Source organism: Amia ocellicauda, chromosome 11, assembly GCF_036373705.1.
Source record: "Amia ocellicauda isolate fAmiCal2 chromosome 11, fAmiCal2.hap1, whole genome shotgun sequence".
Taxonomy (NCBI): domain Eukaryota; kingdom Metazoa; phylum Chordata; class Actinopteri; order Amiiformes; family Amiidae; genus Amia; species Amia ocellicauda.
The window spans coordinates 7,906,040-8,050,218 of NC_089860.1; the positions used below are offsets into that span (position 1 = coordinate 7,906,040).

The following is a 144,179-nucleotide window of genomic DNA, read 5'->3' on the forward strand; positions in this document are numbered from 1 at the left end:
GGAAGCCAGATGTGTGTACCTGACAAAAATGACCTGCCTGAAAATGTGAACTGTGCTGCTGTGCTGTGGATTAAGACCAGGCCTCTCTTAGCGTTGGTCTTTCCAGGGGCTGCAGACCTGTGAGATGTTCAGGTCTCTTTAAACCCTCACCTCCTTACAATCTCTGTTGAAAAAGCCTCAGCTGGCACAATTAAACTCATGTGACTACACTGGATGAAAACAAACAAACCAAACCGCCACTGTCCTCAGACTGGTCTCATGCAATCTATCTTACTATTAGCTCCTTGTCTCAGCCCTAAAGACTGACATTGCAACAAGGTTGTGGCTCAGAATTGAGACCTTCAGAATTTTCTGAGCAAAGATGTAACGATTCTAATTAGGAATAAATCATAAATTAAATTAAATGGTTTTCTCGGTTTGCTCTGAGCAAGGGTGAAGGGTCAAGGAAAAAAGCATTTAAGAGACGTAATATTGTATCTGACATTTTTTAATGCTTAGCCCAGAGTGCCTTTGTGTTAATTGCAGACTAATGCGGCCTAGATTCTAATCTCGCAGACGTTTAAGAGATCCTTAATCTTGCAGTATTCCATTATATGTGTGTTTTACATGCAGATGTTTCATACATAATCACGCCAGTGGCAGGACAAAAGAGAAACCAGGTATTGGTTACAGGGCTGCATTCACATTCCTTGCCCTACAACTTAGGCTGCACCTGTCTTATCCTCCTGGGATAAAGAAAGGTTCACATATGTCACGGTGACAACAGATTCATGTCTGAGGTCAAGATTTTCTTTCGCACCATGGTAAGTGCCTGGCTGCAAAACCTAGATTGACAGGGCAACCTTCAATGCTTTTTAATGTACTCAACTTTTTTTTTTTTAACTCCCCAGTTCAAAGAGAAGAAAAAAAATTGAATGTATTTCTCTTTCACACAAGATCTATTAAGTACATTTTTTCAGCTAAAGCCAAGAGCAGAATCCTGCTGTGGAGCAAAAAGCTTTGATAATCTCCCTCCTGTATATCTACAGTATAACATGTGGTAAATGTCTAAAGTTAAAGGCACCTCTATGCCACTCAGACATGGTGCCTTAGGAGTTGTAAGGAAAATAGTTGTGGTGACAGAATACCACAGACATCCACAGTTTTGTATATTGCATGTGATATGCGAAAGCCATAGTTACAGCATTTCAATGGCAGTGACTCAGGCTTGCTTTGCAGGCAAGCCACGACCTTGAATTAAATTACCTACCATTTCTTCAACGTGTAAGTGTGTATGCTGATTGAACTCATTTATTTGATCATGTGACTTTCAGAGTCAGTGTGCACCTGACCTTTTAACTATATAAGAGATTTTGGGAATGTAGGTACACCCAGAAGAAAGTGAGCTGTGACTTCTTCATCCTTTACAGCATTAGCTAACTGAGGATTATGCTTGTGATTTTTCAGCCAGGCTACGGCAAATCTTATTCTTCCTGTGTTCATTTTCTTCTTCTCCAATACTACAGTGTTGTGGGGTTTTCACTTATTGGTTATTGGTTGTTGGTTGGGTATGGTGGTGGCACAGTGGTTCACAGTGCCAGGGGTCCTGGGTTTGAGTCCCAGCTCAGGAGACCTGTCTGTGTGGAGTTTGCATGTTCTCCCTGTGTAGGTTTCCTCCAAGCACTCTGGTTTCCTCCCACCATCCAAAGACATGCAGGTTAGGTTCATTGGCCATACTAAATTGCCCTGTAGGTATGTGTGTGTGTTGCCCAGCAATGGCCTGGTGTTCTGTGCTGGGTGTATGCCTGCCAGGATCAGCCCTGGCTTCCCTGTGACCCTCACCAGGATAAGCAGTTTTGAAAATGGTTGGTTGGTTTTGATGTATTGGCATGTCAGGGGCTTTTGCTGGTCATTGCTTGTTGCGTGCAATTGGGGCAAAATCACAGCTTTCCTTCTCTGAGTTATTATGAGGATTTAATAGTTTGACTGGATCCTGGAACCAATCCAGTTGCTGGCAAACTTCATTGGTCACACAGAACATTCCCATGATGCCATGCTCTCCAGAGATATTGCCTGGTTCATTTATCTGGAGCCATGGATAAGGATTGGGCATTTTATTGTGTGTGGGATTTGACTGTGGGATAATTACCCTTATTTAGAACACCTGCAGGAGATAGAGTCAGGTTTCATAGACCAATAGCACAGGGATTGTTGAGGTCATATGTCAGCACCACTGTTCCCCATTGAGTCCCTCAAGAGACGGCACCAGCCCATCAAACTGGAAGTTGCCAGGATGAGTTCTCGTATTTATACTTAGAAAATGAAGTTAATAATCTTTTGGTTACCTTCACTGCTGTTTGAACTGTAAAAACATAAACCTCCAAACTCACATCTTCATAAATGTGATATTTTTCAACTAAACAAAGTGTCTGGAGATTAGAAAGACTGCAGCCATCTTTGAACCCCTTTTCCCTTTTACAAGAGAGCAAGTAATGTGCAAGTTGTCAGCTTTAAAATAATTAGTGAACAATTTGCTCTGAACATTACGTTTTGTTTGTTTTTTTTACTTGTGGCTGTGCAATAGAGGAACAAGTGGGTTTAATGTGCTCAACAAAACAACTAAAGTGAAAATCCCTAGTGAAGCAAATATGTCAGCACAATATTACTGAGCAATGTTTTTTGGTTTTTGCTTGTTTTTTTTGTGAGCAAACTAGATAACGCTAGATCATCAGGTTTTTAAAATAGGACAGAGTATTCACTGGAGGGACAGCACATGGTCTGGACATGTGTTAATTGCACATTTGGGTAGAAGGATGTTCATTGAGTCTTTATGGGAAGTTCTCCATCTGTTCTATTTATTAAAAAAAAAAATCTCAATTTTAATTTCAAAGCAGCTATTAGTTGATTGGGGTTGAAATAAATTAAAGATCCTCAGTGAAATGTAACTCTGGAGGCCACAGGAGTCAACTTTGATGATTCCCGGGTGTTTCAATTTTAACCCAAAAAAATTGCAGAAGAAGAATTTCAGTGAGGAGAACATGAAGTAAAACCGTGGATCTCAGGGGATTAATCATGTTATTTAAACACGGTTTATTTACACAGTAATCGGAAGATTTTCTGGGCAGCTTCAATGACAGTTGAAACCTGGAGGGGTTTATTTTAACCAGTCTCACTAATCTCACGACACATGCAGCCTGGATTACGGAGGCTTGGCTACAGAGACACCAGATTGAATCGCTCTCCCATTCTCTGATTTTGTACACAGCCTAAGGTCCCTGGATGTGCCTTGCGTTCTCATTTGTTCTACAGCATGCCAATTTCCCCCTTCATCTCGCTGATGAAAGCCGAGCGTGCTTTGTTGGGACTGCAGGCTCGCAACTCACAGATGGTTTGATGGTGGCGTAGGATTACATCCCCCCTACGCAGTTCAAGTAACCCACCCCCCCATCTTGGCACAAACAGTGGCATGTCAATCGTCTTAAACTAAAAATGTGAGAAATCCTTCCTGTTGAGCTGCATTTGCAGTTCATTTTCAGGTACCTGATCCTTTTCTTTTTTCCCCAAGGGGTTTCTATTAAAGGAGTAAACCATCTTTGATTTATGTCCTTCATATTGTAATTCCAATGAGAAATGTCAATAAATGGAAGATCATCTGTATCGCCATCTTCTACGGTCCCAGTCCATTTCTATTAATTGTCAAAGTCTTCCGGATCGAAAGTGCACAGGCACCCTGTTGACCAATGCATTGCCCTAGCTGACGTGGAGCTGCCCTAACTCATGAGGTGCAGAGTGACGATAAAGAGTCAGGCAAAATGGGTCGCTTGGAAAGAAACTTCACAGTATGGACTTCTTTCAAAATGTATACTTGTCCATTGTATTTGTTTTGTTTTATCCCATATATTCTGCACAGAACAAATCTCTGTTATGTTTTGCAAATGCTCCAGGCACTTTTCACAATGGGAATTCCTAACACCTTAAGTTCTATGTAGAATGAAAGATAGAGTAAGATATATTACTTGTTTTATTTAGCAAGGTCCAGCCATTTAAGTGCAATCTGCAATCTACAGACAGCAGGCAAGAGATCACCTGAAAGGGGGTGACTTAAGAAAAGTCAGAGACCTAAGATTCCAATGCACACCTGTGGTGCAGCAAGCCTCTTAAATATACAACTAAATTCAGAATCAGTTAATCAAATTGTTAAAGAAGTGGCCAAAACCAAATCCAGTATGGGAGTGGATTGGAAGGTGCAGGTTTTTAACCCCCAGTTTCTCCTGCTACAGCATTGTGGCTTATTTTTTAAAGTGCATTTTAGAGCTTGTTTTGTGATATTTCAACTTGATTCACTCTTTTTCAGTTTGTCTCTGTCCACCTATCTGAAATGTGTCACACAGGGCAATATATTGTGTATCTGCTTATGATTATTGTTACTGGAGTAGTCAGGTCTTGTGGAATAGCAGTAGTGGATGTGTGCTGAAGTCCTGAGGGCCCAAGTTGTTAATCCATTCCCTCCACAAAAGCTACCCCAAAGCCGTACCCCCGCAAGTCCCATTCCAGTCATCTGACCTCCTGGAAACAGACTAAGGCAAGGTGTCAAAGACTGATGACATTCACAGCAGAAACATGGGGAAAAAAAATAATTACCTGGTTTAATTAGAGACAGGAGGCTGTAATGGAATCTGACCTGCCGAAGGGATTCTTGTAATCGCTTTCAATCTGGACTGATAATAACATTCAGCTCTCAGCCAGCGCTAAATATCAGTACAGAGTATTTGGTATATTGAAGCGAAGAGGAGCCCATAGGCATCCACACTTTAAGCCTGATTGACTACAACTTTCAGACAGTGCCAAACTGTTGAAATTTCTAATGACTTTCTTGCATCTCGTGGGGGTTTTATTTTCTCTTTCGTCATTGGCCGAACTGAACATATTAAGTGGAAGGGAGTAAGTATATTTGTGTGACTTCTCAGGGCAAGTAACAAAAGCCCTGTGCTGTCATGTCTTTAAATGTAATTTTAAGCTTTAACATTGCAGGTACAAAGGCACAGCACATGTAATATGTCCCAACCTCTTTTTTCGCCTCTAGGGTTTATTCTTCAATTTGAAATATGTCCTCCGAGCTAATTTTCTCAGCATCAGTCAGTATTTTAAAAAGCACTTCTCATCAAGGCGGCTTATGTAACAGCAATGACAGGCCCGCTTTTAAATAACACGAGAAATACCTCAGAATAGAACAAATCCCCAAATAAAAAGTGTCTGTGATGTTCTGTAATACAAAATCTCAAATTGCATAATGTTACCCGGTGGAGAAAGTGCTCTTGGAGGCGTTATCACACATAATCCCCCACACAAGATGGCGTTTGTTTCTGTGCGCCGAGAAGTAAGGAAGCGTTCGCCTGCAAGAATGGAAACACGAGGAACCTGAGCAGAAACAGCCCTGTATTAACTTACATGAGTTGTCCTACGCTGTGGGTACTGTAAATAAACAAAGTGGTTTCATGGTATGTGCTAATGCTCCTGATGTTTATCTATTAAAGCAGATGTGGAATATTGTATTTAAATTGTCTAAATATTAATTGAAAAACAGAAATGACTTTGGGCTGGGAATTGTTTATGCAATTGTTTATCAGACCTTGTTGGTCTAGTTTGACTCACGCCCACCTTCAGTGTAATTTCATAAAATGTAATAAAAAAAAAGAAAAATGCTCAAGGGCTAAAGCATGAACTATGTTTATATTTTTGAGCTACACTGTGTTGTGTTTCATCCCTTCAAGAAGAGAAGTGCCTCGAGTGAGAATTTATTTTTTCAAAATGTTGAAATAGAACTATAATATATACATATATTTTAACGACTGCATTCCAGTTCCTTTTGTGCAACAAAGTCAAATTTATTTTCTCATGTTTCCGTTGCTATGGGAGCCTCAGTACTTCACATGTGAAACGAAAACAAACAAATAGTTTGACGACTCGGGAGGGAAGTTTAAGGTGTCATTCATGTCGAGAGCTTCGAGCAACAGTCAGGAGAATTTAAATATTGTGCAACCTTAATGGTTTTTGCAAAAATGCCTTTCAGATCCTGAGTAGCATGTGCGGATGGCAATTACTGCCACATTGATCGCTCTGTTCTGTGTACCTATGTAAATTTGTGCTTTTGTCACAAGTTTCTCAGTCAAGTTTCTTTTAGGATTCGTGTCAAGGGGCAGCTCATGAATGAACCACCAGCTTGCCTCCTGTTTCTCAGCGCTTTCAAGATTTCCTTAAAAAAGTTACCCCAGTTTTTCTGTTAATTCCTCTTCACGTTGATTTAACCATGAAAGGAGACTTGAGGGGCACATATGACTTTGCAAGGGATTCCTGGCAAGGAGGGACAGCAGGAAGTAGCCGATTAATAATGACAAAATCAGCAGGGAAGACAAAGTCACTCAACTGGCACGAGATGTGTTATCAGAATCAGAAGCAGTCCAACAAATGAAGACGTACAAATCCTTGGGTTAGGTAGGAATGTGGGAGGGCAGTCTAGTCTATCTAATCCTGATCTTAAATAGCATTTGCAATATTTATAACCCAGCTCGCTTTTAATACCCGTATTTAAGAGTGGGTTTCAAGAAGATATTGCGGAAATGCCATTGTGAAGCTTTCTTGCATGCGTTCTCAAAGTAAAGTGATAGGCCAAGCCCATCTCAGTTTGGGGATCTTAAAAATAGGCAAGTCATTTGATCTAAATCCATAGATAGAGTTACATGTGTCCAACAGAGATGCAAAGTAGCATGAAGAATTGCCAGGGTACACCTTATAAACTACACTCAACAAGAATTCAGATAGTACCCTCTATCGCCAGCCTTGTTTCAGTGATGCAGGTTGTAATATGACTTTCCTAGTACGAGTTTTGACACACTCCTGTGCACCGAAGTTATGAACATGAGTAAATCCCTTTAATTTATTACAGCCATATCTGATTTCATAATATCACCAACTTGCAACAAGAGAATCAAAGTAAGCATTTAGCAGGCGAGTTAACAGGAAAAATAGCCTGTAGAGAGCCTGTAGTTTAGCACATTACATTACATTACATTATTTGTCATTTAGCAGACACTCTTATCCAGGGGAACTTACATTTGTACCCATTTATACAGCTGGGCATTTTACTGGAGCAATCTAAGTGAAGTACCTGCCCCACCCGGGATTTGAACCTTCCAGTTGTGAGTCCAGAGCCCTAACCACTACTCCACAGTGCTCCCTTATACTCCACAGTGCACAACAGTAATGGTATGGATTAATGGAGACACCTCATGTGAATTACAGTGACAACATTCATGACCTGTGTTTGGATTCTTTGGATTTTCCAGCAGTATTGACATTATAGACAAAGAGGAAATTGGAGGATCATGATATACATATCAGAAGCAGATCTAGGCTTAAAGAGGTTTAATTTTGGCAGGTGTCCAGTTCTCCAGGGTTTGATTTATCATATTTGATATATCATATCATATCATATATATTCTAAATTTCACGGAGCATAATCTGTCTCTTTTACAGCAATTACAAAATACGCAGGAGGATTTTGTTGTTTCATGTTTCGTCTGTCCCCCACCTCTTGCGAATTCACGCCAGAAACCATTTAAACCTTTGGCCCTCTTTCTGTCGATATGTCCACACAAGCCTTTTGCGTCGTCCATGGTGGGGGGTTGCCTATAAATATTTCTCATTTTGAAAGGCAATCAATTGGCACCTTTTACTAAAAACAAATGACCAAGTGAATACATTCCATAGTGTTGTGGCGAGAGTATGATGGGTTTCTTTGTGACTTCTCTGAAATATGGCACACATTCCAGTGTGGTGTTGGAGAGCAAGTGAACTTGAAGAGTCTGACACTGGCTGATATTAGCAAGAATCATTAGACGCAATTTAGCTCCAACCACCTGCTTGTCAAAACGTCTGCCACAGCAGTGTGTTTGGACAAGAAAAACACGCTGCTATAAACTATTACTGTCTGGTCGTTTCAGATCCTGGTGACTAAACAACGACCTCTGAATAGGAATGCGGGTTGGGCTGTGGTTTCTACTGTCAAAAGCCTTTGGCTGGGGCTGTTCTTAGCTCATGTGAAGGTAATGTCATACTGTAAACATGGTTAACCAATGCCCAAGCAAAAGCTGCTCTAAATGTGTGTGTAATACCAGATTCCACATCTCTATTACAGCTAATATGGTTTAGATCTGGTCTAAATAAATAAATTATTCAGGGGACACTTAGTGCAGTGGAGTGTAACCAAAAAAGCTGGATTTTTAAAATTACGCAAGAGCAAAACCCCCACTGACTACCCGTTGATTTACGCCTGCGAAATAGTATTAAAACCAAACCCTGTGTTCTAGGATATCATTAGATTAGTTAGGTTTGACTTTTAAATCTCCCACTCCCCCACCCATTATCTTCCTGCAAGAAATGTAATCTGTTTCTCTTATGTAATGGTATTAGCAGAAAAACTATCATAACAGCTGACTTTAAAGTACGTAGGTTGAGTAGGTATAGCAACCCTGAAAAGTAGACAGCTGCCACTAAGTGTGAAGACTGTAACCAAATCCAGACTGTTTCTCAGTGATAAACTGGTTTTCGTGACAAGATTGAAAGCAATACTTTCCCCTGCTCTGATTAGGAACCTCTCAAACAAGACACCATCCTTGTCCTGTTTACAGATAAATACGTGTTTGCACAATGGAAAATGCCAAACCTCCAATTTGGCTAAATTATTCCTTCACCAGTACGGTGATTAAAATACCTGTTGTTCCAGAGGTGAATCACTGCAATCTCATCTAAAGAGTTTCCTTTGTACTTTTCTATTGTCTCTTTCTGCTTTGTGTTGGCTCATCACTACTACAGGGAAAACACAAACCGTGTCAATCAGTAGCTCAGCAATTTCAACAAGAACAGGCATCTGGGCAACAAAGGGTGAATTTCCTCTATTTCAAGTCTAAAATCCATGATTGAAAAATCATGGCTTTTCCTCTGATTGGTGTTATTCTTCCCCCCAACAGCCTGAGTCTCTCTGGCTCATCCCCAGGCCCAGACAGCAAGTGATTCCTGTTTCACACCAGGGGAATATCTGAACATGCAAGGTGTTGGCCCTGGACTGATTGCGGCCCACAATGATCTATGGGCTCGTCGAGGCCAGGCCAATTAGAGCGGGATTGCGATGTCTTTATTTGCCTGCCAGTGTCAACAGCAGCCCAGCATGTAGCTTGTTTGTGCAATATGTCCGTGGGAGTTTTTTTTTTTTTTTTTCCCTCTATTTTGTTTGTGGTGTGTTTTTTTCTTCTCCTCAGTGCCTTTTTCACTTTCGGAGAGAAGTATGGTATTTAAAGTATACAGTAAAGGTGCTGATTTTTAAGACTCTACAGGCAAAGACCAAAATGCCATTACCTTTAAAACCTGGAACAATCTCATTAAAAATACCATAACAGCTATGACCTAATTACTGAGGTTGTTGCTGTAACTGAAGTAGAAAACTGAAGGGGTTACATGGGCCATTGCACCAAACAAATACCAAGACATTCAGCCAAGCATCTTCACTGCTTGCCACCTAATACACATTTTGTTTAGGCCTGTAAATGTGTGATTTCCTTATTGCGTGCAATCCTGGTAGTTTCAGAACGTCAATGGCCGATTACTGCCTCCTGTCCAGTTCAGCTGAAATGCGCTGTGATGCACTGTTTGTAACAGGACCTGCCTGCAGGGATTTTCTGTCAGTTGTGAAAGTGAACCGTGCCCATGTGGGCTGGGTTTTATGAGTCATCCTTCTGTTTGTCAAGATCAAATCTAAACTTTTCAGTTCACCTTTGACCCGGGTTGGATCCTTGGAACAGGCATTCCTTTTTACCAGAGAAACTGCAGGTTTTGTGTAGCAGAGGCAATAATTTGGAATAATATTGAGGTTTTGGCAAGGTCAGCTCATGAACCTTGTCAGAATATTTATTCGAGCAGACAAAAACCAAAAACGCAACAGAGAAATAATGTGTTTGTTTCCAGACCAATTAGCATTATATTTCAGAAGCTAGTGTGTGTCTGTATGTGTTTGTGCGTGCGTGAGTGTACGCCTGTGTGTAAAGGAGACAAAGCGATAGGATAGGACAGAAAATTATATAAATCTTGTCTTGAGAATATAGTGAACAGACAGGATAATTATTTCAGTGCACCCAGCAAGACTCTGCTCTTTGGGCGGAGCATGTGTGTTGAATATCATGTCCAATAATCAAAATCATTCATCATGTTAAAAGGGAATGTATTCATTGTAAAGAAAGGAGGGGAGAAGAAACTCAGGAGTTCTAATTGATATCATTTCTAGATTTTTTTTGTAAGAATCGTCAAGGCAAGGGTTATTTTCTCAGCTGCTGATTAATGCTGAATTTGATTCACATAATCAATGCAGCAGTCAGTCCACATGGCTGCGACCACCCTTGAGTGAAACTTTGATAGATTACCACCTTCATTCGAAAAGAACAATGTTTAAAAAGATTTGTACCCTCAGAAACAGAGCTTCCCTTCCAAGATGTGAGTGTTTGCACCACATGGTTTGAGCTGCATTTTCAGCTGCCGAACTGATTGCGATTCCTGCAGTCCATCTCAGCTGACTTGTTTAGGTTTGGGAGCACAGTACCCCAGAGATCTGTGACTGGAATGCAGGTAGGACTTAGCCAAGGTGTCATGGGGGTTAGTAATGAAATCTTCCTCCAGGGGAACGAAGCCAAGTACAGACAGATTAGACTGCCGCCTGATTTTAAGGTAAACTTTGCTGTAGCCTACCCTGATGGTCTGTGAATCGGGGCTGTCAGGACGTCAGCCCAGGCTGTCATTACTGCCCGGACAAAAAAGAGACGGGATAAAAGCTGAACGTGCTCAGAAGTGCAAATGTCTGTCATCTCTTTGGTTTTGCTGTCTAATTTGGGACATCCATTAAAAAAGTATTTAAATGTTCAGAAGGATAGTTCAAATGATCCAAGCATAAAAAAAGATAGCCAATGTAACCAGATAGCGAGCAAAGGAGCAGGAGTGGTTGAAGAAATGGGCGCAATGTGTTCAGCTGTCAGTATGCACCTCTTACCAACAGTCACTGTCTGATCTGATGGCTTTGATCCTCAAAACACCTCGTCTGAGTGACATAATCCATAGCTCCTGACACTTAACCGCCCCTGTAGACCCCTGTTGCTCATCAGCTCCCTATGAGTGTGTTGAGTCCATGCAGCTTTAAACTTCTGTGCAGTTGTGCCTATTGTCACCTTTAACCTCCTTTCTGGGCAGGTGTTTCTAAATCAGGATCATTGCTATAGCTGTAAGTTGAACTGATGTGATCAGCAAGTGTGGTAGGAGTGTTATGGAGGACGGGTGAAAGCCTCTAACTAAAACGTCATGTTTCTCTGGACAAAGAACCAAAGAAATCGTTTATTTCTTTTTTTGCAAGTTTAAGTATAGGTGGATGAAGGTTTAAGCTAGACACTTATCATTTTACTAGCAGTTTCCATTGCTGCTGATCCAAACTGCGGTTCCCATGTTGACAGCTGTGATGATTGGCTTAACTGGTGTTTATGCAGCGCTGGAAATCTATATTAGCACACGGCGCTGTTCTTTCCAGGGGGCGACTCCAAGACAGACAAAAAAGGCAGTCATTCTCAGGGCTATCCATTTTCAGCCCATTAATTACACGGACGTCGGACACTCTCGTACCATCACACCATCATGGGATCAAATATACAGATTGTTGGAATAATTTGTTGTGCTGAATATTATCCTTTAAAATGTTACAGCTTTGTATGAATCATGGGCACCCCAGTAGCCAAAGTATCTTTGAGGGGGGAAAAAGGATTGGAGCCATATCAGACGTGCCTTGCTGATCATATATTCCAGTATGTGCCATTTATTTATTGCATACTTATCCTGTAGTGCCTTCTTGAAATTGTTTGGACCTGTTTATTTTTTTTTTCTGCAAGCCAATTGGAGAAAGTGGCAGACAGTGCCTCTCTTGAGCAGACCTGTGCCAGCACACAGTGCATGATGAGTCACAGTTGGAAAACAGGCATTTAAAGAAGTTTAATTTTATTTCTGCGTAGCTAAACAACTTCGGAAAGTTCTCTCTCTGTCTCTCTCTCTCTCTCTCTCTCTTTTTAAAGTGACAAACATTTCCACACATTTGTAACCGAATGAGTCAAGCTCATTTGCAGGAATCTGTCACTTTTTACAGCACCTCATATACAGCATATTTTACCAAGCACTTTCCAGAGAAGTCTTTCACCCAATTCCCACCTCAAGTTATTCATATATCACAATATGTTTACATGCAATTACCCATTTATGCAGCTGGGTTTTTATTGGAGTATAAGTCACCTTGTGCAAGATGTGTCAGCAATGTCCCCCACCTGGGACTGAACCCACAACCCTCTGAGTCCAGAGCCCTAACCACTACTACTTCAATTAGGGGATGTCCATTGAACATTGGCTTTACTGCTGCTAAAGGCCTGAACTACATTCACTACCTGGATGAGTTAGTTGAATTCATATTGGTGTATTTGTCCCCTAAAATGATGCTTCTATTTTTGTTTATGTGTGTTTTGGGTATATCCAGTTTGCTTCAACAGAGGGAAAGATGCACTGGAGAGCAGCATAGTAAGGACCCAGTACTGTTTTATGACCTGACAAGGTGATGAAACACTTTGTAATTTAATCTGCTTCTTTCTGCATTATGGCATTTTCTTTCAAGCCATTATTCACAACCTCCTTCCACACCTTGCAGCTGTTACTCAAATCCAATCTACATATACATCACATCACAAATAATTTGGATATCGCCCACTGAAAAGCGCTGCGATACACAGATCCTCCGAAACCTGAGCTTTTTTGAAACGCTTATTTAGTTTTTTTTATTCATAGCAAATTAATCTTCCAAAACTGACATTTACACAGCTGGAGTGGGGACTTTTTAGGGGCTTTGCTTTTGATCCCTTCCCTAAAGCTCATTCTAGTCTCCTGGTCTGTAGGAGACCGTGTATTGGTTTTGACGCCAGCTTTGGTGCTACAGCCCAGCAAGACATGTATGTTTTAAGCACACAGGATCTGCATGATTATCAGTGTGCCAAACATGACAGCAGCCTTCCAGCACTGCTTTACTGTGTTGTATGAGATGAGGAAGCAAAGCTGACAGCTCACATCTGCTGTTGCGACGTTTCTCACCCAGTGTGTTCAAACTTTTCCTTGGAGTAAGAGGGTAGGCTTTTCATGCCTTTGAACATGAGAAAATACAGTCATGCCTCACAGTTAACACAGTCATTTATATCCCAATATCCATGTCAACAAAAACAAAATGACAAGAAACAATCTTGGGACAGGGCAGGATTGCATTTGACAGCCTGGAACCAAATTACAACATTGACCCACCTGCCCATTGCAAATTACAAGGCTTAATGGCGTTTTGTTGTTGTTGTTGTTTAAAATAGATTTTTCCTTTGCTATCTCTTGCTATTTGATTCCTGCAAACCCTGACGTCAGGTAATGTGTTTAAATTTGCAATATGTGGGCGTGTCGAAAGTATTAATTTGGTCCAGGCCAATGTCAGAAATTATACTGTAATTGCTTTTAATAGGAGCTATTTAGTGACACATCCGCTGCCTAATCCCCTGCTTGGTGACTTCAGAGGTGCGACGTTGACTCGCAACAGCCTAAATTTTCGCATTCTTCAAATTTCAGGGTTCAGCCCGCTTCATCTTCAGTTTTACGCACAGATAAAACGCCGCCGAAAGCCTACCAACAAAGGCCGTCATGTCGAGTATTGTATTTCTAATTAAATATTGCTTGAAACTTTGCCTGGGAGCATTGTAAAAGGATGCCATTTTGAAAGGGGGCCTTTTATTGCCATTGTCATCAGAGCAATTACTGCTTGAAGAATTAACACAGATAACAAAGGCACACGATGACTAAATGCAACTGGGGGGATAAAGCTGATTTGGGCTCATTGTAAGTGCGCTGTGACAGTAGGTTGGGCCGCTTTTCTGCTTGTCAGGCTAATTTCAGTTGTATGGGGTTAAATTGGAAACCCAATGACACGCAAGACCTTTAAAGGTATAGTTAATCAACCTAGTTATTAATCCAAACACTACATACATCTTTTGTAATCTCCCCCAGTGCTAGCGTAAAATAAGTTATTTTTGCACCACAGAAATGTGAGAATTACACTAGTGTCTATTCTCTACCCAACCTAGAAGGGAGTTAAAACTGCTTAGACAGGCTTGTGAATAAGAACAAACAAACAATTCAGACATGGTGTAGCTCAAATCAGATGTTTGGTGTACCAGAGGCAGCAAATTATTGTGCAACACATGAGAGCCAAGGCATGTGAGGTGCCACAATTTCTATTTCATAACTTTCCAGTTTACTGAACATGATACGTTTCTTTTACTTTCCTTTTTTTAACAGCTCCAGTCATATAATTGTATCAAGATGTGTGTGTGTGTTTGTGTCTGCCAGTTAGCCTGGGAATGTGTGTGTCGGTTAAGAGTGTGTTTTCTTCATTTTAGGGGATGCTTTTCCAGAATGATCTGGTATTGTCCTTCCTGGGACTGGTTCGGTAACTTGCACTTTCTAAGATGATTGTTTTAATAACAGTATAGGGAAATTCACCCCCAAAAAAAGAAAATAATTTAAAAAACAGCCCAATGTAAGTACTATAGGAGTGACATGAAGAAGACACACCAGCAGAAATAGTGTATTGTAAGATAACCTGTTTTTACTGGGCTCTTATGTCATAATAGGTTTTACAAAGTCAAGCTGAACAACTGTCTTAGTATCAGTGCTTTTTAATCATAATATTTAATCTAGTTCAAATAGTGGAACAAATGTATCATATCCAAAATCTGGTTGTGTATAAAACCCATAAATACATACATACATGCATAATGTATGTATTTGTGGGTTTTATACACAGATTACTACATATGATAAATACATAAACTATTATATTCATAACTAACTTTTTGTACCTTATGAAAGACTTGCCACCCTCAGACTATGTATTTATGAGGATACATTTCTTTAAATACTGAGGTTCAAAACATGTTTTTCTCATGAAGGTGGACTAATTAGGCTATGTCTAATTAATGATTTCGTAATACTCAGAGTATGTGTTGCAATGAATATTATGAAAGAGAGATTGTTAAAACCTCGTGTGTTTGTTTGGGCTTTAGGATACCTGCACATTTTCAGTGTTGTCATCCTCCAAAGGCAACAGCAGTCCATTTCCTTTTCTGTGACTGGACCCGAAAACCCCAATCAAAGACAATTATCTCAGTTTTCATTGGCAGGCCTCTTTCTTTGTCTTCATTTTTGGGTTTCTTCTCTCTTTTCTATCTTTCTTTCTTTCTTTTTCTGTCCCACCTTCTCTCTCCTTGTCGTTTAGATGGGAGTGATTCGTTGGCTGGCCGTGCATATTAATGAGCCGAGAGGGGAGCCTGCTTTTTAAAAAGCTGGTGCCCGGAGCGGCGCAGCCAGTCACTCACTCACTCTCTCTCTCCCTCCCTCCCTCCCTCCGGAGCTCCTGCGAAAACCCAGCACTTCTGCCTGAAAACAGACAGACAGAGAGACGGGAAGAAAAGCACCATTTTTGCAGACAAGAGCCGTGTTGTTCTGCGCTGCATTAAACCCAATCCAACAGCTGGACTGATTTGTGTCAGTTGCCGACATGAATCGCTGCACAGCCGCGCTACTGCTGCTGGTGATCGCGATTTACTCTCTCAATGTGGAAGGTAATGTGGCTTTAATCCTGTTTCTGTAGTCTATTGTCGGAAACTTGTCATGATTGATATTTAAATAGATATTGATGTTGATGTCCGTATAGCCTATGCCGTGGACACTGTATCCAGCTCACATTTGGTATGGTTTTAAAGTAGATTTTTTTTTTTTAATAGTTTCACCTGCTTTAAAATACTTTTGATTTTTGATCGCAGTTACTGTGCTTCTAAATATATTGGAGTTTACACAATTTTGAGGAAAATAGGGGGAAGAGAAGTTCATGGTTTGAATCCCTGAGTGTAAGTCAATAACATTGTGAAAGTTACACTTTTGAAATAAAGAGTAAAGGGCTGCAGACTGATTACCGACATTGGACAGAGTTCAATATGTGCTCTGTATTAATCCATTAACCTGGTTATTTGCAGATGTTTTCCTACATGAATTTAACTTTTTAAAGAGTAAAGGATTGAACGTGCTGCATAAAAAAAAATGGTAAAAGGATTTTAACGAAAGCAGACATTTTTCTTGGTAATGTAAAAGTAATCACAATGTATCAACCGTATAGAAATTATACAACTTCATACCAACGGCCCATTATTAATCACGCACAAAATAATGTACTGTGTTTAACGAAAAGGCAAAAGCAGGGTGAAATTCGTTTCTCAAACTGTTATATATATAATACAATATACTTTCACACGCATGGACACACACACAAAAACGAAAATCAAATCTTCACATATTGAATTAGCATATTCAGAAACTGGTTGTAGTGGGTGCCTTTCGTAAATAATGCCCGTTTAATGTGCAGTCCGTAAGTAACCCTAATGCATCCAAAACATGCAATCACATCATACCCTTCTTCATCAAGAATTACAGACAGGTGACCAGGCACCTGTTCCCATGCAGAGTATGCTCGCCATTGACGAACTAAACAAAACCCTTGATGTTCGTGTCGTATTAATTGTTGAAATATGTGATTAGTTGTCAGGTTACTGCTGAAGAGACTGACGGCTATGCAGATCACAGCCCACCATTGGAAACCTAATCTAATCAAGGAAACCTTGTGTTTTGAAGTGTGAAAGGAAACATTATTAGACTCTGCCAGGGGTTGATTAGCATTGCGTTTCATCAAGGTGAGATGGAATTATAGCAATGAAGTAGAAAACATTGAACTTAGAGCCGATACAATGCATCTAAATGCTAGGCACCGTAATTGACTTGCTCTCCTGGAAAAATCGGGAATGCGTCATGTGCCACTGACTCCGCGCGTAAAGGCGCATCGGGGTATTAACGTGCGCTACAGAAGGACAGGGACCGAATTTCGTTTTATCCACCTCCCAGATGTTCAGCTGATAAATAGTTTACTTTCTGCCTTGCTAGCTCTTTGGCTGACCTGATACACGGAGGTGGCGCTGGCCTCTTTCTGCAAGAGCTGGTGAAAGGTACGGAAAACGGCTAGGGAGCCGGGGAGATTGATGAGGTCCTGCTAAAATTTAGGTCAGGTGCGGAAAAAAAACAACACGATCACAAATACAAAATAAACCAGCTGCTCACCTACCCACTGGATTGCTGAAAGTCTGTCACTGCCGATGTAGTTATGTATTCATTTTCGTTTCGTTTTATTTTGTTTTGCAGTGAATTCAAAAAAGAGGAAAATAAGGCATTTTTGCATGACCATTTCCTGCATGAGATAATTGTGTTATATCAACATTTGCTTGCATTTGTTCCTGAAAAGGATAAGAAGGAGCCACAGGCAAAGAAATGTAGAGTCCTGCCACAGTAAACAAGGATCTTTTGCATAATGATACTGTACTGTGACCAGGGACACTGCACCAAATACAAACTGAAGAATCATAGTGGCTGATCATTATACCAAGGACATTTGTAAAATTTGGACAATTATTTCAATTGGAGAAAAACATTACAGAAGCATCACATCAGTTGCAACAAATATTTGCCTTTACAAACTTATCTGTGGAAAAAATAATAAAATTAATGCATACATTCCCAGAGGTCTGAGATTGCAAGGTAATGAATCTAGGATGCAATATTTGTGATGCTTGGTGTTCTTTACTGCATTTTGCTATAAGTTAGAATAGCATTTTTGATTGTTGGTGTTTTTGTTGCTGAAGTTTCAAAATAAGATTATTATTCCATTCTGGGAAAGAGAAGGATATAGACATGGTGATATAGCAAAGCTTGTGTTATATCTGCAGGACTCATGGGTTTCTTTTATTTCCAGGTAATTCTGTACAATCCATCTTGGTTTTCTGAAGTTATCTCAGGCAGCTGGCCACTTTGTTAATCATGTTTTATGCACAAAGTCAGCTTAGAAGACCTAAATCCTTCAGTTGGTAGCTTGGAGTTGATTAGAAAAAGTAAAATTCCCCCACCCTGCACGGAGATCGGTTTCAATCATTGTCTATTGCAAGCACCATGTTTTGTTCAGCATGTTGACATGAAGAAAGCAGACTTTAGACCCTAGTCTGAGGAGCTGGAAAGTGGTTTTGTTGTTAAATCAAGACAACTATAGTGATGAACTGTTTTCCTGATGGTCCTGTTACTTACGTTTCTTAACTCCTCCACAGCATATAAGTGCAAGTGCACAAGAAAGGGGCCCAAGATTCGTTACAAGGACGTGCAGAAGCTGGAGATCAAACCCAAACACCCCTTCTGCCAGGAGAAGATGATTTTGTGAGCATTATTATTATTTATGTAACTGTATTTTACTTTTTCCATTCCTTCTTCTCTTCTAGGGGTAGGCAAGCTAATTACATATCACTTCATCCCACATCCTCCTCTCATTCTTCTCTTTCATGTAATAAAGACAGGGAAAACACACATTCAGTCTCGCCAAGGCAAGGCATGGAGTTTTGCTCGTGGAGGACAAAGTCATATGACCTTGTTCCTTGTATAAGAAAGCTCAGATAGATGAGAAGACTGACTATGGACAGCAGTTTTGGGCACTTTCATATTGAATTATGGCTGAAGTGTGTCTATAAAATGAGTCAGGGGTCTGATGGTGTCTGGATGGCAAGTCTTGTCCAATGCCATTCTCCCCATCAGCAGTTACACACTGGTGACAGATCTACAGTACTTCTTGTAGGTTTAGTGCATCTCTGGAGTTGTGTTGCCTTCAGAGAGTCTTCATTAGACTCTTCTGGAGTTGTTCAATCTTACAAAAAATTTAAAATAAAGTGTCCCTTTTGACCTTACTGCTCTGAAAGCCTAGACTTGTCCACTGATACTTTTTCACTCTAGCTGTTGTACAACCGGCTATTGTTGCATAACTGAGAGCCTGTGATTTGCTGATAAGTGAATGCTGCTCCATGCCAGGCACACTTGTCTGGCATTGAACAGCTTTCCTTCTGAACAAGTTAAAAAGCTCTGGTTCCTCTCCATTGTGTTTGTGAGCTACAAGGACCTCATTGTCATTCACGCACATTACCAAAGTGGCTTTGAGTGGAGAGCAGATCACTTTAATAATCAAGACTTAACTGCACTGGCGGGAGTAGCGTGCAATGTGCAGAAGCCTCCTATTTAGCACTTGCGAGCTGACAGTTTTACTGTGATAAAAAGGGGGTGTTCATAACAGTTGAGAATTAAGGCTGGCACACAATCTAAACCCCCCTTTTTTTTCTTTTTTTTTTTTTTTAAATAAGGCTGTATTAATCAGGTTTGCGATAATGGGTTTTACAGACATTCTTGGTTAAAAGCATCTCTGCAATATCTGCAAGGAACACCAGAGGGACACAGGCTGCAGTTCAGGATCAGTGTCTCTATATTTAGAAATTCAGAGATTAGTTCTAATTGCATCGATGCCATTGCAGAATAATTTGACTTTTCTATACCTTGATGGAATGGATGAAGATGTCAAACATAATGCTCTCTGGGAGCCTTTTAGCATCAACACTTTCAGTTATTTCCACACTAATTTTGAGAAGTTAATACTTTATGCCCAAACAGCAGGGGCATAATGAGAGCTTAAATAATATGAAACATTATAATCATTACAAAAAAGAGCCCCAAGGACCTTTCAATATGCACACAACTCCGGAAACTCGAACTTGTATAACATTCACCTATTGTAGATTTGTTGAAGGATATATTTCTATAGGTTTACTACTAGCTTATTTTTTTTTACATGTGGTTGCTATGTATTACAAAGGGAATTCATGTATTTGCATTGAAACATTTAATTTCTTTCAAAGGATCGGGGTATTTGTACTAAATTATTTTAAAAAATTATATAAACAATTAACCAAGCAGTGCCATGGCAGAACACCTTTTGGGAACACTTGGTGAAAGCATGTTGCCTTTGAATCTTTAAGACACAAAGTGTGCTGTTGTTAGCAATAGGTGTATTGTTTTATTCCCCTTCAGAAATATCAGTCAATTACAATTCATGGATGGAGGAACAAAGAACGCCTTAATGGGAGGTGACAGATATTCTGAATGCAAGCTGGTGTGTGTTTTCTCCTTACGGGCGCTATAGAGAATAGCACTGTGCTGAGATGACGGTGTGTTTTGCCCATTCAGGATGAAGTGGCATCTCCCAGAGTGCTCCTGGGGTGGCCTATCGTTATTCTGCTGCTGTTTTCTTCGCAGACTCTCATCCCCGGTGATTGCCAAGAGACTAGGGGTCCGCACATTAGCACAGTCAATTGTGCTGCTGCAAGCCGGGATTAATTACATGCAAACAATTTGCCTGGCCATTTGCATGTCAAGGACAAGCTTGGCTGCAACCAAAACAATCTCTCAACAGGCCCTGGAACCAGGCTTCTGCTTCGCTCCCTCTCCCTCTCTTTCTCTGTGAACCATTGCATGGAATCCCAGCTTGTGGTTTGTTACCGATCTAATGGAGTGTGCTGAATCGGCAGGTCTCTGGAGTTCATCCTGGCCTCGCAGGTGAATCGAATTTGAATGGACACCGGGATGCCAAATGCAAATTCGATCTCCCCAGCTGGAAGCAGCTGCACAGACGCACACCAGCTCCTAGTGTTTTGTTTGTTTTGTATGCTAATTTCTCATGGACTCTTTTCACGTAATTTTCCTACTTCCTACTTTGGATCTGTCTGAGAAATTCCCCATGGAGGAAACCAGGTTCACACTTCGTGGCATCACCTGTCAAGGGGAAGGTTGTGTTCTTGCTCTTCTTAACCCTTAAGAACCCAGTGACACGTTTGTCATAATCATTTAACAGGCTTGACACAAATATATTATCCCAATTTACCAGGCCTCTCTATCTGATATATGTCACACTGGGCTTTACTGAATCAAAGGGGCTGGGTTATGTGTTTCTGCCATTGACTGCCATTGGTTGACTGCAACAGTAGACAACATAAATTAAACTTCACTATGTTTGGCAAATAAAATGCCCAATATTTCCCTATACCAGCTTCTGAATTTGAATTTCAAGTGTGGCCTGAGCTATGACTAAATGCAGTGATGGATAGTTCTCTACCATGAAACGCTACGGGACTCTGGATTATCCGATTGCTCTGAGCGTCATTGTGTGAAATAAGCAGCTGTTGAAGGATTATCATCAGGGTTGCACCTGCTTCAGTTGTAGTAGAAAATGAAACCATGGGAGGCGTACTTCACTCTGTGGCCGTCCAAAACATTACTACCGGAAGGTCATCGATGAAGCCCTGTACACTGCAGCCCATAATGCTTAACTCACAACCACCTCATCACAAAGAACCACCTGGCAAAGAGTATGGTCTTTGATTTTTTGCTAGAATGGCATCATTCTGTTTTTATCTTTGACCTGCCTTTAAAGCTGTTCTCAACCATCACTAAACTATGTACATTCTCTGTCTAACACAGTTATCTCTACTAAGAGTGAAAAGAGCTGAAATGTTTTGGGGACATTGCCCAAAATAACATGGCTTTTCTTCTGGAAGAGGCCTCTTTGGTACAAATGTGAAGATTAAGATATCTCTGTGGGTAAAACAAATAAAAGTAAATAGATCAGATAAATTATACAATACAATTGCACATAATGGCCTTGATAAAACAGGCCCAGTTACTTATTTAGTCCTATTTAGTTCACTAGCATCCTTAAAAAGGTTTATGCAAGCTATTGAGTGAAAATAATGGGGCTTGACAGCTATTCATAGCTTGCCATAAGAGTTTAATTAAGAAAAACGAATCCACTAGAAATCTGTTATCTGGCAGATAAACAAAAAGTAAAACAAGTGTCCCTATATGACTATATGGGGTATTTCAGTGGTGTTGCTTGGACCAAAATGGGTTTGCCATGCATTTGCTTTGCCCTTCTTTGCCCTGCAAGGATTTGACTTTGCTGACCTATACCCAACTGCTTTTGCCATGACATACCCAGCACACATTTATAAAAGCATAGCTCCCACAATTGTAGTACCAGGGTCTCCTGCTCCACTCAGAGGTCTTGTGCTGACTGAAGCATCTGTCTGCGTTGTCTTCCCAGTGTAACCATGGAGAACGTTTCTCGCTTCAAAGGGCAGGAGTACTGCCTGCACCCCAAACTGCGCAGCACTAAGAACCTCGTGAAGTGGTACAAGATCTGGAAGGACAAGCACAGGTGAGGAGGACTTCCTGATATTGGCCTTGAACATTAGTGTGTCTAATGTAGTTTTTATTTAAAATGTGTTTTGGTTTGTTTGTTTTGGGTGGGGGGTAGTTTACAGCCAAAGCCAATCTCATAAGAACAGTGTTTATCTTGGGTTAAATTAGTGCCAGGATGGCTTGCTTTTCCTGCCATTTCTAATATTCCCCTTTACAGTTACTTATAGATTATTGTGTCATTTAAAATGTAATATGCATAAAGTACCATTGAATGTATTAAAAAAAAGGTTTCTTCATAGTGTCACTCTACTGCCACCCAGTGTTCTAATGAGATTTAGCATGCTATTCCAGGGCTGTCCACCTTGTGCCACTGTTACTGACTCTACTCATGCACAAGCTTGGGAAAAAATTGTGACATGAGAGACAATGACAGCTCATGATTGCTTGTTTGTTTTTCTCTCGCCTGCAGGGTGTACGAAGCCTAGATCCCCATTGGATACACAGGAGTTGAACTGAAACCCCCTGAAGATCAGACTGTTCTAAAAGCACAAGAATTATTCCACAAACAATAGTTTCTCCTCTTCTGCAAATACTGGGAAGATTTATCAAGGTCTTTATGGTATTTTTCTTATCCACTGGTGCCATGTTTACCCAGAATCAAATCAAGGTTGAAAGTGCTATCACCACTATTGCAGTTCTTATTTTTATTTTATTTTTTGGTTTGTTTGTCTTTAACTGTATTGTGATGAAAAGGCCTCTATAAATCCAGCCCACAGCAGAGTTTCAGAATTATAATCAAACACTTCTTTATTATGTTTTTACCGTATAAACATCTCTGTTCTGCCTGTGGGGCTCTTGATGGTTGAGGTCAGATGATCCCTCGGTTATTCTACTGGGGATGTGCACTGTAGTGTCTGTATGGTTTCCAGATGTCAAACATAGCGTGTTTTTGTGAAATTGACGGATGGCAGGAGTTGTGGGGAGTATGTTTCTCTTTGTCTTCAGGTTTGGTCATTTAGATATATATATACGTATATATGTAAGTATACAGGAATATTTTATATTCTACCATTGTAAGCTGCAGTCCTTGTTTGTTTGCTTCTTAAATCCCAGTCTTTGATTTCTAACTCATCCTGGGTCAGTAGCAGCAGGTTCAATCAAGGGTCAGTGGCTGGATCAAAGTCCTGCCAGTAAATAGAATAGGATGGCAAAGGTCATGACCCCCTGTGGCAATGCTCCCTCCTGCTTGAGTCTCACATGGAGGTCTCTTCAGCACACACATGCACACACACGTTACAACTGTTTGCGTGAATATATATCCATTGGGCTTCTCAGTTCAGACTACATTGTCAACCGCATGGAGAGTCATTGAACGAGTCATTGCGCCCTAGTAAAAGAGCAAAGTATTTATGAGCAATAGCAGAATTATTAATCTGTAGAACATTCTCCCAGCATCCCTAATGGCTCACTACTCACTTGATATACTTCCTCAAAGGTTTATAAGAAAAGCACTTACACATTTTGACAACATCCTGGATGACACATCTGGAGTAATTTAGAGGGATTTTGTTGTACATTTGATTGTGTATGCTTTGATAAACTACAATGTGAGTACAGACCAGTGGTGTGCAGCTCTGGTCCCTGGAGGTGCTGCAAGATTGTTGTGGGTGTCGTCTGAAATGAAAATCGGAATACCCTCCAGTTTCCCTGAACTTGGATGGCCCTCCAGCAGCAGTGTCCCAAAAACAACTACAATCTCCTGTCCCTCGTGTGACATCTAATCTTTCAAATGTTCAAGTTGATCTTAATATAAAAGAATAAATAAATGTAGTAATTATTGAACAACTTAAATCCAGCAGCTTTGGCCTTAGCAGGTGTTTTGATGTCAGTGTGTGGAAGTACTCTTTGCAACAACCTTAAACTAAAGCAACACTTATGGGAGAAAAATTAAAATAAAAAGTACAAATAAAGTTTTCTACTCCAACAGGAAATCCTGGTTCTCTGTAAACAAATACATAGTTTAATCTGCTTTTTGAATAATTACATTTAGTATACACACTGCTAAGCTGTCTTTGTCTATGGGAAGCTTTCTCACATGTTTATGTAGCTGGGAGGACCTGTAAGGACCCCAGTGTCTGTCTTGTTGCTATCATCACTTTGTCTTCTGTGGAAATAGCTTGAAACAGGTTTGAAGGTAATTCTAGGCTAAAAAGTGTGGAAAGAACTGTATTTCTCTTTGTAGCCTGTGTCATGTAGGATTTGTGATGCCCTAGACAAGCTGTTTGTTTTCAGAAACATTCGCTTTGAAACTGCAATTATACTCTTTCACCCATCCTACCAAAACTATCCTTTTCACATCTACAAAAAGGGGGTATCATCTTTTTTTTATATATATAATATTTTTAATCAATGCTTTATTTTAGGCAACATTTGCATTCACCACCAAACTGAATGTACAGCCTAATATTTTTATTATTTTTATTTATTTTATTTTTTGCTAAATCTGTGCATTCCACTTGTTTTATATCTTATATATAAATATATAAATATATAAATAAGCGGCTTGTAAATAGACCGGTACTATACAGAGACAAAAAAACAAAAAAAAAAACAAATACATTTATTATCTCTTAATGTCATGTATTGCTAAATTATCATTTTGCTATTTAAATGTTCTGTAACAGAAATGTCTGTGTTTCTGTGCTGGGTCTCACCCCCGGCATTTCTTTCTAAAGCATTCCATGAGAGTGTAATGTTATGCACAAGCAATAAAACTTTGAAACAACTTGGGGTTGTAGCTTCAGGTTTATGTTTGTTGCTGTTTTAATCTGTAATTATTTTATTGCTTCCATGTGTTTCCATTACAGAAAAGGGTAAAATCAGTTCCACCTCCATTTTACCAGAAGTTCCTTTATTTTCATTTTCATTTATAGAAAGTATTCATATGCCACTTACTTTGGAGCAATTTCTTCTTTGTGCTGTAGTTTTAATGTTAGTTATTTGTATTGTTATCAGGCCTATCAAATGCATTTTATTGCTGCTTAGTTATTGGAAATTGCAGTTGAATTCCTGTAATTAGGAACTTCACAATGACACACTTCCCACAGAATCTCCTGGTACACAGTGTCAGAGATCAAAGTCCACAGGCAAAAAAGATTCTCTCACTGTCCACTGTATTCTCCAACCAATCAGCAACAGCACAACAGTGCCTATTGCTATTTTTAACAGCAGGGGTTTTCCTGTTTTCTGGTGTAATTTATGGTCTCATAGAGAAAAACATCCTAAGGAAATTAAATCTAATTCTGTCATTACTACTGAAAAGGGGGCATCAGACTAAATTTCACCCACTGAAATAAAGGAGTGCCACTGAGGATGTATTTCCACTGCATGCTTAATTACTGATGCACAATGAACCTTTCAGTCAATTACTTTCTTAATCCAATTGCTGATCTGGTTTCTAAAAAAACCTGCTTTAGGGTTGTTCTTAAAATAAAGGTATCTAACAGAACTCTTTTCAGTCTATCCGACTATACAAAAACTTGCTCTCCCTGTATCTGTCTGATCAATGTAATAGGCATCCATCAATAGTGGGAAGAACACTGTATGAAACAATACAGTCAATGGCAGACTTAGTTCTGCCTGAGTCCAGCTGCTGCAATTCCACACACCTGGTCATTGGAAGGTTACACTGAAGGTAGGAGAACTCAAAGAACAAGCATTTGGTGGAGGGTTACTGCTAGTTATAAGCCCTTAATCAGACTTTAGCATTTTGTTTGTGTGTATTTATAAAAAAAAAAAAAGTATTATTAATAAGACTTAGAAACAGTGATGTACTGAAACCTTGTGTGGAAAAAGGTACTAATCCGTTAACTGACCTTTTCATAGTCTGATATTCTGCTCTGAATTATTGTTATATATCATACAGCTTGTTTTGTGAATGTACGACTCCAGTATTCTTTTTTCCCCTATTTTTCCAACATAAAATATAGTCTCTAGAAGACTATAGGGGGAGGACCCCCTACCCTGCTGGTTTTTGTTCCAACTGAGCTCTCAATTACTTAATTTAACCTTAATTAAAGTAACAATTTGCTTACATTTGACCATTTACATTGTGTAATGTATTGTTTATAATACGTTATTTACACGATTCTATACTTAATTGAACCATTAATTGAACGAATACTTTCCTAAATCAGAGCCTCTTAATAATTTTAAACAGTAGGGGTTTCAAGTTAAGTAATTGAGAGCTCGGTTGACAACAAAAACCAGCAGGGTAGGGGGTCCCCCGGAACAGGGTTGGGAACCACTGTTCTAGAATATAAAAAATGGCTGACCCAAACCTGGAAGTGACGTCATAACGTGCCGTCTTCGTGGGGGTTCTTTCTGCTGGCTGGTGCAGGGCAAGAAAAGGCAAGACAGGACATGTCTGATGATTTGCTGGCCAGCAGATTAACGTCAATGCACAGATCCATCGAGATTTCATTTTTATAATGACTCAGCACGTAGAAAATGTGCAGTTTGGTAGCGGTATCGCATTTTACTTTCAAGTGCTGAAGAAGTCATTAAAACATCTTCATTTTTTTCACGCTGTAAGTGCATGATCTGATCTGTTCTGACCGTGTACCTATTATTTTTTGGGGATAATTGTGATTGTATGTTGCCGCGATGCAGGTATTTTACCAATGAAAATACAGACAGCATGCATAGTCTCCCATCCATTCCCATTGAGAAGTGGTCATTTCGCACACTGCGCACTGGGAGGCGCCTGAGACCTACATTTTCACACAGACGTGGCTTTTCTATATAGATCTCACTTGATTCGTTACGATGTTAATCCGGAATCACGTTCTATATTTCATGTTTTATAAATACCTTACCGATGTATTTTTCTTTTTATGCAACACATAGTAGCAGTGGTAGTCAATATTCATTTTGCAGAAACCTCCATGTTCTGATTCGGAAAATAAAGGGAAGTGACATTTTACAATAGATCAAACACACTATATTTACAATATCACGTAAAACGTACAGAAATAAACTGTACTGTACTGCAACATCTATTCGCAGCATCCATATCCGTATAACGTATAAGCGGGTGGAAAAATATATACGTGTACAATATATGTTAGAATATATTAGTTAGTTTGGGTGTTGTTCACCGTGCAGCAGTGTTTATTGTGAAGCAAAATATCTGCTCGCTCCAAACCGATCAAGTAGTGTGAAATAGTTGAATTTCGGCAGCAGATATTTTTTGAGGGGGTGGACAAGTTTCATCACATGGTTAGTTCGCCATTACTTAAAACCACCACGCCGCATTTCCAAGGCCTCTATCGATTTGAATATATTAGTAATTGCACTTTCGCAAGTGTGTAAAGTGTGACATTGCATACACACTGTACACAAGTGTTTGAAACCCAGGCAGTAACGTTATCCAGACACGTTGCCGCGCCGTGACGCAGCATCCCCGGCCGGGTCCTTCAGAGATGCTCGCCGGGCAGCCAATCAGCGCGCCGTGTCACCCTGGTCCGCCAGCAGGAGGCGGGGCTTGAGAGCCGGCCGTTTTACTGACGAGCAGAGCAGAGCGACACAGCAGCTGGCAGACACGACTGGGCGACAACTCGAGAAAAACTGACCACCGGACGATTTGAAACGGACCTACAGTTCGTTTCCCTCGGCGCCAGTCAAGAAAAAGACGAAAGGAAGATAGTCGGCCATTCCGACATCTTCCCACTGCCTGCGGACGGGCAGGTAAGACGTTGCTGCGCAAGCGCGTTTCTGGCTCTGCATTACGGCGCAATGCCCCACGTTCAGTGAAATGGGCAAGCGCAGTTCAGCGGATACAATACCCCCAGTGTATTGGATACTGGGGTCTTTATGTAACCAAATGCAAAAACACTAACAGCAGTATAGCTACACACTAATTAGCACGTTTAGGTTTGTGCGCTGCGGTTTATAATGATCAATCAGCACTACAAACATCTCAGCTACTGATGTCTGCAATGCAAGAAACCTAATCTGACTACACCCAGGCTTATCTGACTTAATTGTGTATGATCAGACTCACTGACTCCAGTGATGCTCACTAAAATGTAAATAACACATGTTGTGTTGCCAAGTGTTTATAAGATGATCATTCTCCATCGTTGGGCGCATACCTACCCCCCTGCAGCTCACATTTCTGACACTGAGCTGAAGTCTGGCAGTCCAGTGCATATATATCACTATTGCTCTAGTGTGAGTTACCAAACTAAGCTCTTTGGAGAGAGCTGACATTGTGGCCGTGCACATATACAGTGTGCAACGCGTTAATTCATCTTGTTATAGCTACTTGGTGTCGTGCATGGGCTCCACTTCCCGGGTCAAGTGCCATACATCGTAATATTAATTACGCCTATATATAATTATTATTTATATAAGCACTATTTATCACACAGCCTACGTACTGTTAATAAGAATAGTCAGAGTTGTCTCCGCTTTCTGCGCAGGTGCAGAACATATAATGTTATCCGGGTATTGTACACCATACAGGCCCACAGAGAGCTGAAATCATAAGGTTTACAAAAACCTTCCAGGCATGATTAATAGGTGCATATTGATAGACAGATTCAAGCACGGGAGAAAAGCATGGGATTGCACATGCAAGAATATACTACTGGATTGCAATTTAGCTGATAATATTTTGTCTGTGCAGTTAGTAGAAAGGCGGTGCTGTCATCTTATTCCGTTTAAAAAAATACCAGCACATTCAATATTTTAGACTGTGGGTGGATTTTCTTAATGGGGACTGAATATCGCTGGGTTGCAATTTGAAGTACCAATAATGTTGGTGCTTGTTAATAAGATCGCTTTGGGAATTATGTAGATATGTGCATCATAGTACCAGCTACGTACAAACGACTTATTCGGCTGTTTATGAAATGGTAGGCATTATCTACCACGTTGCTGTACTTACCTGCAAATTCCCTTTGGTTTAATACATTTTAACGTGTCTATCTATCACATGTATCCCGACGAGTGAATTGTCAATACAAGATAATCCTATGAAACAGATACTAAGATCAGTTTCGTTGCGCTGGCTTTGATCGACAGCATAATGTACTGGACGGAAAAACAGATGGCCAGTTGTTGTCAATTTCACGGCTCTTGCCATGAAACACTGCAATAATTATATTCCACAGCCAGTGCAAACAAGAAGTACGTATATACTGTCTAAGTGTAATGATAAAACTTGCTTTAAAATAAGCGTCCCCAATTCCATGTGTGGATGGCATAGATAAAATAGAGGGAGCGTTAATAATTTAGGTCTTCCAGTATTTGTCTTTAATTTTAGTATTGCTTCTGGAGTTTGTTGCATACGGTAATTATGCGCCACAGTAACACAATGCGTGCTTGTGTTTTCTTTCACGACTAATTTAATCTGTGGTTGGTTATTTGTGCATTAGATGTAATAGTTTGCATTGCTTTATTGATCATTTGAAATGATTTCCCTTGCAGAATACAAGCGCGAATACAGATCCAGTGTGTGCTAAATTCAGCCAGTAGATTTGACATCGCATTACTATATGCTTTTGTATTTTGGGGGAACGAAAAAAGTCGTGATGGAAGAAACTGGTTGTATTAATTTTGTATGTATATGGGGTATGTATTTATGCATTTATTTTGGCTGTATTGTTTTTCAACACTGGCACACAGAACAAAGGTGCTTATTCATCGTGCTTACATAACAGTGGACCTCACATACTTCCACAGCTCGTATCATACCCATACTGTCTGAAAGACACGGTGATTTTATTACCAATTGAAAAGAATACTATGGAAAAAGGATTGAGTTATGTATCTAAGAATCTCTCTCTCTCTCTCTCTCTCTCTCTCTCTCTCTCTGGGCAGTAAAATGCATTACAAGCCCAAGGATGAACGTTTGGTGTTTACATTGACGTGACTCATCTCTAGTGTATAATCAGATAATGCATAAGTCATACAGGTTGTTTAATAATCAACTTAATTAGCCAATAAAAAAATGCCATCCGCCTTCAGTGCAAAGCAACTTGCAACCATGGAGTCGATGCCCCAAACATTGCTTTGATCTCATGTTGCTTCCTAGTGGATTAATATACCGGTGGTATTATATATATATATATATATATATATATATATATATATATATATATATATATATATATATATATATTAAGATTGTTTGAAGCAATCTTGTGCAAATGTAGTCCCATTGTTTTTTTTTAATTTATTTTTGTTATGTCGGCTATCTCGGCGGTCCGTTTGCTAGCCGATGCGCGGTGAATGTTCTAGAAAAGTAAGAGTGGGTGCCTGGCCGGTGCTGTCTTTGTGACAGTGCCATTATCTCTGCCCGGCCTCCCCGGTGCTGCTGCTGCTGCGCGCCGCCAGAGGAAGTTTGCCCGAGTCCGTGCGCCTGCGCACAGCGAGAGGCGGGGACAGGATTTGGCAGCTTTTTTCTCCTGGTGGGTGTGAGACCTTTTTTTTGCGGCGAGCAGTAAACAGCATCTCACACAGACAGGACTAGCAAGAAACCGCTTTAATTCCCTCGACTATGCTTTCCGTTTTTGCTGATCTTTGTGATTATTGCACTAGATAGAGAAGAGGTGCGAAATTACATCGCTTTGCTTCTGATTCTTTCAAGAGAGACTTTTAATGGTCCTTGTTCCAGATTCCTGTTGGATTTAACCTGGTAGGTGCACCGGCTCCTTATTTATTGAATGATTTTGGTATTTCTATAATGTAAATGCGAGATCTGTACATTGTTGTGTGAGTTATTTTGCTAATGTGTTGTTATCAACCAGTAAGAGAGAGCTAGCGTTTATAGTTAGAGGCTCAGGGACAGCGACTGCTTAATTCCGGTTTGTGTGCAGCCTTCTACGAAAGACAAAAATGAAACTCGATATGTGACTTCTGTATTATGGGTAAAACCGCGGATCCTGTCCACTGCCATTAAGTTTCGATTTCGTTAAAAAAAAAAAAAATGAAGTTGCTACGTCTCTCCACACCGTGAGTACTTGACAGTCAGAGAATGCAATACACGCATATCTAGGATTATGTGTGTAGCCTTTACATATGTATATTTGTACATGTATGTTTATCTATATAGATAGAGCGAAAGAGGAAGATGGATATACAGTATATATGTATGTACATATATAAAATAGATGCCTGCTTTCAAAGATGTAAATATAATGCCATATAACATCTCAGTATATGGATGATTTAATGGATGTGTGAAATGAGTCTCGGTAAGTTAAAAGGCTTTGTTGGTTAGTGATATATAGGCTTCATTTTGGATGGAGTTATTTCTGATGCAGAAGTGCCGTGTCCTCCGTGGGGGCGCTGTGTCCGGGATCGCAGGCGCCAGGAGGGACACTGAGCCTATTTTTCAAAGTTTGAAATCGCTCCCCAAGCCTTCTACAAACGCGCCACTTTCCATTGCAGATGTGCATGCAAAACACAGGGAGACCAGGAGAGACGTGCAAAGCGAAACCACCTCAGCATTTGTGTTGTTTTATGTGATGTAAATACTCAGCCTAGTTTTTCATGTGTTGTGAAAACTCAAAGCTGATCCAAAAAGCATAGCTCCCAGTAATAATGGGATCATACCGATCTCCTTAAGTGTCACCTTTCTGCTTACAGTACACTGCATGGATATCTTTACTTGGAATTAGGGCACATCTGCATTACTGATACATTGTTAAATGTCACTTTACTTTGACACCCAGTTAGAAAAATCGATTTATTCTGTTAGTTCTGTTAGTAGAAGTATATGCTGTATTCTCTGGTAAATTGGAAATTGCATGTTTGAAAACCGTTGAAGGATGCAAAATGGATTTGCAGATTAGAAGGCTGACTGAAGGTCTTGATTAATCCTTTATTATAATGTTGCTTTCATGGAAATTAAGTTTAAAATGGCTGAATGATATTTTATTTATTGGCTTTGTTTGTTTGTCAACTTTTGTCTGGTGGCAAACCACTGGTTTTAAAACCTAAAGAGAGGCCAAATGTTCATTCTCAGCACTCATTTTTTAACAGCATCTTAGTGCTTTGATGTGGAAACCTAACCATTAATTTGGTGTTTGATCATAACTGTAGCAGAAAACATCCATTGGCTTAGCTGTTTTTGACACGTAATAAATTATCTCTATTAAATAGTACATAACCATGATCCCTACATGTGATTAAAAACCACTCATGGGAAAGATCATGTATTTAATAATATCATTATACTGGAAAGAGATTGCAGAACTTCATTTTGTTGCTCTAAGCTAAATGGCTGGCAATCTGCAACAATGTTAACCTCGGCTACTACTGTGTGGATTTTCAAAGAGGTAAATCAAACCCACGATATGGTATCTTTAATGGCATGCTGTGGTAAAAAATAATGCCCACACAAAGCTTAGCTGAAGCTCGATAAGTGGTACTGTAGCTCAGTTATTGTTTATGAAAAATAAAAGAAAGCTATATATTTATATTGAAACAGTAGGCAGAAACCGGTAGGTACTAGCAATCATCCAGAGGCTTTCAGCGGCTCCACTAAGCCATTGTACAGTCTGTCTGCAGTGACTGTACTGCTACTGTATTGCAGCTCACCGTGTTTATTGTAGTCTAGAAACATAAAGGGTCACATTTAGTAAAGAATGTACCGATCGAGGGTGCCCACCCTGCAGGATTTATGGGTCACTTTGATGTGTCACCTGCCTGGGTAATATTTTAACTTATTGTTTATTTAATAGGTCACTGATCATATAGGTCAGAAGCAGTGTGCCCTTCAGGAACCAGCTTATGTGCAGCCCTGTTATACATGCACAGTCATTATTTCTGTAAACAAGTAACATTCAAATCCTTTTAATTAGAATAGGATGTTTTTCCAGTTTTTTTTTTTTTTTTTTTTTTTAATGTATTTTATTTTACAGTGCCCACAGGTAGGTAGTTAAGTATATGTTTTAATGCAAATTAAAAGATAATGATATAGCTCTTATACCAAATACGCTGTCCCACAGAGGGTTTAGCGTGTTTATGTAGACTTGCAAAGATAACAGCATCAGATTTGAATACGTGTGGACAGATGCTTTCTCCTAATGTTTGCCTATAGAAATTATGTCGTAGTCTACAATATTTGCGGGAAGGTTAATAACAAGAGCTTAGTCATCTCTCCTGATATGAGAGAACTTTAAAAACGGAAAAAAAGCCTTGAAAACACAAATGGCGTAGTAGCCTAATTGTTCAATAGAACCATATGCTAAAATGTTACTGTAATAAAGACATTCTTTATCAGGCAAGATGATAGTGCTGTGAGATGCTTGTGGTACAGCTGGTGCTCAATTTTAATTGCTTTATTATAACTTAGCAAGCGTCTTATTCCAATTCTATAGCTGCATCCTGTGATCTTACGCAGTGCAAAATGGAGGCCTGTCTTGTAGCTAGTGTCTGTTGACATGGAAGCTTTCTGCAGTTAAAACAAATGTTGTCACCGTACCATGTACCTCAAAGAGCATGAATTCCTCTGCAGAGCCTGCCATTTTAAAATGAGCAGCCTTGACGTTGCAATCGTGCAACGGTGACAAGATGCCAAACCCTGTCCTCATCTAGACACCTGGCGTTGTACATCATATGGGATCACGCAGAGTGCTGATGTTTCTACCTAGGGCACAGAACTGCTGTGAGAGTATTGGACAAGTCCAGCATTTTTCTGCATTTTGGTACTGTGTATAATTATAGGACAAAATTTGTGCCTCCCCCTTCAGCCAGCGGTTATTTCGCTTATCTGTTTTTGCTTGAAATTCAAAGACCATTGACATAGATGTTTATGGGATACCTGCAGGCGGACCTGCTCTTTTAGTCGCCCAGGTTTGTGAAGATGTTACAGCAGTCATCACTTCTTTGCCTGTTGCTATTTATTCCTGCCTTATCACCAGGAATCTCAAGTGTTACACAATCATGACTTGCATGTATAGTGTGTGGTCTAGAGGTTGTTAATCAGCATTTTGCGGTGCATTGGGGCCTTGCAAGGCGCTTCAAGCTATCATTAGCTTCGTCTTGCCTTTGTGTTTTCCCTGTTATGTTTCGGAAAGACGCAAACAGTACTTTACTACCTGGATCGAGACAAAACCCTTTGTGCCATTGTTGTGGTAACATTAACGATCACCGTCTCCAGCGGAGTGCATTGTGTGAGTTCAACGCTGTGTTTAACTTGCGCTTGGGTGGTTGGCATTTGACTATATTTGGTAACATTTCGCATCAACTCCAGCAGGATCCACTTTATCAGACGGAAAGAAAAAGCAAAAGTTGGTGAGGAACTTCTTTGTACAGGTATGAGACATGGCACGGAGCTTGTGAGGAGAAGAACTGCTGCATAGAGATGGGAGTGCCTGTGTGATAGTCTGTCTGTCTTTCCCATGAGGAAAACCTGACTTCCAAATCAGAGAACATCACACCTGCCCCATCAAGGTAATGCATGAAGAGTATAGATTATCACAGTACAGAAATGTCACAGGTCGGTCATGCAGCCCTTGACAAGGTCTCATGTGGAACAACGTGTGCAGAGTCCGGCTGTGTTGGAAATGAGTAGAACATTGGAATATAGACGAGCACAAGACTGGGCTGGGAGAACAATTACCGGGATTTAATGTAGCATGCAGGGCTGATTTCCAAGACAAAACAAGAAATAATAATTGACTAAATACAAGTGATTATTCATTGTTTGCACAGGATTACATGCATAAATGGAGGCAGTTATATTAAAAAAGAATAATCAGAGGAGAAAATGACGGTCACTTTGCCCATTTGCTGCCTCTTGAAAAATATCAACTGTACTAATCCTTAATGTACAAAATTATCATATACATGGTTTAATGAGAAATGGATGCAGAAAGTACCAGCTATGAACCAACGCCTTTACATTTGCATTGGTACATAGCTGGTACTGCCAGCTTGAGTGTTATGGGTTGAATAAAATAACAATGATATGCAGGGCAGTTCATTTTAAAGGGGTATTGTATGTAGAGTACCTTAAAGTTTGTATTTTGTGATGGCTGTATTATAGCATCATGGATTCACATCTACCAAAGGTTATAAAGCTGTGAGATGAAAGCTATTCATACTTTGAGTCTTTTCATATCTGAAAGACTGAACTAAAATAAACCAAATAAAAAAGAAAAGCTGGACATTGCAAATTGACCAAGTTTTTAGTGCTGATACTATAGAGCTCGAACAAAATCTGTGGTGCTTATATTTCAAGACCATTTATTGGTTTCAGATAATTGCGAAGCAACTGCCGAAGGAATTTTAAACCCTTTTCCTTCAGCGAACTTTCTGTTCAGCTGTCAAAGCTTTTGATTTGAAGCCAGAAGACATTTCAGTGGGAGAGGGTGTCAGTCCAGTATGAAACATACAAAAGCAGCTGAACCAGTTTGCTTGTAAATAGTAAATGGTACCCTGCCGATTCTTCTTGTTGTTGTTTACATTAGAATGCACTTTCATGCGAAATGTTGGGCAAGAAAAGACAAACGTAAAGCTTAAAGGAGAAAATCCTACACTTGATGGTGAAACACTCTGTTTGCTTTTCATCCTACATCTGTGGCTGTTCTGTGGTTTACTCTGACCGATTGCACAAGGGGAGAGGTAGATTTCAGAGCTAGGTAGCTACACAGATCCCTTGTGAGAAAAGCCTGACATTATCACATTTCCAAGCTGAGATGCACTGAGTTTATTGTGACTGCTCTCGAGGGGTGCTGTGTTGCAGCCCTGGAATGCCGCTTCCTGTTCCAGTCCTGGTGTCCACTCTGATCATCCAGGTGGAACGCATCTCTTTGGTTCACAGAGCAGTCTAGGAACAGGGCCGTCAATCTGCACAGCAGGGAAAGAAGTGAATCTACTGTTAAAACAAAGTGTACAATAGTCCCTTTAATTGTGAAATGCAATAGGTTTATTTTTCGTCAGGGGGAAGGGATCTAAAAAAAGAGTCCCTATGAAAAGCAACATGGTTTGCAATTTACAGTCTCCCACTGTATGGAAAAATTGAATAGCTTTGTACTTTCTGAGCAGTCTTGGGGAAAACGAGGTTCCATGTTGTTGTAAAACACTACCACAGCAAGACATGTTAACAAACGTATGCCATCTTGAATCAAAGTCTTCTTTGGCAATCCTAAAACATAGGAGAGGTGCTAGACTGGCAGTGCTCAAAGAGTCCTTCTTAATATCCCTGAGGTATACCACACTGAAGCACTTGTGCAGTGTTTTGCCCTTGAAACATGCTGAATGTGCCCCCTTCGGATTATTGGTGATCCAGCTGTCTTAATGGGGATTGCACTTCCCTACTTACCTAGTACATTTCATTCACTGCAGCACTGCTGGATGTATAATCCTATTCACCTCAAGCGGGATCTGCACTGAACCTGGGAAGTGTGTGTATGTATGTTTGGTTTGTGTCCATCCCTTATATTTCTCTAGGTCTTCTTTTTGTCTTGGCCTTACTTTAATATGTATATGCTGGAGTAAACTAAAATTACACCAGCTACATGAGGTGCCTGATTATACAGCCTGTTGAAAAAAATGGGGGAATCTTTCCTATGCATTTGTGTTTTCATATTCCTAGTTATTTTTTGCTAAATAATACAGTATATCTGAATGAAGCTTGGTGACCATGCTGAAACTTAAGTGATAAATATTATAGATATAAATAGAATGATCACAACGCCTGGGAAAGTATATTTCAGTCTAGTTCAGACAAACACAAACAGATTCATCATAATCCAATCTAACACATCTGTAATGAATATGCATGTACCTGTTGTTACATTTTAAATGTTCATTTATATTATGAGTTGTTTTGGTGGTGCGTGTTCTTCTTCATTCTCCTTTGTGGCTGTAACTCAGTCCATTTGCCATTCTAATGCATTAATCCATCCAAGGTCAGCCAGGCTAACAATGATGCTGTGATGTACAGTATAATGTATTGCCCTTGTTCCACTGAGCATTGTGCAATGTGGAATTCCCCAAGGTCAGCCTAGATGCGTCTTCTCACAAGCTGGTTTTCATGGACTGTTTAGCAAGAATTGTCGAGTAGCTATCCAAACAGAAGCTGTAATACAGGATCTTTAAGAACATACACAACAATGTATGGAAACAAAGCATGACTTTAGGAAAATATATACATTTATTGAGTTATTGTAGTCCCAAAGGGTTAATAAGCCTAAGAGTGCAGTTGTGGACTAAAAGCTTTGGTTCCTGGTTCTGTTTCCTTTTTTAAACAGAAAGCACACCACACATGGCTGCCAAACTCTTTTCTCCTGTGATAAATCAGAAAGATGTTTTAGTTGCAGCACAGTATAAGTTTGTACTCTAGTTTGGTCTTCGAATTTGATGTGTACATACACACACACACACACACACTCATTTGTATTCAGAAATGAAATGTGAACCTTTGGTTTGGTGTGTGAAGTCAGGACTATGGTACCTGCACTAGAACCCACTTAGACAGACATACAGCACTGCTTAGTGAGCGCTTATGGACTTGTTGTTCCCATTTAGTTCTCTATAACCAAGGACTTAATTAGCCGTCATTTGTATTATTTAGATAACATAGGCCGCTAGAAATGTTTAAAACAGATTTACAAAGACAATGCAAAGTATGTATGTGTGTTATATCAAATGCTAGGGGCTGTAATTACCTTCAGAACTAAGGCAAACTGGCCCCCCCCCCCATCTTACACTGAGGCCTTACACCCATGATTTATCCCAACATCAGATTATTGTTAGTATAACTCAGATCTGACCTGTGTGGGGTTCGGCAGCACCTAGCCAGACGCAGCGTCTCTCTGAGCCAGGCGCTCCATTTATGTCCTAAAGAGCAAGCTCTCCCAAGTGAGTCAGGTGCCGCGGTGTCCGACTGTGTGTAGTCAGAAAGGGAGATGGTGCCCAGGGGACCGAGGTGTGATTTTCACTTAGTCATTGTGCCTGTGTAGTTAGGCAGTAGTGTAAATAGCTGTGGCTGATGCCATCACAGCACAGAGTGGAAAATAAAGTGGAACAGAGAGAAAGGAAGCCAGAATCGGACACCGTGTTCTGTACTATAGACTTCTTTCAGAGCAACAGTTGCCACTGTGATAAGCAATATCGGCAGTAGTGTCTTTGTCAGCCATTCGGAGCACAGTAATAACCATTTGAAGCATCCTCTACCTGCAGCACGTTTTTGCTTTCAATTTGTAAACAGTGAATGTTAATGTTTCATGCTGGAACCTGTGGTAATTCTTTTTAACAAGCCCCCCCCCCACCCCCAGACTATGCATGCTGTTTCATCTGCAGGCTGGGCATCCTGTTTACCACCATACAGATTCACATAGAGCCTTTGTGCACCAGTTTGGAAAGCTCTACTCTCAGGCAAGGTGCTATAAAATGTTCCAAATTAATAACCAGTCAGATTATTATTTTTTTTTTTTAATATAAGTTTTTTTGGTAGGCAGTGCTGTATTGATGTAGACTGCAGTAATGACAAACGTTGGCCAGTTATTGAGACAGAAGAAGAGTAGTTGCTAATCAACATGTCAGGAAGCTGTAGGCTATTTCATGGTGTAGATTTGCACCATCGGGAGACATGAAAAGTTGAACGAAGCAAATTTAGGGAAGCAGTGAAAATGCTCAGCTGTAGTAATACGACAAACCACAAAGCTAAAGCCAGTGTGACACTAGCGACACTAAGCAAGCAGATGTGCAGTCCTTATCTGATCCAACTCAGGGAAATGGAAACGAAGAGAAAGAGAGCTAAATCTGAACATTAAATAAGCCATATAATACCATAATACCCCCACTTCCCTCCTCCATTTCCCACCAATACAGTTGGTAAGTGAGCCATTAAGAAGGCTCATATCTGAACAGCCTTTTTTGGGGAAGCAGTGTGGAACACATGACTGCTAGTCAAGGGCAAACCGCTGTGGACCTGTGCTCTGTTATCCGTGTTATTTGTCAATGTCACACGCAAGGCTGCTTCCTCGCCAGATGAGTTTTCATCCTCTTAACGTTCCTCAGAGGGTCGCCATTGACATTGTGCATTCAGCCGCCGCTCTGATAGGGGGTGATTGTGTTCCTCCTAGCGGACGACGCGTCCAAGACAACGTGTGCGAAAAACAAACACACGAGTGACCATGGCATTTACTTTGTGTGTGATGAAAAGCCAATGCATCAGCCGTTGGAGCGCAGCAGTGGGGAAAATAGGCACACACAAAAAAGAAATAAAAAAACGTACGCTGGTTGACGTCATGGCCGGATATAAACATATCCTCCGTTTTTAGTCAATAGCCTGTAGATAATGGATGGATTTCTGCTTTAGGGGATTGTCTACCAGTGTCCTCTTGACCTACATTTGAGCCCATTCTGTGCAGCGGTTGCAGAGATGTACAGCTGCAGCCACACTAATAACTTTCTGAAATCGATGTGAGCGTCTACTAGAAAATGAATTATATCCATCGTCAGCAGTCATAATTTACCTTATTACGTCCTCTTGTTTGCCACCACTGCTGTGGACTGTTATAGGCTTCTGGAGGGGGGCAATCACCAGACCCTCAGTCTGCTCTAGGGTTGCCCGGCATTGTTTTCCACTCCTGGAGACAGCAACAACTGCCTAACAAGCACCTAGGCAGGCGCCTGCCCGAGTTCAATAAGTGTCAGAATTGAAATGAAGGCAGCGTTATCTGCAGAATGCAAACACTCAATACTGTCAGTGCCGAAGATGAGATAAGTGCTGGATTAATGTACTCCGATTTAAACACAGTAGGTGGGGGTGTGGGGGTTGGGTATGTGCTGCAGAATGGCAATCAGCGCTGTCATCTTTTTATTAGCACGTTTTAGCAGGGAGAGTTATATTACTAAGACAACCGATCCCGTGGCCTATATTTTTAGTCTTTTAAATGAATTGGCTTCATGCCTCTGGATTTGCCAATTAAATTGTGTACTCGTGCAGCAGCAGAGGAAGACTGTGAAGGGTAGGGGCTGGCTGTGTTAATGAGTAGGCCATGTATCCTCATGTCTGTAGCCTCCAAAAGAAAGATGCAGTTCCATGCTGCTCCTTCCTGTCACCTTGCCAGGCGTGTCTCGACCCCGTGGGTTACCAGAAAACTGTGCGCCTTTCTGTAAATGCCTGCAGTCCACTCCTTCTCATCGCTGCACAAAGGGTGACATTATGATCCAAAATGGGCACAGGTTGTTGGTCTGAGACAGTGTGATCTTGTGTAGGATTAATTCCCTGACTATTTTTCCAAAGGAGTATACAGGGATGTTTACACTCAAAGCTGCTTTTGTGCAGCCCCACACTGCGTAGGATTCCTAAATGTTTTAGCCTCTTCTGCCTGCTGGTGCATTTCTGTTTTAACAATGTAATTTGTTTAGCTGGAAAACAAAAACAAGATGTACGCTCCAAGACCGTAAATGTACTTGTATTATTCTCATTGGTGTGTTTGTGTGTGTGTGTGTGTGTGTCTCTTACTATAAACTGCATTGAGTGAAGCAATGAAGGGAGAGGATAAGAAATGTGATACTGAAAGTCAGACAGGGAAGGATGGCGAGACGTGACTATATTCAGTGCATTTGGAAAATGGGAATTTCCCAATTGGAAGAGAGATACTTTACAGTGTGTAGGTTTTCATTACACTTTTCCTTTTGTAAGGGGGTTCAGAAATGTTCATCATGAGACACAGATGAAAATATAACAAATTATAAACAAAAGCAATTCGTTTGCAAAAAAACTAATTGTATAACAAAGAAAATAATAAATATAAAATTCTATTACTTTTTGTTAATTTGACACATTAAAGCTCTGACTGACATCATAGGAAATGAAATTGATATATTTTTTCCTTGTTGAAAAAGACTGAACTGCAATAGTGTATCCTAGGGGTGTTGCAAAGAATGGTCCCAGTTGCACATTAAGTTTTAGTGCTAAAATGAATAGCCTACACAGCACATGCATAATAGGATTATAAAAATGTTGTCGATGCAAACGGTTACATCCAAACAGATAAGTGGATAAACTTCCCTTAAAAAGTTTCCTTTTTAGAAAGAGTTGTTCTTCCAGGAGTACGAATCATATGGGTGTTATGCTGCTTTAAGAACCATTGGTGGCATTTCCTTTTAGTGGAAAAAAAATCTGTTTAATTTAATTTAAGTCTGCAGGTGTTTAATTTTCTGTTGATTTAGGTTTTGCACAGTGGTTTCAATCCCCTAGGTAGTTGGTGTAACAATTCCCTGTGTAGCAGGGTGTAGTAGCTGTGATTCCAGGAAATGGTTCATTGCCATTTTGAGTTTACCTTTCAAATGTGTATTAAAGCAAATGTCTCCTCTCACTGTTGCAGATTAACTACTGAAGTCCTGATCAGGATTTGCGTTTCTTCAATGAGGAACTACAGGCTCATCTTTTGCCACAACCTGAAGCAGCCATAGATGACCACGGAATGCCTATTCACTGAGAGTGACGGGAGCAGGAGATAAGCTGTACTTTTGGGTGTCTGTGTGCTCAGAGGTTGGTCTTGGTTTCAGAGATGCCTTACCTTGTAGATCCCACCATGTCTAACGCAACATTTGAAGGTGTGCGTTGGGTTGGGCCAAAAAATGCTTTTGTTAGCCGGGGGGGCACACATTCCAATGGAGCGTTTTCTTCCACAGTTTGCCCTTATTGGAAACCCAGAAAGACTTATCTATAGGGTGCATTCTTCCTTTACCCTCCTCCCTTGATCAGTGGGTGCTTTGTGGTGAGCAGGTGGCAGGAGAGGCAAGTGACCATGCCTCTCTCTCTCTCTCTCTCTCTCTCTCTCAGACAGAAGTAAGCAGGCTGGCTGTGGAAGCTATGAGGAAGAGCCTCTCTCCTTCCCTCAGCGACTCCCTCGGCACCACCAGGGTTTTTGGGATTCCCCTCGAGGAGGTGCCGCAGAGCGGGCAGGCCGGGCAGGAGGTTTCCCTGCTGGTCAAGCACATTGTCGAGTACATTGAGGAACATGGTGAGCCACCTGAAATTGATCCAAGTGCTGTGCAAATCGGACACTTCATTTTATAATTACTATTAGTAGTGGTATTTCATACACATTGCATAGGTTGCCACACCCATACTCCTTAATCTTATGAGATGAATCTACATGGCTTGTAGTGGAAAGCCCCCAGGTAGCCTTGAGCTGAACTGACTGATCTCTGTGTTGAATGAGCAGCCCCTGCAGTGCTGTTCAGTGGTAACTTCTGCTTTTCATATCACAGAGCAGGGAAAGTGGTTTGGTTAATCATTATTACTATTATTATTTATCGTCATGGGAAAGTTCCTTTACTGTGTACTTTAGGTGAGAAAGTCACTTTATGAAAACCAACCCCCCAAAATAAATAAATACAATACCTTGGCTGAGGTTTGTATTGAATTTTGAAAAAACTGAAATGTCATGTGCAGATCAGTTGACGGTGAACTCTGAATGCCCTGTGATTAGGAAGATTTGTTTTTCTTTATTACATTCTTTTGCCAGTTTTTTTTTTTTTTTAACGAGACGAAAAAACACAAGACATTATTTTCTCTACAGAAGCCTTGTAATTCACAACAGATCCCTGTAACCCAATGATATTACATATATGCCATAAACTGATAAAGGTTTGCTCATTCTCATTTTGTTTGGTTTCTTGTAATACTTTCAAATATGATATTTTATTATGTGGTGTCCTTTGAGCTGAAATGTAATACTGTTACAAAAGTTTATCTTCTCTTTGTGAAGATAAGAGTGTCCCATCTGACTATTTAAGATTGCAGATACTAGCATAGTACAACCAGAATTTCAGGTCTTGTATTTCAAATGGCAGATTCTTGGTTTTGCCCTGTGTTAGAAGCCAGCAACTAAGTTATGACTGAATCTGGGCCATTTTGTTTGTAATTATTTAATGATGTGTCCACTTATTTTCCTCTTGAACAGTATTTGAAGCCGTCATCTTTTGTTAGACTGCATTTTGCCAAAATATTCCCCTCGTAAAAGAGTTTGATAAAAGTATGCGATCAACACATAATGGTTAATATCCATTTTAGATTTTTGGTTTGGGGCATGTCTAATGAAATCACCACAACATTTAGGCTACTGTTGAAAACTAATAAATGAGTCTTTGTAATGAGTTACTAACCGCTAATTCACCTGCTGTGAAGCCCCATGCAGCATTGTGCAACACTTTTAATTACTAGTTACAGCCTCTTCCCCACATCTTGTTTTTTAACCCACACCTGACTGACCGCAGCTGACTTTTTGATACAGTGACTTGTGTGTGAGATTAAGCTGGGCCGAAACTCCCAAATTGTGGATGTTATGCAAGAGGATTCTTTCTTTTCCTGCCTTCTACCGTATTAGGAATAATTGAGCAGTCTACTGTTTTAAACACGCCAGGAAAGTTAATCAGCCAGTGAAAATACTTTAATCTGTCTGTTTGTACTCTACCAAATGCCAGAACTGTGACTTAATAATGGTGATCTCAGCAGAGGCCCAGCTAATGAAGCCAGAACGTAAGTTGGCGCAGACTGGGTACATACCAGTGTAACCTGTCATAGTGCCCAGAATAATGTTTCAGCTTCTTCAACAGGATGTAGTGGCTTCTCTTGTCTTACTGTCAGGTGAACATAATGAACTGTAAATGTTTTAAAAAACACGGACATTAAAGTGAATAAAGGAAAATGACTTTTTAAATATTTATATAAGGAAGATAAAGATAAATACATCTGCATCTCCCTCGGCAGCACACAGCCTGAGTCACCACTGATCTCAGAGCTGACAGCTTCCTCTTCAGATGGAATGAGGCTCAAAAGCAAAGTATAAACAAAAATCAAAATAGACAAACCAAAAAACCCCACAACAAATCCAAGCACTGCTCGTCTTTTCCCAGGTGATGATCTTAGCTGTGTAGTTGTATACCCAAAAATAATAGGTCTAATAATGCATTTCTCTCCTGCTCCCCTTCTCACCATCTCTCTTATTATTCTCCATCTCTATCCCCATCTCTCTAATTCTCTGCCACTACTATCCTTCCTTCTCCCTGTCCCCCCCAATCATCTCTCCCTCTCCTGGGCAGGGGGTCTGGACCTGGAGGGTCTGTTCCTGGTGAACGGCAATGCGGAGCGAGTGGAGTGGCTGCGGCAGCGCTATGACAGCGGCGAGGAGGTGGACCTGGAGAAGGAGGCAGACCTGGCCTCGGCTGTCAGCCTGCTCCGGCTCTTCCTGCAGGAGCTCCCCGAGCCCGTCATCCCTGCCAGCCTGCAGGCGCGCATCCTGCAGCTCTATCAAGGTGCCAGCCTCCCTCGGCATCTACATAGCCTTTCTGAAGCTTCGCCAGGTTTTATGGTATACGGCCATGTTGTAATTTTCCTGTGAAATCAAGCCCAAGATGGATGGTCATGGGGATTGGTTATACCATGGATGAAGAAGTGTTGTAGGCAGGATTGGAATGTTCAGCTGTTTCGGGGGATATGTATTTGAACACAGTAGGGCTCTGCAGTTTCATTTCTCGCCCCATCAGACTCATCATCCAGCAGTGCATGAAGTGCAACATATTGCACCGCGTTGCATCACAAATATCATGCCCTCGTCCTTGTAAGACTGAGCAATACGTCACTGGCCTTTCAACACACAGACTAGTCATCATCCGGTGACGTTGCAGATTCTGGAAAAGAGGGTGGGGCTGCTGTTTCAAAAATAGAAACCCATTATCCTTGTTTGAATTTTGTTTGTATTATTTTGTTCTCCTAGACCAAATCAGTGAGGAAGAGCTGGCCAGTAATATGAAGTACTACCTGCAGCAGCTCCCTCAGGTCAATTACTGCTTGCTGCGCTTCCTGTGCCGCTTCCTGTCCAATGTGGCCTCTCTCCAGGAGGAGAGCTGGAGCACCGGGGCCTTGGCCGCTGTCTTTGGGCCGGACATCTTCCAGTAAGACTTCAATCCACTTACTCTTCCTGTTGTCTGACCTTCCATGTGACTGACTTAGACTGATTTTGTTGTCCAACGGAATTATTTGATATAGATTTTCTTCATCGTGTTCAATCATAACATTCCTTGGTGATTAATTGAACAACTGAACAAAACGGGGAAAAAGCATGTAAGAATTTACTCTGATTTGCAGTCACTACGTTGAAAATAACTTTCAGCAGAAGAATGTAACTCTTGTAATTGGTAAGCTTGATCTTCTGGTTTATTAGAAGCCTCTGAGTTGAAGACTTAGTTGGCATCTGCAATGAAGGCACCCTCAGCCCCTGCTACACTCTGCTCAGAGCAAACAGTGCTATCAGCCAGGCCGATAAGAGGGAATTGCATTGCAATATATTCTACTAGTCTTGCAGAAATCAATAATCGCAGCCCTGTAAAACCACGGCTCGTGTGCTGCCCGGGGCAACTGAAAAACTGCATTGATCAGGCGGGGAACGATCAGGTTTACTGATCATGCAGCCTGGCCATGAACCTCAATAGCTCAATAGCTTTGAATACTAACATAGGGAAGGACCTTGCTAGATTCCAAGCTCAAAACAATACTCATCAGTTAAAATGGAGAAGTGGATAGAATAAGTAAAAGTGCAGTAAATAGACATTCTTCTCTGAACAACAAGTAAAGGCCAAAACAGTCGTCTCCTGCTTTACAGCCTCGACACTGACGTGGAGGATCTGAAGGAACAGAAGTCTGTGAGCAGAATCCTGGCTGACCTGCTGGAAAACCAGGAGGACTTCTTTGATTCAGAGGAGGAGGATTTCTCCACCAATGACTACAGCTCCATCAATGAGCAAGTAAGGGCCTTCTCTGACACACGCTCATATGCTCTGACCCTGCGATGACTGACTTGTTTTTTCGTTTCTTTCTTTCCTTGGTTGTTTTCCTTTTCTTTTCTGAACTGATATGGTGTGCCATCTGATGGGTTATCTGCATTGTGTCATGTGGTCAGGTGTGTGTCTTGTGCTTGTGAGTTTTTGTGACAGATGTAATCAGGGTTATTTCATCTGGTTGAAATGCTAGGAAATGGAGGTGAATTCTCTGGAGAGAATGTGTTTCCGCAGGTATTTGTAAGGTATTTATCCTATTTCCTGGGTGAGAAAGTCATGATGTTTACTGTCAGGACTGTTTTTTTAAAGCATGAGATGTACATGTATTTTGTAGGTTGTAACTCTGATATCAAAAGCGAAATCAACCTAATTGCCTTCCATTTGCATTGTCAGTTGTACGTTTTATATCTGTATGCATTGTAATCTCTTACCTCCTGTATGAGGTGGTCATACTTCATACAAAGTTACCTTAACCTTGTAGTGAACCATGTCATAAAAGTTAAAGTTTTTATGAAAATCCTTACAAGGACTGTGCTATTAACTATTATTAGCTATTATTAAGTCACAACTGGAAACTTAAGTTATTCAAAATATTTGTTCAGTCAGGGATCTTAAAACGTGTAAAATCGGTTTGCTGAGAAGTTATTTGACATAAATGCCATAATGATTAATTGCTCAATAGTTTACTTTAGTTACGGCACATGTTTTAAGAAAACCAGTGACACGATTTCACAACACTTGACGGAAGATCTAAATTAAAGCATCCACAAGAGATTATGCATCATTATGAGGGCTGGAGACATTCTTAAATGTCTAGCACTCTTCTAATATTGCATCAGTCTTCTGCTGAAGATTAAATAAGCTTCTGACGTACAGCATATAGCATGAAACCTCATGTGTGGAAGAAGAACTTTTAATTGATTAAAAAAAAAAAAAAAACATAAATGCTTGATAGAGTTGAAGAGAAACAGCCCAAACTCAAGCACGAGAAAAGTTTTGTAAATGATTTATGTTTGACTCGCCGGTTATCTTCACCAAAGAAAACAATTGTCTATTTTATCCCAGTTTGTTTGTGTGGGTGTGCTTACATTGGAATTTAGAGCAAAAGCTGAATACCTTAACAGTCATATCGCAGTAAGTAAAGTGTAAAACCGCAAACAGTGCACCAAGTGGCTATTGTTTGGCTGCCTGCTTGAAAGACTGTCGACATCAGAAAAGAAAGCCAGTCTATGGCAATGCATGTTTAGTAACCTTCAGAGTGTGGCACGGTTGTGTATAAACAGATTATGGCCTTACTGGCTTTTGTTTCTCTAAAGGCCCAATTAAAATGTATGTTGAGGGAGGACAGGGAAGGGGGGAGGTTGTGTTTCTTGTTCAACGGAATGATTGATATAGATTTTTTAATTATTATTTTTTCCTTCATGTTCATCCATAAAATGTAATTCATTGACCTAAGAAACGAGGGGGGAAGAAAATGTAATTTATTCTGTTTGCCATCACTTTCAGCGAAAGTCTTACCAATAATGTTAATAATGCATAGGATGGAGGAGTGGGTGGGCAAAATGGATAGAATAAATCAAAATGCTTTTGATTCAGTAGGATCAGCCCATAATCAAGCAAGAGAAAAGTTTGGGAAATTAGGCTTTATGCTTTTACATATATGAAGTGCCATTTTTCACCGTCACCAAAGATTGTTGTTTTTTTTTTAGCCCGGTGTGTGGTTGGCCAACGGCGTTGTGTCAAAGCAATACATTGTGCAGTAATTGGCATTGTTAACGATATAGCTACATTAATACTGGCCAGGATGACCTAAAGTTATCACTCTCGTACAATTAGTCCAGCAGCAGTCATCACCAAAAGGCAAGAGCTTTTCAGAGCGCCACAGCAGTGAAGCCTAGAATCTGTTGGCAAAATACATGTTTCATAGTCAATTGTTAGTTTTTTCTCTCCACTTAATGGAAACTGTAACTCCCATAAGCATTCCAGCAGTGGCACAGCCTGCTTAGACAGCGATCAAGTTCTACAGAAGAAAAAAAACAAGATAGATTCAAAGCTTTGCGTTTATCGTTTCACATCCATTTTGTGCGCTGCAGGAGATAAACGGTCTCATTTGGATAACTTCACTGGAGTTCCGCTGTTCCCAGCCTTGAGTCGATGACAGAGCCTTTATTGCAGCTCACTGTACGTCTGTATGTACCATCAGTTACGTTCTTGTAGCTGCTGCAGTAGATAAGCAATAGCTTCCTAAGAGTCCTTGTCACCCCCTGTGGAAACATATTTGAGTTTCAAAGCCTGTACAGATTCCTTTACAGGGAACAGATGATAAGCTCCAAATGCCTTTCATGTGATATTTTGCATTGTGACTAAATAGCTTAGGACTGTAATCAGAAATGACCAGTATGCACAACTGGACAAACCGCACACAGACTTGCATAACTGCGTGAATATCAGATCAGATACCTGCAAAGCACACTAACCACTAACCACTTAGATTTAGAAGTAATGAGAGAAGACCACCCACAATTTGATACATCAGTGGAGTAAGGTGCTGAACTTTGGCAGAGCAGTGTGTTCAATCGGTAGCAGCATTGAATTCCACTCCATCACTAACTTGCAGCCATCTTAGTTCTGCTGCAGCTTGTATTTAGGTTAATGGTGAGTGAATAAATAGAAAATGACTGGCCTTTATATTGCCAGTTTGTCATTCATACCAGTTTATATCTTCATCCGTCAAGCCAATTTAAAATTCTTATTTTTGTCTCGCTTTCCAGACCGTAAAATATTGTTGCTTTTTTCTTTTTCTGCTTTTTTTTTTTGTATTTCACTCTCATTTCTCCCTCTCCCTCCCCTCTCTCCATCTTTTTCTTTCATATCATCTCACCTGCCTTTAGCAATAACCGTCCTTTAATAATGTTTTACTGTTCCTTTGCTTAACCCAGCCTGATGAGATGAACTCCGGGACTGTGGAGTTACCTAGCAACGGCAACAATATGGCGGTTAAGCAATCAGCTTTACCTGTTGCTGGGGTAATCGTTGTTTTTATTTTGGCGTGCCATCTCGTTAATAATCTACCGCAATTACAAATGAATCAAAAGTTAAACGCATGACCTTGTGCACTCAGGGAGAGAGCTTCTGCTAAATGCTTCCAGTCTCAGAGTCCACAAAGGAGGGGGATTCCTTTTAAAATTCCTGAGGAGCAGCTGTCTGTTTCAATCTGCGTGTGAGCATCTACTGTAATTAATACCTGTGTAAATGAACCCTGCCCTGGACCAAGCAAATGCTGTTCCAGTTTAGTATGGCAGCTTGTTGCCATTAAATGTGCCTTTCCTTTAAATCCTTTAATGAATCGCAATGTTACCGAAATGGCAGCACTATACAACTCCGTCTGTTTCACGGTCTGTAACCAGAGATTATGAAACTGCATCTTTTCGGGAGTTTCTGTGACATCTCGCTCCCCAAGAAACCGCCCCAGCCTTTCCCCTCTAGTGCGCTTGTGTGCCACTCACATTTGAACCGAATTGTAATTGTACCAGTACAGGCCTCGCAGCAGGCAGGATGTCTCCAGCTGGTTCTTTGCAAGCCTGACACCTTTTGATTGTATGGAGGCGTCTTTTGATTTGCTAACTGGAAAGAATGTTTCACCCGTGGCAACCGTACTGCCGAGAAGAAGCCGAGAGTTCGAAACTAGTCTTGAGGATGTGTTGCTGCTGTGCTACTGTGCAGCTGACTGATATTGACATTCTTTGCTCTGAGCTCTGATGAGTTTTGCAGACTCTTAGAATAGGTCCCCTGCAGCGTGCACCTGTCAGTGACTATGGCCTTTCCATCCGAGGAGCAGTGCCACTGCCCACTCACTGACAATGTGGGTAAACTCACCCAGGCAGACAGCGACGAGATACTTTTTTTATATATATTCTCGGTGGCGTCACACTGATGTCAGCTGTCGGAATTTTCCACTCTTTTGATTCAAACGGGAAGCTATAGTTTCACTGTGGCATAAATAGTAAACCGTACTTCGGCGGGCCAGGTTTGATTGCTAGAGTTATTTTGACGAAAGGGTAAATTTGTATGTAGGGACTGTACAACTGGATCTTCAGATCGAAATATTATGACCTATATTAATGTTGAAAATTTCAGGCTGGATTTATATATATTTTTTTTTCTGTTGGTCAAAGGTTTTACCAATACAGTTGCATGTGGTGCTTTCAGATTTCAACTTCTCTGTTTTCTTTCCTACTTTTTTTACTATAATGCATTACCATTAGATGTGAAAGTATCATACCTGTTTTCAGGTGTTTTAAAGGGATTTATTCCAGAAGCATGTATGCATGAGCTGTTGCATCTGTTTTCTTACTTGTTTGTGGTGTAATGCATGCCTTTAAATGCATTTTGTATTGATTTAACGTATAACTTATAATAGGGTGATTTTAGCAGGTAGGCCTCCTCCCAGCTTTTTTTTTGTTTTGTTTATCTATCATTACTATACATTTTTATGATATGAACGCAGATCGTGGGAATCTGAAGTGTAGCATACAGTTCGGTACATGTATTTATGTAGCACCTCCATTTGCTTTTGGCATAACAGAATTTGATCTTCAGACAGTGAAGACCCATAGCATAGCGGCTGCCTCAATCCCGCATGGCAACTATTTAAATCTTGCATGCCTGCACACATGCTTGCACAACTGTTACATAACACAGCTGCCTGGCCTTCAGTTTGGGTGTATGTGTTCACTCAGGCACTTGAGACAGATCGGAAATATTGTACACTGTATTAATCACGGATACTAGATATGTTATTTTCAACAAAGAACATGGTAGTGAATGTAAGGGGGAGGATCAATGGGTGACCAATTAAGACTACCAGTGGTCACCTATGGCTCTGAAACTGGGTCACTTAAGAAATTATACAGAAACTGCAGACAACACAGAAGAAGCATGGAAAATAAATTAATGGATCTGAGAACAAACAAAAATGTAACATTTTCACTCTTTCAATGACAATAGCAATGGGCTGACACAAAAAGAATAGACCAAAGATTAACAAAACAAGCAAAAGAGAACGTTAAAGGTGAGAGGATAAAATCAGAATATTTGCTGGCATAACCTGGACAAGAAACCATGTATATTAAATCAAGTAGAAACATTTTGGGGAGGCCTTTCGGCCAACAGTAGATTGACAAAAGCAGACAATGATGAATCTTTTCAAAGTTAACACAGCTCTTTGCATTATTCTAATTTTAGTTTTTTTTTTTTTTTATATATCTTCTGTTGTATAACAGGAAAAACAGTTTTATGGTATAGGAAGCCAATCCTAGCTTTTCTTTGTTGTTGTTCTCTTTTATACAGAATTATTATTTCTGTGCTTTTTTGATCTCTTTTATACAGAATTATTATTTCTGTGCTTTTTTTAGGACAAATCGCTGAAACTAGCTCCTATAAATATCTAGCTTGTTATTCACATGTTTATACAGATCGTTGCCTAGAGGAGACATTGTGTCCTGTACATGTCATTTACGTACATCAGCCATCTAGAATAAGCAAGCAAGACTACTGTTATGGATGGTTTGTCACAAACGCCTTGCTGATATAGGAAATGTGTGTTTCCCAGTTCATTTAATCTTTAGAAACTGTCTAGAGCGCACAGCCGTTTCCCCTGCTGTCATTGTCTTCCTAAGAAGCGGACAGCAAGGCTAAGCAAACAAACAAAACCAAAATCTTTTCCTGGATTCAGTCCAGTTACCAGCGGATTGTGTGATTATTACTCAGCGTATGAACCATATTAATCTGCATATGTGAGGAGTAGAAGGGTTCTTTAATCCAATCCGGAGATGTGAAAGCAGTTTCTATGGAGATGTCCCACCACATTGAAGGATCGTACGTACCAGGCATTCTCGCGTTGGATTAGTGGCACAGGGGAAGAGGAAAGGAGACTGGCAAAGGAGTTTGACAGACAGACAGAGTGATTATCAATCGCACTCTTAACCTGAAGAGGTAGACAGTAGTTGTGTGAAGTCTTGTAATATTCACATTCCTCAGAGGAAGGAAGTAAAATCAATGAAGGCTGAAGGTTCTTTCTTGATAGTACTGAGCAAGCAGGCTTTTACTTTTTGTTTATTTTGCATGTCTTAAGTGGGGGAAAAATTTGTTCAATTCAGTCATGTTTGCATATGACTTATTGTGAAATCCATTGTGCTCCCACATGTTCAAAGGACTGGTTACTCTTTGTAGCATTCACGGGCTACCGCACAATATGTACGTATATATATCAATTTGTGTAAACCACAGCTCTTGCGAAAACCTGTTCAGTTCCCTCGCGTCAGGTTTAGCTCTATGTAACGCTGCCTGTCTTGCTCTTGTGTGGGTTAAAGTGGTGGAACGGTGTAGCGAAACTTCTTTCAAATGGAGCATGTTGAACGCAAGTAAACCAGATTATATGTGCTGCGTTCCAAATCCGTTCAAATTCAAGTCATTTCCCATTGCTCTGGCCTGCCAGCTTTGGACATGCATAAAAAAAGATATATGTTCTAAGCACATATCTCCTTTCCCATAGCTAAGTGTTGGGAATTATATATCAGGGAGGATCACAGTTAAAATGAATCTGACCTTCTTCTGTTGTAATCGTGTTTACCTCAGTGTGCACCACTCGCAGCACGCAGTCCCAGCAGATTAGCCCGTAGAGAGGTGCAGTGTAATTCCTTTCATCTAGCCAATCATACTGTGACTTGTAATTTTGTCTATATCACCATGCGTTTCTGCAGTGGGTTCGGTTTTATTTTGATATTTTTTTGTGTGGTGCATAGATATATAAAAAAAAAAAATTAATCTTTTCAGTGCAAACCTGAGGAGATTACGTACAGAGCCGTGCCACACAATGATTAACCTTGAGATGGGTGCGTAGCCCAGCACAGGGCATAAAACTGAGCAGACACAAACACTTAATTATCTGCCCGCTGTAGTGGTTTCTTCTAAATTATCCCACTACGCCGCCTAGCCACAGACTCTCACAAAGAAGGGAGAAGTGATGGTAGCCCCAGACTAAGACTCGGGTGGACCCACAGCTTCTGGGACACTGTGCTTGGCCAGCTAGACTGACCTGATTTTAAAAACTGCACAGCCAGTACAGGTGAGGAATGGGGGTGGAACTGCTGTCTGATGCAGTCTATCACATGTGTGTGTTTTGTTCAGATCACAGAGCTCTTGGATGACGAGAAACTGGAGCAGTGTGAGGAGCTGCCCCGGGACAGCGAGGACAGCCCCGAGGACGAGAGGCTGCAGGACCCCCCCGAGCTCACCCAGGTCACCCCCTCCTCCAGGTAAGAGCTGTGGCCCGCCCACTGCTCCAGACAAAACTGCTGGGGAGACTCGTGTTTTTGTGTCAACACAGATGCACGCTGAATCCTTATTTAGTTCCCTGCAGGGCATCAGTTGAGCGTCTACTGTTCAAAAATACAGAGCCCAGTTTTCCCCAGTGTGAGCTGGCTGACCTCTCCATATCAAAATAATTACATGGGAAGCTTTCCCACACTTTTCCCACAGTGGGAAATAAGCAACGAGGTCCATTTTGAATGGCACTGAAAAAGAAAAGTCTCTGAATCTAAATAAGGCCTGTATTGTCAATTAATCAACTTTAAACAATGACAGGTCTATTTACTTTATTTATTTTTCTTCTGTATCAAATGTTACTTAACTTTTTTTTTTAAAACTATATGGAACTAAAAGTGCTGTTCTAGTGCTGTTTTTATTTTATTGAGCAAAACGTCTTCAGGAGTCAGACCTATACCTATGGGGGCCTGAGGCATCCTCGTACGGAGGATGAGAGGTGTCCGTTGAAGTGAGCAGGTGCAGGGATGATCGAGAGAGACAAGAAGCCGCACACAGGGCTGGGAGACAATCTGCCAGGCTCTATAACCGTAACAATACTTGCAACAATTAGCGTTCAACCCCATTTTGAACTTGTGACTTCAAGGCCTGATCTTCACCACCACGAGCAGCACCTCCTAAATGCCTGATAAGATGGTGGAGATCTCTGCCTGCATCATCAGAAATTACATTTCTATTACGATAGAGGGCTTTGGTAGACAGACACTGTTTGTAAATAAGCAGCTGGTTTGGAGGTCAAATATGTCAATGGGAAGCATGACTGAGACCTATCCAAATGAGTTGCCCAGAATACCGTAAAACCTCCAATACTCACCGGGTCTCGAATATCAGCTGGTCTCCAGTAGTCGCCAGGTTGATTTGCATAATCATGTAAACAAAAGCACTTCTCTAATAAACTTGACAGTGCTTTATAAATAAAGTTTCTAATGATGCATTAACACATTTGAAAGAACCTTCCACAACATATTTATGTAAAATGTTATTTTTAGTTTTTGCATCTTTCTTGTTTTCAGTAAATATATACCGTATATAATTATTTAAAAAAAAAAACACCATCACTTGTGTTTTTATTAATTTATTTCTCACTTTAACTAATATATATAGCTGTATAGTTGTATTGCTGTTAATTGTAGTGATTGAACTGTCGACATAAACAATGCATTAATGAAGTATAATGTTGATAGTTTGGTTTAAAGCATATTTCCAGTTTTGTTTAAGTACTTTTTGTTTATTTAGTGAGAGTTCACAGTATATTGAATCTTACTGCTAACAGAATTACCAGTATTTTGTTTTCAATCCAGTGTATAGTTCATCACACATTGAAAGTGATTTGTTTGCATCTTTGGAAAGCAAAGTATTAAAAAATAAGAACAATTACAAAATAAATAAATTAAAGCCTGGCCTATTAGCCTGCTTCTACAATGAAGCAATGTTTCCAGGCTCTTCTCACCCTGCATGAGTCCACGATGTCTATTTATGTGTTAATGTTTAATACAATTGCCGGTCTCCAATTGACGCTAGGGCTTCTTGAAGTTATTTGGAATAAACACTGGGGGCGTTTAAATGAAGTTTTACAGTATATTTCTGTAACTCCACGTTTTGAATGATGTCAATGCATACAATTAAAGGGCAGATGGCAGATGGACGGGTATTTTAAGGCTGCTGGGGTACCTGATGATGTTGGAGGTTAGAGACCCATCTTCTCTCCACAGTATTGAAGATAATTTAAAGGTAGGAAACAAACACCGATCATGGGTGTTCTGGAGACTGTATTGTGGTTATATTTGTGGGAATGGATTTTTACAAGAGACGTTTAGCGTGTTTAGCCAGTTGGAGTAACAGGTCAGAGTGCAGTGGAGAGAGCTGTGCCACTGGTACTCCACTGGGTCGTGGTGGACGTCCATTGGCCCAGTTGCTCTCTGGTTTAAAGTGATTAAATCCCTTAATCCCTAATCCACAAAAACAGACAGGCATGTGTGCCAACATGTTATTATACAGACAGATCTGTAAGTGGTAGACGTAGCAGACATTGTTCTGCTTAGAAGTTACACACATTGATGCAGATGTACAGATTATAATGACACAAGCAGGCATACAACCATAATATTCTATCATCTAAATCTTTTTTCCTTGTATCTTAATCTTGTGGTAAATGCTGCCCTGGCCAACTGCTGTCTAATACTCCAATTTCATATCTCAGCAGGGAGACATCATCCAGCAGTGAGAATCTTTGTAATCCTAGTCCTTCAAATTGTAGAGCAGTTCTACCAGGGAGCGCTTACTTGTGGGGCCTAGACTTCAAAGGATCTGGGGCAAGTTAAGGTGTCTGACCTTCGGAAGAGGCTTTAACTGGCAGCTGTTGCAGTATTAAGGACGAGACAGTCAAGTGTGGCCTGCTGAAAGACCACTTAATTGACGTTGATCGGAATAGAGAGAGAGAGAGAAAAACATGGCCACTTTGAGTAGCTAAAGAGCGAGCACTGTCTGTCGCCATTATGTCATTCCCTGCAAGCACTCAAAAATGTATCTTTTAATTATTGTTACTGATGTAGCTAATTAACAGATGGTCCCTTCTTGTAAACAAATTTGTTTTTATTTGTTTCCTTAATTGTGTTAATTGAAACATGAATTTGAATTTTATTTATCGGGGAGGGGCTCCAACTTAGTGGCCCAGATTTATTATTTGGATGCTTGTTTGTATGGAGAGTTCAAGCAGTATTTCTGTGTCCTGGCATGACTTTGCTCTACGTCTGGCAAATTGATTCTGAGCCCAATGGGATGTAATAGAGTGTGGAGCCCCTGCTGTCTGGACTGATTTTGCAAATGCTGGCAGAGATGTCTCTTTTAAAGCTTAGTCAGGGGCACGAGGGGTTAATTCACTTAACTCTCAAGGGTTCCAAATCCACCTTGGGCCACAAGTGAAATTCGTTTACTAGTCTCAGCCAGTAAGTGCCCTCTGTCAGAAGTGTACTTCAGCATGACCGCTCCACATTTGATCCCTTCTATTCTGCAGAAGCACGCCAAATGATCAGTGTGCATTCGGGCTAAAACCACCTCCGCACTGCAGACGTATAACATCAGGAACACTAGACTGAAGCCATGCAAACAAAATAATTAGTTCTCTGATTGTTTGTTTTATTTAAATAGGGATTTGAAGACCATGCAGAAATTATGTGATTTATACCTTCATTAATAGTTGATGCCATTGTCCTTCAGCTCCCTAGTGGGTTTTGTTTTGGTTTCTTTCCTCGAGGGCTTTTCTGCCTGCAGCAAAATTACTCACACAGACACTTGTTTATCAAAGAGGGATATTCTGCACATGTCCACAGCTCAGTATGCTGCAGAAAAAACGCTGTGCATTTTAACTATCTGTGAAGTCGAACATTGATTCACTGCGGAAGAAAAGCTTGTACCTCTGCAGGCACATGTATATAAACATACATAGGGCACAGGATGAGATAGTGACCTGCATCAGAAAGCTTACAAAAATAATAGGATTACCAAGTCGACCCCTCACTGGGGTAAAGGCATGAATTTTACTGTATGGTCTGTTGTAGGATGGATGGGGGGGAATGATACTGTACCATTCCTATCTAAAACCCATGATGATTTTGTATTCATCAAAGAAGTGAAAGTTTTCCTTATTTATTTACTGCTTCTACAACAACACACTGTTGTTGTATACCAGAATTACTTCCATTATGAATAGGAATACAACACATAAAGATCAATGAAATCCACAGAAAATGTCATTACAAGAGCTAGCTAGGGCTCAGGCTGCTGTTAGGTCTTCTGAAATACAATGAGAAGAATGGGGGGGAATGTGCATTTCAGTATGAGGGTGCTTGGGGGCTGGAGAATGTAGGGACCTTGTTTGTGTCACGGACTGGCATGCTGTTAAAATTGATTCCCCATAGCACCAGGAAGTCTAAACTGGTTAACTAAAACTCAGTTTAAGTTTTATCACCTCTTCCTTTTTCTTTTTTTTTTCTTTGCACACCATGGAAAGTATTTATTTTAAATTTTTTTGCAGGGTCCAAAAATAAACCATTAGTGTGGAAAAGTCTCCCTGTAGCATTGGTTAGTATCTGTGTAACAGCATGCATAGGGCAGCTAGGGGTATCATGATTGCTGCCTGGGAGAACCTGTGTTCACTGTCCAAATCCACATGTCCTGCCCTCAGAGCCTGGAATCTGACCCGTGTGGCTCATCTCCCCACCTCCCTAGAGTGGTTATCTGCCCTGTAACCCAACCACAGCCAGGCTCCACGCTCTTTGGACAACATCCCTTGAATATAGGAGTCTCCCCACTGCCCTGCCCTGCCCTGCCCTGCCATAAATATCCTTCATAGGGATCACTGTGTGTCACTGGCAGGATATTTTTCTTCGGCTGAAGGATCTGTTTATTTAGCACTGGGAAGCTAATGGCGTTATTTATGAAGGTGCTCAGACCACCCTATATCACAAATACGTCAACAGGCCGCCTGTGTGTGTGTCAGTGCACGATGGGAAGTGTAAACCATTCACCTGCTGTCTTTGTGGTTTGTATTTTGACATGAACGTCAGTTTCCCTGTTGCTCTCAAACATTAACCGTATCTTGCTCAAGGCCTTATTTTGAGAATAGCATCATCTTAGATGTTTATGTTATAGGAAAAAATAGAAACCATGACCTCTAATGAGGATTAAAATATCAGCAAACTAAAATACATGATCGAACAGATTTATAAGTGCTTCAGTAAATTTGCATGGTACTCTTTTCTAAGATCTTAGTTGGCACTCAGTAACTTTGCTGCATACTTTTGACTCAACCCTGTTTTTATTTGCCTGGTTAGCCATTACCCCCTTTGTGTTTACCGCATGTTTTCCTGAAGACTGAACAAAATGATACAAGGTGAGTGCCATTCAACTTGAATAAGAATCCGTGGGTTGTTCGAACAATTCATCTGCAGCCCTGGGCCAGCAAGTACAACACAGTATCCACTGTATCACAAAGTATTCAGTGGGGTGGTTAATGTTTCGAGCAACAAAACAAAGACTTAGTGTGTGACAATAATGGAGCAAGTAGAAAGCTGCTGACAATTTGAACGTATTGGAATTTGTTGGTGTCATTCCATTTGCATGGCTAGAGCAATGTGAGATGAGTATAAAGAGACGCCCAGCCCTCTCCAGGCATCTTTTTATTATTCTTTCCTTACATATAAATTGGGAATTTGATAAAGCACACTGACAGAAATAGCACAGCATTTGTTTGACTAATTGTTCTTGATCTACTGCAGACTGCAGGCTTTAAGCTGTTCTGAGTTTCATCTAGACATCAAAGCCATCAAAGAAGCTAGAAGGATCTAGTACAGACCTAAAGATAGAGGGGAAACTTATGTATCAAACAAATAAGAAATTATATATTGCTGTTGTCAGTGGAGGGTTCTTCTGTACACAGATCAGTGAGCTTTCCCAGGATGAATTCCTTCCCATTGTCAGGCTGCAGTTAGTCAGTCAGAGTATAAATATTTCTGTATGAAACTGCTATCAATTACATTGATATTTTTAGACAAGTTACTAAAGATGACGACCTGTCCATTTGGATTATATTCTGCATGAAGGATTTATAATGTGAGGGGCTTGAAAGTCTGAATTGGCTTCGTAACTGATCCAAAAATAACCACCCTGTGTGCTTGTGGCGCTGTCCTCTTACCTGACAGTAAAGGGTTAAGTTCGGGAAGGGGTCCACTTTGTCATGTGGAACTGAGATTTAGGTCTTATATAAAGTTTGCCTGAGCTGGCTGGCATTGGGTGGGGGGGGATTATCAGGTGCAAAATTTGCAGTGTTGTTTTTTTCTGGAAGATGGTGGGAGGCGGTTGGTGTTTGTGGTGATGGGGGGGGTGGGGGGGGGGTATTCATCAGGGCTTCTTCTGCCAAGGACCTGATTGGCTGGCAATGCAGACTGCACAGCTGCATCACCGAGCAGCATATTTGAGCTGGGGTCTGGATTGTTTACTGCAGCACTTTCTAGCAGTACCCAGCCCCATCAGACAGCCAGCAGCCAGCATCCGCAATATGTACCCAGACAGCGTCTGTTTACAATTCAACATACTGATACAGACCCTGCTGCCACAAAGCGCACAGTCCGGATAACAAGACGCAACCGCAATAGCAGCCTCAGCAAGAAAACATGGCCTGCAAAATTCTGCTTCACAGGTAAAGATAGTCGCAGAATTTGGGAAGGTGTGTGTGTATGTGTGGAGGGGGTGTTGCACTGGGATGATGAGGAGAGGGGGTTGATTTGTTAATTGGATGCATGCCCATTAAGATTTCCGCAGTTTCTGTTCTCCCCATTTTTAATTTTGATTCAGTGCGGTAGCCGCTCTTTATATAGGCATCTGTGTCTGTAATTGAAGTGCCTGATGGTACTGTACTCCTCTAGAGCCGAAGGCTCCAGAGATAACCGAACACTTCTTGCTTCTGTACTGAAATGCTGTCGGGGTAATTAACCTTTGGAAACCTCCCACAGTTTGCCGTCAGTCTGCCATTCTCTGTCAGATTCAGTACTGTGAAGTCGTAGGCTCTCAAGATGATGGGAAAAGCTTATTTGTGAATAACTAAAATGGTAATCAAAGCTTTGGTGGAAAAAAATGCTTTTCTATTCGGTTAATACGTATTTTGTTTGTTTGTTCATTTGTTCTCTTGGTTGACGTCTCGTTTCCAGCCCATTGCTGCTTCTGTATAGAGCTCAGTCTCAGCTGAGACGCAGTGCTTCTTTGCAGCTGAATCAGGGCTGCTTTTCTAATACATTTAAAAAAGAGAGAGGAAAAAAAGACATGTAATTTAATCCCTGGTCTGCTGTAGTGGGCTTTCCTCACATGTAACAGTCAGTCATTTTTATCTCTCTGTTAATGTGTGTCTGTCATTAAAATTGATTGTTCCAGCTTCTGGAAATGTCACAACAGCCTCCCTTTAACTGTAAATCAGGAGACACATCTGTGATCCAACACGAGGTAATAGAGAGGATGAAGCAATACTGCTTGTTCACAATTGTTAGATAAGGAAATATATTACATATATTGTATTTATTTATTTATTTTTCTGTTTCCTGTAAACCCTTGTCAGCATTAAGAGTGAAGTTGATGAAAAGCAGTATCCCAAAATAATCATCTTATTTGTGTAACAGAACCTTGTACTGTTTATTTGGGGGTAAATTGCAATAGGCAATTTAAAAGGCAGTGCTTGGCCAGTATTGCTGAAGTCTTTAATAATAAGAAATGACTAAGGGACGATTTAATCAAACCTTGGAGCCGCCCGCTAAACAAAAACTAATCTGTTCTAACCTGTTGCACTTACATTTATGAGTAGAATAAAAAATCATCAGACCAACAATGAAGCCGCCCCTGAGTACAGTGCTGTAGTTTCCTATTAGTGGCCGAATTTTGAATTAATCACAACCTAAATCTGAAAATCAAGATGAAATGTATTTATTTACGTGAAACCTAAATGTGACTTTTTATCCTGCTTGTAAAGACAACTTTTTTCGGGGCCTGGATGGGACTCCTCGTTTTTTTTTTTTTTTGGCTTCCTACCAGTTGCACCAGTTTAACGGCACAGTTTATACCAGTTTATAACCGCCAGCTGGTACCCTGCCCATAACCTGTCTAAAAGGCAAGAGTATGAGGGGAAACGGCAGCCTCATCTTTCCCACTCGGCCTAGCTCGGTCATACAAGTATGTTTGGACTGTGAAACATAATAAAGAATTAAAATAGACTTCCCAGCCGAAGCAGGACTTGCAGACACTGGTTGAGCCAGGATCCTAAGAGACGCAGCAGAATGCAGTGCTGGGAAAACGAGCCAAACAGTGGGTGACCTCATAGGCCGACTGTGAAGTGTTCTGTAGCTGTCAGGACTAGTACAGTTAACCAGATTCAAACCACAGGGGTGAATAACACTCAGTCAGTGACATTTCTAATTTTCCTGCATTTGTTATAACATCCCTTTGTTTGCATAGGCAAGAACATGTTTAGGAAAGAATAAATACATCTTAAAAATAAGGTTTTAAATTTAAATTAACCTCTTGGTAAAATTGCCAAAAACTCAATTTCAGTACACCAATTTGCTTGAGAAAGGGAACAACATTTAGCCTACCGGATTCTTCCCAAATTTGATCGTGATTTTCTAAAGCCGGTGAAACATGTTAGGTGTGTTGAGATTGAGTTGTTGAGTTGTCACCCCTTTTGGACAAGCATACATTAGAAAAGATCGACAGAAGACCATGCTCTCATCCACAGCCCAGTTATAACCAACCCCAGGCGCTGTTATTTATATGTGTCCATTCACATTGACCTTGGTATGAGGGGGAGGGCAAAGCAACCATTTCCAGACAGCAGAGTCCGAGAGAGCAGCCCCCACTGGGACATGAGTTACAGTTTTGTCAGGATTGCAGGGATTCTGTTGTGCTGGTGGACAAAACCTAGGGCCACCAGACCGAAGCCTGCAAGGTCCTGAGATTGATTCTCTCTGGGGGAAGGGAGAAAAACTAATCTGATAAGGAAAAGCTGTGTATACAGTGTGGAGGAAATGAGTGGGAGGCTGGAGATGCTTCATAATCATTTCTTCTGTAATTAGAATTACTTCAGAAAAGCCTCTTCCTTCTATTAGATCTTCGCAACTATCAACGTTGGTTACAAGGGTCCTGAAATGGACACCCATCCAGTCCTCTATCGAGTACCAGAGTTCTTAGTCAGCAGCAGTATGATAATGGCTTCAGAAGGTATACTCTTGCTCCGATTTAGCTGTGTGTTCATTTCCTCCCCCTCAAGACTGTGATGTACATCCCGGATATGATCACATTTGCAAGCATTAAAAAAAAATTCTGCTGCAATGTCACTGTCCTCTTGCCTTGACAGAGCTTTTCTTCCTTTATCTTATGTTTGACTTTTGACTTAAATGTTTATTTTTTTTAACTTCCAAAATGGGTTCACTGTAAAGTATTGTTATAAAACATCCTGTCCATTGTTCATATATCTACATGTATATTAGTATAATACTTTAGTGAAAGTACCTTCAATGCCTAATACCAGAATTAGTTTATTTTCCACCTTCTTTATAGTTGTATGTAGATAGATATATATATAATACACCATCCATACATTTACGTAGTTAGTATATCCTGCCAAAGGACTTCTTGTAGCTGTTAATCATCGGGCATTTTGATCTTTCACTCTCTCGGTCGGGGACCCGCTTGGGACGTTATTATTAGTCTTTGAAAAGTAAATGATTTGCTGACTATAGATGTCCTCCTGGATGCCACTGGATATCAGTTTCGAACCTGACACCAGCCTATACAGCTGACCCCATCATCCCACCCCTTATATAACCAGAAATGCCTGAAATGCCACAGTTTGTTTCTGAGCTGGCGAAAGTTTGCTGAATCACCCCGGCCGGCATATCCTGTCAGGCAGCTGCTGGGCTGATTGTGGCGAGGGGAAGGGTGGGGGCTTTTGAGATGCTTATATGAACTAAGGCAAATCTTTTCTTTGTTGTTGGTGATAGCTATACAGTGCAGGAGGTTAAAAAAAAGATATACAAATCAAGGCACTACTTTCCAACCCACCACACTTGAGCCGGCTGGCAAGGGTTCCAATTAGCTGCAATTATCTCAGGCAGGCTTTCATCAGGTGCTGAGAATATGCTGAGCTGCTGGAGTCAACCAGGCCTGACTACCCTCTTGCGCAGTAGTCTTCGCTTTAATGAGTGTGAGTCAGAGGCGGTCACCTTGAGATTTCTGTTCCACTGCCGGCACTGAGAAAACAGGCCAGCTGAGCACTTCTGTTGCGTTCCTACTGAAGCACCAGGCCTCCTTTGGATATTGCATAACACATACAATTCTGCTGATGTAATATGTCTAATGCTTTCTTGTATCATGTTTTTTTTCCAGCTCTCACATCACTCCTATCAACATTTTGCCAGCATCTGCAGAGTAAGTAAAACTTGCCACTTACATTTTTTGAGGCTAGTTTAAATGAGTTGTCCATCTCTCGTCAAGGATGCAAATACCAGTCTTACCTATACTCTTGGTATAGATCTATGCATGTGTGTAAACTGTTTCTGTATAGTTTTATGTCATTTATTTCTACTATACATGTGTGCCTGTTTGATATTGTCACAAAGATGATTACAAAGAACTTGCTTGTCACATTCTTCAGTTAATTTCCAAGGCCATTTTCTGAATTTCTTATTGATGCAGATTCTTTTCAGATTGTCCTTCCTCCTGTTCACTGAAATATCTTCATACGATCTGTAAGGTCAGGCTTACAGTGAGGGGAAAAAAGTATTTGATCCCCTGCTGATTTTGTACATTTGCCCACTGACAAAGAAATGATCAGTCTATAATTTTAATGGTAGGATTTTAACAGTGAGAGACAGAATAACAACAAAAAAATCCAGAAAAACGCATTTCCAAAAAGTTATAAATTGATTTGCATGTTAATGAGGGAAATAAGTATTTGACCCCTTCGATTTAGGGGTCAAAACCCTTGTTGGCAATCACAGAGGTCAGACGTTTCTTGTAGTTGGCCACCAGGTTTGCACACATCTCAGGAGGGATTTTGTCCCACTCCTCTTTGCAGATCCACTCCAAGTCATCAAGGTTTCAAGGCTGACGTTTTTCAACTCGAACCTTCAGCTCCCTCCACAGATTTTCTATGGGATTAAGGTCTGGAGACTGGCTAGGCCACTCCAGGACCTTAATGTGATTCTTCTTGAGCCACTCCTTTGTTGCCTTGGCTGTGTGTTTTGGGTCATTGTCATGCTGGAATACCCATCCACGACCCATTTTCAATGCCCTGGCTGAGGGAAGGAGGTTCTCACCCAAGATTTGACGGTACATGGCCCCGTCCATCGTCCCTTTGATGCGGTGCAGTTGTCCTGTCCCCTTAGCAGAAAAACACCCCCAAAGCATAATGTTTCCACCTCCATGTTTGACAGTGGGGATGGTGTTCTTGGGGTCATTCCTCCTCCTCCAAACACGGCCAATTGAGTTGATGCCAAAGAGCTCGATTTTGGTCTCATCTGACCACAACAGTTTCACCCAGTTCTCCTCTGAATCATTCAGATGTTCATTGGCAAACTTCGGACGGACCTGTACATGTGCTTTCTTGAGCAGGGGGACCTTGCGGGCGCTGCAGGATTTCAGTCCTTCACGACGTAGTGTGTTACCAATTGTTTTCTTGGTGACTATGGTCCCAGCCACCTTGAGATCATTAACAAGATCCTCCCGTGTAGTTCTGGGATGATTCATCATCGTTCTCATGATCATTGAAACTCCACGAGGTGAGATCTTGCATGGAGCATTTTTTTATGCTGACACACTGTGCAGCTGTATTCAAAGCCACTGTATCAAATGGAAAGCGTTCAAATCAAAAAATGAGGAAGCATCTCTCAGACCAGACATTTCCAGCATAATTGTCATGGTTACCTTTTATCAGCGGTAATGTAAGGCTTCAAAAGGGATAATGGAAGAATTGTGGCAAGTGATCATTGTCTGCGGGGATTGTGCTGCCAGCATTCATTGTATTGCTCTGTATGGCTTTCAGAGTGGTAGTGACTGGCTGAGTGGATGATAAACTTTCCTGCTGTGCCTGCTATACTAGTTTAATTTGTTGTCATCGTTCTAGCCGTTACACCACAGACACCAGCCACAGATAATGATTAGGGTTTTTTCTTCGACCTTGAGGACAGGGTGAAATTAATCTGCAGGCAAATTGATCCTAACAGCTGCTGGTGACCTACTTGTGTGGGTGGGATGTTATCCTGAGTTTTCCAGCAGTGGGATCCAGCTCAACAGGCAGGCGACCACGCAGTCCCGTGCTGCAGTGCCCGCCGCTGGCACACAGCTGGCCGCTCCAGCTCTGCCTGTCAGCACACTGTCAGGCCTTAGATGGGCACGACACATTGTCTGGGATGTTCCACCAATCCAGTTTCTCACCACAGATCGTCATAATAAAAAATACAATACACAGATATCTGGTTGGCCTGTGCATCTCGTGGGCTTGAGCTCGTCTACAGTGTCTCTTTTCTCTGGGTATCTTTGCAGCATAATCGAGAGGACAATCCGCGCTGCAGTGGAGCAGCATCTGTTTGACCTGCAGAGCACGATCGACCAGGAGATCAGCAGTTATGAGATCAAAGGGACGTCCAGCCAGGACAACCAGGGGTGAGGACTTGCACGCACATACACAGACACACGTGCCTTCATATACATGCATGCATGTGCAGAGACACACACAAACAATCACAAAGCCCTTCTATCTTGCAATGAGCAGTTGTGTGTGACATAGAAGAACCATTGTCACACAACACCAAGCACAAAATGGAGTAGAGACAAACTTTGGAAGAATCTTGTAGTCCAGCCTTTTGTGTCATTCCATGCGTGATGCACACGCTTTCAGGAGGGTGCTATTGGCGGCACAGATGTCCTGCCTACACAGAGCCATAGGCCACACCACAGTGTGCAGAATCATCCTCGCTTAGCATTTGACAGACTCGCTGTTAGAATTCTTTAATTAAGCCGCCTACGCTCATGGTGTTTTTTTTTCTTTAGTTAGTTGAAACATGGCTGGAAACATAAGCCAGAGAAAATGTTTGAACTAGTTTATCAAGTTCCTGATATAAGCAGTACAGTTCATGTTTAAACCGTTATGCTTCCAACCATGTTATCGAAAAGGCTGTGCTGTAGCTGCAGTGTTCCCCGAGAGAAAAGAAGGTTTGATCCCATTCCAGCATCTTTAACAACAAACCGTGAACTGCCTGGAATGATCATTTCGGTTCTATGTTATCTGTTGGCTTGTGTGATTCGTATTAGCACGATAAACAACCAATTATTTTTTCTGGGAATTGAATAGAAAGGTATTGTCAGCTGTGTGTGTGTGTATGAAAGTGGCTTATTCACACTCCAACACTCAGAACTGAGATCACAAATCACAAAGCTGTAGAATTAACTGTTAACTGCAATGGAGTTCAGTAGACGGGGCATAATAGTTGCAGTCTCTCAACCCAGCTGATATCCAGTATTCAAAAACAAAACGATCTGCATCTTGTTCTCAAATTTTGAATCACTATTGGCGACCACAAGGTCCTGGGACATGAAGGACCTTATACATTCTTCTTGTTGTGGTCCCAGGGAGGCTGTCAGCAAAGAAGCAGGCACAGAGCCCTCGGAGGCAGACAAGAACGCTGCGCAGACGGGGCATATAGAGGCCCAGCATCCAGACTTCCAGCCTGGCACAGAAACGGACGGTGTCCCAGAAACCATGGGTGAGATGGGAGAGAACGAAGAGGTAAGACATGGAGGCTGAGAGAGGTCTGAACTAAAGCCAGTCCACACAAAGCCAAAGAAGTGCAAGTTGTGTTTGTTGATGAAAAGCAATGTTGAAATATCAAGTGTGTTTACACACCAGTTGATATGGCAACATCTCAAGGTCTGTGTGAGCTGTGCTTTGTTTCCAGACACCACAGATATGCTAATCACATAAATGGCAACGCTTCTTGTCGTTGAACTGATAGTGTTCTCACTATTACAGATAGGCCTCAGTGCGATACCTTCTTAGTAAAAATGGTAGCTGAAGAGTATTTTAAGGTCAACCTAAACTTCGCCACTTGATAGAAGCTCCCCCTTAGCTTAACTGTTTAAAAAATAAAAAAGCATTTAAATGCATTAGGTCTGTACATTAAGTGCCACCTCACCCTACCACACATGTTGACTATTTTCAACCGTTTTCCAGCCTGCCCCTGGGGGTGTCCTGCTCTGAATAGGCCAGTGAGCCACTAGGGAAAGGGCAAGCAGTTTATTTTTCACTCGTTATGTTGTTTGCTCCTAACGCTGTGTTGAAGGGAGACAGCTGTTTGTACTCCTATTAATTTGGGTCAGTCTCTTTTAATAGCCTGTCCTCTGAGGAGTGACAGCAGCGTCTGTGCGCCGCAGTCAAGCGGCTCTGTGGCTCTCCGGCCCTCCCTTCAGTTAACAGCCTGAGCTGAAAGGTGCAAGAATCCCTTGTTGCCAAGCACTATTCACTGGAGGCATTCAGTGCCTGTGAAACACAAATCCCGGGCTACGGTTCTACAGGTTTTTGTGTTTGTTTTAGTTTCTAATCTCCAGAGCATTTCTCCCCTAATGCTGATCGCCTACATTTACAAATTGTCCTACCACTTAAAATAATCTGTACACTCACCCCCCCCCAACAAAAGGCATATGAAAACTGATTCATATTATAAGTGCCTTACAAAAGGAGACTGGTGATGGCAGACTTAATAGCCTCAATATGCTTGAAGACACAACCCTTCAGAAGCTTAGAAATGCTCTCTGTATAGATACTGTGGCACCAGAACATGTATTCAGTCCCAATCATGTTTTCTGCTTCGAAAATTGCAATTGAAGTGACCGCTGTCCTGTGTTTCTCCCTGTGTGTGTGCGTGCAGGCAGTCCAGAGCCCTTGCTCACACAGCGACGGCCTGGAGGAAACCTCCAGAATGGACCTTGACACTGACGCTCTGGTTGACGCGGAGAACAATATCAATACAGCCAGGTCTGCGCCCACTTTGGGTTCTGTTGTTATTTATTGTGTTATTGTATTTGTTTTTTAAGTCGTGAGAAAGTAGGGTAACACTCCCCTCTGTGGTTCGGGCACAAAATAATACAGACCATGACAAATGCCACTGTATTTTGTTTAGTTTCTTCCCCCACCCTAAACTTCTTGACATTGTCCAGGGATTGGGAGATTGTGTTTTAAGGTGTGGATTAACCCTGGCGTCAGTCAGTACAGGGTGTAGCCGGCCTCAAGATTTGCCTTTTGTCTATTCCTTGGCTGCAGGATCTCACCTGGGAAGGATTACAGACATGAATCTTAACTTTATTCTTGGCCTGTATAATTTTATTTTTTGTATTCTGAAGATGGATATCTCACGATGGTTATATTTGGAAGTTCCCATCTGTAGTTTTTGAAGAAAGAATCACTTAGATTACAGTCTTGTGCTTTAAATGAATACACTGATTATTTGAAAGGGCTTTGTAACAACCTGTTTGGCCTGGTCTTGTTAAAGTTACAAATGGGAAAATAAGTCCCCGATCTGCCAGGCTGATAAGTCTTGAAGGGATTTGGAAGCAACTTTTTGATATATTTTCAATAATAAAAAAATCTCCATTTACAGTAGAATATTATGTTAATATTTGCCATCTGAAAACCGTTTTCTGGCAGTTATTATTGTTAGATGTTCCCTTATCCTCAAGTAAGTTAGATCTCATCCATTTGACAAGATGGAGGTTTATGTTTTGGGTACAAAACTAAAAACTTATGTATAAACACTGCACAAATGTGGACACTTGACACTGAAAATGCCGTTTTGGGTCATTCTCTTGGCAGTTTTATCATTTTTATTGTTCTTGTTTTCATTTCATTTTATTGCCATTGATGTTTAAAATATAAATAATGTTTGTTGTTTTTCTTGTTTTATACATGACATTTATTGAGGAAGTGACACTGAAAAAGTATTTGTATGTTTCCTCTATAGACAAGAAAGCTGTCAGGTGTCTGATAATGCAGCTGAAGATGATGTTATCACCTGTGTAAGTTCTCAAGTCTTTGTTTTTGTGAAGTCTCTAATGCTATTTTAAGTACATCATTAACCAGAATATTTCATATGATTATCTAACCCATTTGTATTGATCCTATTGTAACTCTCTTTCCTGTGTAGAGATGTTTGTAATACTGGTTCAAAATCTAACAATCAATGTTGGCAGGTTTATCAGTGAGGATGTATCTCTAACAGTGGCACTGTAATAATTAAGTTAGCTGAAAGTAACCCAGCCAGGACATCACCCAGTCATTCACCTTGACACACTGGGTTGAGGGAAGATGTGTGTTGGGGGGGGGGGGGGGATTCTGGCAGTTGATACAAATAATTATTGAAATATCTTCTAGGTCTTTTAGAGTGAATCACATATACTGATCAGTTTTCCACTACCTTATAAGGCTAAATAGTAGGTTGGAATTAAAAAAGGAGGACAAAAATCAAAGTATTTGCTTAACTAAAAAGTAATAAAACTGTAAGAAAGGGCATTAAAAAACTAGGAATATGGAGTCTAGTGCTTTCCTGGTGCTCCCTAACTTTGACCGGACCTTTCTGGATTTTTCCAGGCGCCCCACGAGGCGGAGTGTGACCTGAATGCCAATCTGGAATCAGTGGGCTGCCCCCGCCAACCAAACACTGCACCCCACCTCGCTCTGCATGGGATCTTCCAGGATGGGCAGTGGGAAGGTAACCTCCACCTCCAGTTACACTCACTTTGGGGACGGGGACACAGGGTACCAACTTGAAGAGAGGAAGAAAGATTCTGCAAGTCCCAGAACAGTTGTAGCAGGGTGGGGGGGTAATTAGACAAAATCAGATCTGATGTGAAGGAACACAGCTGTGTGGCAGTAACATGAACACTGATCATTGCCTAGGTGTCCGGAGGGCCGAGCAGGAGCTACACGCCTGCAAGCTTTGAGTCTCTTTTGTTCCCGAGATTGATTAACCCTTATCTGTTAAGACCTGCATGTAATCACGGAGGTACAAAAAGTGTTCCAAGTGCTGGTTATATTTTCATCAATAATTAATTTTTCTTTATAAGGGTGCGGCTTTAGTTCTGAAGTCTTTTGAACATCCATAGCTGGCTAAGCTTACAATGCCAAGCCGCTCAGTGATCAGTGTTTCTTGCCAATTTCATGCTCTGTGCTGTAGCACACTGTTTAGTTGCTGGCTGTTGAAATTAAACGGTAGCACACATACTCTTAACAGCAGATGTTGCTATACAGTGCGCACATTTTGTGTTACATTTTTTCCATGCTTGACATCATGGATCTGAGTAAATCTTTCAAAATGGGACTAGCAGTGAGGAACGCATTTAACTCTGTGTCTTAGCATAGTTAGAATAGTTGCAAGTAAAATAATAATGGAAAACAGGAAGTAGTTCAGAGGTAAGATCCTACTCAGGGTTCTAGACTAACCTTTTCCACTAGTGGCACTGGTGCTGCTAACATTTCCAGTTGTTGGCACCAGAACCTGATTTGGTCGCACCAGTTTATCGTCACTGTGCGTCGATAGTGAACTGAACCGGCTGTGTCCAATTAGTTACCTGCATCCCATATAGAACCAAGATAATGAACCGCCATCTTTTATACATTTTATATGATCCCGATAGATATACTGAGACTGCTGAAATAAAGCGCAACATGTATTGCAGATTTCAAAGCATCAGTCTGGCATGTATTACTTTCTGAGATGGGTTGACCAAGCTGTTCTATTGAACTTTTAACTAGTAAAATGAAATTTTAAAAAAATTATTCTGATAAATATTTAAAAGAACGATGTGTAAGTTTGCAATGGATTGCATTTGCAATGTTTTTTTTAAGTGTTACAAACGTGTGCCTTCAGTTATGTTGTGTGCTGAGGTTCCTGCCATATTGACCTACGGCTTTAACAATGATCACATCGAAGTTTAAATGTTTCACTCCTCGTTTTAAAATCAATTCTTAATGGCAGCTGATACCCAATCATATTTTCAAAGCGTTGGAGCTCAAAACAACGTCCTATCGTAACAATACTACTTACTAAAACAAAGCTAAAATGGCCTACAATAAACAAATTAGATTATTAAGAGAAAAAAAAAAAGTATTTTCCAGTTTAATGAGCTATGAGGCGTCCAACTTAGAATGACACTTTCTCACAGCACTAGCTGATGAACCGACCATAACTACAACAACCCGCATTTCAACTTGTTTATTGGACAGAAAAATCTTTAGCCATATCAGTTTTATATATTTTTCAATAGGTTGAATAAGAAGTAGCCCCATGTAGTTTAACTGTCTGCAACCCGAGGTTTTAGAAAATGTCAACATAAGAGAAACTTGCAGTTGACTCTCCAGAGTTGACTACAGCTACACCAGCATCTTCAAAGGGCTTCGCTCAAAGACCGATGTCATGGAAATGTGTTGATGCTACAGCTGTGAACAACCTGACAGACACCAAGTCCAACTCAATCATATCCCATTGGCATACTAAAAACTAACGTGACTAGTTCAGTTTCTTTGGTCGCAGTTTAGAACCCTGCTAATGGCACCTTATATCTAACTTAAGCTGAAGGTTGAATATAAATATATATAAAAACTGGAACAACCCCAGAGGTCGTCTTGTCTTTTGAGAAATGTTGCGCCTCTGGGGGAGCTGTGGCTGAAGCCAGGGTTGCTGTACAATGGCGAGATTTTAACCCCCAGGCCATGATGGCGAGCATGGTTGCACCTCTACACCCCCTCTCCAGTTGTGACTGTGTTGGTGCTCAGTGTACAGTGTGCATGGAGATTGCTCTGGTTGTGCTATCGGCTCACTGTAGTGTTCTCTACTATTTTTTTTTTTCCCATTCCGTCAGCGCCATGCCCCATCACTTTCCCCCTCATTGACTTCCAATCTATGCACCTGCAGAGGGATGGGAAAGGTAAGTATTCTCTTGAGCTCCATCCACCTACCTACCTACTTACCTGCCTGCCTGCCTATCAGACATGAAAGGGGAGGGCTTCTGTGTGATCTTGCTTTTTTATAGGTTCCCATTCATCACTGTCATGTGATACAATGTGTATCATTGTCTGGGGTGGAATCTAGTGCCATCATTCGTTCCACAGTTTGTTTTACTTTACATCACCATGTCATTAAAAATGCTGCACTTTGCCTAAGAAAGACCTGGATTTAGAAAAATGTGCAGAACACTTGAAATGGGAATTCAAAAGAATGATAGCAGGCACATCTTGCCCAATACATCACTGTCATCGAGCACAGAAAGCTGCCCTTTTAATCCCTCCCTGCAAATCCAGCTGTTTCCCTGTGCCAAAGCCTTTCACGTCATGTTTCTCAAGCCTGCTCCTCCAGCCCCTCCTAGCCCCTGTGTCTTCTGCTCCTCACTCAGTGTGAGCTTTCAATTTAGGCTTGATTTTAAATATTTTCTTAACCTCATCTCTGGAACAGTTTTCTGAACTCTGTATATCAGTTCTGCTGCCCATGGCTTTAACACCAGCTTAAACCATAGGGGTTTAATGTCTAATGCAATCCCTTGCTGATCTTGTGTCACTTTTTATTTTCTAACCAGGTATCTCTTTCCACTCTTTTACTCTTCAGTCTCTTAGCAGCCCCATGCAGTGGCTGTTCCTAAAATATAATGGAATTTCATGACTGTTTCCTGTAATTATGTACCAGGTCTTTATTCATGTCACGTTTTCGTTCTAGCCTGTTTATAATGAGTTCTAATAAATTTGCAATTTTTTACATCCCATACTGGAATAGATCTGTGTTTATATACTTAACACCACAGACTTTCTTGGACAGCACATGACTAAAGTATTAATTTTTGATAGGGTTGATACCAGAGTCTGGGTGCTCTTGCATATTGCTTAGACTGCCAGATAAGCCCTAAACCCTTGAGTTTGAAGTAACTGTCTGCAGGGAAAGTGGCTGTGTTGAGAGCTGCCTGCAACGTGACGCTCGGTCAGTGCCGGGTTTCCTTTCCGCAGCCACTCTCCGCAGTGCCACGCGTCATTCTCGTACCCACCCATTGGCACACATGCTCAAACGTGTGCCATCGATGGATGTGTAGTATTATGGGGGGGGGGGGCTGCTAATGCAGTCCGTCTAATCACAACCAGCCCTACTGCCCTGAAAGCAGCTTCCCCAAGGAGGTGTCTTGAGTCTTTCCTGTTTATCTATGTTGATAAACATAATCCTTCAGCCTGAATGTGTCCTCAGTCGAACTTTTTAGATAATGAGAATCTTTATTAGTAAAATGAAATTCAGTTGATTCGACAGAGAATGAGGGACATTTTGAAGGCCCTACAGATATGAGTTGATACAGTATTTAGGATCTCTGATGTTCAACAGAAAGGATGTGATACTTTGTTGGGTGGTCTTTATCTTGTGGTCTTCTGCTACAGTGGGTTTCTGTTCTAGTCTTGTGATGACCTCCCAGGATTTGGATGATAAAAGACATTTGTTAAACATTGGTGCTCTTTAGTCTGATTTCTGATTTCAGATGGTTATTGTACAGTGTTTTTTTTTGTTTGTTTAATAATTATATGTATATAGAGATTTTGTTTAACTCCTACATGTACCTTTCCTCATAGTTTGTCACCTTGAATCCCACTGTGAACTATCTTGCATTTCAATCAGAAGTGTCATTGTGACTAATCTGTTGTAAAATGTGTCCTGCATCCACCCTCCTTACCTCCTGTTCGCAGACAACAAAATCCCATATTTGAAGGCTTTGATCATTACTGCATTTTGGACTCGTATTGTCTGTGCTGCCTCAGATACAGTAACATTCCCAGCTTTTAACCTTTGAATATGGACTCCCAGTAGAAAACGAGATCATGTCAGTATCAGAGTACCACAGTAGACTGACCAGAAAAGGCTGATGATGGAGTAAGGATGTGGATTTCACAATCTTTTTCATGTGGGCATGAGATGTTCCTGTTTTTTTGTTGTTGTGTGACAAATGCCATAGTCTTGAACAGGGCGGATGTGGCCATGTTGTTTTCTCACTCATGTCTTTACCTTTACTGTTTTCCTACTGAAACACTGTCATAACCAAACCCTCTCTCTCTCTCTCTCTCTCTCGCTCTCGCTCTCTCTCTCTCTCTCTCTCTCTCTCTCTCACCTCTGTTTGCCCTGCAGACCCAGTGCCAGCATTCAAGTCCTGGCAGGAGGACTGCGAGTCCGGCGAGGCGCAGCTGTCCCCTCTGGCCGGACGCATGGTCCCCCCGCCCCTGGAGGAGGACGCCCACCCCCTGCATGCACGCCGCTTCCTGGACTTCGGTCACAGCCAGCGCTTCCTGCAGCAGGACCCTGACTCCAACTCATCGACTACAGCACTCTCGCTTGGGAGGTAGGAGTGGACAAATTAACAAATGTCACACAGGAGTGTCACAAATGAACCACTTCCCATCAGCATTTGTCTGATTTGCTCTTCCTCTGCTGGACTTTCCCCTCTGTCTCTCTCCACAGACCTCGCCGTTCCTCCTTTAGCTCCAAAGACAGCGGGAAGGTGGACCCCGTGCCCCACCAGCTCACCAAGAAACTCCAGAACCTCAAGAAGAAGATCAAACAGTTTGAAGAGCAGTTTGAGAAAGAGCGGAACTACAAGGTAGGCCGTCCCCCTCTGGCTGGACGTTGTGAATCCCCTCTACGTGCAGAACAGCTACGAAAAAGACCTGCGGAGATCGTCCTTTCTCCAGCTGTCAGCACGTCCTCATAGACTTAACAGGAGTCCACGTGAGAAGAGCACCCAGTTTTGAAACTTTAAAGAAATGCAAATGGCTTCCTTTTTTCTTTTTCTCTCTTCGTAACATAAAAACCCTGCCTTTGTTTCGCAGCCGTCTCACGGGGATAAGGCAGCTAACCCGAAGGTCTTGAAATGGATGACAGATCTCACAAAAATACGAAAGCAAATCAAAGGTAACGTGCATTTTGGGCCTCCCTTTAACTCGGCAATGGTGTGTTTGAATGTTTTGAGAATAGAGCAAAAACAAAAAATATCAAAAGGTTGGATAAAACGGACACTGCCTTCAGATGCTGCCTCAATACACTTCAGGCTTCACTGCAGGGAACCCAAAAGACCACAATCCAGCTTTGAACTGGTTTCCTGAACCTCAGAGCAGGACGTCTGCGTAGAAATTCAATGTACAGAGTCTTCCCACGCTGCCCCCCCCCGCATGTTTACAGTAGAGATTATTCCCAGGACAGTCTGTTCTGTAAAAGAGCTGTTGCTCACTGCATGCACTATGCTAAAACCTGGGCCTTGCCCTGGCAGAGAAAAATGTAATCAACCCACCTGTGTACACCAGGTACAGTATTCTGTTAGAGGTAGATCTATGTGGTATGTATACTGAGGGACCAAAAATAAACCCAGTGAGAGTAAGTGGGAATTCAGTTGGCCATGTTCTGAAGTTGCCACAGAGCCAGCAGAAACCTTGACTGTTTGAAGACAGGAACTGCAGTACCAAATCCGTCTTTTCTTTCTTTAAACTTGACGTCCCCACCCCAGGAAGACAACCACATCTCTTGTGCAAAGGGGCCCCGAGGCAGCAAGCAGTACATCAGTTACACAGACGTAACTCCACAAGCCAGGTTACACCACATTTCACACTCGCACCTTCCCATACTGCCCCAAAACAGGTGCCACACTTCTGTAAGTAGTGAAACTTCTGTTAGTATAGTAGTGAAAGAAAGAAAGATGTTTTTTTTTTAGTTTTTGTTTTTAATAACCATTTGTAGCGAAAGAATTCACTGTCGTATTGACCTGTGGTAGTTGCTGTCTTAGCCTGATTCATCACACAGACATACATCCTAGAAGACAGGGCTGTGGTAGCATGTTCTCCTGTTGTGGAATGCTGTATTGTTTGTTGTTGTTGTTCCATTTTTGGTTATTGTGTATAATTCACATGCAAACCGCATTGTGCACTTTTGTATTGTTTCCCGACAAGAAACCAAAACTGCGAGACCTCTGTAAAGCGAGTGATGATGCGGTGGGATAAAGCTTTCTCATGGCCTTTGGTTTTATATTTCACCACAGGGCTGGAATGGGTTACATGTGTGCCATCAATCTGCCAAACTGCCTTAAAGCTGCCACAAGCAATCCCCTTTATTTGTGTTTTGTTTGGGGGGGTTCTCTTGCTGCCATTGGTTCAGAGATTAATATGACAATGCCTTCAGGTCTTCGGCTGGCATTTCCTTTCTCAGTACTAAAACCCCATCAATTCAGACCAGGCATGTTGGTCGTAGCTAGAAAATGTTGTGTTGCCCTTTTTCCAATCCAGGTGTTGACACATAAATGCAATGCCTCTGTCTCTCCCCATCTTCCCCCCCCCCCAACCCCACAGACACTAAACAGAAGGCCTCAGAAGACCTGACCCCCCAGCCTCGGCCCAGGAGCAACACTCTGCCCAAGAGCTTCGGCTCCACTCTGGACCAGGGAGCGTCGGAGGGGCTCTCTGAGGGGGACATGCGGGCACGTCGACCAGTGCGAGAGGAAACATTGGAGGTCATCCAGCGCCGGCTGAAGGGAAAGCGAGAGGAGGACGGCCGGCCAGAGGACATCAGGGTGAGCGGCTAGAATAGGGTGAGCCTCCCAGAGAGAACGGGGGCCACTATCCTGACCACAAGAGGCACGACAGATTTCCTGTGGGAGATGCCTTGCACACGCCAAGCAACAAACAGGGACAGCAGTGAACCGTTGTCTCTCCCTGATGTATGAATGATAGCCCTCTGTAAATAAGGCACAAAGGCCCTGGGTGGTATTCCAAACCTCCGTCTCTGATCTGTTTTCCTTGGTTTCTGCCACAGAAAATGACCAAGGAGCACCTGTCCTGCGAGAAGACGGTCCTGCAGAAGAACCTGCTGTATTACGAGAGCATCCACGGGCGCCCGGTACGCTTCCCTGCATTTACAGCCAGATATATGTGCCCGTCCATACATACATTGTTGCGTCCTTACCATTCATTTAGCCAGCGTCATCCAGAGAGTCCATCAAAAAGGCTTCTTTACATCACGAGAAGAACAAACGCTCTCTTTGGCCGTCTCTGAAATAGATCGTAGATGTTTAAGAAGCAGGAATCTTATTTTCTCTTATTTCTCCCCCACAGGTGACCCGAGAGGAGCGGCTGATCGTCAAGCCCCTGTATGACCGATACCGGCTGGTGAAACAGATGCTGACCCGCGCCAGCATCACGCCCATCATCGTAAGTGTGACCTCCCCTCAGCTCCCCCTTTGGAGCCATATGGCAGGGCTGTCCGCAGCTTGTTCTTGCATGTTCTAGCAGGTTTTACACATCTCTTTAACACAGCTCAGTAAGACCTTCAAAGGCTGCTTGATTTTCACCAATTTGGACAGCAGACATTTGTTGCGTAACAGGAGTAAACGCCAAAAAATATGAAAAAACAAAGAGGCGAAAATCCAATCCAAATACAAAAACCACAAAAGCTAAAGTATTACCCAGGTAGTAATTAACCAAGCAATAGGTTTAGGTATCCATACAGGGTGTGTCAATTGCTTAACATTTAAAGTAACTGTCAAGCTTAAAGCAGTACAGGAAATTCAGGGCTTTCTCCTGAATCATCCTCCATTTGAAAACATGCAGCAAAACATAGGGGCTGTTTTATGCGGCCTGAACTGTCAGGACAGGTTTGTCAGCCCAAGCATTTGGCTTTTTACATGCAGTCACTGACACAGAAATGATAGTATTGGAAGAGACCACAGCATGCGCAGCACAGATATCAAGAGTGGATGTAAAACTGCTTCAGGCGGCAGTGTTGATAAATACAACGTGAAAATAAAAATACGAGTTCTCAGACTGGGTTCTGCATTACTGAACTGACTGAGGCCAGCTCTTCCCACCAGTGAGGTTCAGTGAGGTGCAGTAACAGCCCACTGTGTGTTTTTAGGCCTCGCCGTCCAGCAAGAGAAGGAGTCAGATGCTGCAGCCAATCATCGAGGGGGAAACGGCCCACTTCTGCGATGAAATCAAGGTAGGCAGATGTTTTTGGAAAAGCTGGGTCTCACAGCTGCATAGTGGTGCTGTAATCTTTTCGCAGTGCTGTTGCCCTGTCTCTTTGGGATTAGGCAAGGCCGTATCGGAGTTCTTCAGAATTTCCATGCTCGTTTATTTTTTTCAGGTAATATTCTCTGCCTGTCAAGGAGCAAAACTAAAACCAGGAAGTCCAGTGAACATTTTGTAGTGTTTTGGGGTTGTCCTGGTATGTTGAGAATACGCTATAGTCTCAGTTCTCAAATGCCCAGATTATTAGGGGAGACGACTTCGTGCAGCAGATATATGATTCTGGTACATCATTACGTTTACACAGCCAACCTTAGAGTGACATGCACATTTATGGTGCCTTAAATGGTCATGAACCCCGGAACATTCTCAAACTAATGGAAAACCAATACTTATAAAACTAATGTAAAAATTCCTTACTGAACCCCCTGGTAATGACCACTGGTGCCCATGCTGACCTTTGCTCCTTTGTTCTTCGGCTCTAGGAAGAGGAGGAGGAGGAGGAGGAGGAGGAGGAAGAGGGTGGAGTGTTCAGTCAGAGCTCACAGGTCACCATTTTGCTGGACCCAGCCGCCCAGCCACCGCAGGCACAGCTGGATGGAGAGATCAGCCCCAAAGCAGAGGAGAGCGGGGGCAAGCTGGCCCTGGACCTGAGACTGTCCAGCTCCAACGCCTCGTCCATGTGAGGACACTGACCACACTTCAGTTTGTTTGTGTTTGTTTGTTTGTTGGACATGTACATCAACATTTGCTTTCATTTCAAATACGCTGTTAAATCCAAAGAAGTAAAGAGCATTGCGAGTGGCTGTCCCCTTCAGTGCATCTCTACACGGAGAGGGAAAGACATCGAGGCCTAGTTACTCTGGTCTGTGCTGATGTGTGAAGCTGGAGGTGAGCGCTGACCCCGTGACTCTGTCTGCGTCCCACAGGCCCGAGCTCTTGGAGCAGCTGTGGAAGGCCAGGGCGGACAAGAAAAAACTGAGGAAGAGCATCCGGGAGTTCGAGGACGAGTTCTACCAGCAGAATGGCAGGTCGGTGTGGCTCTTGCAGCAAGCGGCACAGCCCCACAGAGGAATATATGCTAAAGTCCCACAACAGAGCAGGCAGGGGACCCCAGAGCTGCCCTCTAGGCCACAGGCTCTCCTGGAATTTCATCCAACTCAGTTTCTCCATTAGCTCAAGTGCTCTACCATTCGTGAGACTTATTTAGCATATATTTCCCTGTTTTATGTATGTATGCATTTTAAACAGCTGACTTAAAAGATGCACTTCAGCTGGAGATGTTCAATTCTTGCAATTAATAAAATACAAACAGTTATTGAAAGCTCAGGTGGAACAAATGGGAGATCCCACTTAGGGACTAAGATTGCCAGCCCTATTATATAGAGAAGTCATGAGTTTACATCAGTTCTCGAATAATGGAATTATTAGACTGATATTGACTTGCCTCAGCGGCGTAGTTCACATCCACACTAAACATGAAATACATGATCAGGCCTGACTGAATCAGTGTAAGAAAGTGTTGGAAGTCTTGGATCAATGGTGCCACACCATTACATTTATTCTCAAGCAAGAGTTTTCTCTCTTCTTGTGTGTGCTTTGGATATCAGCAGCTCTTCAGCTGTTCAACACTGCTTTGGTCTTGCAGCACCACCTTGAGGCGCTATGCTTTAAAACCCACAGAGCAAATTGTTGCCAAAGAGCAAGAAAAAAATACAAAAAGTAATTGGTCAATAAGTATCCTGAATACAGTCAAAATCCTAAAGCATGCCATCTTTTGCCAGCTCAAGCAGCACAGTGCTTTGTCACTGTACTTGTGTAAGTCAACTAGCGGTGGAAAATGTTTACAGACAGGACAGGAGACTCACTTTCTCTTTTCCCCATCTTTGCCTCCCGCCAGGAATGTGCAAAAGGAAGACCGCGCCCCTATGATGGACGAATACAAAGAATACAAACGGATCAAAGCCAAACTCCGGCTGCTGGAAGTTTTAATCAGCAAGCAGGATTCTTCCAAATCCATTTAGACGCCCTCTGCGCTCATCCGAGTGGCGTGGTCCGGTGTGTCTCAGGTTGTCGTCTGCGTGTGTGTCTAGCTGCACTGCTAACCAGTGCCTTCAGACACCCCCCCCGAGCGAGCTCCCATTTGACTGCTGCACCCAGGGGAGCAACACCACACTTCTCAGCCCTCCAGGCATGTTGGGATGGCTTGGCTCTCATTTCCTGCTCTCCCATCTTTTTCTTTATGAACGTTTGGCCTTTTACTGAGGAAGTGCTGAAAATATTTTTTTTGTTTGTTTAACAGCTGGAAGATTTTTATTTATTTTTTCTTCCAGGTTTCAAGATTCTTGTTTACGGTTTCAATTTCAAGTAGTTTCTCACACTGGGAAATCTTAAAAAAAAAAAAAAAAACTGAAGAAAAACTTGCATGAAGGAAGGCTGTCATTTTGAAGCCTGTCATCTCTGTTGAACTGTTTGGACCGAACATGTGCTGACCTGAACACTTCTATAAAATCCAAGGCAACAGTCCACAGCATTTCTGGCACATGGACAGATGTGGATCCATTTTATGAGCTTTACTTTTGTTTTTGAATACCGGCATTCTTTTATTGTGTGTGAGTATATATTTATGAATATATGTATGTGTGTATATATATATATATATATATATATATATATATATATATATATATATCTAAAGATGTAAACCATTAAGGTCAGTTGTCCGTGATTATGACCTTAAAGACTGAATTTTAGATCAAAGCTACGGCTTGAGATACAAGTACACACGTTATCATTTTAAACTTGCCTCATACTCCTTTGCTACCCAAGAGAACTGACAACGTTTTTGCAAAATGAAGTTTTTTATTTTATTTATTCCCTTCTGCTTTTATTTATTACGACATACTTGGATCTCTGCAAGCCATCAGAGTTTCACAGAGAATTTGCTCATCTAAAAACCCAGCAAGAAAAGACTGTCGGCGGTTTAGTTATGGTGTTCATACTTCATTTGCCTACTGTTGTGTTCAAATGCACGCAGGTATCCATTTATTGCTGAGTTTACAGTACCAGTGTCACTGTTACAGACACTTGGGGTCTTGCCATGGACTGCCCAGCTTACATTGGAGTACTCTGCATGGTCACAGAGGAGGAGGGCTGTAGGAGACACCAAAATCTCTCCTGGTAGATAGGGTGGGGCGAGTCACTGACAAACCCTGTTTTCACACTGCATTGCCTTTGGGAACAAATGAAGGCCTGCTTCTCAATTTCTAAAGGGGTGTCTTTCATGCTGTCAAGCAGTGTCCCCAAGCCAAACTAATATTCACATACATATCATAGTCTTCACAACACTGTTGTATTCGTCTCGGCATTTTGGCACAATGCAGCTGTCCCAAGAGCACTGTAGGACAGGAGAAGGCCATTCAGACCCATCTATTTCACATTTTGCCTAATTTGGGGCACAGGTGTGAGCAGAAGACAGCTACAGTACTTGACACACTTCATCACAGTAGCACTGTATTGCCTTAATCATAAAACTGTTGCCTGGTTGTAAAGATCTTGGTTGCTGTACAGTGTAATCAGTGAGGCAAAGGTAGTCTGTTTTCAGCTCTTCTGCGCCCCTCTGACAGCAGTCAGCATGGTGTCCAAGTTCATTACCCTCTGAAGCTGTTGTGATTACCCTGTAACTACGTCATGTAACAAATCTATCACGTACGGGAAATGGGACTCGGAACTGATTTGGTGTGTGAAAATATTGTACAAGAGCAGTCACCCATCTTCATGCACAGCCATAGTGAAACAGACTTATTGTTATTCATTGTAAGGCACATCGCCCTAGTTAGCTTAACTGTGACCATAGTTATGCAAAGTGCGATCAGGCATCACTGGCTGGGGAATATTAATGAAACCCTAGCTCAGCAGTGCTAAAGCAGCAGTGCCTGAGAGAGAGTTCAGGCGAGGACTCCAGCGCACTTACAAAGATGTGTCGGCGTTCCCTTCTGGGTGTGTGGAGATGACGCCCGGATATTACTTACTACGATGCCGTGGTAAAAGCTCTTCTCCTGGCTCGCCAACTGCAGAGTCAGTTGTTTGATAGTTTGACTTGTTTTTTATTTTTGGTGACACTCGACAGCCTTCTGTAATTATTCTACAGGAAGCTGGTTCTTATGTTACCAGGAGCTGTTATACTTGTCTGATTCTTCTCTGGTGCTTTTTTTCTTTCTCTCTCGATATATGACTGAATTCTCACTTGGATTATATCTGCATGCAACCTGATGTCGTGGCTGCTGATTATTAAGTGTCAGTTTCCTTTTTTATTATTATTTTATACTGCATGCCTCTTGTGCACTTGAAAAACAATCTTAAAAAGGTATAGAAAGAAAAGAGAACCTGGACATTGTGTTTGGTAGAGATCAAAAAACAAAGGCGCTCTCTGTGTTTCTTATGAAGTTCACCAACACACACATACACAGAGCAAATGTGCAATCGTGGTCTTTGTATAAGTGACGGTGACCCCAGCACTGAGAGTCCCAGGGGTTGATACGTGTTGTTGCAGTAGCAGCTTAAATTGTATTTGTGTCTGGTACAGTTACATAGGTGAGCGTGACACAGACAGTTGACCTGTACAGCCTCCAGAGCAGTAACAGCATGGCCATTACTGTCCGTCTCCAGAACCTTGTTATACAGGGCTGATTTGTACCACTGTAATGAAACAGACTATTTGCAGCCTGCTCGTTACTAGGAGTAAATGGTGGCAACTGCAGATGCAGATCTCACACACTGGGATTTATTTATTTATCTCCCCAGAGTTGGGCAGATAGGAAATGGATGGATCATTGTTTTGATTTTATTTGCCTTCAGTATCTCAACTCCCCATAATTCAGTGTCGGTTTGTTTTTGTTTAAGTCTTTTCATTGATCCTGATCAAATGAGATGCATCAAATTCAGGCTGATTGTAAAACACCAAAGAGTTAATTTTGAGATGCTTCTCCCAGTTGTCGTTGAGCATAGCTGCTGAACTATAACAAAGGGGCTTTTCTTTTTGTTTTTTGTTTTTTGTTTTTTGGTTTTTTTGGCTTTCTACTGCTGGCTCGGACCAAAGTCTTCAGCTGTACGCTCTGGTCAGTTTCTGACTTGTGAACCATGTGTGATCGGAAAAACAAGCCATTGTCAGAAATGCGTCTTTTGGTGTCAAGTCCACATAATGTGTTACTGATGTCTCTGTCGTACATGAAATGTGAATGTGTGGGCTTTGTGTGTGTACCTGTGATGTGCATAACTCTATTTGCTCAGAATCCCAGTAGTGAAGAGAAGAAAGTCATTTTTGTTTGTGTTTTTTTTTTTTGTGAAATAATGCATCACTTATGAAGCCGTCTGAAGAGCATTAAAAATGTCAGAAGCAAACGCACAGCATGAGTACCTTCACAGCATAGTAATTATTACTGTTATTTTACGTTTTAGTACTAGTAAACAGACAATTGTTGCCCTTTTTGATATGTGTATGAAGCATACAAATGTAAATATGTAGTGTGCTATAGTGTGGGTACAAGGTACTTTGACATAACATCAGCAATTATCCCGGTAATTCAGAACACTTGAAGAGCCTATAGCAAACTGGCACTGGGGATTCTGGAAGTGAGATGTGAAGGCTGTCAGTGAGGAGACACAGAGAGAGTCTTTGATTCTGGAGGACAGACAGGTCTGGTGGGATGCCCTCCTACTCCTGTGGTCTGAGAGCTCTGCAATCTGTGTACGTTTTTGTACATGATTTTACTATTACTGAAAATGTCACTCGCTTAACAAATTGCAACGTCTATGATACAGAAACGGTTTCATTGACTTTTGCTCAGTGGAGAGGGAAACGGTGGGGGGCTGGGGGGTCATGACGGAATATTGCACAGCATTCTGGGAATGCGGCCCTGGTTTTTGTATTGTTTGTTTTTTAAGGCACTACTAATATCTGAAAGGTTAATGTGATCCTTGTTTAGGTATTTTTACATAATCTGTTTTGCCGTGTTACACTCCTGTGATCTGTACAATCCAACATTTTTCCTTTTTTTAATTATTGTTTTTGTATTTTCATTTTTGTAATCCTTTTGCTCTTGACTGATCCTCATATCCAGTATAAAAGCTCCTTATTGGCTTAGAAGTCTGCTTTGTTTTGTATGAGCTAGACTCAGTGTAGCTGGCATGCATGGCAAAACTTGTACTGTTTCTATTTTTGTGCCATGAATGATTAAGCAATAAATTAACATTGAGGCCTGTATTCCTGGAATGAGAGGCCTTTCTTTCCCGATATGTGCATTTCCTTAATAAATGACTTGTTACTTTAAATAACAAAATAGTTATAAAAGTTATTATATTCGCAAATTACAGGACAGCGACACAGACTTAAGCATATGGGCCATCTGGATGGAGGACAACAGGAAACCAGGATTCAACACTGAGAGCATTGTTTCTCCTGGACAGACTGGTTAATGAAAAGCCAGTCAACCCTGTGTTCATGAATTCTATTTGATCCAATCCCTACCATTACAAACTGAAAAAAACACCTTGCAAATGTAAAAGGAAATAGGTTTATCAAAAACAATTGCATGGGTCCATTCAGATACATCTGCAAAAACAAGTTCAACGAAAAAGAAAAATGTTGAACTACATTCTCCACCCTTTATAATAAAAATTTAAAACATGATTTTCAAGTATCCCAAAGATATTGTGCAATGAAAGACATTTATTTTTTTCATTAAAAATGCACCAATGCCTACCTCATTCCAGTGATTATTTTCATAAGGATCAGGTTCCTTTTCAGCTAAATTTCTTAACCTGTCCAAAAAAATATATATATATATATTATTTTTTTTCCCTTATGCCACCGAACACATAATATTCTTTATACTGCAGTCAAAGGGTGTACTGACACAAGCATGTGCTGTTGAGTTAGAAGTAGGCCTAATTTGCTTTACAGAAGTATGCACATAACAAAAGCTCTCTTCACAAAACTAAGAGAGAAAACCCACCAAACCTACATTTAAAAAGTCCGTTCATAAGTTATCAATCAACCTGGAACCTCAGGAACTGGCCGTTCCATGTAGTTTGATTTTAAAATGTCATGCCAGGTGTTATTGAAATCTGATATATTAAGGTTGTGTTCTAACTGGATTGACACAGTACTGTGTAGCTTAAATAAGCACACCAAATAAATGAAAAAAAAAGTCACAATTCCTACACAGCTACTTCAATATAAACCCACAAACACCTGTAACAAACCAAATTGTTTAACTGCTGTTTTAGATTAGTTAATTGGAAAAAGGTAATTAGTTAAGGTATTGGCCTGACTCAAGTCTAGCACTGTTCAATTAACTAACTCTTTACCCCATTAAACAAATATTAAATGATTTAAAGGCAGTGTCTTTCCCTTATGACAGAAGTTCATAATTCAGTGAAACTCCCCCTATCATGGATAAAACAATGCTATTAAAACAATAGCAATATTCAATTATTTAAAAAAGCAATGGCACATTGACCTGATAAGGGGCCTGATGGTACAATGGATGATCAAGACCAAAGTTATCCAGTATCCCACATAGGGAACACAGGGAAGGATTTGGAGGCCACTTCCTGAATCAGTTATTTTTATTACATCAAATATCATTTCAGTTTTGTATTTGACAAATTACTAATTGAATCTTGCTTGAATTGACTGTATTTGAAAATATTTTTGAAGAGTGTTGATATGTATTTGGAAATACTCCAATTTTGTATTTTCACTAGTATTTGATATTCTCAATCAATTTTCAATCGTTTGTATTTGAATCAATGGGTTTGAAAATATATCACAACAACATAAACGTAGCACCACATTAACACAACAGAAGAAGATTAAAGACAGTGTCATAAGATCTCTTTGAGGTCTGCACTCGGTGGAACTGTCAGCTGAGATTGATCAGGTGTGTTATCAATGCAGATGAAGACAAGGTGGACACAGCGCCTGTCCCCAGACTGAAAGGTATGTCCTCAGTGATGCTGTAGACATCCTTACCCCCTTTGAGGTCAAATGTGGTGTCACTTGGCCACTGGTCTTTAATACACAACATGAAACTGGTGAAAAGCCTCAGAAACAACTGAGACGCACCTAGCTTGTTACCCGGAGAAGCAGCTTTTCCAAATTGCCTCCATCCTGGATCCACACTTGGCATGCCTTCAGAGCAGGAATTAACAGACTTGCCGTAACTTCACACTGATGAGGATGAAACGCCAAGTGTGTCGTCCTGGAAGTCCTCTGGATAAACTTTTCAACTACATGTGTAGAAGTGTAATAATGCAACATTTTCACTGCAGTGATTTAGTGATGTGAATGGCAATCTGAACATTGTCATCAAAACATTAAAAGGCATATTATCGTGCAGGTTTGTTATTCAAAGTTGAGCTCCTGCACGTACTGCTGGAAAAATATCTACCTTGCACACACAACACCATCTTTGTTGTTGTGCTGAGTTTGGTTTTATGTACAAACGAGATTACAACCCATACGTTGAAATACAAATAATTGAAAACACAGAATATCAGATACTTGTGGAAATACATATTTGAAGGATTTGCAAAATACATGCCAATACTTTTAAAAAGTATTATCAAATACATTCAGCTAGTAATTGTGAAAATGGATACAATGCATAATTTTGGAAAAGTATCATTCAGCTCAGCTTCCAACCCCACGGACTCGCAGGCAGAGCCCCTAGTCACTGTGGCCCCTGAGCCTCTCCGTGAGGGTCCACATCTGGTCGGGGAGTAGATGGCCGGTGTGAGAGATGCACTAACAAGTGTTGAATATGGCTCACAAACCGACTGTAACTAAGAGTTGTTTTGAGTTCATTTATAAAGTAGGTTTATAGTTAGCCTAGGTTGGTTATATTCAATACAAAATCACCACGCATTCTCACCTGTTGCCACTCAAAATCTTCATCCTTGTATGAAACTATATCGGAAGAATGTGTCCATCTAAGAATAACCAAGCTAACTATTAACAATATTCACGCAGCTCACTCTCTGTCTCACAGATCTCTCTCGCAACAAAGTGACAGCATGCGTTTAAACCCGCGCTGTGCGGGACAGGAACACTAGGATTCTTATTCAGCCGGTCTGTGTTTAAAAGTCCACTTCAAGTTCACAAATCAATGTTAAGTGGTCTCAATTTTTGCCAGAGCTGTGTATATATATATATATATATTCAGTTGTTAAACACTGTGAATTCAATACAGCCACCTGTCAGGTCCAGATGCCCAGGTGAGGCTCCAGCTGTGGATTCTGGAGGTACCGACGTTTCACTGAGGAGTGGAAATCCAAGTGACAGTGCAAGGAGGGCAAAGTCATGTAAACGAGCAGGAGGTCAATGAACTGGTCGAACTCGGCAGACAAGCCAATCAGCGGTCAGGCTGGGGTCAACGCACAGGATTTCTGGAAGCAATCCAATCCAATCCAATCCAATCGCTCAGGGAGGCTGCGAGAGGCAAATCAATACTTTCGTTTGCGCCAACAGAGGGCTATAAGTAGTGAGCCGTTAAATGAGGAACAGGTGCGGTAATTGTTTGAGGGGCTGATAATGAGAATGTAATAATCCGATTAGAAGGGAACAGACAACTGCGGTAACAGCGACATCTGACGGTGAACCTAGGATGTGACGGCACCCAAATTACTTTTCATCAGATCACTGCTACTGCTTTATATACACACTACCGCTCAAACGTTCTAGAACACCTCCATTTCTCAATGTTTTATATATGTAGGTCAATGACATGACGTGCATTTCTTGCGTCCGAAGCCATTCTTTTCCATTCCATTTTATTTCCATTAACATTTTTTAAATAATTACATGTATTATATACAATCATTCTACGATATATACTTTATATGCAACCAATTTCATTTTATTTAAATATAATACACTTTTTCAGTTCCAAAGCCCCAAAATATCAGCTGGTTCAACCGTCTGAACATATATTAGGTTATTTTACTCAATAAAATTCTTAATGAAATAGTTTGACATAATTGTATGTTAAATTGCTTATACATTGTTTAAAAGCTGTGAAACAGTACTATGTTAAATGTATTATATTTAAAAAAAACTTTTGTCCACAAAATGCTTTTCTCCAAATGTCAAATGGCACAAAAAAATTAACTATGACCACAATATGGCATCACAAAAGAGGACCCCAAATGACCCCTATGCTGCAGTAAGAAGATTAGCAATTCTCTCACAAACATTTGACCATTTGACATTTTTGAGCCATGTTGAGGGTGGGTCACGTTACCATGTCAGCTGGTATGACCCCTGGAAAACTACAAAACAAAAATGGTTTTGTAGCTATTTATGTTTTATTTAAGAAAATCTATGTATACACTTTACTTCAATGCCAAACGTTAATATAGGTGTCCAAGTTAATGCTTGTTAGATTTGAATTGATTTTGAAAAGTCAGGTGGCACAATCAATAAGTCAAATGGTGCAACCAGAATTTCAGTCACACCAATGGAAAAAAGTCATGTTAATTCATGTTTTTGAATATACTAAATACATTTGAATGATCATAATAATCGTTCTGTATGAAATTAAGTTATTTAAGTGCATCTATTTTAATTCATTTTTGTTTCAAAAGAAACACCTGAACTAAATAAATTAACCCAGCATCTCATTGTGAACCTCCAGTCCACAGTGCCACAGAGTCATTCATGAAAGAATGTTCGATAGTTAATGTATATTAATGTCAGGCTTCTACATTCATACATTTCATATAGAAAACGTATTTTTACAATATTTGCAAAGATGTTTTCACTATTTTATGTGTGTTCAGAAGATAATGCCTTTTGCATTTCATGAAAACAGTGATTTTTATTTATTTCTTTGCATTTTGTGGTACAGATTTTCTCTAAACTTTTCCGCATAGGTTAGATTATTTCAATTGCACTTTATTGCTTCATTTCTTATTCTATTTTCACCCCCACAACGTTTACACATTTCAGTATGAATGGTATTTCAACATAAAATTTCCTTCTCAAAATGTTCCTTACACTTTAATGGAGGAAAGGGTCTACAATTTCAATTTAAAAAAAATGCATTTCTGTTTTTGTGAAAAAAAAAAACCTTGGTAGTAGTGTAATATAGTTTGTCTGATCATGATCAACTATGCAGAAAATTACAGTACAGTTTGTCTATTTTCATTTGCTAGGCATCACATACCTATATTCCTTATAATGTCCTTATTAAAAATGTAATATAAAAATAAAATATATAAAAACTTAATCTAAGAAGTTTAAAACAAGCATAAATGGGGGTGAGTTAAAAGCCAAAAGAACCCAGAATAAAATGCATGAACTTCTTTCTTGTTATTTTGTGATAATCAATTATTATTGAGCATATCAGGTGGCACAACCAGTCATGGTCAGGTGGTGCAACCAGCAAATTTATATTTTAAAACATACATTTTCATTGCAACTGCAAAGTTAAGTCATAAATAAAGCTTTAACACCTTATATAATGTATACAAATAATTTATACAATTTTTAAAAAGTTTTTCTTTCTCCCTATGGGAAATTGGATGCTTAAAAACATAAATGTGCATTTCTAAGAAATGTAATAAATGACCCATAAATAAATAATTTAAAGGGAAATTTAGTATGTCTAATGTATTTTAGACAGTACAATGATTCATGTGTACTTGTATCCAGTTATTGGAAATACATTAAAAGTAAAAAAAAAAAAATGAATATACAGTTGTGCCATCTGACATTTCTTGGGTGGTAAAATCAGAAATCTTATTAAAAAAATGCCATCTTAAAAGCTATAAAAGACACAATAATACACAAAATACATTTTTATGTTTACATTAATGTATTTTACATCCATTTTGCTGTGCTTTTTTTTTTAATTTTGAAAACCTTATTTGTCATTGACCCATGTATATATGTATGTATGTATGCATATATATGTATATGTCTATACATATACATGTGTGTGTGTATATGTACAGTGAGGGAAAAAAGTATTTGATCCCCTGCTGATTTTGTATGTTTGCCCACTGACAAAGAAATGATCAGTCTCAATTTTAATGGTAGGTGTATTTTAACAGTGAGAGACAGAATAACAACAAACGCATTTCAAAAAAGTTATAAATTCATCTGCATGTTAATGAGGGAAATAAGTATTTGATCCCCTATCAATCAGCAAGATTTCTGGCTCCCAGGTGTCTTTTATACAGGTAACGAGCTGAGATTAGGAGCACTCTCTTAAAGGGAGTGCTCCTAATCTCAGCTCGTTACCTGTATAAAAGACACCTGTCCACAGAAGCAATCAATCAATCAGATTCCAAACTCTCCACCATGGCCAAGACCAAAGAGCTGTCCAAGGATGTCAGGGACAAGATTGTAGACCTACACAAGGCTGGAATGGGCTACAAGACCATCGCCAAGCAGCTTGGTGAGAAGGTGACAACAGTTGGTGCGATTATTCGCAAATGGAAGAAACACAAAATAATTGTCAATCTCCCTTGGTCTGGGGCTCCATGCAAGATCTCACCTTGTGGACTTTCAATGATTATGAGAACGGTGAGGAATCAGCCCAGAACTACACGGGAGGATCTTGTTAATGATCTCAAGGCAGCTGGGACCATAGTTACCAAGAAAACAATTGGTAACACAGTACGCCATGAAGGACTGAAATCCTGCAGCGCCTGCAAGGTCCCCCTGCTCAAGAAAGCACATGTACAGGCCCGTCTGAAGTTTGCCAATGAACATCTGAATTATTCAGAGGAGAACTGGGTGAAAGTGTTGTGGTCAGATGAGACCAAAATCGAGCTCTTTGGCATCAACTCAACTCGCCATGTTTGGAGGAGGAGGAATGACCCCAAGAACACCATCCCCACCGTCAAACATGGAGGTGGAAACATTATGCTTTGGGGGTGTTTTTCTGCTAAGGGGACAGGACAGCTGCACCGCATCAAAGGGACGATGGACGGGGCCATGTACCGTCAAATCTTGGGTGAGAACCTCCTTCCCTCAGCCAGGGCATTGAAAATGGGTCGTGGATGGGTATTCCAGCATGACAATGACCCAAAACACACAGCCAAGGCAACAAAGGAGTGGCTCAAGAAGAAGCACATTAAGGTCCTGGAGTGGCCTAGCCAGTCTCCAGACCTTAATCCCATAGAAAATCTGTGGAGGGAGCTGAAGGTTCGAGTTGCCAAACGTCAGCCTCGAAACCTTAATGACTTGGAGAGGATCTGCAAAGAGGAGTGGGACAAAATCCCTCCTGAGATGTGTGCAAACCTGGGGGCCAACTACAAGAAACGTCTGACCTCTGTGATTGCCAACAAGGGTTTTGCCACCAAGTGCTAAGTCGAAGGGGTCAAATACTTATTTCACTCAATAACATGCAAATCAATTTATAACTTTTTTGAAATGCGTTTCTCTGGATTTTTTTGTTGTTATTCTCTCTCACTGTTAAAATACACCTACCATTAAAATTATAGACTGATCATTTCTTTGTCAGTGGGCAAACGTACAAAATCAGCAGGGGATCAAATACTTTTTTTCCCTCACTATATGTGAGAGAGAGTGTGTGTCTTAAAGTTAGATTTTTTTATTATAAAGGAATACATGGAAGAAACTGACTTTCCTGAGAGCATGGAGGATTTTGTTATATTAGATTAGCTGAATGAAGATGTGAATCAGCAAGTGAATTGGGAGCTTCACCTTCTAGTTAGTGCTCTGCTTAAGGTGATGTTTAATTACTGTTCTTCGTAAGAATTCCTTCCTTCATGGATGCTAGCCTTTCATCGTGGAAGTTCCTGAGCTATGTTTTTTTGATTATATAATATTTTTGAAAGGTCACTGGCCAAAAACTAAATTTTGTGGGTTTGCTTCCATAGCCAAATTACATAGTTGTAATAACTGTAGTATTTTTGTATCCAAAAAGGAACTGTATTTATTAAGCATCTGATTACCTCATTTTTTTCATTTGTATACAGATATATATGTTTTTCCCATGATGTAATCAGGCATTCTTGGAACTACCAACTGATGAGGCAGCAAATAAAATGATACAATTCTACACAACTAGCAATACAGCTCTGGTGTGAGCAAACCTGTATGTTTAAGTTTATGCCAAGGAAAGCAAGAATTTGTGGTATGTTCATCAAAACATTTGTAAACCAATTAAGGACCTGTTTTCAATGTGGTTTACTGATTAGTCATACATTATAATATCATTTTTTTTTGTATTTGCAAAAACGGTTTGAAACCTAGATAAGGATTTTGGCACTGTCTAGCCATACATTATATAGTTACAGCAGATAGAGAAGAGGCTCAGTACCAATGTGTTTCAATAACAAGAACACTTAAAAATATTGATCATCGTCATGTTCATCTTGAATGACATTTATGTATTTAAATGTAGTTAACACTCCTTCTGTAGTAACTAAATATTGTTATATATTTTAGTGTACACTCACCTAAAGGATTATTAGGAACACCTGTTCAATTTCTCATTAATGCAATTATCTAACCAACCAATCACATGGCAGTTGCTTCAATGCATTTAGGGTTGTGGTCCTGGTCAAGACAATCTCCTGAACTCCAAACTGAATGTCTGAATGGGAAAGAAAGGTGATTTAAGCAATTTTGAGCGTGGCATGGTTGTTGGTGCCAGACGGGCCAGTCTGAGTATTTCACAATCTGCTCAGTTACTGGGATTTTCACGCACAACCATTTCTAGGGTTTACAAAGAATGGTGTGAAAAGGGAAAAACATCCAGTATGCGGCAGTCCTGTGGGCGAAAATGCCTTGTCGATGCTAGAGGTCAGAGGAGAATGGGCCGACTGATTCAAGCTGATAGAAGAGCAACTTTGACTGAAATAACCACTCGTTACAACCGAGGTATGCAGGAAAGCATTTGTGAAGCCACAACACGTACAACCTTGAGGCGGATGGGCTACAACAGCAGAAGACCCCACCGGGTACCACTCATCTCCACTACAAATAGGAAAAAGAGGCTACAATTTGCACAAGCTCACCAAAATTGGACAGTTGAAGACTGGAAAAATGTTGCCTGGTCTGATGAGTCTTGATTTCTGTTGAGACATTCAGATGGTAGAGTCAGAATTTGGCGTAAACAGAATGAGAACATGGATCCATCATGCCTTGTTACCACTGTGCAGGCTGGTGGTGGTGGTGTAATGGTGTGGGGGATGTTTTCTTGGCACACTTTAGGCCCCTTAGTGCCAATTGGGCATCGTTTAAATGCCACGGCCTACCTGAGCATTGTTTCTGACCATGTCCATCCCTTTATGACCACCATGTACCCATCCTCTGATGGCTACTTCCAGCAGGATAATGCACCATGTCACAAAGGTCGAATCATTTCAAATTGGTTTCTTGAACATGACAATGAGTTCACTGTACTAAACTGGCCCCCACAATCACCAGATCTCAACCCAATAGAGCATCTTTGGGATGTGGTGGAACGGGAGCTTCGTGCCCTGGATGTGCATCCCACAAATCTCCATCAACTGCAAGATGCTATCCTATCAATATGGGCCAACATTTCTAAAGAATGCTTTCAGCACCTTGTTGAATCAATGCCACGTAGAATTAAGGCAGTTCTGAAGGCGAAAGGGGGTCAAACACAGTATTAGTATGGTGTTCCTAATAATCCTTTAGGTGAGTGTAAATGTTTCCTACATTTTTGGCTGTTTTGTGAAGTGTTGTAATCTTTGTTTTCAAAGCTCCTGAGTGGAAGATCGGTGTACATTGGTTTGTTTCCATTCAGAAAGTTCTCAGATTCCTTGCTCTTAAAGATCGCTCAGTCTTTTGGAAAAGTCACCACCTAGTTCAATTGGTCCAACGTGGATGGGATTGCTGTACTCCTGAAGAACCCGTTTATTGAGGTTTTTAGGTTTAATGTCATAGAGGCGGGCAGGTTGGCCAGCCTCGACATAAAATACAAGGGGGCTGTATTGATGCCCCCACCAGCCAGAGAGAGAGAGTCCTCTTTCTCCCTCAGCTATGCCCGCTCCTGATCGGCACCTTACCAGTTATCATTTCAGGTGATTTCAACTGTGCACTGAGGGATGTAGACCGGAGTAAGCCCCGCAACGATAGATCCAGCAGGGACCTCACTGCGTTCGTGGAGGACTTTGAACTCTACGACACAGGCCCTTGTTCACCTGGGTGAGTTCTCCTCCTTCTCCAGGATAGATCTCATCCTCCTCAGTAAGCCACTGGAGAGGACCGCCATGTCTTCGGAGGCAGTCTTCTTTTCAGACCACAGGCTCCTGACGACAGAGGTGCTCATCCCGAGCACACGGGAGTTGGGGCCTGGGGTCTGGAAGCTCAACACCTCTTTGCTCAATGACCCTCGTGTTATTAACACCTTTAGCAGATGCCTCAAGGAGTGGAGCACCCTGAGGGACCTTTTTGATTCTCCCATAGAGTGGTGGGAGATGGTGAAGAAAAGGACCAAGGGCTACTTCATTCAGCTGGGGAAACGGAAAGCTTGCGAGAGGCGGGCGAGATATTCCCATCTAAACGCCCGCCTCCAACACCTGAGTCTTTTACAGCTCAGAGGCTTCGACCTAGTTGAGGAGGTGGCCCGGGTCAAACTGAGTCTCTCCTCCCTCTATCGGGAGGAGCAAGAAAAGATCAAGGTCCTTTCCAGGGTCCGCATCATGGAGGACGAGGATGCAGCCGCTTCTTCTTCAAGAAAACGAAGGAGAGGCGGCCTGCAATGTCCTCCATGATCGACTCCTCGGGGCAGGAGGTGGAGGGCAGAGAGGCTGTTGAGACAGTGGTGCGGTACTTCTACAGGGAGTTGTACGATCAGAAGGTGGTGGATCAAAATCTGATCCATCACTTTCTGTCCCTGTTGGAGTCCCGCAACGAGGGGCACGAGGAGGAGGATCCAGAGATCACCACCACTGAACTCTCCCAGGTGATGAAGAGCCTTAGCCCTACAGCAGCCACTCCCTCAAGTCTCAAGCTCACACCAGGTCTGTGGTTCCCGGGGGAGATCGGCGGCCGACAACGCCATGCTGCTCAGGGATGTTGTGGCCTACTCAAACAAGAGAAGGCTTCCCCTGGTCCTGATCAGCCTGGACCAGGAGAAGGCCTTCGACAGAGTGGGCCACGAATACCTGCACCTTGTGATGGAGAGGATGGGTCTCGCTCTTGGCCTGAGAAATTCAGGTTAAGATCTACAGCAGCCTAAGCAGCAGGGTCCTTGTGAACCACCACCTGACCCAAACATTCCTGGTCAGGTCTTCAGTTCGACAGGGTTGTGTCTGGAGCCGTTCATGTAGGTTTCCATCTCTGGGCGCCGGCGGAGAGCAAATGAAAGCCCCGGCCTACATGGACGACGTGGCTGTGGACTGCACAGACAGCTTCTGCAGAGCGACGGGGGCTGCTGTCAATAAGTCCAAGAGTACGGTGGCCCTGAAGTGCAAACCTGAAAAAGAAAATGAAAAACTGAAAACAAAATGAAAACCTGAAAAACAAATGACAAAACATGAAAAAAAAAATTGAGGACATAAAAAAATAAGAGGACCTGAAAAACAAATCCGAGGACCTAAAAAAACAAATGTAAAGATCTGAAAAAACTAACTGAGGACCTGAAAAACAAATCTGAAGAACTAAAAAACTAATTCCAATACATGAAAAAACAAATCCGAGGACACGAAAAATTCAGAAGCAATTACGGAAAGGGAGGGTACATAGTCAAACAGATTGGACTTCAGCGATTGGACGAACGAATCTGTCAATTACAAACACACCGTGCACCGAGGAGTGGCTGTGGAGTGCGTCGCTGCTTTTCAAATCTGTTTGAGCTGAAATTGCCAATCAGTTAGCTATGTTTCTCTAGGTGACGGTAGACATGAATAAAATAAAATATGCAAGCGATGCTCAAAAGCGGAGCAATAGAGTGTTGTCTGAACAAGCAAAACACCCAAAAAGATTACATCGTTATTTAGGCAGACCAGAGAGGAAGAAGCGATCAGAAGCGTAAACATTTGAAAAGGACTCAATAGCCTACAGGCCATGAAGAATGATTCTAGTTTTATTTTGTGTTAGTCTATTTACTTTCATGTAATGCATTTAATTAGTGTTCAGGCTAACCCAACCCAAGTCAAATTGCCTATTATCTATATATTTTTTTCCTTTCCCTCTATTGATCGTGTGTTATTTCATAGTGGCGGCAGCGCTGTCATTGGTGCTGATTCAATAATCAGGAGGCTGTAGCGCTGTCACTGGTGTTGCACAATGATCGATAGCTATAGCGCAGTCCGTTTTGCTTACGCGATTGTTTTTTTTTGTGTTTTTTTGTGCAGCAAGTTACTGTTTCATGTACTGTCTTATTTTTATTGAATTATATTTGAAATATTGTGTATTTAATAAATAATAATTGTCACTGGCTCTGCATGTGGGGTAATATGATCACTTTTTTACACTTAAGTTGAAGTCCACTGCACTAATAATGTTGGACATGCATCCGCCAACCAAATTATGTTTGTATTTTGTTAACTGTACATGTTATTTGAACATCATAATAACAAATGTCTGTTTAAAAAAAAAACTCGTCGCATTCCGCCGATTCATTTTTATTGTTCAATCGACAGCACAATAGACACCTTACTTAGCAAACAAGCAACTGTACTATTGCTATTAACTTAACAATTGTATCTTTATTGCAGATATCATGTATTGTTTCTTTTGTGGTGAACAGTTAGGTGATAATGGGGAATACTGTGCATCCTGTGGAAGAAATCAATGAGATGCTGAAACTGCTCAACAACCTCACCAAGATGAAAACACTTCACACAGTGCTCCATCTTTGCCAGTGGATTTAATTAAACAGTATTTTTTTTTAAGGCCATCCATACAATGTTATACTGGATTTACTTTCCACTGTTCATGGAATTCAGTACAGCTTGGGGACATTAAAGAACAGGTTAAAGCAATTAGGGTGATCCTGAAGAAGTAACTACATTAAGGGATGTGAGAAATGCCATTGTGTGTGAGTTGCGAGGACCGGGGCAGCTCTTTGGATATCGCACAATGTGGCAGGTATTAAAACAAAAATATAGGTTAAATGTTAAATGCTCAGAGGTAATGAGACTGTTATCTGCACTTAACCCAGAAGGAACCCAGATAGCACAGCAGCGTTGGGTCAACGTCGGCCCGACGGATCATGAGTTGGTTTTTGCTCAACGTACGTTGGCCTGATGTTCAAAACGACGACGGTCCATCCACGTTTTGACTTACAAATGTTAATTTCCCCAAAGTATGCTTTGCTCTCCTCCTGTATCCAGTGTTGCTCGTTGCTTTGCTGTCCTCGTCCTGTAGCCGCAGTGTTTTCAGAGCCCGATCTTGCGGTTGTAGAAATACACTCACCTAAAGGATTATTAGGAACACCTGTTCAATTTCTCATTAATGCAATTATCTAACCAACCAATCACATGGCAGTTGCTTCAATGCATTTAGGGGTGTGGTCCTGGTCAAGACAATCTCCTGAACTCCAAACTGAATGTCTGAATGGGAAAGAAAGGTGATTTAAGCAATTTTGAGCGTGGCATGGTTGTTGGTGCCAGACGGGCCGGTCTGAGTATTTCACAATCTGCTCAGTTACTGGGATTTTCACGCACAACCATTTCTAGGGTTTACAAAGAATGGTGTGAAAAGGGAAAAACATCCAGTATGCGGCAGTCCTGTGGGCGAAAATGCCTTGTTGATGCTAGAGGTCAGAGGAGAATGGGCCGACTGATTCAAGCTGATAGAAGAGCAACTTTGACTGAAATAACCACTCGTTACAACCGAGGTATGCAGCAAAGCATTTGTGAAGCCACAACACGTACAACCTTGAGGCGGATGGGCTACAACAGCAGAAGACCCCACCGGGTACCACTCATCTCCACTACAAATAGGAAAAAGAGGCTACAATTTGCACAAGCTCACCAAAATTGGACAGTTGAAGACTGGAAAAATGTTGCCTGGTCTGATGAGTCTCGATTTCTGTTGAGACATTCAGATGGTAGAGTCAGAATTTGGCGTAAACAGAATGAGAACATGGATCCATCATGCCTTGTTACCACTGTGCAGGCTGGTGGTGGTGGTGCAATGGTGTGGGGGATGTTTTCTTGGCACACTTTAGGCCCCTTAGTGCCAATTGGGCATCGTTTAAATGCCACGGCCTACCTGAGCATTGTTTCTGACCATGTCCATCCCTTTATGACCACCATGTACCCATCCTCTGATGGCTACTTCCAGCAGGATAATGCACCATGTCACAAAGGTCGAATCATTTCAAATTGGTTTCTTGAACATGACAATGAGTTCACTGTACTAAACTGGCCCCCACAGTCACCAGATCTCAACCCAATAGAGCATCTTTGGGATGTGGTGGAACGTGAGCTTCGTGCCCTGGATGTGCATCCCACAAATCTCCATCAACTGCAAGATGCTATCCTATCAATATGGGCCAACATTTCAAAAGAATGCTTTCAGCACCTTGTTGAATCAATGCCACGTAGAATTAAGGCAGTTCTGAAGGCGAAAGGGGGTCAAACACAGTATTAGTATGGTGTTCCTAATAATCCTTCAGGTGAGTGTATATTGCAGAAGAGCAGAGCTACGATCACACTGCATTTTCTCTCTCCCTGAGGTACGAATGCTGGAAGCTTGACCGAGTATTTCTAAAATGCGTCTTATCCAATACACACAGTTATTTAAAAAGCTGACGTATTATACAGGCTGAACAGAACCAAGCCCAATTAAATAATGAATTTAATATTAAATAAGAATGACAGATCCCCAGATCAAAACACAACAGAAACACATGTAAGATCGTATATTGAAATTATTCAGCCGAGGCATTATTAAGGAATAATAAGTACCAATTTTATTCACAAATAGTAGATTTAAATGAATAAACGGCACACGTCTGCTCTCGCTTCTCAGTGACCGAGCTCCTGAATCGTAGGGACACGTCTGGCTCAATTCTAGACAAGAAAAATAACTGTAAACTACAAGACATTCAATAAGCCGTATTCATTCTTATAACTGTATTTTTAATTGTCAGTTTTGACCACTTTTTAAATAGTTATGTGAAAGTTCCCTTCTGTCCTGTAGCCATTAATTTACATTCATGGCTTTTCTTGTAAAACGTCAACTTTAAATCGGGATCATAATCATGGCTACCGACCCCATTCCTTCAGTGAGGAAAGGTGTGTGTAACAATCTCGGCGAGTGAAGAAAAGTTGTCGAGCTAACCGCAGTGTGTGTGTACGAGGCCTGTGCAATAGACTTTGTGTTGTTGTTCAACGTCACAACTTAATCTGAAATACAAAACTACGTTTAAATTGTGTCGAGTGTCTGCTGGGACAGTACATACAGAAGGGGTTTGATGCAAAGTTTAAGGCAGAACACATTCAATGAAACTGAAAGACAGTGCATCATATCATAACAATCCTAACCTGGAGGAAGATTAGTGAATTTGCTGGCCAACTTGCAATCTCAGGTTTTTGTGTGTGTGTTTCTTAATGTAAATATGACAAACTGCCTAAACATCCAACTTGTATCTAAAAATGAACTCGTATAGCCTTTCTAACCCCTCGACATAGTCCATCCTGTCACAGTGGGAAAAGGCAGTGTCTGACTAGGTCACCAAATAGCGTACAGATGAATGCAATTTGTCAGTCAGTGTAAATATGTATTATTTTCTTATTCCAACTGTACCCTAAATACAGTGAAAACCACACCATCAGCAGCAGTTTGAAACCTGGCCCCCAACAATGGGACAGGAGTGATCTTGCTCTGTGACTGGACAGGTCAGCTGGGCCCTGCCACGGCAAACAGACTCACACCTCATCTTGGTCATGATTTCAAATGAGGTCTTTGTACTGCAGGATATGACATATGAGGATATGAGTATATCCGACACAAACAATAAATAACAGGTTAGATGTTAAATTAAAGATTTTTTCTGGCACATTCTTTTTTTAAATAGATTTATTTACGGAATGATTTATTACAACATGTAGTTAAAAAAAAATCATATTCATCATCATCATATTCTTCCTAACAGGCCTGTGTCAAGTTTTCCTTCATCTTTAGAGTATTAATACAGTATTGGGAGCAAAACATACAAAAGAGAAACTGACTTTTTTATTTTACATCCTCGGCTCCCTGTGTGGTTTCAATGCAACCGAAGTCGGTCTGGAAACAAAATGTCAGGAGCAGGTATGGTAAGAGTGCAAACTATTCACAGTTGCCTGTACCATATATTCTGCTCTGGGAGATATTTGGGTTTAAAGTATTAGCTGTTAAAACAGTGGCGTACAAAATTAAATCCAGCAGGTTTTGTTTTTGTTCACTTCATTAGGACTGTAGTGTGTTCAGTGTTTATGGCACCTGAGCACGGTTCGCAAATTCACAAATAAGTCCTTCACCCCCCGCCCCCCCGTCTTACAGTCCAGGTTATTGTCCCCACCTAGATTTGGTCATAAGTTACATTGTCATTGTGAACAATACACTACAGTTATGGTTTAGATTTGAATACAAGATACAATAAACGATCAGATGAACTAAGCAGCCGTTTACTTATAAAAGAGAGTAATACAAAAATTTGAGAGTGTGGCCCCCCAGGACTGATGTTGTGTGCCAACTATGTTACACCGGGGACAGTGCTGCAGCCGGGGAAACTGAAAGATTACTTCTACTACCCAGGTGGAATACTCTAGTGCCTAGTCCTTAAAATAAATGCTTAAAAATTGAACACCTTCTTTCAGTCTTGAGCCATTTAAAGACTAAAGGAATTAAAATGAAAACTAAAGAGGTTATTAGCGGTTGAGCCCAAGACACTGATCTCAACTATTTAAGATGTTGGTCATCAGGCATGTCTGGGCCCACCCCCTCTGCTAACCTCGAATAATGCAGAGGACGTCAAACCATTTTGTGCAGACTTATTTCTTTCCCTGTTGTGCAGGTGTGGCATAAGGAAACACCTGAGTTAGTGGATAGCTGAAGCCCTTCACCCTCTCTTACCTGCACTCTCTTACATTTTCAGTTTCTTCCAAGTTATATTTTCTGTGTCTTACTTGCAGAACTCCAACGACTGACTGCTTTGCTCATTAGACGCATCACAACGACAGAGGGGAGAGGGGTGTTTATTTCTTTGTGACTTATTTGGCAACACTTCTCTCCTGAAACCATTTTATCCATTTTCCATGGTTGTATGCACACACTGGCAAAAAAACTCCCCACAGTAGAGGCGCTGTCATGACTTGTTCAAGGCAGTTACAGCTGGTTAAGGTTTGAAGTAAGGTTTTTGGTTTTTGTCTGAATACAAAGGAAATAAAAATGGCCACAACAAAAGGTCCAAAGCGGGGACTGTCAAATAAATACAGTATTAACCAAATGAGTTTAAAATCATAATCCAGCCACCCAAGTCATGACCCTAGTTGGAATGTCATGACGTTTTCACCAGCATGTCAACACAGCCAATGATCTGTAGTTTAATCCCAGGGGGGTCGTGTCTCCACACTGTCTAACAGGACAACAAGGCAGCATTTTAATCTCGATATAAGCTTGCATATAGCCTCATTTGCTTGCATATCTCACTGGATGTCTCCCCAATAGTTCAGGAGCTACTGGAAAGCTCCAGGTTATTTAGAGTTGTCCAATCCACTTTCGCAGTGAGAAATCCAATAATTTCTCCCAGTACGGCCCAATTAATAAGTCGATTCATTTGCAAAAGACTTGAATAAAAGGGCTCGGCTATTGGAACAAGGATTGCTTTGGGGAAAAGATGCAAAAGGAGACCAATCCCCCTTAGCCCTTACTTAGAGTGAGTCCATAGACTTGTAGCATTCAATTTTTAACAACACACAATGAGGAACAATCCCTATACATAAGCAATAGGAATTCAAACGCTGGGGGAGGGATTTTGATAACTGATAATAGGTGAAGAGTTGGCTCTTCCTTTTGTGAAGTGTTTTTTTGGAAAGGTGGTAAGTTTACATATTGACCACCTCCTTTATGGGCAAGGAAAGCCAAAAATAAGGTATAAAGCTCTCCGACTTACATAATAAAAACATACTGTTAAAAAATTACCTAATACTCATTGCAAAACCACACCACCCTGCTCTCCAGTGCTCAAGATGTGGTCCTGCGAAACAAACAAACAAACAAACAAAAACACAAAAAGGTCATTTTTGCAGTAACAGAAGGCAATGATGGGAGGTACCAGGGTTGCTGCAAGAATAATCTGTCCACATCATCTGCTCATAGCCCTCACTGTGTCCGGTCCCCCCGATTCTGACGACTGAGCGGGACTCCTCTGATCACAGAGCAATCCTGACCCGTGCCAAGTTTCAGCTGAGCTCGAACCCTCTCTATTCCCTGATCCCATGTAATCTAACCCTGACTACAGAGGTGGGAAAACAGCCTAGCGGAGAGGCTGCTTGTTTTAGCATAGGCCACACTTTGGGGGAATAAGATCCTGGCTATGACATTTAAAAACCTTTAATTGAGTTCCTTTGTTTGGATTTATTTTCTTCCCTCAGTAGATCTTCTAAAACCATTGACACTTTGTGATTCAGTGCATCTCAGATCAGTAGTACGCAGGCAGAGAGTCTCTGCTGTCTCTGCTGACCGCAGGCTCTTAGTTGGCACAGCTCGTCCACAAAGACTGCAGACTCAATGTAGTCTTTTACTTCCCATCTCCTTCAGTGAACTGTTTCATCTCTAATTTGTCATCTTTTTGTACTAACTCACTTGTTATTTCAAAAAAGTTATATTTCTAAATTCATTGATTTTCCTACATCTTTGTACATCCAAAGTTGTAGATTCAGTCATCGTGTCCCAGCCAATCCTCGCTCTCGTCCATGTTGAAAACAACACCAATAGGACTGCCCGAACCCATGCAGCCAGAGTAGTGATCGCCTCTGTTGATGCTCTGAGGGGTGTTTTGGCAGCCAAGTCTTAATATCCCCACCTAGGAATGTCCAACAGCAAGTTTGAGGATAGCAGACTCATAGAAGGCAGTAGCTTGCTTTGACCAATTTCTCTCCTCTCTCTCTCTGCAGTTCAAAGGTCACTGCTGTGTCAGCCATGGCCCCATTTGCCGTTCGGCTGGAAGGGTCCTCTTATGGGTGCCCTGTCCACTGCCCATTCAGGCCTGAAGCTGTTGCTGGTTCACAAGTCTCTGTCTCTGTCTCGGTCAGCAGGGAGGCCACTTCGTCACTCTCGGTCAGACGGGCCTTCCTGCTGAGCCTGGCTCTTAGTCATAACACCTTGTCAATCACTGATACTCCTATACAGGGAGAGGAAAGAGGAGAGAGGAGAGAGATTAAAAATCTACAGCAGTCAGCCCCCAAGTGGGGAACTAGATAAAACGGCACCCTTCACTTCACCACTCATAGCCACTTGTTCTGTAAGTACAGTGAGGGAAAAAAGTATTTGATCCCCTGTTGATTTTGTACGTTTGCCCACTGACAAAGAAATGATCAGTCTATAATTTTAATGGTAGGTGTATTTTAACAGTGAGAGACAGAATAACAACAACAAAATCCAGAAAAATGCATTTCAAAAAAGTTATAAATTGATTTGCATGTTAATGAGGGAAATAAGTATTTGACCCCTTCGACTTAGTACTTGGTGGCAAAACCCTTGTTGGCAATCACAGAGGTCAGATGTTTCTTGTAGTTGGCCACCAGGTTTGCACACATCTCAGGAGGGATTTTGTCCCACTCCTCTTTGCAGATCCTCTCCAAGTCATTAAGGGTTCGAGGCTGACGTTTGGCAACTCGAACCTTCAGCTCCCTCCACAGATTTTCTATGGGATTAAGGTCTGGAGACTGGCTAGGCCACTCCAGGACCTTAATGTGCTTCTTCTTGAGCTACTCCTTTGTTGCCTTGGCTGTGTGTTTTGGGTCATTGTCATGCTGGAATACCCATCCACGACCCATTTTCAATGCCCTGGCTGAGGGAAGGAGGTTCTCACCCAAGATTTGACGGTACATGGCCCAGTCCATCGTCCCTTTGATGCGGTGCAGCTGTCCTGTCCCCTTAGCAGAAAAACACCCCCAAAGCATAATGTTTCCACCTCCATGTTTGACAGTGGGGATGGTGTTCTTGGGGTCATTCCTCCTCCAAACACGGCCAATTGAGTTGATGCCAAAGAGCTCGATTTTGGTCTCATCTGACCACAACACTTTCACCCAGTTCTCCTCTGAATCATTCAGATGTTCATTGGCAAACTTCAGACGGGCCTGTACATGTGCTTTCTTGAGCAGGGGGACCTTGCGGGCGCTGCAGGATTTCAGTCCTTCACGGCGTAGTGTGTTACCAATTGTTTTCTTGGTAACTATGGTCCCAGCTGCCTTGAGATCATTAACAAGATCCTCCCGTGTAGTTCTGGGCTGATTCCTCACCGTTCTCATGATCATTGAAACTCCACGAGGTGAGATCTTGCATGGAGCCCCAGACCGAGGGGGACTGACAGTTATTTTGCGTTTCTTCCATTTGCGAATAATCGCACCAACTGTTGTCACCTTCTCACCAAGCTGCTTGGCGATGGTCTTGTAGCCCATTCCAGCCTTGTGTAGGTCTACAGTCTTGTCCCTGACATCCTTGGACAGCTCTTTGGTCTTGGCCATGGTGGAGAGTTTGGAATCTGATTGATTGATTGCTTCTGTGGACAGGTGTCTTTTATACAGGTAACGAGCTGAGATTAGGAGCACTCCCTTTAAGAGAGTGCTCCTAATCTCAGCTCGTTACCTGTATAAAAGACACCTGGGAGCCAGAAATCTTGCTGATTGATAGGGGATCAAATACATATTTCCCTCATTAACATGCAAATCAATTTATAACTTTTTTGAAATGCATTTTTCTGGATTTTTTTGTTGTTATTCTGTCTCTCACTGTTAAAATACACCTACCATTAAAATTATAGACTGATCATTTCTTTGTCAGTGGGCAAACGTACAAAATCAGCAGGGGATCAAATACTTTTTTCCCTCACTGTAAGTTATCTCAAAATAAGTTCCCCTAGAAGGAGTGGAGTATCTGATGGCACTTTCTGCTTTTAATCACAGCTATCTGCTTGAGCTTGTGACTCGGGCTGCCGCTACTGTACAAACACAAGTTTTTATACCCTGCTGATTAGCACAGCCATCTGCGGGTCACCAGCCTGTGATGTCGAGCCCCTTTCACACTAGCGCACAAACCTGCATCCCCCTACCTCCCTTACCTGCATAGCTCCTGCCATTGCTCATGTTCGTGGGGATGAGGCTCCACTTGTCCGTAGCAGGGTTGTAATACTCCACCGAGGACAGGTTACAGGAGCCATCGTCCCCCCCGATCACATACAGCAGCCCATTGATAGCACACACTCCTACAGGGGGGAGTGAGAGAGAGCGAGAGGACACTGCAGAGAGGCACTGAGACAGCGAGAGACGGGCAGGCGCTGGGTGACTCCAGAAGAAGGGGGTGTGTGTGTGCATGTGCCAGACCCTCTCACCTGCGTTCCGGCGACACATGTTCATGTCGCACACTTGTCTCCAGGTGTTGGTGGGGGGGTCGTACACCTCTACGCTCTTCCTCACCAGGGGCCCGTCGTGCCCCCCCGCCGCGTACAGCTGCCCGCTCAGCACCCCCACACCTGCCGACACACACAGAAAAGCAAGGTCAGGGTGGCTTCCAGCTCCCCCATAGCCTGGAGATTTGGGCTTTGCGTTCACTTCACTTTTCAAGGAGGTCATACATGTGACATACACAGGCCTGGAAACCTGGGATAATCTCTGTCCAGGCTTTTACATGTTTGCCGTCCGAACATTATTGCCCTTCGGTCTTTGTACAAAATACATCACGTCCTGTCAATTACTGAAAGCACAAGACGGTATAGTTGTTCCTTGTACCAGAAACCTGTTAAGACAATTCTTAGCTTTCTTAATTACTAAGATTTAATACAATATAATGAAAATAAAGCTTGACATTGTTAAAGCAGGACAAATTACTAATAATCTAAACCTGGTTTCCTTCCCTGCTTGGCCACTGTACTATACACACATTTTGTTTGTTGTAAGAGAAACTGTAAACCTATTGCAAAAGTCTAAGAACATAATTAGCAAAGCCAGCAGTTCAATTAACTGAGACCTATCGAGAACAGCCCCCCCATCACCGAATAAAAACACGCACAAAAGAAAAGGAAAAAAAATGCATGTTGCGATCTCCTCAAAGTACACCAGGGGGCAGCATACATGAGCATCCAGAAAACAAAAATCAGTCTTGTGTTTGATCGGTCTGCATCAGGCCATGCACTATACTCAAGGCCTAAAGGCCCAGTTCCAGAAGGGGTGGTGCCTGCTCCATGTTGTGTAGTGTTTTATTGCAGATTTACATTAAAAAAAAATAATAATAATTAACGTGACGGTGCCCCATCTCCCTCACCTTGCCCTGACTGAGGGATACCTAAGCACGGGCCCTTAACAAGCCCTCAATGTGTCAGCCCTAGACTCAGGCTGCTCTGCTGATCTGTTCACATTCCTGTGTGGATCAGTACGTCAACTACTGCAACACACATTTAGTCTGGGTGGCCGAAATCAGAAGTGAAACAAGTTTTTTCACCGCAGTTTTCCTTTGTTCATGTGTAAGCAGTTTTCAAGTGTGACGCAAATGCCAAGTACTGACCCTGCACTGTTCAGTATCAGTGCTCGTTTTGTCCACGATTTATTCTCCCACAGTGTGAAGCTGGCAGCAGTTTAAATAAAGAGGTCACATTGATTTGGGTGTAATTCTAATAACTGACAGCAGCGCAGCACACAGGCAGCAGTCAGTCAGATCAGGTAGTCGTGCTCTTAAAAGAGATCAAGACCCGCGAGATTCTGGTTTTCTGCTCAGCAGGTAGAAAGAAGAAATTGGAGAAATAAATACAAATAAAATAAACACAAATTCAAGTAGAACAATGTTGGTCTGCAGCTCTCTCTCTGCATACAGTGCTGTTCACACACCGGAGAGCTCCAGCAGTTCGGCTAAATACACTTAATCAAAAGGATGCAGCGCTACAAAGCCCTGCTGGATAAAAATAGGCTCTTTCCAAACACAAAGCCATACGACGCCCTATTTACAGTGCTGTGCTACATGCACATGCACACTCGTGCATCCCACTCCCAGCGCTGCTTTGTTTGACTGCTGTGTACGCAGCTTTGTTTGTTCGTCTGTGCTATTGATTTAGGTTTGTACTGTACATACAGTACTGTGATTGGGTTTTATTCTTCCAGTTGCATTTTTCCCTTTCATATACTTTTATTGTTTGAGGAACATGGCAAGTGAAAAGAGAAAAAGCGGTTATTTCGGTTGAACAAAAACATGAAGCCTTAAATAGACTAGACTAGTCAAGCAAATTGCATCCATTTGTACTCAATTACTTCGGAATTCGGTCCTGTTTAGGTCGGATAATCAGGACTCTACTCTCTACTGTATTCCGGGCTGTTCCAGTTTGACGTGCCGGACCTAATCCACAACCAGCCCACTGTGCCCTGTCTCTCCCCATCTCCCTCTGCACAACCACTCCCCCGAGGGACAGGGAGATGCCAACCCATTGTTTGCATACAGATTTCTCATCACTTGTCCTTGAAAACCCCCTGCCTGCTGCTCCACTGTGGACTGGTAAAAGTTCACCCAAAGACCAACATCTCCTATGCTCCTCCCCCCCTGCACAGTCATCCACATGCAGAAGCCCCCCACCCCAGGTAGCGTGCATCAATGGCTTTGATCCAAAGTATAGTGAGGTGGGGGGCACCTCTGGAGTGCCAAATCCCCCCCCAAAGTCTCTACCTACACCCCCTCCCCCAGCTCCAGTCAAGCAGATTACAGTTCCCCTCTCACCAACACTGCCCACTCAAACTCTCCTCCTTGCAAGCATTATATATATATTGTAAACAGCTTCATTGCTAGATGAGATTTCATGCCTTGCCAATTATTTTCCAATCTGCACAATTTTATTCACTGGCAAGGAGAAAGCTTAGTCTTTTTCACAGCCTGGACAGATCACTTCTCTGCAAATTGGAGGCTGATTTCTTTGATGATCATACTGCTGAGAGCTGGGGATATAGTCAGGAGAATTAAATCTGTTTTGATCAGATTAATCGCTGTCACTTCACTTATTTAAGGTAAAGCTGATCAGTAAAGGCACTCACAGAGTTAGGGTAATGTAATACTTGGGATGTGACCAAGATGTTTCCACATTTAGTTAGTTAGTCTTCTGCAGATAAATAAAACTTAAATTACACACACTTAACATTCCATTAAAACTTTTCTCTATTATTATCAAATAATAAAACATGTCAAATCTATAAATAAATGTGGGCACAAACCAATAATGTATAATGATTATATAGTTGAACTGCTAATTATTTGTATAACCTCATTAACACTTCTTTAGTACAGCTTATAAATTCTTCAGATGCTTTTGCAGGCCCCTAACGTACTCAGTGGTGGCTTTGGTGTGACAAGGAGCCTTTTCACATGAAAGTCGATGCCATTATCACACGTTAACATTGTGTTTCAGTCCACACACTACGTGAGAAAGTATCTTTTTGTGTCCTATTTGTTGTCAGTGAGCAAGATTAACTCTCAAAGACTGGTCTGTTACACAGGCAAAGGGTGTTCAAAATGGAGTTTGCCATCGAGAATTATTTTGGGATAAAAATCATTCTGCGGCTATTTTAGTTTTTGTATTTTTTCAACTATCAAATACAATATGTCCTCCCTAAACTGCATTAGAGAGGAAATGGGTTGGACGTGGGTTACTCTACTGTTCTGTTCGGCGCTGGTGTCATTCCTTGATGTCTCTTGAAGTGCAGTGACCCCAGTTTGAGGTGGCAGGCTTTTCTTCCAAAGTTTCAGCCCATAAATGGAATAGAAAATCTGTGCTGCACACAGGCCCTCATCACTCTGCCTAACTGAGCGAGAAGAGCCGGATCTGGGGTACAAAACACAATTGAAACCCTTACCTGCCCCACTGCGCCGTGTGCTCATGTCGGCCACAAAGGCCCACTGGTTGGAAACAGGGTTGTACTGCTCCACAGTGCTGAGACACTGCCGGGATGCTCCATCGTAGCCGCCCACCGCGTACAGCTTCCCTGAAGCAGCCCAGAATCACGCAAGTATTACCACAGGGGTTATTAGAACGGTTTATGCAGGTGATGCCTTTATCCAAGGTGACTAACAGTAAAATCAGAACCTGGACAGTCCTAACACACTTTTTTTTTTTAAGTTATATGCATGTCGTTCTTACCGTCCACCACGCCAACCCCCACGCTGCTCCTGCGTGTGTTCATGGGAGCCACGAAGAACCACTCGTTGGACTTGTGACTGTAGGCCTCTACCGAGCACAGGCCTGAACAGAGAGACATGCACAGACGCACGGGGGGACACGATCAGTCATTTTACAACCCACTAAGTTTAAAGATCACTTTTTATTTATTCCATGGTAAAACAGGCGCATACAGACTCTTTAGTTTAGGATCCTCAGAGATGAATGATACAGGAGGTAAGAATTGGAAGCCTAAACAACCAAGAGGAGTGATGATACTGTAGATACATGCAGGGGAAAGAGCAGTTGGGCTGTTGTGTGCGTGTGTGCGTGTGCGTGTGTGAGTGTGCATGCGTTACCTGTGCTGCCGTCAAAGCCTCCCACCGCGTACAGAAGATCACCCAGCACAGCGGCCCCCAGCGTGCTCCGCCGCTCCTGCATGCTGGGAACGCAGCTCCACTGGTCTTTCCCCCCATCGTACACATCCACAGTCCGCACACGCAGAGACCCATTGAACCCCCCCACCGCGTACACCCGGCCTGCCATGTACACCACACCTGAGAGACAGACAGAGAAACTGCTCAAACTTAACATTCGCTTACATTCAGAATAAAGGCGCATTCATCAGAAGCCAGAAGACATTAATTACTTGATAGTAACTTGTTTCTGTGTTTGATTACATGTATGTTAAGCACACTAGGTCAGTTGTTCTCATATATGAAGCCTCTGTATGTTCAGAATTCATGTCTACACGGACCATAATCTTCCCGAGAGATCAGAAAGGGGAAACTGCAGAAAGCCCCATAGGGGGGATTTTCAGCGCTTTTCGGCTCTGTAGGCACTGTGTAAATTCCAGCTCATTTTCCCAAAAGTGAAATCATTATTCCTTTTTATCTTTAATGTGCACACCTGTGGTCTCTCTCTATATTTGTAACTCTCTATAATGTAAATTAGTTAATTAGCCTTCCCTTTTTACACACATTTGTGAGACAGAGAGAATCGCACTGATTATACACCGATCATGACCACCTGCATAATATTGTGTAGGTCCCCCTTTTACTGTCAGAACAGCCCTGACCCGTCGAGGCATGGACTCCACTAGACCTCTAAAGGTGTGCTGTGGTATCTGGCACCAAGACGTTAGCAGCAGATCCTTTAAGTCCTGTAAGTTGGAGGAGGGGCCTCCATCGATCGGACTAGTTTGTCCAGCACATCCCACAGATGCTCGATTGGATTGAGATCTGGGGAATTTGGAGGTCAACACCTTGAACTTGTGATTCATCAGACCAGGCCACCTTCCTCCATTGCTCTGTGGTCCAGTTCTGATGCTCACGTGCCCATTGCAGGCGCTTTCAGCAGTGGACAGGGGTCAGCATGGGCACCGTGACTGGTCTGCGGCTACGCAGCCCCGTATGCGACAAACTGAGATGCACTGTGTGTTCTGACTCCTTTCTATCAGAACCAGCATTCACTTTTTCAACAATTTGAGCTACAGTAGCTCGTCTGTTGGATCGGATCACACGGGCCAGCCTTCACTCCCCACGTGCATCAAGTGAGCCTTGGCCGCCCATGACCCTGTCGCCGGTTCACCGCTTTTCCTTCCTTGGACCACTTTTGATAGGTACTGACCACTGCAGACCAGGAACACCCCACAAGAGCTGCAGTTTTGGAGATGCTCTGACCCAGTCGTCTAGCCATCACAATTTGGCCCTTGTCAAAGTCGCTCTGATCCTTACGCTTGCCCATTTTTCCTGCTTCTAAAACATCAACTTTGAGGACAAAATGTTAACTTGCTGCCTAATATATCCCACCCACTGACAGGTGCCATGATAACGAGATTATCAGTGTTATTCACTTCACCTGTCAATGGTCATAATGTTATGGCTGATCGGTGTATCTCCTGTACGTTGCATTAGCTTTGGTAATGGTTCTTATGAAAACTGAGGGTCTGCTAATAAAAAAACAAACCAAAAATAATAAATAAAGGTAACAAGAGTGAATTATTTAGCAGCTGGTGTTGGATGGCCTTGGAGAGCCGGCAGTGTGGCACAAGCAGTCGTGGGTGACCTTGCCAGGGTGTGGGAGGGTGACTGGCAGGGCTGCCGAGGGAGAGTACCTGCTCGACAGCGGCGGGACGGCAGGTCAGCCACCTGGTACCAGCGGTCGTCCTGGAAATCGTAGCATTCCACACTGCGAATGGCCTTAGGTGCCTGGCCCCCCACCACGATCATCACCTGCCACCCCAGACAGAATGGAAGAGAGAACACTGTACAGGGAGAGGGCCATGCTACATTCATGCACACAACACCATCTCTGATTAGGGATGATTAGTTTCTCTCCAGCCAGTTAAATGTGTGTGACATTTACGTCACATACACACAGCCCTGAAGAGTTGAGTTCCATTACAGAGTTTAAAGTCGTGGTAAATTCAGGGCATTTTTAAGATGGTGCAAAGTGCTCAAAATGGAGAAAAGGCGTGTTGCGTTTGCCTGATATGCATCTCCTTGCATCCATTCAGTGAGCTAGGCATGGATTATTGAGCGGTGCCCACCTCTATGAGGATGCCAAATGACCTGAAGGGTTTGAGAGCAGTGATATTAAAGAATTGCCCAGTGCCTGTACCCTTGCCTCACGTGGCAGTGGGCAGGGGGGGTGCAATACCTTGGGCAGGCTGATTGGCGTGCGGGGGCGGGTTCTGGAGTTCTTCATGAGGTGGCGCTGGTCCATGGGCAGCAGGTGGTACTTCATGGCCTCGATGAGGAAGTCCTTGCAGGTGTTGTTGTTCTTGATCAGGGCCTCCTCCTCCACAATCTGCAGCGACCCGACAACCACGTTATACGAGAGTCACACCGGTACTGATATTTATACATTAGGTAAAAGTAAAAGGGGGCGTACCACCCCTTTAATAGTATATCCCTTTAAGAGTATAAGGGACACTCAGCCAGACTTCCATACCTGAACCAGGTAGTCTCTAGGCAGCAGGGGCAGACGGACGTGTTCCATCAGCTTGGGCATGTGCTCCAGACGGGCCTCCTTGTCATATTTGATCCAGGAAATCATGGCCTCAAACACCTGCCAAGACACAAAAGGGTTATAACACCGTTGCAGTCAAGCCAGGCAGAATCACAATGGCCAGGGAACACTCCGATTGGCTCAGAAGATGCTCAGCAGCCAATAAGAATGCTCAGCCGACAGTGTCTACTGTGCTTGTTGTCATACGGCATTATTTCCTCCTCTTCCCTCCCCCTCACACACACACAATCAACAGAGGCCTTCCTGCTCATGCTTACACAAAAATCACGCTCTTCTCCAGTCTCTAACCCCCCCACCGCACTGCACCCCCAGTCCCATTCTACCAAAGCCTCTCAAGAGAACCCGGGTTACTCAGAAGAAATCAAAACACAATTCTTTTGATATAGATGTTCAAAAGAAAATCTAGCTACTTGCAGAGAGAGACGAACATGACTTTTAGAATACATACTTTATAAAGAGAAAATAAACAGCTGAATTCTAAAAAAGCTAGGGAGAGAAATAACAAGTGTGTGTGTAACAGGATTCAGGTTGCTCAAAAGGGGCCCTCTCTTCCCTCGCGTCAGCCAGCCTTTAAGTGACAACTAACAATTTAAATCATCTGGCAAAAGCTTTCAAACAAAACACAGACCAAGCCCACACAGAGGCCGAGATAGTTTAATTTTATAACCCCACTTCCGTTTCGCATCTCACCCACAGGGATCGAGCACGGGGCGTTGAACTAACTTGCTCCGACCAATTAAGTGGCAGAGCAGACCAGGCCTGTTAGAATCCAATTTCTCTGCCAACTGAAATACAGTTATGCTTACAAATTAAACAAAACCTAAAGCAAGAATTGATCAATCAAAACAGCATGCGCCGTGTGCTGGGTTCCTTGAAGAGGTTTGTGTGTGGCAGATTCCCTTCCCAGGATTTCATGGTACAATAATATTGCCTCATTACCATGTTTCTTAAGCTGGATTATGCTCCAGCTACAGTGACTGGAGAAATGCAAATTCATGACACTACCCCTACCCCTACCCCCCCAGAGTCGTAAGCATGAGTCTGGATCCTCCTACCTTCTCCTCTGAAGGCACCGTCAGCTTGTCACTGGAGATGAGGCTGCACACCTGCTGGAGAGAGAGGCCCAGGAACTCTTCGCCCAGCATCACCTCGGGGAAGTGCTGCTCTGTTCAACACACAGACACAGTCACGCACTAGAGCCGCAGCACACGGGCTCACACAGGGACAACCAGAGGAGCGCACTGCCATAGAGTGCATCCAGACACCCACACGCCCTCCTGGCTTGTGAAGGCCGAGCATGCAAAATTAAATATTATGAAGAAAATGGCAGCACCCCCACCGTCTGATCTACATTTAGGGAGATTGAAATGGTCTAGAAGTGTCTTGAGATGCAAAGCAGTTACAGGACAGCATGACACAGCAAAGGTGACCTGAATCTCACTGCACATGCCCATAACTGCAGGCCTGATGTAGATCATATAAAGCAAGACCAGCTGCTGGATTGTTCATGCTTGTTACCTTGTTTGGAGTAAATTTGAATAGACTCATCTGTAAATCATAGCATATCTTATATACTTTCTTCTGCTGCCGTTTCTGCTTCATCACTACAATCTGTACAAGTCTGCAGCTTTCTCATCTCTATCTCCTTTTGCAAGGAGTCTTAATTCCAGGCCACACTTCCACACAGGGTCACAGAAGAAGCCAAAGGGTTAAACTGGGTTCCAAAGCTCAATGGCACAAGCAGCTAAGACCCTTTAATAACCTAAACTCAAGCTTCAAAGAATTTTAATTCGCCCGGGTAGACGCATGTCTGTGGTGAGTGAATAAAAGCTCCCAGACTCCAAGCCCTTTTCTTATATACTCAGAAACAAATTCTGATTTGTTTTTGATTTGTTTATTCTAAATGACTCCTAAGCAGGAGGAATTAGCTTCATGCGGAGAGTCTGTGTCCCCGAGTCACTGGGGCTTCCAATTCAATGTTTTTGGCAACAGCAGATGCTCATCTCTGCCCCATCATCTAGCTTATGTTGCCTTGAAAGAGAGAAAGCACCCCCCAACTGAGGCTCACCTGCATAGGCGTGCGCCTGGCTGAGCAGCTGTGTGCAGGTGTGCAGGTCTGCAAAGCCACGGATGCCCAGGCAGTTGGTGGGGTGCAGCTGGGCCTGCAGGAAGTCACAGCACACCTGCCGAACGTCCATCAGCTGCAGCAAACCGGCTGCTGGCAAGAGCACCTACAGGGGGCAACAAAGAACAGCGTCAGATGGATAGCGGAATTTGCAACGCCACATTAAACGCAGTAAATGTGCGCATTTATAATGGAACCAATAATGGAACCTCAGAGAGTTCTAATGGAATCTTAATGGCTAACCGTGAAAGGGTTGGTAATGGTTATAAAATGTCTTAATACTCAGTGGTTATTTAGGCAGCAGTTAGTTCCTGCAGAAGCCCATAGAAACAGAGTTAAGCAGGTGTGCAGCACAGCCTTGAAGTCAGTCTAAGCCCTGCCAAGTTAAAAGGCCCTACCAGGACACCACCCAGGATAAGTCATAGCAAGTTCTCACAATGATATTAATATCAAGGCTTTTGAATGACTATGAGGATCAGGCGCATAAGACACACAAGACCAAGTCACCCAATACAGATGCGCCTCCCGGCCTCTCTAGTGCAGAAAACTGGGTCACTTAATATTGTCTTTGCTCAAAAGAATAGTCAGAGAAGTTCAATCATCTCCCTGTGAGGTTTTGTAGCACAAACGGTTAACATGCATCTCCCTCAGATCGTCAAAGCAGCGACAATTTGGACTCATGAAATCTCATTTAGGAACGCCAAATCTATTAGGCACTGCTGTGTTGGAGTGTGCTCGGTTTTGTGCTCAGTGTTGTGTTGCACTGCACCTTATCTTCATGTCCAGGCTCCTCCATTAACTACCGTAGACCTCCGTTTCTTTTCAGTTAGGTTAAATCTCCTGAGAAAGTTTTGAAGCCCAAGCCTGTGGTTTTAATGGTTTCTTCTCCAAACCTCTCCCTCCCCCATTCCCCCGCCCTCCTACTCTCACATACAATGAAAACAGGCTTGTTCAAAACACTGAGAGGATTTCCCTTCGCTCAAAACCCACTTCCTCTGGTAATAATAAGAGGAAATGCCCTGCCTTCACCAGCTGGTAAAGCAAACACAGACACTGGGGTTTGGTGAGGAACAGGGAGATACAGATAAAGGGAGGTGGAGAGGTAGGCCTAAAGTGAAAGTACTACCTTGCCAAAAACATCATAAATTAGTTTTATTTTTAAGTGAGATTAAACTAAAGCTGCAAGACATCAACAGGTGTTTGAGCGAGTCGATTTCTGCAACTTCTCTGTGCCTTTCAGCCTAGGATTAAGTTCTGTATGCTTTGTCTGTACTGCTAGAAGACAGCACTCCTGAAAAATCACCATGAGGTTAAAGCTTTTTTTAGCAGTTCTTTCCCATTCCCTTGACAAGCTGCTTAGGACCCACAGGTGGGAAGTGTCAGTTTCGTTCCGCTTTGGTTTCTTTGTAATCGAGGTGACGGCAGCTATTTAAAACAGAGAGAGAGTGTCAGGACCCACGAGGAAACAAACTTACCCAGGGGGGAATAACAGGAAACCACACTACACCTTGGGGCTTTTTCAGCTGTCAAGAAGTAGTATTTGAGCATCTTATTTGTTATTTCAAGTAAACCTGATCTCCATTGATGAAGTTGTGCTCCTATGGAGAACCAGTTGGCGTGCCAGCGTAAGTGTAGATGATCTAAGATTTAAGGTACTCCACTGAAGAGTTATATACATTCATGGTGGACAGTTGTGTACAATGGGAACTGGACCAGCCCAATCCCACGCTGTGAGTGGTCAGGCACCAGTGGTATTGGCTTCGGCTTTCTGTGGGTTACCTGCACATTGTCCTCGGTCACCTCGATCTCAGCCGTGTACACGTAGTCCACCAGCTTCCGGAGTGTCTGCCCATCCACGTCCTTGATCTCCACTCGCTGGGCTTTGCTCTCACTCATGTCCCCTGTCAACGTCAACACACAAAGGCGACACACAAAAGGGCCCAGTTAGGGTCACTGGGAATGTCAGCAGCGTTCTCGAGGCTTGACATCAGTGGTAACCAACCTTGGTCCTGGACAGCACCACTCTACTTAGTTGTATAGGTCACACACGTGTATTATTGATCAATTAGGCAAATCTAGTATTCAATCTTTGAAGAGCTAAAGGGTACTTTAATTGCAAACTTATTTTTCGTTTCCCCACCCTAGCTCTTAAGATTTAATTATACTCATAGTTGCCCAGGACTAGGGTTTGGGATCACTGCAGACTCATATATGACGTCTTTAGCTCAATAATCAGTGTTTACAACACTCCCTGTGCCAGAATGGAGGCCTCCTCCACAGGATCCCAACGGCCCGAGTCACACCCAGACAATTTCAACAGGAAGTCTTCTCTCCCTGGTCTGTTCTGAACCTGACTTGAGACTGTACCCACCTGCTGCCCAAAATAAGATGAACTGAGAGAGGTGCGGTTTTGAGAAAACGCAGTTTGGGAGACAACCCTTCCAATTCGAAATTAGAAAGCTGAGCAGGACCGCATATGTACGACAGGCCTACCAACAGGGCCTAAACAGTCACAGCAGCAGCAAAGGAAGATAAATGTTTACCACGTTAATTATAAGAGACATCTGACCTGTTTTTAGAAGGGGAAAAAAAGGCTTTTGATCAATGCATGCAAGGCTTAATTGTATTTCAAGGAAGGTAAGCAGATGGTTTGGGATTTCAGACTGTGTTGGGCAAGTAAATGACAACCCAATGCCATTGCGGTCTTGTACTGTACTGCATCTGCCTGAGCACAATCAGTCTCAGCTGTGCGGCACATTTGGACTCATGTCTGCACAGCTTTTCAGGGTTAAGACTTCTTCATTTGGGTTTCACCTGGGGCAATGTCTACTTCATTCTGCAGTTCTCCATCTATAATTCAGACTGTCCGCAGTGAGGGATTTGGAAGTGTGTGCACATGTACTTGCCTGTGTATCTATGGAACATGACAGGAACAGGCCTGCTGAGCCAAAATAATTCAGGTATAATAACCAATACATAGAATAGAGTGTGAGTTTATATATGTTATGTCTTCTTGTAAAAATAATGTAATGTCAGATTTGATACAACCCTTATTCAGTTTTAAATTCGATTCAATATACTAAATACAAGGATCTGTTTTGCTTTCACAGCCTTCAGATTCCATATAAAAGGTTACAAGAATTGAAGAAATGCAGCATAGTCGGAATAATCCTTGTAGACACTGCGTTTTACTCCAGTGCAAAATGTTCTGTTATCATTCTTGAAGTGCAAGCTATTGCAGGGACAAAAATAGAAAAAAAAAAAAAAAAAAAGTGAAGAGGAGGAGGAGGAGGAGGGAGAGGACAAGGAGGGGAAGGAACGACATGAATATTCTATCTTGCCTTAGTGTAACCCTTTCTCTCCCTCATCTGCGCCTGGAGTTCCTCAGAGAGAGACCAAGGGTGGCCTCGAAAATGCCTGTCAACACCACACTCCCAAGACTTGTCAATCAACCCTCAAATAATGTCTGGTTCTCATGGACAGAAGTGCCTGGACAGCATTTACTGAGGGTCTGTTACTCCACGTCTTTGCCTTTCATACTGTGAACTTCAGATTGCCATTACAGTCGGTACGTTCTATGTCACTTGAAGCTTGTACCTGTAAACATGGCATAGAAGTAGGGGCTGCAGGACGCCAGCACCACGCGGTGCGCTGGGATCTCCACGTCCTCTGCGGCGAGCAGCACGTCACACAACATCTTCTTACTGCAGAGAGAACTCGCATTACACCATGCTGACATCTGAACTCAGCCCCGGGCACAGAGCCTAGGGGCCCAACTGGGGAACACACAGTACTGAAGGGCCACAGCCTGTATAATACACAGAGTAATATTGTATGCAAACAAGTATACACGTAAATATCAAGCAATATTTGCTGTTATTTCTACTGGCTAGTTAAAATCAAAATACAAATGATTTGGCTAAAGTAAGACCAGTAAACTAAAGATATACAGCTCTGGAAAAAATTAAGAGACCACTCTAAGTTCAGAAATCAATGTTAACTGGTCTCAATTTTTTCCAGAGCTGTATAATAACGTGTTCCCATTATTTTCTTTAGCTGATGAAGTGGACAGCACACATGAAGTGTTACCACCAACAATATGTCCTAACAATATTCCTAAGTGAGAAATATCAGTCTTGCCTGTGAGCATCCACCTCAAAGAGGGCTGCACATGCAGGTACTGTTGTGTTTGTGTCTGCTCCGTCTTAGAGCACAGTGTTGTATCGTGCACAAACGATCTCTAGTGTTCTCACGTCATCGTATGTTTCAATATGACAGGATTCTGTCTGAGATCAGCGCCATCTGTTTCCCTGGGGTGTTACAGCACTATAGAGAGCATTCTTCTAGCTTTCACATGAGGCAACTGTGATATCAGACGAGAAAGCAGTCTGATGAGAAACATGTGGATCCTCCAATCCCGCCAGCCCTGGGACAGAGAGCGAGAGACTCTACCTTCTCAGCTCATTCATCAGCCGGAAGGCCTTCTTCATGTGGGTGTGGTTAAAGCTGGAGTTCCCAGCATCCCTCTCATCCTCCTCAGGTTCCAAGGGCGGTTGGGGGCTTGACTTTCGGCTCCTGATTGGAGAGAGATGGATGGGTCAAAGGTTACAATGGCAGCAGGAAGTGATAGTCATTAGTCTGTTATTCATCTTGATTTTAAAGAATAAACTTCCAGAGCTTGCTGCTTGTTTACACCAAGATATTTATTTAGGAGGAGAACATTATTGTCAATGCTAAATAAGCTTGTTTATTAGTGAAATCATTTTAAAGTAAGGCTAATTCAGTACTTGTGGGTTTTTCTTTCCTTAGTTAAGCCCGTACACTATGAAAGATATGATATGAGGACTCATACAACACAAACAATCGGTTTGTTTGGTGAGGCTCCTATTACCATGAAAACATTCTCATTCAAGAAATGTTGAGTATGTCTTAAGCACACAGTTCTCTCCATCTCTCAGTTTACTATTAAACAAAACCCTTTCACAATCTCAACAACACAAACCTGAGCAGTATGAGAGAACAGAAAGACCGTACATTGCATAATGCTGAACACTTGTGTTTGTATTAGTCACCAGACAAATGAGGGTACCAAAGGCCCAGGGACTATACATGATTAAAAAACACTGAGCTCATGGTAAATATTTCCTTCTAATGTTTTGCACAAGGCTATTTATAAAGGTAGTTGTATTTGGTTTTATGAGGAAACAAAGTGTCTCAGAAAATGTAATGTTCCAGACAACTGTTACATTGTTTTCAAAAACAAAAACTGTCATCTCTGAATCACTTGAATTGCATTTCTACTCTCTGAATATCAAATTGTTAGTCATCCATGTTTTTTCCTCTCAACCCCTAGATTTAAGCAGGAGCCAAATTGCCATTTCCCAGAAATACAGCCTAACTTGAAGGAAATTATGTCACATGTTTTACCCACAGAACAGATTGCTCAAGTTTCCTGAGATCCCCTTCTCTTTCAAGGTGCTGAGAACAATTCAAATGGCTGTTGTGTGTATAAGACACAGCTTGTACTATACTGATTTTGACAATTAAACAATTTGAACAATTTAGAATAAGATGAAACATAAAAACAGAGATTTTTCTTTTCACTTGTTTCCAAATTACTTCGGGTAACTTTACTGGGTTTCTTGCATTTGAATTTTACCTCTACACATCTAACTACAGCCTAACAATACGATGTTATATGACTAGTCTTCAATTACATAAAACAATTCAAGTCCAGATTAAATTACATATCAAATACCACATATTTTCCTTCAACTGATGTATTGATTTCAACAAGTTAATGTATTTTGTCCAACACCCTCAACCTCAAGGGAATGTATAGGTTAAACTTACTTCATTTCATACAACTGGAAAGGGGTGCCCAGCTAAAAGATTGGCACACTGCATAAAACTGGCACAGTCCAGTTTCTATTTTACCCCACTAACATGAAAACACAGTTATAACACTGCCTGCTTTTGTAATGGACTGAGGCTGAGCATTTTGGCTTTCTTTCCCAGTACAGTATTTGGCAAGCCTTCATAGACTGCAAGTGAAGTGTATGTAATTTATGCGCTTGGTAAAGAGGGTGAAAGGTGGATATTCCTGCTGGCTCAACATCTGGGTTTATCCACAGCACTGTCACATCAAAGACACCTCTGCCCCAAGTCTCTCCCTGCCTGCCTCATGCTGAGGTGAGTTGCTCTCACACTGACGAGAATCAGAACCTGGGTCACTAAAAGGTGTCTCAGGACCCGGGTTGGTGTGCTAGTGTCAAAGGGCCTTAAGTAAGTGCTTCCAGCAAATATAGCAGCCTGGTCTTTGCTGGGGAGGGTGTTTGGATACACTAATATCCCTGCCACCCTCAAAAATATAGCCTAATAAACAAGATTTTCTGCTAAACAATCAAATACAGCATGACACAACTGTATAAAGAAACATTTCCTGCAACCATGCTTTGCATTTCCTGTGATCACATACAACCCTCCTTCCCACACAACTAAAATACAATCTTCCTTAACTCATGTGACCTGGCCAGGCTGACCCTCATTTTAAAGTGTTTCATGATGTCACATTTCTTCAAGTGTATCAGGAGAACTATTATGTGTTTCTGATACCACCTTGAATCTGTAATCTGTGATGATAATTGCAAACTTCCAATTGACCACAGCATGTCAAAGTGGATGAAAGCTCAAGGAATGAGTGCCTACACAGACAGTAACTCCCCACCACTTCCAGACAGTTAATTAAAGTGTGCCTTCATTCAGCAGAATTTCCATTGTGGTTTAATTTTCTTAGGATGACATTCACATTAAACATTATACTACTTTGCCTGACATCCTTATCTGAGGCAGCTTGCTTCAGGAACACAGTTGCATTATACACGTCAGAGGGAACGGTCAAAAGCTGCATGGCGAGAGCATTGCATAGTGCAGAGTAGTGTTACGGCAAATGTAGGAAAATCCAATACCAAGATAAAATAACCCCAGCAATTGGTTTGAAGGATTACTGTACAATATTCTAAAATAACACAATGTAGCTCCCGTAACCCTCTGTGACATCAGAGGTTCAAGGCTGAGGTCAAAAGGACAATAATAGTAGTGTGTACTATCAGGCTAGACTGAGTAATTCAGCAACACCTGTGCCATTTAACTACTGCCCATCTCAATCAATACTTGGCACCATTGTAAATTGTGTCCACTACTTAAAGAATAATATAATAAGTGCTTACTAGTAGTATAGTATCTGTTTAAGGTTAAAATAATATAGTTATTGCTGCTTTTATCTTTTATGTCAGTTCGGCTGGTATAATTTTAATTTGTTAGACTGTTTCCCTTTTTACTGGAATACCAGGCATCCAAGTGAAACCCTCCAACACCTCATAAAGAAATACAGCCTCTGTAATGAAATTCCCACTGCATTCCAGGATTTTTATCACCTACTCCAGACAGTTAATAAGCATCACATTTCTGGCCGCAGCACAGAATGGACAATAAGGGCAAATCAAAGCATGTTCCCCATTCTTCCCCATTGGCATCTGTAGGTTGTCATATCCAGTTATATATATATATATATATATACACACACACAAACACAAAGGGACAAAAATAGAGACTGACAAGGTCTCAGATCACCCAAACACCACACTAACACAGATTGGTAGTTATAGGACATAGGACTCCTATATGGACTGTCAGGTCTGTCACTGCCTGGTGTGTTACAGGGACGCACTTAGCGGTGTAATGACCTGCCCGTCACACAGCAGTACCACGCTGTGCTTCTTCACCTGCTACGGGTACGTGTAGCACCAGCCAGCAGAGAGAACACACACACATGCGCGCCGCCACTGAAGTGTCATCGACATCCGACATAGCCACCGCTGCCCCTCGCCCTGCCCCGTGTCAGGCGCACTGAAGACAGGCGGGGCGAGGAGAAAGCACCCGTCCCCCCGGGCTACTCACCCTGCATCATCGTCCATGGTTCCCGTCCTACTGCATGAGACCCCCCTGTGGCCGCCGGCCCGCTGATCCATGCACCCCCGCCTGCGACTGCGCTCACGGTCCCATGCAGCTCCGGGAGGAGAGGAGAGCGGCCGAGATTGAGCGCCGCTGCCGGGCGTGTGATTGCAACCCGATGCCCGCCTGCTGTGCTCCGCCACCCCCCGCTCTTCACATCGTCTCACGGCAGACACCGGGAGAAAAGGAAACCCTCGCTCTGTCCTCCCTCTCCCTGCCTGCCGAGTTTTTTTTTTTTTTTTTTTTTTTCCCAGGTCTCCTTGCTCGAACCTCCTACCCGTCAAGCCCCCCTTTCTCTGCCGCCTCCATTGTTGCGGCGTTGCTTAGTTACATTGAGCCTGGTGTGCAGAGTTTATAGTCACATCACTGCAGCCCCAAATGTTTCTTTTTTTCACTACAAAACCCTTTTATAAAAATAGATCAGTAATAACTGGTATGATTGGCAGTCACAGTGAAAGACCAGAACTTCTGAACTCTCAATGAATGACTAGTATCTTGCAGGCCTCATGTCAGCGGCCAGCAGCAAACACGTTCATTCCTCAGTGTGTCAGAAGTTGTTTATTTGTAAGCGTGTTGCAGTCTATGTTTATATATGAGTTAAAAAATGTGCATGTTTATAAACAGTATTATAAACTGCAGCCTACATTTGGCACTCAAGGCGCAATGTGTTGGAGACACAAGAGGCAAGGCAAGGTCTGTTCACATTTAAGAACGTAAGAACATAAGAACATAAGAAAGTTTACAAATGAGAGGAGGCCATTCGGCCCATTGTGCTCGTTTGGTGTCCATTAATATCTAAGTGATCCAAGGATCCTATCCAGTCTATTTTTGAATGTTCCCACATTTTCAGCTTCTACCACATCGTGGGGGAGTTTGTTCAGATTGTGACGCCTCTCTGTGTGAAGAAGTGTCTCCTGTTTTCCGTCTTGAATGCCTTGAAACCCAATTTCCATTTGTGTCCCTGGGTCCGTGTGTCCCTGCTGATCTGGACAAGCTCCTCTGGTTTGATGTGGTCGATGCCTTTCATGATTGTGAAGACTTGAATCAAGTCCCCACGTAGTCTCCTCTGTTCCAGGGTGAAAAGGTTCAGTTCCCTCAGTCTCTCAGTAGGACTTTCCCTTCAGACCTGGAATAAGTCTGGTAGTTTGTATTGTATAGATATACATCTATATATTGATTCCATTATACCACAGTAGCTTAAAATCACCATGCCAGATGCCTTTTATTTTAGCAGCTGGTGTTGAACTAAAAAAAAACACCAACAACAAAATACTGCATTGTAAGATGCAATATAAATATAGGCAATGCAGTTTATACACACACACATACAGTGAGGGAAAAAAGTATTTGATCCCCTGCTGATTTTGTACGTTTGCCCACTGACAAAGAAATGATCAGTCTATAATTTTAATGGTAGGTGTATTTTAACAGTGAGAGACAGAATAACAACAAAACAATCCAGAAAAACGCATTTCAAAAAAGTTATAAATTGATTTGCATGTTAATGAGGGAAATAAATATTTGATCCCCTATCAATCAGCAAGATTTCTGGCTCCCAGGTGTCTTTTATACAGGTAACGAGCTGAGATTAGGAGCACTCTCTTAAAGGGAGTGCTCCTAATCTCAGCTCGTTACCTGTATAAAAGACACCTGTCCACAGAAGCAATCAATCAATCAGATTCCAAACTCTCCACCATGGCCAAGACCAAAGAGCTGTCCAAGGATGTCAGGGACAAGACTGTAGACCTACACAAGGCTGGAATGGGCTACAAGACCATCGCCAAGCAGCTTGGTGAGAAGGTGCAATTATTTGCAAATGGAAGAAACACAAAATAACTGTCAGTCTCCCTCGGTCTGGGGCTCCATGCAAGATCTCATCTCGTGGAGTTTCAATGATCATTAGAACGGTGAGGAATCAGCCCAGAACTATACAGGAGGATCTTCTTAATAATCTCAAGGCAGCTGGGACCATAGTCACCAAGAAAACAATTGGTAACACACTACGCCGTGATGGACTGAAATCCTGCAGCGCCCGCAAGGTCCCCCTGCTCAAGAAAGCACATGTACAGGCCCGTCTGAAGTTTGCCAATGAACATCTGAATGATTCAGAGGAGAACTGGGTGAAAGTGTTGTGGTCAGATGAGACCAAAATCGAGCTCTTTGGCATCAACTCAACTCGCCGTGTTTGGAGGAGGAGGAATGACCCCAAGAACACCATCCCCACCGTCAAACATGGAGGTGGAAACATTATGCTTTGGGGGTGTTTTTCTGCTAAGGGGACAGGACAACTGCACCACATCAAAGGGACGATGGACGGGGCCATGTACCGTCAAATCTTGGGTGAGAACCTCCTTCCCTCAGCCAGGGCATTGAAAATGGGTCGTGGATGGGTATTCCAGCATGATATTGACCCAAAACACACAGCCAAGGCAACAAAGGAGTGGCTCAAGAAGAAGCACATTAAGGTCCTGGAGTGGCCTAGCCAGTCTCCAGACCTTAATCCCATAGAAAATCTGTGGAGGGAGCTGAAGGTTCGAGTTGCCAAACATCAGCCTCGAAACCTTAATGACTTGGAGAGGATCTGCAAAGAGGAGTGGGACAAAATCCCTCCTGAGATGTGTGCAAACCTGGTGGCCAACTACAAGAAACGTCTGACCTCTGTGATTGCCAACAAGGGTTTTGCCACCAAGTACTAAGTCAAAGGGGTCAAATACTTATTTTCCTCATTAACATGCAAGTCAATTGATAACTTTTTTGAAATGCGCTTTTCTGGATTGTTTTGTTGTTTATTCTGTCTCTCACTGTTAAAATACACCTACAATTAAAATTATAGACTGATCATTTCTTTGTCAGTGGGCAAACGTACAAAATCAGCAGGGGATCAAACTTTTTTCCCCCACTGTGTGTATGTATGTATATATATATATATATATATATATATATATATATTAGCATAATGCAGCAGGTATAAACAAGGGTGATATTCTGTGGTTTATTCCTGCAAACAAAGAGAGAAAGCTATTGCCTTGCTGTAGGTTAGGCACCATTTCAGCTCCACTGTGCATTGGTTCTGGCTTGATGCACAAGGCATATACTAAATACCAAACCTGTTCTTCAAATACAGGGTTTTTTGTATATACCAAATGCATTACACAATTGGCCACAGGGTGGCAATCTGTGCACACAATGGTTTGAGCTGTTACTGCAGTAAGATTTTGAGAGGCCTAACACATTCCTACAGCCGCAGGTCGCTCACTAATGAGCATGTAACTTCTGTATCATCGGGTGACACACAAAGTATCGGTAATTATCATATCCCTCAGACCAGCACCGACATAGAAAGGCATTTAATGAAGGATGTCATAGTGGTCAAGCACATTTGAGAGACCTTGGTTATAGTGTCCATAAAAGTCTAGAAATGTTCAGCCTACAGCCTAGACAGCTTTTTCATTACTCTAGAATTGGCGACCAGTCATCAGGTTTAAATTCGACAATAAAAGTGCTGTAATATGTGAATCAGCCCCTGCAGGTCTGCTTATGCTTATAATATTATAAGGTGTTGGGAACACTGACAAAATTCACCCAGGGGGGGTATCTGTACTGATCCAGCAATACACAGCTTTCAACAGTATTCTTTCAATAGAGCTAGACCAGTGGTTTTCAGGGTAGTCCTGGAATACCCCCTGCCCTGCTGGTTCTTGTTCCAACCAAGGTCTTAATTGCTTAATTGAATCCTTCATTGAACTAACAAACCGATATACCATTAAATTAAGCAATTAAGACCTTGGTTGGAACAAGAACCAGCAGGGCAGGGGGTACTCCAGGACCAGTTTGAAAAGCACTGTGCTAGACAATGACTTCACACTTTGTATGGTTTGTAAAGTAGCAATGTACTTTCTTGTAGGTTATATTTAATTAATAAGATGATTTAAAAATAAAAATATGCCCCTACAAAAGTAATGCACTTGTTAACCACAGACCTAAACAGGATATTGCTGTGCAATATTGAGTGCAAGATCACCATACCTCATTTATGAATGTCTCTATAGCTAGTAATTCCTAGATGCTAGTTTAAAAACTTCAGATATTTAGTTAAGAACGATAGTTTTACATCTTTATGCTGAAAATATACCTAGGAATACAATCATGGGATTCAGAGTGCTCCTTCGGATAGGGTTACCTTAGATTTAATAAAAAGCTAAGTATATGTACTGCATATGGTTTTGTAATCATTTCAGGGTCTTTGCTTGTGTGCTGGAAAGCAAAGTTTCCACCTTTTGTTTTATTTAAGTAAAGTTTAAAAACAATTTGCTAAATATGTTTTTTGTCAACCATTTATTTTCTGCCTTCAAAATATCATTTTCCCACAGCTCCAATGAAAGTAGTTGGGGGGGTAAAGAAAATTAAATGAATCAACAGCATTGCCATTTTAATGTATATACGTTTCTTTTATTTAGAGAATTTGATAAACCAAAACATTGTTTAAACATCTCGACATCTGCTGCTGAAGTCATTGTATCATAACCCATGTGAATGCACAAAGTTCATGACTTGGAACACTTGGGCATTCCAGGAGAAACTCTGAACGTTCTTCAGGCAGTTTACATCTCTGGATGGACGTCCAGGACATTTACACTTCTCACAATCCTTCTGCCTGCACCTCATGTGCGCCAGATGTCCAGGCCTGCCTTGCTGGGACATGCGTCCCTGCTAGTAGTGTCCCATTGGCAGCCCGCGCCACCACGTAGACCAGAATTACACCGCAGACCATGCAACTCTGGATCCAGCTGTATGCAGAGAGAAAAAAAAAGTTAGAATCTCTAGTTCTCTCTTTCAAGGTGATCGCTGTTCTCACAATCCAAGGCATTCTTTTCTCTGACAGTATTACCCATGGGTATTTTTCATATTTAGATTCCAATTTAATTAGCATGCAGAATGATATTTAATTGCTTTTAGAGGGGATAAAAGCTCTTTAACAGGTTCGAGCAATGGTGCTTTGGTGCATATACATTAAATGAGACTAACACATTGCTGCCCTCTTGTGGTCTCCAGAATGAGCTCAATCAAAATTAACCTACAGCTAACCTTTAGCTCCATGATCACTCAACTCTGCTATTCAAGTGTCAGTTCTTGGCAATAGATATATTGGGCTAAACTCAGTATTGAGCTTTTTGCATGACAAACATTTAATAGAAAATTGCTTTTACCAATATATATTTTATAATGGGCCTACAACTACTATACTATAACTACCTGCAAAATGTGTGTGAGGGAGGGGGTGACTGATATTAATGGACATATTTGCAGTTTGATTTGAGGAATGCAAGCAGGAAATGGAAACAATCTCAGGAAACATCACCAATCAACTGACATGAAAAACGGTTTTGTTAAGATAGACAAAACCATATACCCAAATGCAATCAGTCCCTGTACACAGACTGTATACCAAGTACATCATCTCTCGTCTTCACTTAAGCGTTAAATTGTTAGATCATTCTATAGCCACCCCAGTGACTCCAGTCGTTGCCATGATGTGGAGCATTGCTTCTGGCCGAGAAACTACCTCTTTTATTGGCCCACAGCCAGAGGACTGGTTTCCATAGCCACTGCGAGTCACAGTAGCTGCTCGCAGCCGCCCCTCCTCCAAGGCCGTCCAGCCATCTCTAGCACCCTAGTAACCACGGTTTCCATAGCCACCGCAGTGCCTGCACCTACTGCCCTGAGTTCGGCACTCTCTCGGCTCGGGGGTTACCGTCCTCCTACAGATGGAGAGCATCTGCGTGGAGACTCTGTGGACACGGTGTGGCAATTGAGCACCTTGTCGGCGGAATCCCCATCTTCAAATTGGACAAAGCCCTGCCCCTTCCACAACAATGCCTTCTTGCAATTGCAAATCCACCCCCTCTGCACCATGTGACTTAGGGGCCCTTTGTCACCTCGGCAAACAATGGAATGGGTCACAAAGCTGAAGCATCTGGAGCATGTGGAATACTGGCAATGCAATACTACAAAACGCACCGTACCCTGCCATTATCCTTCAATTTTCTGCACAAAAGCTACAACGCTGAGGGCCTGATAATATTTTTCTGTTCCTTCCCTAGGCCTTTTTCCTCCTCAGCCGGGCGGCATAATGTGAGCCGTGTAAAACAGTCAGCGCTGCGCTTCACAGCACGTCGGCACGGTCGACTGCTGACATCACAGTCACCTCAGAGCCGCCATTTCCTCACAACCGACGCGCTGCTTTACTTAAAATAAGACCCCATGCATTCCAAAGCAGATGTTAATGCCTTCTGTTATTAATTCCATGCAGATGAACAGAACATAAGCGTGTTTGTGACATGTGGATATACCAGGCAGGAAATGAAGGATTTTTGACTGACAAACACAGTTCTGATATTCTAATATGACTAGTACTTTCCAAAGTAGGAGCTAATGTACACGGGTTATACGTATAGTGTGTAAGTGTCCAGGAACACACGGAAAAGATGCAATTAGTTTTCCTTTGCTGCACTGATAAAAATCAAAAGCAGAAGGAAAATATTTGATAATTTATCCATCACTCGATACTAAATCTCAAAATACAGGCGAGATATAATTCAAGTAAATGTATATTTTCCTTTGTGAACATATTGTGTATGGCCCTCGATGCCAGTTGATACGAAATGGATTGATTTGCAAAGCTGCGGAGAGTGAAATGGATTGTTTGTTGGCGCATTACTGCAACAGCTGGCCCTTTACAGATTCCATCCATCACAAAGCCCTCCCACTCCTCCCCCCACTGCTGCTGCTAACACGAAGCCACTGAATTTAGCTTCAAATTAATGCAAACCCTCCCCCCACCCTCCTCCGTGTTCAGAAGTAGGAGCAGGCCCAGAGCAAACAGGATCCAGTGAAATTAAATTGCTTGAGGAGATTCATGACTAGATCTGACCATTTTATTTTTAAAGGCACTTAGTTTTACCGTGGATATTTAATTTGCTACACGATGTATGCTCCAAATATCAACGACAAAAAGATTTAAAATTTACTTTGGTAGTTAATACAACACACAAATTCTTACAATGCATGGCGTTTGCAAAATCAAAACCAAAGGAATATCTATTTGAGTTGCTGAAGAATTAGAGGCTAGCACGATTGTCAAATGTTTTATGAATCTCTAATTTTTAGGCACAAAGGGTCTTTGTCTGGACACATGCACTTCTTCCATACAGAGGTTAAAATATATAGTTAATTTTATTATTTGTGTGTACTTACGAAAGGAAAATATTAACAGAAGTAAATGCAATATTGAGAGTAAATCTTCAACTACAGTTGGCTCCTGTATTTTAGACTTTCCCTTCCCTTTCAGGTTAATTGAATACAAAATAGTAGGCAAATTAGTTGGACCACAGGAAATGCAAGTGTGTGTGTTGACAGGGGTTTTACATGGCCTAATTAAAGTTGAGAGTAAACCAGTGAGCTAAAAAGCACTAGGTCAAAGAATCTTTATAGCTCCCACTAAGACAAAGCACTCAACCAAAGTCTCCGTCATTCACACGCAAACACAAAGCCAGCTGGAGGACAGGGTCCCACATGGGGAGACAGATGGCCCAATTGTTCAAATGGACAGTGTAGAGAAAACAGGCTGGTGCCCAAGTGTTTGAAATTCAAAAATTCCCAACATGAAACCCTATCAGGCTGGACCACATGAGGATTTAGCAGAGGGGCAGATCTTGGAAATGATCTCAAAGATTCCAATCAAGTAGCTTGGCCAAACAAGACATGGCCTAATGAATTATTGAGCTTGTTAAATTTGCACATGAAAGAAAAATAATTAAAAAAGATAGTGAAAAACTTTATAGTCATAATAGTTGAATCAAATGCATTTCAAGATATTATTTTGATCTCCCAAAGGTGCAGTCTACCTACGAGTATTCGGTACAATGCATGTAATTCGAAACCAAGAAAGATACATGGTCTGCATCCTGATATCCAAGATTGTATTCAAGACTCAAGGACATTCTTCCAGGTTTGTGGCTTGAACGTATATGCATGTATATAGTAGTTTTCCTTAAATGGAACATCCCTTGTAACTCTCAAACAAAATGGCAGTGGAAATTACATCCCACTCAATGATGAAAGGAAGACACAGTTGAAATGCCCATGGACTGTGCTCACCTGAGACAACACTGCAATGCACTCCTCTCAACCTCCTCTGTGGGGTTGTGCTCTTCACAGCTCATCTTCACCCAGTGGTGAGAAAATTTAAGAAGGTATTAAAATCCACGAGCATTGCTCAGTGCATTCTGGGGAAAGAGAGAGAAAAAATAGAAACTTTAAAACCTTGAACGTGGCAGAACAGCTTTGAGACAAATGCATTGAAGCCTAAAACTGACTGACTTCGGTCTTCCTCCATCTTAAGCACTTGTGCTGGGGGGGGGGGGGGGGGAGGGATTTTATACTGTTGTAACTAAAGAGTGAAAAGCTTGATATTTAACATTTCACTGCTACTTCTTACAGCTTTAGGGGGTTTTACACACCATTATTTTTCAGGTTTATGTTTTTGAACCACCACACACCAAAAGCCTATTTATTCAATTACCTGAAATTTAATGGATCACATATACTTAAGATCAGCTGATGGTATTGATTCTATTCAATTCAAAGAGCAATCCAGGCCTGGGTCAATTATTTACACTATTACCACATGTGCCTGTCTTGTTATATAGATGGATAGAAATCAAGCAGAAGTGTCTAACATTATATGACATTGTATCATTAAAAAAATAAAAAAGTCTAAGATCCCCAATTAGACCAAATCTCCAGTATTCAGTAGGACAAAATATATATATATATTTGTTTTTGGTTTATTCAAACTAGACAGCCATGGCCGCTAAGTTTAATTGATTTATAAAGTCAATTTCAAAATTTTAAAACACAGCACTAGTGGAAATGTGGCTTGCGTATCCTGGTGCCCTTGGTTCCTTTTTTGGAGACTTCTGATGAAACCAAGCATATGCTGAGCTTTCTAAAACTAAAGATCTGAAAGTACTAGTTGGTTGCAGGGCCCTGCGGCACCATCAGCCAGAGGCTAAACCAAATTCTGGAAAACTTTCTCTGAACATTGCATGCAAACAGAAGCAGCTTATGAAGGCTTACTAGGTAAGTTTATGCACCATAGCAAAAGTGAGGGGGAAAACAGTGTAATCATAAAGTGTAGACATACCTAAAGTCACAAACCTTGCTTATTTACGCTGTTCTCCTTGCATTTGGTGGGATAAATATCTTGAGCTAAATCAGCAAGTAAACGCAGGAAGACTAAGCCCCAGAGTCCGGTTTGACCTTCTTTACTGAAAACTAGCTGGAATATGGGTTATAAGACATAACATATGGCCTTTCACCAAAGACACTAAAAGTACAAAAAACAAAAATGTATATTACAACTAATTAGTTCAGTCTTGATATTAAGTAGTGTTTATTTTGTGAAATTACTTTAGTAACAATCATTAAGAGTTTCTTGCCTCCTGGTTTAAGATGTGGGAAACTAAAGAAATCTCACAACTGAAGTACAGGTTACTTATGAAGCATGCAATTTACTGGAGTTTGAGAGGAGTCCCAAAAAGCAGATGATGCATCGCATGTGAGAAACTCTGCTCATTACCTTAAAAACAAAACTCATTCAGGATTCCCCTGGTTCATCAAATCCTTTGTTTTTAAAAATAAAAAATAAAAAACTTTATTTTTGAAGTAAGTTTTTATTTTTCCTCCATTGTATAAATTAAGTCTTGCTACAAACCTGAGATGCATTTCCTACGGGTTTGCGTAGATCAGTTTCTACAGCTCTCTGGAGTACACTTGGAGATTTCCACGGTGCAGAGGACACAGCTAACAGTATGATTCCAGCTTTTTGTTCACTAGGTAGTACTGAAAAAGAGCTCTTAAGCTCCATTATGGCAATATACACATTTTACCTTTTTGGTGCCTACAGAATGATTTCTCAATCAAACACAGAAGTGAATGGCAAAATCTGATGAATAAAGTAGGATAATTTATCAAATAAAAGATTTTTGAAGGGGAGAAAAGTGAAATGCATGTGCAAGAAATTACTCATGTTAAACGAGTTAATCTAGTTCCACAAGAACAGTAGGGACCAAAAATATGCATTTAAAATACAACACTTTAAAATAAGCAGGCCCCAGAGACCAGCAGCAACCAGGTGCATCAAATAGAAAAACCTATTTTAAAGGAGTAAAATAAGATATTCATATCCACTTCAGGTTACACTGTAGAAGAAAACGATTTATTAACTGTTTAAATAAAGCAACTCAACATAAGGTTCATATCCTCAAATAAAAGTAACTTCTATAGAGTAAAAAGTTTTATTTTATATGGGGAAAAAAAAATAAAAATAAACATACATACAATTTACCGGTATTTGAAATTAACAATATTAAGAGGTTAAACCTGTATACCAAGAATACAATGAGACATTAAGGTATGCGAAAAGTAGGTTTTGCTTTCCGTGCTTGTACTTGATTCTGAAGTCCATTTTGTTTAAGGATTTAACTGGAGAGTTGGGGGGGGAGGAAAAAAAAAAAAAAAGCTTCAGATAAAACCTGTAAACGGGTCTTATAAATCCTCATCTTTTGCAAAAATCTGAATGGTTCACAACAACTATAACAAGAGGTTCAGGTCAACTATTTAACATACACACTAACTGGAAGTCAAGTGCTGTCCTGGCGAAGGCGTAGGCGTTGTGGCTTTAGTAACAACGGCAGTGAACCTAGTTTAAAACAAGACCGTGACCTAGTCCTTAAAACAGGCTGCATGAATTTCCACTCAAGTCAAATAGTCACGACTGATAGCCATCTTATGCTGTAATACACTTTGGTATGGAGTTGGGAGAGGTTGCCTGTAAATAGACATGATTTTCTGATTTGCTCGTTGGCAGAACTAGCTGCTACCTAATTGAAATCAAGAGCTAAGGACTAAATCAAAAGTTCACTGCAATTGACCATTTCCTTTGAACCGGGACTCGAACATGGGGTCCCAGGGAAAACCACTTAATAAACTCAACTTAAATACAGATAAAAAAAAAAAAAGTCAATAAAGTTACACAAACTAAAAAGAAACAAAGAAATGAAAGCTGTAAAAATAAAGACCTAAAATAACAAGCAATATTTCTAATCTTAACTGAGATTTTATTTAGAATGGAAAAATAAAAAACACGTCTGGGAAGAATACAGTAAACTGCAACATTAGATGTCCCCCACCCTTGAAATTAAAACATAAGAAAAACGGAAGAATCCAGAGATGTAGTCCTACACCTTGATAGGAAACGCGGCCTAGTAAATTTGGGAAAGAAGATCGACGACATCTGCCTCCTAGATCTGAGTAGTAGCTGGGGTTTCTATATGGAGGTGGCCATTTTATGATCAGGCTTCCTGGTAAGGGCCTCCCTACCTGCTTGGGTCAGCCTGGAAGTGTGTGTGGGGGGGAGGGGTCTCCTTTCATAACCACAGGTTGGGGTTCACAGTGTTCCAGTCAATCCCATGCCAAAATATCGGTTGATCTAAAGTGTTCAGAAAATGCTTGCGGGTAATCTGTGAGGTCGGAGATTTGAGATTTGGCTAGGAGATGGAGCTGCCCCTTGTGTCGCGGTTAAACACGCACAAAGCGGGAGCGCTTGAGGCCTCTTTAATATGAGCCTCCATAGCCCCCCCTGCCGTAGCCTCCGCTACCACCACCTCGGGAGTAAGGAGTGCTGCTTCTGCCCGAGTAATTACCTTTCATTGGGCCATAACCGGAGGACTGCTGGCCATACCCGCTGCCAAAGTCATTGTAGCCGTTCCCGCCGCCGTAGCCGCCCATCTGGTCACCATAGCCCCCTCCATAGCCGCCGCCGTAGCCCCCACCATAGCCGCCGCCGTAGCCGCCATCATTGCCTCCGTATCCGCCATAGCTGTTGTAGCCTCCACCTCCTCTCCCGCCGCCGTAGCCATTTTGATTCCTTCCCATTCCTCGCCCGCCTCTCCCTCGGCCGCCTCGGCCTCCGGCAGACTGCATCTCCTGCTTGGAGAGAGCCTTCTTCACCTCGACCTGGTGCCCGTTGATAGTGTGGTATTTGACCACCACGGCCTTGTCGGCGGAGTCGTTGTCTTCATAGTAGACAAAGCCGAAGCCCCGCTTCTTCCCGGTCTGCTTGTCGGTGATGACTTCGGCCTTCTCGATGGCGCCGTACTGGGAGAAATACTCGGTGAGGTGTTCATCCTCTATGTCTTCCTTCAGGCCACCGACGAAGATTTTCTTGACTTTGGCGAGGGCCTCGGGTTTGCCGGCGTCTTCCCGGGCCACGGCCCGTTTCAGCTCCACGTTGTTGCCGTCTAAGACGTGCGGCCTTGCTTCCATTGCGGCATCGGCCTCCTCCGGAGTCGAGTAGGTCACAAAGCCGAAACAGCGGGAGCGCTTGATCTGCTGGTTTTGGACCACCACGCAGTCGGTCAGCTGGCCATACTGCTCGAAATGTTTGCGGAGACCATCGTCTGTGGTCTGTACGTTTAGGCCACCGACAAAGAGCTTGCAAAGTTGGTTCTCCATTTTGTTTCTTTCTACCTTTAATCTTCACTCCTTCTCTTTCAGCGGCTTACAAGCGTAGAGGACTCTGGCTGTTTTACGCTGCTATAAATGGCGGATAATGGGCGTGGCTCCTCAATTTCGAAAACGCCCATTGGTTTCGTTCCAACAGATGATTGGTTCATTTCAGTCCCATGTTATTATTCGAGTCTGCGTCCCCCCGCCGCTCCGAATGCAGTCTGGCAGATGTCCAATACTGTGCACTATGGCTTTCGACCTCAGTGTTTTAATTATTAATTTAATCCTTTTAAAAACTGTACATCATTTAGTGCTGATATTAATTTTTTATTTATTTTTTTCAAAATGCATACTTTAATTTGTAATTGGATGCCTTATTTAAGTTTAAATAGTCAATGTATTTACTGCGTAGTAGTAGCCAAGACTATACGGGTATAAAAAATAGTTTCTGATGCAATTATGTCACTAACATTATCATTAAATACATACACTAAAAATATTATAATTACTCGAATACAATGCTTTCATATAATAGAATTATCTATATCTGAGTTAAACCCACTTCAAAATTAAATGTGTTAGGCTACTTAGTTGAGAATGTTTATCAAGGTTTCATATTGGACCTCCTGCAGTTTCAATTATATTAACCTATAAATGACATAAATATGTGTAATCTGAGTTTTCAAACGAGAACATAACACAAATAAAAATACATATGAAAGTAACACACATGAATACTGGAAGTAACGAAAACTAAATCTGATACTTGCATGAAAAGGGATTTTTATGTTGCAAGTGTCAGTTATGTTTGCAAAACACGGTTATGGTTTATATTGGCCTATTCCTGTTAAATCGTGATCGTGAAGCGGGTGGATTTGGATGGGGAGTACTATGAATCACTTAATAGCCCTGTTTTAAAATCCTGATGTCTCTTCCCATACCTCTCCCTAGGGCTGAGCATGTGATAAAATGCTGTCGATGAATACATTGATACATCAATTTTCATAAAATTGTGTCAATGCATGTTGCCCTGGATATCAGACTTGGTGCCATATACATAACATACAGTATGATTTCTCACAATATTTTAGAACCACAGCCTGTCCAATTACTTTTCATAACATTTTACCTAATTGGAAAACAACTAATGTGCAGAATTGTTTACCTCATGCAAATCTATTCTACAGATCTATAAAAACAATACATTAAATTAATCATAAAGCAAGAAGGGCTTTTGCCCAAAACCTTATGCAGTAAATTAGTGTTTTAATCCTTTGTGTACATATTTTTTCTCCCAATTACCCAATGCATATACTGTATGAAGAGAGAATGATATATTCCCACTTAAGTCCATTAAAATCATAGCAGGTAGTGAAATGCTGTGGAGACTGCTAAATGACTTGTTATATAATCACAAAATGAACTTTGTGTTCAGTCTGTTAGAAGCTCACTAAACCACACCTTACCTTCTCAAATACTAGGAGCTACAACTTGGAAAAAAAATAATCCTAAAATACAGGTTTGGCAGCCTATACAACTATTTTAGTTAAACCACTCTACTGAATTTTCCAGTTCACTTTGTTATAAAGTTAAAAGTAAAAGGTGTGTGTGTGTAGCGGGGTGTTGGGGGGCAGGGGCAGTACAAATAGCTTTTGATTGAGGAGCAGGGAATGAAGGGGAGGGGGCAGGGCAGAGCTTAAATACTGGTGAAAGATTTGCATTAAGTCCCCCCCCATAAAAAAAAATAATATATATATATATAATCAAAAAAATAGCCAATACACAGGCAAGTCATTTTAAGCATAAAAAAAGTTTATTATAAACAGAAACAAATGAAATGAGGTTTACATGACATTCAGTTCAAATGCAAGGCAAAGTCGCCTTATTTCCACAGACATCTTTGAAAGTACGCATCTCGAAGGGAAAAATAAAATCAGGCATAAAGGAACAAAGTTACACTTAATTACACAAAATAAAAACCGTTCAGACACCAATTAGTGCTGGATTCTTCAAACAACTCAAATGCCAGACAAATAGGGAGTGATTTTGTACAGGGCAAAAGCATGTAATACTTTTTTTTCATCGATCCCCTGAGTTATGTAGCTGAAGTGATCGGATTATGTCGAAATAGTTTGGGAATAAGTTAGTAAAGCACTAGGACCCTAAATTACATGAACTGGGGGAAATAAAGCAGTATTCTGTTGGATGCATCGCCACTCAAGTAGAATCAAGTTGCTTAAATACATATAAAACAAGATACAAAGGAGGTGGGAAATGAAGTTAAAATGGAATCATAAAACCACATTTTGACCTTATTACAGAAAACTAAATTTAAATAGATTACAATAATTAACTCGGACGCCGTCATCACAAAATATTGGCGCCAGAAACCAAATCCATGGATGGATTTAAAGACCTCATGTCTTTAGAGAAAGCATGTGCCCTCCAATACTTTTCCGCAACAGTTCCAGGCCAGATGTGCCGACAGGTGGTCATCCCCACTCCCCCTCCCCCCATCTAGAGTTGAGAAGCATTTATAATTAACCAGTCTTTTATTCTACAATTAAGTCAGATAAGCAAGTCCCGAAATCTGTTTGTGGATCCAAATTCAAATGTGTCTTGGGGAGACGCTGCACGGTGTCGAGCAACGCGGGATGCTTTAATAGCCCCCGTAGCCTCCTCTGCCGTAGCCGCCACCGCCGCCGCCGCCGTTGCCTCCGCGGGTGTAAGGTGCACTATTCCTCCCAGAATAGTTTCCGCTCTTCATGGCCCCGTAGCCGGAGGACTGCTGGCCGTAGCTGCTGCCAAAGTCGTTGTAGCAATTCCCATTGCCATAGCCGTCTCCCATTTGGTCTCCGTAACCCCCGCCGTAGCCGCCCTGGTTGCCGTAACCACCGCCGCTGCCGTAGCCGCCGCCGTATCCTCCATCATTGCCCCCATATCCGCCACCATAATTGTAACCCCCACCTCTCCCCCCGCCGTAGCCATTTTGATTCCTTCCCATTCCTCGCCCGCCTCTCCCTCGGCCGCCTCGGCCTCCGGCAGACTGCATCTCCTGCTTGGAGAGAGCCTTCTTCACCTCGACTTTGTTCCCGTTGATAGTGTGGTATTTGACCACCACGGCCTTGTCGGCGGAGTCGTTGTCTTCATAGTAGACAAAGCCGAAGCCCCGCTTCTTCCCGGTCTGCTTGTCGGTGATGACTTCGGCCTTCTCGATGGCGCCGTACTGGGAGAAATACTCGGTGAGGTGCTCGCTCTCCATGTCTTCCTTCAGGCCACCGATAAAGATTTTCTTGACTTTGGCGAGGGCCTCGGGTTTGCCGGCGTCTTCCCGGGCCACGGCCCGTTTCAGCTCCACGTTGTTGCCGTCTAAGACATGTGGCCGGGCTTCCATTGCGGCATCGGCCTCCTCCGGAGTCGAGTAGGTCACAAAGCCGAAACAGCGGGAGCGTTGCAGCTGCTGGTTTTGGACCACCACGCAGTCGGTCAGCTGGCCATACTGCTCGAAATGGCTACGGAGACCTTCATCGGTGGTCTCTACGTTCAGTCCGCCGACAAAAAGCTTGCAAAGTTGGCTTTTCATGGTTGTAGTTTCTGGTCTTTGTTACCGGCTTCCTAAACACCGCTGCTCTCTCGGATTTCAAAATGCCAGCCCTCCGTTGCGTCTTCCCTTTTCAAATGGCTGAGTGAGTTCTCGGGTCTACGTCATCGAGCAGGCGTGGACGCACGACGCAGCCCCATCCCCCTCCGCCATTGTCGCCTTCCTTTCATTTCATTCAGATTTGCCTGATTTAATAAGTTGGTTTTAATCGAGACTGCCTTCAAGACGCCGAGTGTACCAGTCTTTTAGGAATGCGTGCATTTCAGTATAATACTATCACCCCCACCCCTGCCCGCAGTATATTGTGAAAATGAGCTAGTTTGCTTTTTAATGTAGTTTGTATTTGAATTAGAGCAAATGGAAGACTGGGTGGGTCACTCGTCTTCGCTAACTGATATCATTACTGATTACCGTATGCAAGATTTACATTTAAAGTGATTATTGTTGGCGTTGTTTTTGAGGATAAACAGTCCCCGGTGCATCAGGACACCGTTCATCCGTTCAGCTGCGTTTAAATAACTACACGTGCAGCCGGCTTCGAGGATCCGTGCAACTGTGTCATTAATACAACACGTCCGCTTTATTTTCGTTATTTATGTGCATGCCCCTCTTTCATATTTTGTAAGATAGCGACCAAATGTACACAGTCTATCCACCCCAATCAAGTGATCAGTTCCAGTATTGCTGATCAGTGGTGCTCGCTTGATCAGATCATTTACGAGAATTAGGTCGGTATTTATTAGCAAACCACTACATTTTAAGCTAGCCACATTTTAATAATGAAAAGTAATAGTGCCCTTTACAAATACTGCATTGTTTTCAAATGCTTAAAACGTGTTTAACAGCATAGATCTGCAAAACGACTGCATTCATGTCCCGTGTGCATCTAGGAATTGTTTTTCTTCACAGCGTAACTTTGTATAACTTATTTTGCTTGTGGTTGTGAAAACACAATGTGTTGACTAACATTTTAACAAACGTACCGTTTACATTTATATTTTTTGTTGTTTGGTGTAAGTCACCTTGGGATACACGAGATATCTAAATATACACATAATAATAACATGCAACCCACAATGATGGATATTCAGTTTTAACCCAGTTTTATTAAACCTAGTGTAAAGAACTGCAAACACGTTTTTCCCCCCTTATTTTCCCCCCACCCCCCACAATCGTGCAGCAGCAGACCACGCTTTGTGTTGCAGTTGCGGACATGCACCAGGGTTTAACTATTGGTAATAACGTATACAATGTTAAAGTTAATGCATGCAAATAAAACTCTTTATCTTGGTTAAACTGATGCATTTAAGATCATAGTTTCATATGGAGGGTGAAGTTTTCCAACTTTAAAACCATTCCTATATAATTCCTCTTGAATACTGGTGGTACTTCCTGGCAAAACCGGTTATATGGAAAGCGTCTGTCTCAAGCGGAGGCCCGATCTGTGCCATTGTGTTTGGAGCAGAATGATAGGATTTAATGGCTAGCGATTGACTGGTTTTACATAACACAAACATTTATGAAAGACCCGATGACCTCAAAAACGTCTGTAAATTGTCTCATTCCTTAGGTGAAAGGGCGGCCATTGATTAGCTTAAAGCAGTTTAAAGACATTATAAAAAGCAGTTTAAAGTGTCTGTATAGGTGTGCGTACATACACACACTATACATATTGTACATCAAAACAAGTGAAAACATCTTGGGGAGGCCTTCAACCAGCAGTGGATAAATATTGTCTGCTTCTGACTATATATGTGTATGTTTATATATATATATATATATATATATATATATATATATATATATATATATATATATATATATATATATGTATACACACACAGCTGTGACAAGTAGTAGTCAGGGCTCTGGATTCCTCAGGAGAGTCTGAGTTCAGTCCCAGGTGCACTGCTGTTGTACCTTTGAGCAAGGCACTGTACCTAGAGTGATCCATTAAAACCCCAGCTGTATAAATGTGTATATTAAAATAATGTGATATATTGAGACAATTGTAAGTTGCCCTGGATAAGGGTGTCATAATATGGAATGAAAGAATGTTCACTTCGCCAAAGGAAGACATTTATAATTTCTACAAGGATACAGAAATATTTCCCCCTGGTTAAGGGACACTAGCCTTTGTTTTTTTTTGTTATTGTACCAATAACTAATAAATCAAATATCTACATTTCAATTATAGGTCTGGTGTTTGCATGCAGGTTAAGGTTTACAGAACATTTTTCTTCTTATATTGATGCTAAACCTGAATGTGCCTAGAATCACAGTATTCCTTTAGATCAGTGGTTCTGAACTCTGGTCCTGGGGACCCAGTGTTCTGATTTTGTTCTAACCTGTATCTCAATTCCTTAATTGAACTAATAATTGACCTAATCAGAGGTTACTAATAATTGTATACCACTGGAGATGTTTAATATCAGTGTATCATATAAGGCACCAGAATTCTCCAACATTTTGTAAGTTATACCATTTAAAAAGTTAAGGTTTTCATTCATCAATTGGAAGTGCAGTTGGATAAAAAACCAGCAGGACAGTGGGTCACCAGAACCAGGTTTGGGAACCACTGCTTTAGAGATTCATTATATAAACTTGTGCTACTGAATAAGGTACACATAAATGCAGTCTGCACTTTAGATAGGGATGTTTGTGGACAGTAATTTAAACTTCTCATTCTGCTTTTCTGCATAAACACCATGTAAATCATTAAGAAACAACTCATAGGTTTCCATTTCATATATGCTGGGTCTTGTCCCCACCACTGGGACTCAAGAAATAGTTTCACAATGATTCTAGATTACAATGAAAGTACCATGATGGACTAAACGGGCTCCACAGGTTTAAAGCCTTTATTTAAACATTAAGATGCATCTTTCCAGGTCCAGAAGGGCTATGGGATCAAAATTAATGACAAAATACACCAATTTTCAAAATAAAGTGAAATATCTGCAGAATTTAAATTCAATTTAAAATGTGGTTCAAATATGTAAACTGCATATGTGCCAGTTGGGAATATAAATCAGTCCAACCTAATCTATATAATTTTTTTTTTTTTAATCATTCATGAATGCATTTCAAAAAGCACTTTCACAAAAGGATTTTATTTTCAAGGGTCAGAATTTGGGATTTGTGAAACTGGAAAGGCTCCAACCAGGTCTTGCACCTAAGCAGCAGCTGAGAAACCATTTCAAATTCCAAGTCCTAAAAAAAAAAAAAAAATCTAAAATGGCTGCCAGGGGTCATGTGACTGCTCAATTCATTCACAGTGGCTTCACATGACAGGTACTCTATAGGAACGGTGGAATTTACAGGCATAATACAAATGAGTTACACAGATTTTCCATTTCATTTTCCTCTGTAGCTGAAGTCAAATTAAACTACTTTAGGGATTTGTCACATTTCACCTTCATTACTACCTGCAGCCAGCTCAAAGTGCCTGACACAAATTGCAGTATAAAAAGCTGGTGACATTTTAATTAATTGAAAAATACTAGACAGACATCCCCACAAACCATTATAGATCCTTAGAGGTGCACAACTAATTTATTAATATACAAGTATTTACACCATAGGTAAAACAAGGGAATTCCAAGTTAATTTTCAATAAAACATGGGTTGAAATGCTAACATGCAACTGATCTGTACACTAGATGACACTTTTCCAATTGTTTTAAAGAGACATTTTATGAATTTGACATTCTCTTAAAAAGGTTTAATTGTATACCAGAGTGTAAACCATTAGCCCTGCTTCATCTTGTTTTCAGGTTTTCAAAATTAAACAAAACACAAAGTGGTTTAATTATTTAAATTATTTTTTATTTAAGTCTGAATAAGTAATACTGTTCTGAATGCAATGCAGCAGTCTGTACGATGATTGCGTCCTCTCGTGATTGGAGGACACCCTTGACAGGTTTGAGCTGCAGCGCAGAACCACATTCATCAACACAGCGAGTCAAACAACGCAGCTTCACAGTCCCCGAAAAACAACAGGATTTGCAAGAAGCAGTTGCACTTCATGCCGGTTGATATTCTGTGGAGAGAGAATAAAATCCTTGCATTACTAAAATAAATGATTTAAAAATAAAAAGGCTGGGGATAGTTTTTGCACCCTTTCACATTGGAATTAAAAAAAAAAAGCTACAGGAACGTGTAGAAAGCCATGGCTTAACAGTGCATGCACAAGTGCTTCTCATCTCTTGTACCTTATTTTTACCATTGTGTATTTTTTTTATGCAATGATGCAAAACTATTTTCAAGTGTTAAGCCACCTAAAGTACCTTAGATAAAGGAGTCTTTTAAATGTAATCCCAACAACTAGAGATGGCAGCCCTTGAGGATTTAGAATTGTAGTTCTCATAAGTCCTATGTACCTTCCCACAAGGCTGACACGTGGAAAGATTCTCCCCTGTGTATACAGTAGAGGAAACCTCATGCATCACCGACAGATGAACTGGAATCCATCCTTGCTATGTATCGTGGTAGAAGTCCCTTACAAATGGGACAGGTTTGGGCCACTGACCTGCGTGCGGTAACTTTCCATCCTCCTCTCAGTGGATGTCAAGCTCCTTTGCTCTCCGCAGACCGCTTCCTTTTCAGCTGATGAAAACGTACAATTAGGGGTCCAACCACTGTGGCTCCCTGGAGATGAACAGAAAGTGAGTTAACATCTACACAGCACTGTCTTGGCGGGGGTTGAAGGAGGAGGGGGGTAGGGATTCTCACCTCTGTCAATATCAAGCACAACACGCAGGCAAGGATTACCCTCTCAGGGCAAAAAAATAAAATAAAAAATGCTTTCTACTACATAAAATACTGGAACTTAGGAATTTGGCAGTTTTAAACCAGGTCGTTATGGTCATTTAAAACTCAAACACAACCCATTTAAAAAGCATATAGTAGTACGAGAAGTCACAAACCTTGTTTTTGCCCTTATCCTTGTAAAATTTGGTTGCATAAAATCTGAAAAGGATTTGACAGAATTTAATCACAACTAGACAGGATTAAGTTACACCAAGGTGGCTCACAAAGTGTCACAGAAGGAAGCTTTTTTTTTTTTTTTTTTTTAAATGCCAAAAAGTACAAAAAAAAAAAAAGTCAGCTTCTCCAGGTTTTAAGGTTATTAAAATAATAAGGTGATGCCAGAAGCACAAAGTTAGCTTGGTTAAGACTAATTCAAAACAGTTACTCCATTGCCATTTAAATATATAATTAACAAAGAGGACTTACTGTGGTAAAAATCCTAACGGATCTTATTTGGTGCTTGTAACCAACAAGTAGGTGAAGACAGAGATTGATTTACATACCTAGTGTTGCACGGTGTGATCCTAATGAGAAACTTTCAGAGTCCTATCACAACCTCGACCCCCGGTA

General features: G+C 41.7%; 4 protein-coding genes across 7 annotated transcripts in view; 2 read left to right on the plus strand and 2 right to left on the minus strand.

Moving 5' to 3' along the window:
* The first annotated feature begins 15,501 nt into the window (after positions 1–15,501).
* On the plus strand, positions 15,502–25,075 carry cxcl14 (chemokine (C-X-C motif) ligand 14). Its single transcript, XM_066716507.1, has 4 exons — positions 15,502–15,752; positions 18,330–18,435; positions 22,193–22,306; positions 22,760–25,075. Exons 1-4 carry the CDS (start codon positions 15,689–15,691, stop codon positions 22,773–22,775), a joined length of 300 nt encoding a protein of 99 aa, XP_066572604.1. The 5' UTR covers positions 15,502–15,688; the 3' UTR covers positions 22,776–25,075.
* Positions 25,076–27,844: 2,769 nt separating this feature from the next.
* fam13b (family with sequence similarity 13 member B) lies at positions 27,845–84,368 on the plus strand. Of its 4 annotated transcripts, none has more exons than XM_066716508.1 (25): positions 27,845–28,038; positions 41,652–41,818; positions 42,113–42,293; positions 44,377–44,589; positions 45,051–45,228; positions 45,936–46,077; positions 53,299–53,426; positions 63,418–63,459; positions 65,575–65,694; positions 66,661–66,817; positions 67,956–68,062; positions 69,045–69,099; positions 69,671–69,791; positions 71,941–72,006; positions 74,229–74,439; positions 74,559–74,697; positions 74,927–75,008; positions 75,598–75,741; positions 76,433–76,653; positions 76,896–76,979; positions 77,195–77,290; positions 77,994–78,077; positions 78,592–78,788; positions 79,036–79,137; positions 80,007–84,368. In XM_066716508.1, the coding sequence occupies exons 3-25, from the start codon at positions 42,143–42,145 to the stop codon at positions 80,128–80,130; spliced, it is 2,964 nt and encodes a 987-aa protein (XP_066572605.1). In that variant the 5' UTR covers positions 27,845–28,038; positions 41,652–41,818; positions 42,113–42,142; the 3' UTR covers positions 80,131–84,368. The 4 variants fall into 4 exon arrangements, with proteins under 4 accessions (XP_066572605.1, XP_066572608.1, XP_066572607.1 ...); XM_066716509.1 differs by lacking the exon at positions 27,845–28,038 and adding an exon at positions 30,770–30,994; XM_066716511.1 differs by lacking the exon at positions 75,598–75,741.
* A 15,762-nt stretch (positions 84,369–100,130) lies between these two features.
* On the minus strand, positions 100,131–123,019 carry klhl3 (kelch-like family member 3). The gene is made up of 15 exons (XM_066716512.1): positions 122,573–123,019; positions 119,066–119,188; positions 118,211–118,317; positions 116,393–116,514; positions 114,557–114,719; positions 113,544–113,653; positions 112,411–112,527; positions 112,117–112,266; positions 111,572–111,689; positions 109,815–110,012; positions 109,438–109,539; positions 109,154–109,282; positions 105,661–105,801; positions 105,391–105,534; positions 100,131–103,452 (listed from the first exon to the last, which is right to left on the minus strand). Exons 1-15 carry the CDS (start codon positions 122,641–122,643, stop codon positions 103,424–103,426), a joined length of 1,824 nt encoding a protein of 607 aa, XP_066572609.1. The 5' UTR covers positions 122,644–123,019; the 3' UTR covers positions 100,131–103,423.
* Positions 123,020–132,883: 9,864 nt separating this feature from the next.
* hnrnpa0a (heterogeneous nuclear ribonucleoprotein A0a) overlaps positions 132,884–144,179 on the minus strand; it is a 14,782-nt gene continuing 3,486 nt past the window's right edge. Inside the window, exons 2-3 of the mRNA XM_066717770.1 lie at positions 137,859–138,800; positions 132,884–135,226 (exon numbers count right to left, since the gene is read on the minus strand). Of these exons, the coding sequence (XP_066573867.1) occupies positions 134,303–135,226; positions 137,859–138,800 (1,866 nt within the window). The 3' untranslated portion in view covers positions 132,884–134,302. The remainder of the gene's footprint in view (positions 135,227–137,858; positions 138,801–144,179) is intronic.

Excerpts from the sequence above, each read along its gene's own strand:
- klhl3 (XM_066716512.1), bottom strand. The coding sequence starts at position 122,643 with ATGGATCAGCGGGCCGGCGGCCACAGGGGGGTCTCATGCAGTAGGACG. Across the intron at positions 113,654-114,556 it reads CCAGGCGCACGCCTATGCAG|AGCAGCACTTCCCCGAGGTG; the intron begins GTGAGCCTCAGT and ends TGTGTTGAACAG. Across the intron at positions 109,283-109,437 it reads GGGGGTTGGCGTGGTGGACG|GGAAGCTGTACGCGGTGGGC; the intron begins GTAAGAACGACA and ends GGGCTGCTTCAG.
- fam13b (XM_066716508.1), top strand. The coding sequence starts at position 42,143 with ATGAGGAAGAGCCTCTCTCCTTCCCTCAGCGACTCCCTCGGCACCACC. Across the intron at positions 44,590-45,050 it reads CATCCTGCAGCTCTATCAAG|ACCAAATCAGTGAGGAAGAG; the intron begins GTGCCAGCCTCC and ends TTGTTCTCCTAG. Across the intron at positions 79,138-80,006 it reads TTCTACCAGCAGAATGGCAG|GAATGTGCAAAAGGAAGACC; the intron begins GTCGGTGTGGCT and ends GCCTCCCGCCAG.
- cxcl14 (XM_066716507.1), top strand. The coding sequence starts at position 15,689 with ATGAATCGCTGCACAGCCGCGCTACTGCTGCTGGTGATCGCGATTTAC. Across the intron at positions 15,753-18,329 it reads TTACTCTCTCAATGTGGAAG|CATATAAGTGCAAGTGCACA; the intron begins GTAATGTGGCTT and ends ACTCCTCCACAG. Across the intron at positions 18,436-22,192 it reads TGCCAGGAGAAGATGATTTT|TGTAACCATGGAGAACGTTT; the intron begins GTGAGCATTATT and ends TTGTCTTCCCAG.